The sequence below is a fragment of the Syzygium oleosum genome, unplaced genomic scaffold (assembly GCF_021117445.2).
Source record: "Syzygium oleosum isolate NSW1041296 unplaced genomic scaffold, Sole_v2.1 Sole_v2.10, whole genome shotgun sequence".
Lineage (NCBI taxonomy): Eukaryota > Viridiplantae > Streptophyta > Magnoliopsida > Myrtales > Myrtaceae > Syzygium > Syzygium oleosum.
This window is the reverse complement of record NW_026607494.1, coordinates 3,636,451-3,737,957: the sequence shown is the minus strand read 5'-3', so window position 1 is coordinate 3,737,957 and position 101,507 is coordinate 3,636,451. Positions and strand designations below refer to the sequence as shown.

General features: G+C 40.0%; 9 protein-coding genes across 13 annotated transcripts in view; 5 read left to right on the top strand and 4 right to left on the bottom strand.

Annotated features, from left to right (window-relative positions):
- Positions 1–2,723: 2,723 nt before the first annotated feature.
- LOC115678695 (disease resistance protein RGA2-like) lies at positions 2,724–19,846 on the top strand. Of its 2 annotated transcripts, none has more exons than XM_056315424.1 (2): positions 2,724–5,340; positions 19,472–19,846. In XM_056315424.1, exon 1 carries the CDS (start codon positions 2,740–2,742, stop codon positions 5,338–5,340), a length of 2,601 nt encoding a protein of 866 aa, XP_056171399.1. In that variant the 5' UTR covers positions 2,724–2,739; the 3' UTR covers positions 19,472–19,846. The 2 variants fall into 2 exon arrangements, with proteins under 2 accessions (XP_056171399.1, XP_030457968.2); XM_030602108.2 differs by lacking the exon at positions 19,472–19,846 and adding an exon at positions 5,843–6,205.
- LOC115678694 (putative disease resistance protein RGA4) lies at positions 14,102–17,560 on the top strand. Its single transcript, XM_030602106.2, has 2 exons — positions 14,102–16,816; positions 17,279–17,560. The coding sequence occupies exon 1, from the start codon at positions 14,215–14,217 to the stop codon at positions 16,777–16,779; it is 2,565 nt and encodes an 854-aa protein (XP_030457966.2). The 5' UTR covers positions 14,102–14,214; the 3' UTR covers positions 16,780–16,816; positions 17,279–17,560.
- Positions 19,847–24,734: 4,888 nt separating the features above from the next.
- On the bottom strand, positions 24,735–33,803 carry LOC115678647 (putative calcium-transporting ATPase 11, plasma membrane-type). Its single transcript, XM_030602046.2, has 7 exons — positions 33,598–33,803; positions 28,910–28,964; positions 26,863–28,817; positions 26,609–26,767; positions 26,077–26,248; positions 25,669–25,967; positions 24,735–25,369 (listed from the first exon to the last, which is right to left on the bottom strand). The coding sequence occupies exons 1-7, from the start codon at positions 33,766–33,768 to the stop codon at positions 25,049–25,051; spliced, it is 3,132 nt and encodes a 1,043-aa protein (XP_030457906.1). The 5' UTR covers positions 33,769–33,803; the 3' UTR covers positions 24,735–25,048.
- An 8,218-nt stretch (positions 33,804–42,021) lies between these two features.
- LOC115678672 (uncharacterized) lies at positions 42,022–45,329 on the bottom strand. Its single transcript, XM_030602076.2, has 3 exons — positions 44,996–45,329; positions 44,078–44,409; positions 42,022–42,297 (listed from the first exon to the last, which is right to left on the bottom strand). The coding sequence occupies exons 1-3, from the start codon at positions 45,224–45,226 to the stop codon at positions 42,132–42,134; spliced, it is 729 nt and encodes a 242-aa protein (XP_030457936.2). The 5' UTR covers positions 45,227–45,329; the 3' UTR covers positions 42,022–42,131.
- A 1,250-nt stretch (positions 45,330–46,579) lies between these two features.
- On the top strand, positions 46,580–56,347 carry LOC115678669 (nuclear pore complex protein NUP93A-like). Its single transcript, XM_030602067.2, has 15 exons — positions 46,580–46,739; positions 48,228–48,319; positions 48,431–48,497; positions 49,089–49,148; positions 50,850–50,939; positions 51,038–51,307; positions 51,668–51,763; positions 51,868–52,002; positions 52,292–52,345; positions 52,444–52,527; positions 52,925–53,011; positions 53,079–53,981; positions 54,813–54,994; positions 55,405–55,696; positions 55,885–56,347. Exons 1-15 carry the CDS (start codon positions 46,638–46,640, stop codon positions 55,960–55,962), a joined length of 2,592 nt encoding a protein of 863 aa, XP_030457927.2. The 5' UTR covers positions 46,580–46,637; the 3' UTR covers positions 55,963–56,347.
- A 1,994-nt stretch (positions 56,348–58,341) lies between these two features.
- LOC115678671 (short integuments 2, mitochondrial) lies at positions 58,342–63,777 on the top strand. Its single transcript, XM_030602073.2, has 8 exons — positions 58,342–58,539; positions 58,637–58,741; positions 58,862–58,939; positions 59,501–59,642; positions 59,893–59,963; positions 60,331–60,427; positions 61,279–61,493; positions 63,244–63,777. The coding sequence occupies exons 1-8, from the start codon at positions 58,345–58,347 to the stop codon at positions 63,493–63,495; spliced, it is 1,155 nt and encodes a 384-aa protein (XP_030457933.2). The 5' UTR covers positions 58,342–58,344; the 3' UTR covers positions 63,496–63,777.
- Positions 63,778–65,813: 2,036 nt separating this feature from the next.
- LOC115678670 (ABC transporter G family member 15-like) lies at positions 65,814–72,336 on the top strand. Its single transcript, XM_030602071.2, has 9 exons — positions 65,814–66,332; positions 68,275–68,357; positions 68,946–69,407; positions 69,494–69,616; positions 69,707–69,838; positions 70,035–70,319; positions 70,726–70,998; positions 71,084–71,191; positions 71,981–72,336. The coding sequence occupies exons 1-9, from the start codon at positions 66,095–66,097 to the stop codon at positions 72,212–72,214; spliced, it is 1,938 nt and encodes a 645-aa protein (XP_030457931.2). The 5' UTR covers positions 65,814–66,094; the 3' UTR covers positions 72,215–72,336.
- Positions 72,337–72,776: 440 nt separating this feature from the next.
- LOC115678549 (uncharacterized) lies at positions 72,777–88,729 on the bottom strand. 2 transcript variants are annotated; one of them, XM_030601945.2, is made up of 17 exons: positions 88,052–88,729; positions 87,269–87,812; positions 85,631–85,879; positions 84,933–85,024; positions 83,720–83,930; positions 82,600–82,781; positions 82,265–82,489; positions 79,926–80,110; positions 79,388–79,481; positions 79,229–79,285; positions 79,018–79,152; positions 77,772–77,864; positions 77,580–77,693; positions 74,147–74,308; positions 73,942–74,070; positions 73,720–73,821; positions 72,777–73,579 (listed from the first exon to the last, which is right to left on the bottom strand). In XM_030601945.2, the coding sequence occupies exons 1-17, from the start codon at positions 88,616–88,618 to the stop codon at positions 73,190–73,192; spliced, it is 3,531 nt and encodes a 1,176-aa protein (XP_030457805.2). In that variant the 5' UTR covers positions 88,619–88,729; the 3' UTR covers positions 72,777–73,189. The 2 variants fall into 2 exon arrangements, with proteins under 2 accessions (XP_030457805.2, XP_056171361.1); XM_056315386.1 differs by lacking the exon at positions 73,942–74,070.
- A 2,066-nt stretch (positions 88,730–90,795) lies between these two features.
- Positions 90,796–101,507, bottom strand: part of LOC115678569 (villin-3-like) — a 17,604-nt gene continuing 6,892 nt past the window's right edge. For 2 of the 3 annotated variants that reach the window (XM_056315238.1, XM_030601968.2), the window contains exons 10-24: positions 101,496–101,507; positions 101,249–101,407; positions 100,102–100,170; positions 99,956–100,024; positions 99,712–99,849; positions 96,964–97,092; positions 96,128–96,275; positions 95,946–95,956; positions 95,722–95,862; positions 95,519–95,644; positions 94,811–94,873; positions 93,771–93,878; positions 92,009–92,258; positions 91,426–91,664; positions 90,796–91,340 (exon numbers count right to left, since the gene is read on the bottom strand). The exon at positions 101,496–101,507 is cut by the window's right edge and continues 89 nt beyond it. In XM_056315238.1, coding sequence (XP_056171213.1) covers positions 91,227–91,340; positions 91,426–91,664; positions 92,009–92,258; positions 93,771–93,878; positions 94,811–94,873; positions 95,519–95,644; positions 95,722–95,862; positions 95,946–95,956; positions 96,128–96,275; positions 96,964–97,092; positions 99,712–99,849; positions 99,956–100,024; positions 100,102–100,170; positions 101,249–101,407; positions 101,496–101,507 — 1,776 coding nt within the window. In that variant the 3' untranslated portion in view covers positions 90,796–91,226. The remainder of the gene's footprint in view (positions 91,341–91,425; positions 91,665–92,008; positions 92,259–93,770; positions 93,879–94,810; positions 94,874–95,518; positions 95,645–95,721; positions 95,863–95,945; positions 95,957–96,127; positions 96,276–96,963; positions 97,093–99,711; positions 99,850–99,955; positions 100,025–100,101; positions 100,171–101,248; positions 101,408–101,495) is intronic. The other variant, XM_056315240.1, reaches the window with a different exon arrangement.

Here is a 101,507-nt window from a genome sequence, read left to right as displayed (position 1 = left end):
TAGTCCATCCGGCTAATTTAGGCCAGAAATCGCTGACGTGGACGCCAACCGTCCTACGTGGCACGACCGGCACTGACGTGGGCATTTTAAAATAACTTTTCGAGTTTTTTATTATTTTTATTTTATTTTCCCTTTTCTTTATTTCTTCTCTTTATTTTTTTTCTTTTTTTCTTTCCTTCCTCTTCCCTCTGTCAGTCACTAGCCTCCACGATGACCGGCGGAGGCCGTCGGCAGTTGGTAGGGGGGGCTAGGCAAGGGCCGGCCTCCCTTGTGGCCGATGAGAGCGTCTTGGCCCTTGCCCTCGCCGGCCGGCGGCGATCTTTGACGATCATCGTGGAGGCCGGTGACTAGCGGCAAGAAGAGGAAGGAAAGAAAAAAAAGAAATAAAGAAAAGAAAAATAAAAGAAAAAAAATTAATAACAAATTCAAAAATTTATTTTAAAATGTCCACGTCAGCGCCGGTCGTACCACGTAGGATGACTGGCGTCCACGTTAGTAATTTCCGGCCTAAATTGGCCGGATGGACTGAATTAGTACCAATGTGAAAAGGTTTAAGACTAAGTTGGTCCAATTGAAATGTTTAGAATTGAATTGGTACCAATACAATAGGTTTAAGACTTTTTTGGTACTTTCCTCTTATATCGTCCCTAGGTATGAGTTAGTATATTGTTTTAAGAAACTCGGGAAAATTATACAAATGGTCATTGAATTTTGATCTATGTGCAATGTCGTCTCTAAACTTATTTGATTCTTAAACTACTAGTAAATTTTTATTCTAGTCCATACACTACTTGAAATGTTCAATAATGTCATTTCGTTAATTCAAGTTAACGAAATCTGATGATTTAACTTCTAGCCCGTTAATTAGAATGGTGGACAATAAAGGCAAGTTACACGTAATAAGATATTCATCTCAGATCATAATATAATATTCCACATCATCATATCGTCCATGTTAACGCCTATTTTTTTCCTTTTCTAAAGTAGATGAATAAAAAAATGTACATGTTGACTTGTCATTTTTAAGACTCCAACTCAGCAAATAATAATTAACGCCATCAAATAAAGTCTAAGGCGTCATTTGAGTAAACGGAATGACTACACTAGACATTTCCTAATAGTTCAAGACCTTATTGAAAAAATTAAAAACTCAAGGACCAACATATTGGGCCAAAATTTCGATTGAACACTCTGGTCATGGCATTGGATCATTGTGTTAATTCTCTTCTAGATAGCCGGTTAACTACGGTCATGTCTTCGGATTATCAAGGCATATATATGGCACCCACATAGCTTCTCAAGGGCAGAAGGGGGATAATAGTATTAAAAGTACTTAACCATTTGTGGGTACAATATGTGGTGTACCCAACCTAAATAGAGGAAATGGCAGGGGTACGCCCAGAGAAAATACAGTGAGTCTTCCGGTGAATGCTCCTTATCCGAGCTAAGGCAACCACAACTTGGTTAGCTTCACGGTAGGCGTGCTTGATGAAAAGCCATTCGAACTCCACCAGTAAGCCCCAACGTTCCATCACAACAAGTTCAATTAGGGGCTTGAGGGAGGAACAGTTGTCGACGACGGTGCTTACAGCAATGCGAGCATTTAACTCCACTACTGCCTCGGGCATGGATGTTTAGTTTTCTTGCCAGTGAAAGCCCATCACATAATACCCGAAATTTAGCCATCACACTTCTAGTTATTCCAATGTTTCTGGAGAAGCCGGAAGTCCAGAAGGCGTCAGGAGTCCCGGATTGCACCTCCTGCACCTGGTCGTCCTGGATTGCCTGAGACCGACCCATCAGGGGTCTGGTTTAGACGATTCATTAGGTTGGTCTAACCCAACGAACAGAAGAACTAGTTTTTGTCAAATGGGGACCTCCTTTCTCTTCCTGTCAGCTCAACGAATTTAGCAGATAAAGCTAGAACAAAGATCAACTTGTGCACCCAGTAAAAGGCTAGTTCAGAATCGCAGAAAAATGTAAGAGTCTTGAATCACAACAAGATCACTAAATAAAAAAGAAAGACGCCAAATGGGAATCTCTTATCTTCACATATCAAATTGTTTCTTGACGATTTGGATGGGATATGACCACTTTTTATTGCAGACTTGTCTGGATTGTGGCCAAAGACAGCTTCAAGGAAGTATCGGGCGCCGTTAGTGGCTTTTTTTAATTCATGGCCTCCTTATCTTTGAAGTTTAAGCAACAATACAAGTCCAGAAAACATTTAATTTACATATTTTAGTTCCTTGCAGATATCATCTTCTTACATTTTCATAGTACATTTCCTGCGTCTTAACATTTAAGTTAATGGCATACAAATGCCTGCTCATTATTGCCATCTTCAATAGACATTTTCATTTAATTCGCGTACAAAAGACAATCCTCAGATGTCAGTGTTTTAATCATTTAGTATTTAGCTCTTGGGTGGGTTCGCATGTGTGATGGCCATAGTAATTGCATAAAGAAGCTTATTACTTGTCTGCTTTTGATCTGGTGCGTCTCACATGTGCTCTTCAATCCAGAAATGTAGGATTCCTTTCAGTTTTTGTCAAAAGGTGAAACTTTAAATGTTGGAGCTCTTGTATGACGAGAGCATTGTGCACGAATATTCCACATGCCACGGCGTCAAGAAAGAAAACGAACAGCATTAAGAGCTAGGAATAAATATATGAAGGTGACCCAGTGGCTCTTGTCCAGCACAAACTCTCCAAACACAAACCGGAAAGAAGAAAAGACATGGCGAATTCAGTGCTCTACGGCATCACTGAGAGAGTCCTGCAGAAGCTGGGCTCTCTTGCCCTTCAAAAAGATGCCTTGGTTGATAATGGCATTGAAGCCAAGCTGAGGAAGCTTCAATACGCATTGGCTTCCATTAAAGGGGTCCTCTTGGATGCTGAAGAGAAACAGGGGGACAACTACAAGCTCAGAGCGTGGTTAGACCAGCTTAAAGATGTCTTGTATGATGTCGAGGACTTGCTTGACGATGTCCAGTGTGAAGCCTTGAGGAAGAAATTGAATGTTCAACAACAAAAACTTGGCAAGGTACGCCACTTCTTTTCTTGTTCTAATCTCTTCACATTCCATCTGAAGATGGACAAAAAGATTAGTGAGATAGGAGGAAGATTGAAGCAGATGGTTGGTGAGATTGAGGGGTTTGGTCTCAGCAAGCGAGCCCGTGATGGCAGTGTAGTAGGAGTGAGAGTGAGAGAGATGAAACCAAACTTGGTGAGAGGATTTGATCCCATCATTGGGAGGGATGCTGATAAAGATAAGATAATTGAGCTCTTGATGCAGCAAGATCTGCCTGGAGATGGCGCAAACCTTTCCGTGATTCCCATTGTCGGTATCGGAGGTTTGGGCAAGACTGCACTTGCTAATTTGGTGTTCAATGACAAGAGAGTGCGAGAACACTTTACTTTGACAATTTGGGTGAGCATGCCCGGTAGTTTTAATGTGAGGCTAATCGTGGAAAGGATCATCCAGAGTAAACTTGGCCAAAGTTCGAACAACTTGGACTATCCCCAGTTGCATACTCTTCTAAGGGGCGTCGTAAGTCGCTGCAAGCTCTTACTGGTCCTAGACGATGTGCGCAAAATGAATTGGGCTGGATGGGATCATTTGAGGTCTCAATTGGCCGAAGCAGCCAATGGAACCAAGGTTATTGTGACCACGCGAGATGCTAAGGTACCTATCATCACGAGTTCTCCACTGGCGTACAACTTGCAGGGCCTTACACATGAAGACTCTATGTCCTTGTTCAAGGCATGGGCATTTGACCAGAACAAATGGGAAAGAAGCCCGCGTCTCCTCCAGATCGGGGATGAAATTGTAGGAAGATGCAGGGGAGTCCCTTTGGCTCTGAAGATGTTGGGCGGCCTACTGTACTCGAAGGACGACGAAGGATTTTGGGAACTGGTGAGAGACGACGATATGTGTAGATCCATACAGACAGAGGAGGACGTTCTATGCATCCTGAAACTGTGCTACTTCTATTTGCCATCCCACTTAAAACAATGTTTTGCCTTGTGTTCGGTTTTTCGTAGAGGCCGCATCATCATCGATTTAGAGATGGCTCATTTTTGGACTGCGTGTGGGCTCATTCCACCATCAATTGAAAATGGGACTCCTGAAGACGTCTCTAACAAGTACTTGAAAGAGTTGTGGTCCAGATCCTTCTTCCAAGAAGCCTGGCAGAGCGGTCCATCTCTCTCTTTTAAAATGCATGATTTACTTTACGATCTAGCATTTTCAGTGTCGACGGAACAAATCGATTGCTCCATGCTTATTCGTAGTTCCCAGAGAATTCCAGAGAGAACTCGACATGTTTCATTCTTGCAAACTGATTCGTCGGGGCAATTGAAAGAGAACGAAGCCCTGCCATTCTTGAGCAGGTTAAAGTCGAACAGAGTACGAATGATTAACTGCGAGTCCCAGGACACGTTCATTTCAAGAGACGTCGACAGCATGTCTAAGTGCGAGTACTTGAGGTCAATGCGCTTGTACTTTACCAGCTTTGAAGAGTTACCAAGTTCCATAGGCAAGTTAAAGCATCTCATAGAGCTTAACCTAGGGGTTAATTGCCGCATGAAGAAACTGCCGGATGCTATCTGTAAGCTACACAGTTTGCTGTTTTTATCTGTCTCCGGGTGCTCAGGACTAGAGGAATTACCTCAAGACATGGATAGGATGATCAACCTTCGATATCTGACGTTGACCACGAAGCAGAAAAGTCTACTCGAGAGTGGAATTCATCGAATGAAGTCTTTGGGGTACTTGCTGATCCGTAATTGTAGAAATCTGAAAGTGTTGTTTGGAGGCACAGTACACTTGAACAACCTTCTATATTTGACAATAGAGAATTGTCCACGACTGGGGTCTCTGCCGCTGGGTGAACTGACTGCATTGGAGTCATTGAGGCTTGTAGGTTGTGACAAGCTCATGTTGACTCGGCTGGAAGACAATGAATCGGACCTCATTCCGAAGCTTCGTTTCTTCACGGTCTCGGCTTCACCGCGATTGGTGCACTTGCCATGGTGGCTTCTGGCCTCTGCTGACACCTTAGAGGAGTTGTGCATTATTGACTGCATAAACTTGACGGCTCTACCTGTGTGGCTGCAAGATCTGAAACATCTAAAAAAGCTTCATATCTTTGGGTGTCCTCGACTGTCGTCGATGCAAGGAGTGGATTTGCTCAGCGCACTCCAAGAGTTGCACATTGCAGGTTGCCCTGAACTGAGTAAAAAATGTCAGGTGGAAGATGGTGAGCTTTGGCCTGTGGTTTCTCATGTGCCCTTCATTAAGGATGACTGGAAAGTGATTCAATCAAATGATCATTAGGTATGTGCCGTGCATATCCTCTATTCTTCTTCTCACTTCGGTCTTTTTCAATACCCATTGCTTGGTTTTTGTTTGGTCGTGATACCCATTGCTTGTTTACAGGATGTTCCATCTACAAGTCTAATTCTAGTGGACTTGAATTGCTGACGATTCGGGATGAATGCAATCAATGTATACGATATCACGATTTAGTGCTGCATTGAATGTCTACTTAGTACAGTGTTGTCTCTTTATAGTGACAATAATATAACAAAGTCGACTGTTCATTTGCCTTTTGAATTTTGACAATAACCGGATGTATATTTGTGTACTAGTCTATTGGTCCTTTTGTTGTGCTGTTGTTAGAGGAAGAAGATGTCGGACGAGTGGACATAACTAGATCATATGCAGGTTATGTGGATTGCTCTCACAATTTGGTAGCTCTGTTGGTTCGCATTCACAAGGACTGCTAGGTTTGTAGCCTCAGCTAATTGAATTTTTTTGTCTTTGGGTTTGGTTGCAGGTTATGTGGATTGTGTGCTTAAAAGCATCAGGAGCGAGACTGCTCTATACAACTCTCTATTCCCAGGAGTTCTTACATCTGCTGAACCTCTCCCAAGTCTCCAGGCCAAGAGTGTCAGCATTTTCTGGATTGGTGTACCTTGTGTTCAAGTTGAAGACCAACGTTATTTCTTCTTTAAGTAGACCGAGACTCATCCTGCTGTAGTTTGAATGTGTTTCAACTCTTGTAATCTCTTTAGAGATGAAGACAAAGCTACAAATTGTTAGTCTGCCCTCTTAAGGGATAATTTCATGCATCCTGGCTTTGGAAACTATTCATTTCTCTTTGACATTATAAAACTTTTCATCTTATCGTGAAATTAACTCCGCCCGAATGATTTTTGAAATATGGATTCAAAGGAATGTGTAATATCTGAGCACCTAGTGACACATCAACACCTATTTGAGCTATTACATGCAACTAACGTTGCGCGATCAAGTGATTAAATGATCTGACGATTAACTTTGCCAATTTATATGAAATTGTACTAGGGCCCAAGATGTTGATAATTGCCACAACTAGACCCTTAAAGAGAGACTTGGTGTATATCGAATTGGCCCCACCTAAATTTAATGGCCCTCATTAGTATAAGTCAATGATATGTTTATATATTATTAAACATTAATCAAATAAAACTAAGTTAATGGCCCTCTTAACCTTTCTTCTTCCTCAATTTTGCTGTCAATTTGGTTGGTAGAGAGAAACACCCTGGTTTTTGTTGGAGAGAGAGAGAGAGCCATGGATTTTAGAGAGAGATGTGTGAATCTTGCATTAGCCAAATTTCACATATTTTTTTGCCCTGATTTCTGGAAGTATGTGGGGAGGGCCAATACATTTTAATTTTTATATTTAAAAGGAGACCCTTGATTCTCTAATCCAGGTCTTGTCTAAAGAGCAGTGATTCTTTTGGTGTCCTTGTCCTCAAAGAATCGAGAACAAACCTCCAAGTCCATTTTATACACTTAAAAACTTGGGTGGGTTTGCATGTGATGGCCATAATAATTGTATAAACAAAGCGATCGTATCTACATTGTTTTTGATATAGTGTTGGTGCACGCAATCAAGAAAAGCAGAGTTGAAACTGGGTCTCACATGGTCTTGCATTAAGAAATTTAACATTCAATTTAGCTTTTAATAAGGTAAGATTCTAAATGGTGGCGCTCTTGTGTGATGCAAGCGTTGTGAAGCACGTAATGCTCCGAGCGCCACGCTGTGAAGAAGAAAACTAACAGTGTTGTAGAGTTGGAGGAGACCTGATACAAATACTTTCGTCCTTAAAAGAGAACTTGACTGGACCTGAATCATGTTTTGTTTTTGAAGTTACCGACAGCCTCTAGTTTAGCATAACCCCCTCCAACTCTAACACAAACTAGGGAATGGCAAGTTCAATGCTGTTTGGCTTCACCGAGAGTGTTGAAAATAAGTCTCGAGTTTGAGCGGAGAAACTTTTATAATTCAAGTAGGTTTCCTAGTTAATGGTTTCTTAGTTAAAAAAGGTTACCTGTCTTGGGTTCAACTCTTATCTATATATAAGAGGTGCTTTTTTTATAAAGAGCATCCAAGAGACGATTCTTGTGAATTGCACCCCGAATTGCATGCTGATTTGGGACCTATCAACCAGAAAAGTGGTTGGAGAAAGATTTCTTTCGATTAGATGGGAGCTGTTTTGAGTCCCAAGCTGATCTAGAGCTAGTTCAATTCAAAATTGCCTCAATTTTAAGGCAAATCGATCAGTTTCAAAAAAGACTCACACGATGCCCTCCTTATTTGTAGGTAGGAATAATAAATATGTTCTACTGTTAATTGGATTAGGTATTGATTATCTGAAAAGCTTGGGCATTGCATTGCTATGCCCTTTTTTGAGTCTTTAATTTAAGAATTTTTCAGTCAGGTGAGTGAATTTATTTAGGATAAGCAGAAAATGGAATTTAAGGTTTTGGCTATTGGTCAATGATTTCAAGCTTTAGTTCGGTCCATTGAGATCTTAAGGTCAAAATAACCTTTAACAGATCTCGAGTTCGCCGTCAGTGAAATTTAGGCATCTAAAATGGGACGTGAGACTTAATCACCCCGTTTACAAAATCTCAAGTCGTCAATTGACTAAAATACCACTAATAATGAGCTGGAGACTTTGATTGTGGTGTTTTCAAAACTCAAGTCCTCAACTGAAAAAAGATAAAATTTTTGCATTTTCAAATTGGTCAATGACCAAAACACTTTCGATCAGGTTTTTGCACTTGTCACACATTTGGTTTTAATCAGGTGATGCACCAAACTTTCAACTTCTTGTTATTCATGCACTTTGACTGAAAATTTAATCCAACTTTCGGCTAAATGTTGACGCGGTGCTCACGAGGCAACAACATGACGTTCGGAGAGGAAGGTTACACGTATGCCGCATTAGTAATTTATCGGAAAATCGGCTTCAAACTCCCATCAATGTGCATCAACTGCAAATGTATCAAATCTGAATTCAGTGATTAAACTTTAATTACGACGAACGGAATTTGCATTGTTGACATCCCGACATTCCCCGCATGTTCATTCCTAAATCCTCAACCAATTGACCCGTGAACTCGCCAAAAATTCACTTGTCTTTTGTTCGTAAAATCAAATGACCGAGCGATGAGTGGATCAATGCGTGGTGGCGTGAAAAGTTTCCGACTGCTTTGCTAATGATGATAGAGACCAGCCATTGTAATTGAGGGGATGAAAAGTAAGAAATAAATCATATAAGGATTCAAGCGAGAATATATATGTTAGGGTAACTTTCTCGAGTCAAATAAGATCAACTTTTGTCACCGGGGCTTTGCTACATGCATGGATCGACCTGACCACATTCCGACTCCTTCACACGAGCACCTTAACAATTTGCGTGACCTTCAAGGGTAGTTTTCCGAAGGAGAGAGATTTGGACCACCTTCGGCCCGTGGGCTCGTTAGAGTTCAACATCAAAGCCCATTTATAGGGGGGCCTTGGGCCCCCATCATCCCCGCACTATATCGGTCCCTAATCGTGAGTTCGAATCTTGTTTTAAGAAACTCGGGGAAAATAACATTAATGGTCATTGGATTTTGATCCAATATGTAATGGTGTCTCTAGACTTATAATTTCCATAGGCAAGCATCTCAAAGTTCTTAGCCTAGGGGGTAATTGCCGCATGAAGAAACTGCCGGATGCTATCTGTAAGCTACATAGTTTGCTGTTTTTATCTGTCTCCGGGTGCTCAGGACTAGAGGAATTGCCTCGAGACATGGATAGGATGATCAACCTTGACGACGAAGCAGAAAAGTCTACTCAATAGTGGAATTCATCGCATCAAGTCTTTGAGGTACTTGTTGATCCGTAATTGTGGAAATCTGGAAGTGTTGTTTGGAGGCAGAGTATACTTGAACAACGTTCTATCTTTGATAATAAAGAATTGTCCACGACTGGAGTCTCTGCTGCTGGGTGAACTGACTGCATTGGAGTCATTGAGGCTTGCAGGTTGTGACAAGCTCATGTTGACTCGGCTGGAGGATAACGAATCGGACCTCTTCCCGAAGCTTCGTTTCATCATGGTCTCGGCTTCACCACAATTGGTGCACTTGCCGTGGTGGCTTCTGGCCTCTGCTGACACCTTAGAGGAGTTGTGCATTATTGACTGCATAAACTTGACGGCTCTACGTACCTGAGTGGCTGCAAGATCTTAAACATCTGAAAAAGCTTCATATCTTTGGGTGTCCTCAATTGTCGTCGATGCAAGGAGTGTATGACACGAGATTGACAAATGGAATGGACTATTGGCGTGTGATTTTGATGAGATTGATCAATAGGCTTGACCATTGATATTTGATTTAGTATTATTGTGAAATTGATATTTCTGCTATAAATATAGCTATTTTTAGGTGTATATAACTCATTCTTTTCTTATAAATTTGTTATATACTAAAATTTGATGTAATGAATTATGTTTTTGTGTCTTAAACATGTATAGTGGATGCTTGATCTGCTTAGAAAAGATACGCACTACTCACTGGATTGATGTTGCTCACCCCTCTCTTTTCCAAATCTTTTTAGGTCCCTCAGTTAGCGGCCATAAGAGCGAGAGCGATATTGACGGGAATTTTGGGAAGTTGGTTCTTTGGTGGTGTTTGAGGCTGCGTCATTTGGGTGGAAGGATGGCCTTGTCACTCCCTCATTCTGGTAGGATTCGAGGTGTGACAGTCCTTATCCTCGGGGAATCAAAAACAAACCTCCGAGTCCATATTATACACTCAAAAACTTAGGTGAGTTCTCATGCGATGGCCATAATAATTGTATAAACAAAGCGTTTGTGTCTGCTCTGCTTTTTATATAGTGTTGGTGCAGGCAATCAAGAAAAGCACAGTTAAAATTGGGTTTCACATGGTCTTGCATAGAAATGTAACATTCCATTTAGCTTTTAATAAGGTAAGATTCTAAATGGTGGCGCTCTTGTGTGACACAAGCCTTGTGAAATAGGTAATGCTCCGAGCGCCATGCCGTGAAGAAGAAAACTAACAGCGTTGTAGAGCTAGAGGAGTCTTGATTCAAGTGCTTTTTAAAGAGTACTCTATTAGAGCTGAATTGTGTTTTCTTTTTGAAGTTACCGAGTGCCTCTAGTTTAGCATAACCCCTCCAACTTCAGCACAAACTAGGGAATGGCGAGTTCAGTGCTCTATGGCTTCACCGAGATTTTTTAAAATATGTCTCAAATTTGAGCATGAGGGATTAACTTTCCTAATTCAAGTAGGTTTTCTAGTTAGAAAATGTTTCCTGTTTTTTATCTAACTTTTATCTATATATAAGAAATGTTTTCTTTATAAAGAGCGTCCAAGAGGTGATTTCTTGTGAATTGCGTCCTAAATTACGTGATGGTTCGGACCTATCAACTAGAAAAGTGGTTGGAGGAAAGTTTTCTTTCAATCAGAGAGGGAGCTGTTTTAAGTCCCAAGCTAATCTAGAGCTAGATCAATTCAAAACTGCTTGAATTTTAAGGCAAAGCAATCAGTTTGAGAAGAAATTCACATGATACCCTCCTTGTTTGTAGGTGGGAATAAAAAACATGTTGCACTGTTAATTGGGTTAGGTACTGATTATCTGAAAAGCTTGTGAACAACATTGCTTTTCCCTTTTATGAATCTTTAATTTAAGAATTTTTAAGTTAGGTGAGTGAATTTATTTAGGATAAGTGCAGAAATAAGATTCAAAGTTTTGGCTATTGATCAAATGATTTAAAGTATTAGCTTGGTCAAAATAACCTTAATCAGTTCTCAAGTTTGCCGTCATTGGAATTTAGGCATCTGAAATGGGAGATGTTTCCGACGTGGAATATTGGGTCATTTGCTATGTGTGTCATTTCAAACGCTTGAATATCATTAATGATGAGCTGGAGACTTAATCAGGACGTTTTCAAAATCTCAAGTTGTCGATTGACTAAAATACTACTAATAAAGAGCTGGAAACTTTGATTGGTGGCGTTTTCAAATCTCTAAGTCCTCAACTGAACAAAATAAATATTTTGCATTTTCAATTGGTCAATGACCAAAACTTTAAATAAGGTTTCTGCACTCATCACAAATTGGTTTTAATCAGGTGATGCACCAAATTTTCAACTTCTTGTTATTGATGAAGTTTGACTAAAAATGTAATCCAATTTTCAGCTAAATGTTGATGCGGTGCTCGCGAGACAACAACATGACGTTTGGAGAAGAAGGTCACGAGTATGCCACATTACCAATTTGTCGAAAAATCGGCTTTGGACTCCCATCAATGTTCACCAATTGCATATGTATCGAGTGATTGAAATCCATAGCTAGTGATTAACCTTTAATTACCACGAACGGAATTTGCATTGCTATTCCCGGCATGCTCATTTCTAAGTCCTCAACCAATTGACCCGTGAACTCACAAAAACTCTTCGACTAAAAAAAAAGAGGAACTCATAAAAATACACTTGTCTTTGTTCAACATTTGATCATGCAAAGCCCATTTAGCTTTCAGGAACCCAACTAGGGAAGAAAGCTTTGGGCTTGGGCCCCCTCTATATTAGTCGTCGTTATGAGTTCGAATCTTGTTTTGAGTAACTCGGGAAAATATACTAATGGTCTTTGAATTTTGATTTAATGTGCAATATCAATTTATTCAATGTGGTCTCTGAACTAGTAAATATTTAATCTAGTCCATACACTTTATGAAAATGTTCAATAGTGTCTTTTCGATAATTCAAATTAACAGAATCTGATGATATGTCTCCAAGCCATTAAATTAGAATGGTGAACAATAAAAACAAGTTACCCGTGGAACATCCAAATAAGATATTCATCTCAAAGCAGGATATAATAATCCACATCAACCCCTAATTGTTTTTTCCAATTCTAAAGTAAATGAATAAAAAAAAAAGGACATGTTGACTTGTTTTAAAATCCAACTCAACACATAATACGGTGTTTAGTAAACAGGACTACATTGGATATTTACCAATAATTCATGTATCACATTGAATAAATTGAAAGTTTAGGAACGACCTTTTTACACTGAGTCGAGGAACGCTTGTGTCATTTTCCTCAATTTTCTTCCAGACAGTCAAATAACTACGGTCATGCCTTTGGATTAGCAGAGTATATATATGGCACCCACATAGCTTCTCAAGGGCAGAAAGGGAATAATAGTATTAAAAGTACTTAACCAGTAGTAGGTACAGAACGTGGTGTATAACGCTCAGCGAACATACAGTAAGTCTTCCGGTGAATGCTCCCTGACCGAGCTGAGGCAACCGCAACTTGGTTAGCTTCACCGTGAGCATGCTTGATGAAAAGCCGTTCGAACTCCGCCAGTAAGCCCCAGCATTCCACCACAACAAGTTCAACCAGGGTCTTGAGGGACGAACAGTCGTTGACAACGGCGCTTACGGATATGCTAGCATCTGACTCAATAACTGGCTCGGGCATGTATGTTTAGTTTTCGTGTTGGTGAAAGACCGTCACATAAGGCCCGAAATTCGGCCGTCACACTGCTAGTTATCCCAATGTTGCTGGAGAAGCCAGGAATCCAGCAGGCCTCGGGAGTCCCGGATCGTACCTCCTGCACCTGCTCGTCCCGGATTGCCCCGAGACCGACCTTTCGGGGGTCTGGTTTAGACCACTCATTAGGGGGGTCTAACCCAACGAACAGAAGCGCTAGTCGTCGTCAAATGGGGACCTCCTTTTCTCTTCCTGCCGGTGCACCGAATTTAGCAGATAAAGCTAGAACAAGGATCAACTTGTCCACCTAAGTTAAAGGTTAGTTCAGAATCGTACAAAAGTGCCGGAAAGTCTTCAATCCCGACAAGAAGATCACTAGATCAGAGTCCTCGACTTCGTCAATAAATAAAAAAGAAAGACGCAGGATGGGAATCTCTTGTCTTTACATATCAAATTGTTTCTTGACGACTTGAATGGAATATGACCATTTTTTTCTTGCGGACTTGTGTGGATTATGGCCAAGGACAGCTTCAAGGAAGTTTCGGGCGCCGCTAGTGGCTTTTTTTAATTCATGGCTTCCTTATCTTTGAAGTTTAAACAACAATACAAATCCAGAAAACATTAATTTACATATTTTAGTTCCATGCAGATATCATCTTCTGCAATTTTCAGAGTACATTTCCTGCGACTTAAAATTTAAGTTAATGGTATACAAATGCATCCTCATTATTGCTATTTTCAAAATACATTTTCATTTAGGGTGCGTTCATTTTACGGAAAATGAGTAATTTGAAAAATATTTTCGGAAAAACGATTGCTTATATTATTTAGAAAAATTAGTTAACGGAAAATATTTTCATCATTAATAATAATTCATACCTAACTATTTTCATGAGCAATGAAAATTTTTTCCATTCATTTACTTTTTAAAAATATATAAGCGATCATCTTTTGAAAAATATTTTTCAAATTACTCATTATCAGTGAAATGAACTCATAATTCATGTCAAAAGACAAACTTTAGATTACAGTGTTTTAATGATTTAGTATCGAGCACTTGGGAGTTGGGTGGGCTCGCATGCATGATGGCCAAGTTATTGCATAAAGAAGCTTATCACTTGTCTACTATTGATACAGTGCGTCTCACGCGGGCTCTTCAATCGAGAAATGTAGGATTCCCATTCAGTTTTTGTCAAAAGGTTAAAACCTTAAATGGTGGAGCTCTCGTATGACCGGAGCATTGTGATGTGATATTCCCGACGCCACGGCATCAAGAAAGAAAACTAACAGTGTTAAAGAGCTAGGATAAATTTCGCAGTAGCTCCTGTCCAAGACAACCTCTCCCAACACAAACCGCAAAGAAGAAAAGACATGGCGAGTTCAGTGCTCCATGGCATCACCGAGAGAGTCCTGCAGAAGCTGGGCTCGCTTGCCCTTCAAGAAGATGCCTTGGTTGATGATGGCATTGAAGCCAAGCTGAGGAAGATTCAATATGCTTTGGCTTCCATTAAAGGGGTGCTCTTGGATGCTGAAGAGAAACAGGGGCACAACTACAAGCTCAGATCGTGGTTAGAGCAGCTTAAAGATGTCTTGTATGATGTCGAGGACTTGCTTGATGATGTCCAGTGCGAAGCCTTGACGAAGAAACTGAATGGTCAACAACGAAAACATGGCAAGGTACGGCACTTCTTTTCTTGTTCTAATCCCTTCACATTCCATCTGAAAATGGGCAAAAAGATTGGTGAGATAGTAGGACGATTGAAGCAGATGGTTGGTGAGATTGAGGGGTTCGGTCTCAGCAAGCGAGCCTGCGATGGCGGTGTAGTAGGAGTGAGAGTGAGAGAGATGAAACCCAACTTGGTGAGAGGATTTGGTCCCATCATTGGGAGGGATGCTGATAAAGATAGGATAATTGAGCTCTTGATGCAGCGAGATCCGCCTAGAGATGGCGCGAAACTTTCGGTGATTCCCATCGTCGGAATCGGAGGTTTTGGCAAGACTACACTTGCTAGTTTGGTGTTCAATGATGATAGAGTGCGAGAACACTTTGCTCTGACAATTTGGGTGAGCATGCCTGGTAGTTTTAATGCAAGGCTAATCGTGGAAAGGATCATCCAGAGTAAACTTGGCCAAAGTTTGAACAACTTGGACTATCCCCAGTTGCAGACTCTTCTAAGGGGCATAATAAGTCGCTGTAAGCTCTTACTGGTTCTAGATGATGTGCAGAAAATGAATTGGGCTGGGTGGGATCATTTGAGGTCTCAGTTGGCCGAAGCTGCCGATGGAACCAAGGTTATTGTGACCACTCGAGATGCGAAAGTACCTAACATCACAAGTTCCCTGCTGGCATACAACTTGCAGGGCCTTTCACATGAAGACTCTATGTCCTTGTTCAAGACATGGGCATTTGACCAAAACGAACGGGAAATACGCCCGCGTCTACTCCAGATCGGGGATGAAATTGTAGGAAGATGCAGTGGCGTCCCTTTGGCTCTGAAGATGTTGGGCGGCCTACTGTACTCGAAGGACAACGAACGATTTTGGGAACTAGTGAGAGATGACGATATGTGTAGATCCATACAAACAGAGGAGGACATTCTATGCATCCTGAAACTGTGTTACATGTATTTGCCATCCCACTTAAAACAGTGTTTTGCCTTGTGTTCAGTTTTTCATAGAGGCCACATCACCATCGATTTAACTACGGCTTATTTTTGGACAGCGTGTGGGCTCATTCCACCATCAAATGAAGACGGAACTCCTGAAGACACCTGTAACAAGTACTTGAAAGAGTTGTGGTCCAGATCCTTCTTCCAAGAAGCCTGGCAGAGGGGTCCATCTCTCTCTTTTAAAATGCATGATTTACTTTACGATCTAGCATTATCAGTGTCAACGGAACAAATCGATTGCTCCCTGCTTAGTCGTAGTTCCCAGAGAATTCCAGAGAGAACTCGACATGTTTCATTATTGCACACTCTTTCGTCGGGGCAAATGAAGGAGAACGAAGCCCCACCATTCTTGAGCAGGTTAAAGTCGAACAGAGTGCGAATGTTTAACTGTGACTCCCAGGACACGTTCAATACAAGAAAATCTGTTGACAGCATGTCTAAGTGCGAATACTTGAGGTTTATGCACTTGTCCTTTTCCAGCTTTGAAGAGTTACCGGGTTCCATAGGCAAGTTAAAGCATCTCACAGTGCTTAGCCTAGGGGGTAATTGCCGCATGAAGAAACTTCCGGATGCTATCTGTAAGCTACATAGCTTGCTGTTTTTATCTGTCTCCAGGTGCTCAGGACTAGAGGAATTGCCTCGAGACATGGGTAGGATGATCAACCTTCGATGTCTGTGGTTGACCACGAAGCAGAAAAGTCTCCTCGACAGTAGAATTCATCGCATGAAATCTTTGAGGTACTTGTTGATCCGTAATTGTGGAAATCTAGAAGTGTTGTTTGGAGGCAGAGTATGCTTGAACAACCTTCTATCTTTGGAAATAGAGAATTGTCCACGACTGGTGTCTCTGCCGCTGGGTGAACTGACTGCATTGGGGGCATTGAGGATCACAGGTTGTGACAAGCTCATGTTGACTCAGCTCGAGGATAACAAATCGGGCCTCTTCCCGAAGCTTCGTTTCTTCATGGTCTCAGCTTCACAGCGATTGGTGCACTTGCCACAGTGGCTTCAGGCCTCTGCTGACACCTTAGAGGAGTTGCACATTATTGACTGCATAAACTTGATGGCTCTACCTGAGTGGCTGCAAGATCTTAAACATCTCAAAAAGCTTCATATCTTTGGGTGTCCTCGACTGTCATCGATGCAAGGAGTGAGTTTGCTCAGCGCACTCCAAGAGCTGCACATTGCAGGTTGCCCTGAACTGAGTAGAAAATGTCCGGTGGAAGATGGTGAGCTTTGGCCTGAGGTTTCTCAAGTGTCCTTCTAAGGTCGACTGGAAAGTGATCCAATCAAATGATCATTAGGTATGTGCCGTGCATATCCTCTTTTCTTCTTCTCACTAAGTTGAGTCTCGGTCTTTTTCATTACCCATTTCTTGTTTACTGGTTGTTCCATCTACAAGTCTAATTCTAGTGGAGTTGAATCACTGACGATTTGGGATGAATGCAATAAATGTATAAGATATCACGATTTAGTTCTGCATTGGATGTCTACTTAGTACAGTTGTCTCTTTATCGTGACAATAATATAACAAAGTCGACAGTCCATTTGCCTTTTGAATTTTGACAACAACCGGATGTATATTTGTGTACTAAGTCTATTGGTCCTTTTGTTGCGCTGTTGTTAGAGGAAGAAGATGTCAGACGAGTGGACATAACTAGATCATATGCAGTAGCGCTCTCACATTTTGGTTCTCATTCACAAGGACTGCTAGGTTTGTAGCCTCAGCTAATTGAATTTTTTTTTCTTTTTGGGTTTGATTGCAGGTTATGTGGATTGTGTGCTTAAAAGCATCTGGAGCGAGACTGCTCTATATACATCTGCCGAACCTCTCCGAAGTCCCCAGGCCAAGAGTGTCGGCATTTTCTGGATTGGTGTACCTTGTGTTCAGGTTGAAGACCAACGTTACTTCTTTGAGTAAACTGAGGCTCATTTTGCTGTAGTTTGAATGTGTTAGTCTGCCCTCTTGAGGAACAATTTCATGCTTCTGGCTTTGGAAACTATTCATTTCTCTTTGACATTAGAAAACTTGTCATCTCATCGTGAAATTAACTTTGCCTAAATGATCTTTGAAATATGGATTCAAAGGAATGTGTAATATCTAAAACTTTAGCACCTAGTGACACATCGACATCTATTTGAGCTGTTACGCGCAATGATAGTTGCGCGATCCAGTGATTAAATGATCTTACGATTGACTTTACCAATTTGTATGAAATTGTGTGGGGGCCCAAGATGTTAACAATTGATAGAACTAGACCCTTAAAGAAAGACTTGGGATATATCTAATTGACCCCACCTAAAGTTAATGGCCCTCATTAGTATAAGTCAATCATATGTTTATATATCATTAAACATTAATCAATGTATAAGATATCACAATTTAGTTCTTCATTGAATGTCTACTTTGTACAGTGTCATCTCTTTTTCGTGACAATAATATAACAAAGTCGATAGTCCATTTGCCTTTTTAATTTTTGACAATAACTGGATGTATATTCGTGTACTAAGTCTATTTCCTCAAATCGTGCTCTTGTCTAAGGTATGTTTAGTGACGTTCTTTTGGTTTATTTTTTTGTCCTTTTTATTTTAAGAATCGAAAACAAAAATAGAAATCCATATTAATAATGTAAAAACTTTTTTGTGGGTTCGCAAAAAAGTGGCCGTAAATAGATTTGGAATAAAAAAAAAGTTCGTGACTACTCTATTTTTGAACAAAAGGAGAAACAATATACATAAACCCCAAATCTGGTGCACAAGATATTCTCATACTAAATCCTAAACCCCAAATCATAACCCCTCAAACCCTAAACCCGAAAATCATAAACCTTAACTCTTAAACCCTAAACCCAAAAACCTTAAACCTCAATACTCAAACCCTAAAACCCACAACACTTAAATCAAAAACTCTAAACCCTAAAACCCAAAACACTAAATCCAAAAACTCCAAACCCGAAACCCTAAAACCTAAACTCTAAAATCGTAATTCCAAACCCTAAATCCTAAAACGCTAAACCGCAAAACCTCGAATCCTAAACCATAAATCTCAAACCCCAATACCCTAAACCCTAAACCACTATACCCCAAACCCTAAACCCAAACCCCAAACTCGAAACACTAAACCCAAAACCCCAAACCTGAAACTCTACAACCTAAACCCCAGACTCTAAACCCTAAAATCCAAAACCTAAAACCCAAAACCCCAAACCCTAAACCTCAAAACCAAAATCCTTAAATCCTAACCCCTAACCCTAAATTCTAAAATCCTACATCCTAAACTACAATTTCCTCAACCACCACCCGATATTTGCTTCGTCTATAAGAAGTAATTTCTTTATGATTGTATTAAGGTCATCGAATTCTATATTATAATATATTATTATTCTATTTCTAGTTCAATTTTATCCAATCATGAATTGTTAAGTCCCCTAAACTGTAATTTTCTCAATACACCCGGTATTTACTTTGTCTATAAGGAGTAATTTTCTTTATGATTGTATTAAGGTCATCCAATTCTATATCATAATTTATTCTTATTCTATTTCTAGTCCAATTTTATCCAAACATGAATTGTTAAGTCTCCATAGATAATTATATAACTGAATGAAAAAATTGAAAGTAGAAATTTTTTGTGTCCTATTAAACGCTTTTCTGTTCCTTTTCAACTCCGGGAATGGAAATTTTGTGTAGTTACTAAACGGGTATTTTTGCTCAAAAACTCGTCTAGGGAATAGAAATAGAAAACCATCTATCTGTAAGCACATAGTTTGCTGTTTTTAGGAGCAGAATGCTACTAAACCGAGACCTTTAGAGTTAGAAGATGTAGGACGAGTAGACATAACTAGATCATATGCAGTAGTGCTCTCACATTTTGGTAGCTCTGTTGGTTCACATTCACAAAGCCTGCTAGGTTTGTAACATCAACTATTCGAATGTTTTCTTTTTGGGTTTGATTGCAGGTTATGTGGATTGTTTGCTTAAAAGCATCTGGAGAGAGACTGCTCTCTATAACTCTCTATTTCCCGAAGTTCATACATCTGCTGAACCTTCCCAAGTCCCCAGGCCAAGAGTGTCAGCATTTTCTGGATTGATGTGCCTTGTGTTCAGGTTGAAGACCAATGCTACTTCTTCTTTAAGTAGACCGAGACTCACTCTGCTGTAGTTTGAATGCGTTTCAACGCCTGTAATTTCTTTAGAGATGAAGACAAAGCTACATATTGTTAGTCTGCCCTCTTGAGGAATGTTTTCATGCCTTCTGGCTTTGGAAACTATTCATTTCTCTTTGACATTGAGACAACTTTTTAATCTCATTGTGAAATTAACTGTCTTTCAACCAAAAAAAAAATTTACGTCTGAATGATCAAGTGATTAAATGATCTTACGATTAACTTTGCCAATTTATATGAAATTGCACTGGGGCCCGAGATGTTGATAATTGATGCAACAAGACCCTTAAGGAAAGACTTGGGATATATCGAATTGGCCCCACCTAAAGTGGCAAACGAAGGAGTGGTGCAAGAATTGTTATTTGGGTAAAAACATTAGTCTGTGTTTTGTCCCTGATTAGTTTTAGTTAATGATATGTTAAATTATTGTTAATCATTAATCAGTTAAAACTAAGTTAATGGCCCCCTAAACCTTTCTTCTTGCTCAATTTTGCTGTCTATTTGGTTAGGAGAGAGAGAGAGAGAGAGAAACACCCTGGTTATTCTTTTAGAGAGAGATGAGTGAACCTTCCATGAAACTTTAGCCAAATTTCACACGTTTTTTTCCCTAATATCAGGTAGTATGTGGGGAGGGCCAATAGATTTATATTTTTATATTTATATGGAGACCCTTGATTCGCTAATTCACGTCTTCCCTAAAGAGTGGAGATTCTTGTGGTGTCCTTATCCCCGAAGAATGGAAAACGAACCTCCGAGTACTTAAAAACTTAGGGTGGGTTCGCATGTGAGGCCATAATAATTGTATAAACAAAACGTACGTGTCTACTCTGCTTTTGATATAGTGTTGGTGCAGGCAATCAAGAAAAGCAGAGTTGAAACTGGGTTTTACATGGTCTTTCATTAAGAAATGTAACTTCCCTTTAGCTTTTAATAAGGTAAGGTTCTAAATGGTGGCGCTTTTGTGTGACGCAAGACGTACGTAATGCTCCGAGCACCACACCGTGGAGAAGAAAACTAGCAGTGTTGTAGAGCCGGAGGAGTCCTGATTTAAGTACTTTGGTCCTTAAAGAGTACTTGATTGGAGCTGAATTGGGTTTTGTTTTTAAAGTTACTGAGTGGCTCTAGTTTAGCATAAATCCTCCAACTCCAACACAAACCAGGGAATGGAGAGTTCAGTGCTCTATGGCTTCACTGAAGGGGTCCTGCAGAAGCTGACGTCTCTTGCCCTTCAAGAAGATGCCCTGGTTGATGATGACATTGAAGCCAAGCTGAGGAAGCTTCAATATGCATTGACTTTCATTAAAGGAGTGCTCCGGATGCTGAAGAGAAACTGGCATACAGCCAAAAGCTCAGAGTATGGTTAGAGCAGCTTAAGGATGTCTTGTATGATGTTGAGGACTTGTTTGCTAATGTCCAGTGTGAACTTGAAGCCTCAAGAAACAAATTGAACAGTCAACTACCAAAACTCGGCAAGTTATGCAGCTTCTTTTCTTGTTCTAATCCCTTCATACTCCACCTCAAAATGGGCAAAAAGATTAGTGAGATAGGAGGAAGATTGAAGCAGTTGAGAAGTTTGGTCTCAGCAAGCAAGCCTGTGATGGAGGTTTAGTAGGAGCAAAAGTGAGAGAGATGAAACCAAACTTGGTGAGAGGATTTGATCCCATCATTGGGAGGGTGGCTGATAAAGACAAGATCATTGAGCTCCTGATGCGGCAAGATCTGCCTACAGATGGTGCAAACCTTTCAGTGATTCCCATTGTTGGAATCGGAGATTTGGGCAAAACTGCCCTTGCTAAATTGGTGTTCAATGACAATAAAGTGAGGGAGCACTTTGCTTTGCTAATTTGGGTCAGTATGCCGATGATTGTAGCATGCGGCTAATAATGGAAAGAATCGTCCAATGTGCACTTAAGCAGAGTTTGAACAACTTGGACTATCGCCAGCTGCAAACTCTTCTAAAAGACGTTATAAGTCGCGGAAAGTTCTAACTCTTCTTAGGTGGTGTGAGGAAAATGAACCGGGATGAATGGGATGATTTGAGGGACGAATTGGCAGAAGCCGCTGATGGAAGCAAGGTGATTGTGACCCCACCCGACTCAGCAGCTCCTGTGGGAGTGGGTTTTGCATCGGTGTACAACCTACAGGGCCTTTCACATGAAGACTCAAGTGTCCTAATTCAAGAGATGGGCGTTTGTGAAAAGTGAACGGGAAATAGGTCCCTGTCTCCTCCAGATTGGAAATGAAATCGTAGAAAGATGCAGGGGAGTTCCTCTGGCATTGAAGATGTTAGGCAGCCTACTGTACTTGAAGGACAACAAACGTTTTGGGAGCTGGTGGGGACGACGACATGTGTAGATCCGCACAGACGAAGGACGACATATTACGTATCCGGAAACTGTGTTACAATCATTTGCCATCCCACTTAAAACAATGTTTTGCACTGTGTTCATCTTAGTGGCGCTAGCTTTGCCTATTTAAGTACGGCTTATATATGGACTGCGTGTGGGCTTGTTCCATCATCAGATGGAAACCGAGCTCCTGAAGTCGCCTGTAGCAAGTGCTTCAAAGAGTTGTGGTCCAGATCCTTCTTCCAAGAAGACCAGCAAGCCAGCCCAGATCTCGTTTTCAGAATGCACGATTTACTATATGATATTGCATCATCAGTATCCACAGAACATAAATATCACTTCCAACTTAATGTTAATTCCCAGAGAATTCCAGGAAGAACTCAACATATTACTTTACCGTGTACTAATTCGTTGGGAAGATTGAAAGAGGACCAAGCCCCACCCTTCTTGAGCAAGTTAAAGTCAAACCGAGTGCGAATGATTAACTGTGAATCCGAGGACACATTTGATGCGAGAGGATCTGTCAACAGCATATCTAAGTGCAAGCATTTAAGGTTTCTGAACTTGTATTCTTCTAGCTTTGAAAAGTTTCCAAGTTCCATGGGTGAATTAAAGTGCTTGAAGTAGGGGGAATCGCCACTTGGACAGACTTCCAGATTCTATCTGTAAGCTACGTAGTTTACTGTTTTTATCTCTTGCTGGGTGCTCAGGACTGGAGGAATTGCCTGGAGGTATGTATAGGTTAATCAACCTTCAATTTTTATGGTTGACAATAAGTAGCGAAGTCTCCTTGAGAATGAAATTTATCGCATGAAGTCTTTGAGGCACTTGCCGGTTACATAACTGTGGAAATCTAGAATTTTTGTTCGGGGGCAGAATATGCTTGAATAGCTTATATCTTTGATAACAGAAAATTGTCCGCGACTAATGTCCCTGCCGCTGGCCGAACTGATTGCGCTAGAGTCATTGCAGATTGCAGGTTGTGATAAGCTCGTGTTGACTCGGCCTGAGGATGAGGAATTGGACCTCTTCTCGGTCTCAGCTTCACCGTGATCGGTGCATAAACTTGGTGGCTCCACTGGAGCGGCTGCAAGATCTTACACATCTCAAAAAGCTTCATATTCGCGGGTGTCCTCGATTGTCATTGCTGCAAGAAGCGGAATTGCTCACTGCACTAGAGGAGTTGATTCGGGTTGCCCTCGACTGAGTGAGAGGTGTAAGGTGGAAGTTGGTGAGCTGTGGCCTGAAGTTTCGCACGTGCCTGTCGTTAAGGTCAAGGGCAAAGTGGTTCGATACAGATGATCATTAGGTATGTGCCAAGCATGTCCTCTCTTCTTTTCCTAACATTGTCAAAATTTCGGGGTTTTTCCTAGAATGAATTTTGGTTCGGTGTCTGTCGCTTGCTGTGTGCCTGGAAAGAAGTGAAACTTTTGAGGCACTAGGAGTCGTCATTAGGGAAATGAGAATGTCATTGTACTAGATTTTGTAACCAGTCCTGACAAAAGCTGGAAAATTGTCCTGTCAATGGTAGATTCCTACGTTAGATAAACCGGTAGTAAATTACCAACTCCATTGGGAATTTACCTGCACTCTAATGAAGACGCAGTGACTTACCAACTCCTCTGAAATTTTAACAGCCTCGCAAGTGAATTACCAGCACTCTCGGGAATGTACCAATATTGCAATGAAATAGTAAATTAACAACTCATTTGAAATTTTACAGTTATCGTAAATAGATTACCGATACCGTGGGGAATCTACAAGCATTCCAATGAAGTAGTAAATTACCAACTTCTCTAAAATTTACCAGTATCCGAAGTGGATTACCAGCACTTGCTTACGAAGCTGGCAAAATTCAAGAAAAGTTGGTAATTTACTACTTCATCAGACTGTTAGTAAATTCCTAATAATGTTAAGAATTACTCATAATGCTGGTAAAAGTTACACAAGAATTGGTAATTTACTGCTTTTTTGGAAAATTGGTGAACTCTTGATAGTGTTGGCAATTATTACTGGTTTACTGACGAGCAAATTACTGGTAATAATTTTTTTTATCAACAAGATTGGAGAATTACCAGCAGCTTTCAAATTCTACCAGCACGGAAATTTTCCAATTTTTTTAGCCCACGGACCGTAGAACTTTGCCACCCCATGATGCATCACAAGTAGAATGCACCTCATAATGCAATAGGTCCTTTTTGGGGGATTGGCCAACAGAGGTTCGTCGGAAACGGTAAAGTTCTTAGGGTGCGTTTGGTTATCTTTTAGATTCACAACACAAATAGAATGCACCTCATAACGCAAAAGGGCGCGTCGAGATTCGACATTTGGTTGTCTTTTAGATTTTTTTTTTCCTTATTTTCAAGACTGATGTTGCTGCTTCCTTTTAATAACTAGCCTGCAACTCTTCCTTGCTGTAGTTCAAATTGGTTTTTTGCTTGGTAGTCTCTTCCGAAATGTATGCTGCAGCGTCAATCATCTGCAGAATGATTTGTTTGGTAATGAACACTCCGCAGAGCTAATGAGCTCACTTAGATTACCGATACTCGACCCGTGACGTGATGTTGATTCCCGCAACGGTGGGACGGAAATCTTGTGAACAGGTGAAGAAACAGGAGCTCTTTTGGAGAATAGAATAAGCGTGTCCAAATTTATTTTCGCTAGTGACGGTGACAATATCGAACGAACTGGAAAAAATTCGATCGAGCTTAACGTGAAGAAGAAATGCATGCGATGCGAGAGAAATCCGAATATACACCGACACAATGTCAAAACTTTCAAGTTCGAGAAAGAAGACCCGCGGGAAAAACTGACCAGTTGAGTTAGAAAATCCAAAATAGGACTAAAAAGGATGAACACTGCAAAAGCTGCGTCCCTAAAGCCTCCTAATCGTCTCTTATTCCTTCTCAACTTTTTTCCTTTTGTAAAAAAAAAATGCTGACAACTGGCCAAAACAGGCCATCCGTAGTCAATTTCGAGATCTCGGTTAGTCATTGAAAGTGCCTTTGACGCTTTGTCGCGTTCAAGCCAGTTCTGGACCAGAAGGCAGTGAGTCATACCCATCGTGATGCTCATGTCCATCGCGGTGCTTCGGTGCATCTCGTCCAACAGGGATGCACTTGATAAGAGCTCCTAAAGGCAAGCTCACCGAGCCAAGCAAGACGCATAGCGCCCACAGCTGCCAGCTTAGCGGCACGGTGCTCGCGAAAGTGCCGAGGAACTCCACGATGATTGCTTGGAATGCGACCGTGGAGACTATGATGAGGAGGAATATCCAGCTGCTGAACATGCCCCGGAATACGTTTATCTTCTCTATGTCTCTGCTGTTTATTTCGTTAAATACCTGAAAAGAGGTCGGCACTTTCTGCCATCAGTGAGAATTTCTGAGATAATCAGAGAATTTGAGCGAAATCTTCTTGTATGCGCATAAAACTGGCGACAAGATGGTAATGTCAAAAGACCTGATTATTGCATTTATGCAAAAGGAAGGTGCAGAGGAAGCACCTGCGTCGACCATAATTGAGAAGCATAATAAACTAGCAAAGAATCGAGCTAACACGGAAAGGATTTAACAATAACCATGCCGTGTTGTTGGTATTGTTCATGATGGTCTAAATATAGCCGCAACGAGAAGGGATGTACCTGGCAGAAAACAAATGTGTTGAAAATCACAGTATCCAGTACTTCAGTAGCATCTGAACCGTGAAGTCGCAGTAAACTCTTCCCATCGAAATTGAGAACTCCAAGGACAGCTAGTTGATATATGCTCTGACCAATTATATTTCTCCACATGGCCTTTGTTATGAAGCTGGTACCCTTTCCTACTGGTCGCCTTTTCATCAATTCATCCTTTGGCGGCTCTGTGGCCAATGCCAGTGCACCCAGGGTGTCCATTATCATGTTGACCCAGAGTAACTGCACAGCCGTGAGCGGAGCGGATCCTGAAAAGGATAAACATTGGCTTTTCAATCAGATTGCTTCCAGTTGATGTTAATGTTTTAATACTTCAAAGAAGTTCCAGATAAAGAAGCTAATCTGCCCACAACGCACCTGAAATGCATGCTGAGACAAAGTTTATCACTAAAGCAGCCACATTCACTGTCAACTGGAACTGCACAAACTTCTGAATGTTTATATATACTGCACGTCCGTATTTGGCCACATTCACAATGGTTGTGAAATTGTCGTTCATTATTATGACATCAGCACTTTCTTTGGCAACCTGAAGAATCGAATGAAATTCACTATGAAGACAGGAGGAAACAAAATTTGATGCGTCAACGTTGTCTACTAGACCATGTTCTCAGCAAACCAACAATGTGAATATGGCAGCAAAAAAAAAAAACAATACAGAAGGACAAGAAGAAAATTGTGGTACAAGCAATGTTCCTAGTACAGTAAGAAGCATAGGAGCAAGCAATTAGATATATGAATGAAGAGTCAAGCAAGTAATCCAGTAATTTTTTTTGCAGTTTGGAACATCAGTTACCCCGAGGTTTTTTTTTAGCGTGCACACATGCAGGCACGCACACGCACGCATAGGCAGACACAAATATGTCCAGCATATATTAGCAGCACACACCTCTGTGCCCGCTATGCCCATAGCAAATCCAATGTCTGCCTCGTGCAAAGCAGGAGCATCATTAGTCCCATCACCAGTCACAGCAACAACCTCATCGAACTCTTTCCTGAGAATGGCAACCAAGGTGTGCTTGTCCAAAGGCATAGACCGTGCCATTACCTATACCCAGAGTCAGAATTTAGCAAAAGCATGCATCTCCAACATCATTCAGTCGACGATGACGTCAGATGACATTGACAGTTTTATTTACAAACCTGAATCCTTGGAATGATTTCCTTCTTCTGTTCCAGGGACTTGCTACGGAAATCTGGTCCTTCTATAGCAATACCACCCTCTGTGAGGATGCCACATTCTTTAGCTATAGCTTTAGCAGTATGAATATTGTCCCCAGTTACCATACGGACAGTAATGCCAGCTGCTAAACAAGTTTTAACTGCCTCTTTGACTCCAGGACGTACGGGATCTTTAATTCCAACGATTGTTATCAGGGTATACCCACCCTCAGGAATGTTTCCATTTGAATTGTCGTCCACATCTTGAAATGCCAAGCAAAGTGTCCTCAGTGCTTCACTTGCGAAACCATTAATAACATTTGTCATATTTTTAACCTGCTCTTCAGACATAGAAGCAAAATTTCCTTCCTTGTCAACAATCTTGTCACACATTCCAAGAACAATTTCTGATGCACCTTTGCAGAAAGCCCTTACCCCTCCCTCTGGTCGAGCCACTAGCACAGACATTTTCTTCCTTACTGAATTGAAAGGCTCTACCTTTAGTGTCTTATTCTCCCAGTGGTGGGCCGCAAAATCACCACCCAAAAGCAATCCAAACTCCAAAAGTGCTGATTCTGTTGGTGTTCCCAAAATTGATTGCTTACCATCTTTATCCTTGACAACTTCAGAACTTGTATTTAGAAGTATTGCCTGCAAAAGGATGGCTAAAACTTCTTCACGTGTTTCTGATTTTAAGATATCTTTACCCTCAGCTCCCTTCATGTGCGTAGCTTTACCAGTTAACCATATCTTATCAACAACCATGTGGTTTGTGGTTAATGTTCCAGTCTTATCAGTGCATATGCAACTAGCAGAACCCATTGTCTCACAGGCTGAGAGGCGCCTCACGAGTGCCCAGTCATTCATTAGCTTCTTCATAGCAAAGGCAAGGCTTAGTGTCACTGCCAGAGGCAGTCCTTCCGGTACAGCGACGACAAGTATAGTAACTGCAATAGCAAAATAATCAACAAGTGTCAAAGCATCTGTAGAAGACCAGCTAGTGAATTCATCCTTTAATGCTTTCTCCACCAAGAATCGTACTGTCAGCACCAGGAAGGTGAGCACCGCAAAACCCAAACCAATCTTACCAATAACTGTGGCGACCCCATTCAGCTTTACCTGTAGTGGTGTCTCGTTATCTCCGCCCTCACCCAATGTTTCCATCAACTTTCCCCACTCAGTCCTCATACCAACCGTTGTCACCAACATTTTTCCCGACCCATCTTGCACTTTAGTTCCAGAAAGAAGAAAAGGCTTCTCCCCATAAACATTGACTGGCTCACTCTCACCTGATAGGCTTGACTCGTCAATTAGAAGGCTGTATCCCGTTATAAAAAGACCATCTGCTGGAACTAGGTCCCCAGTGAATATATGAACAACATCCCCAACAACCAGATCATAGATGGACACTTTTTCTCTTTTCCCATCCCTAGTAACCTGAACAAATACTTTCTTTTTCTCCTGATCTAAATCCCTGAATTGCAAGGACTGCTTATAGTCACTAATTGCTGTTACCATGATCACTAGGAATATACTAAGTAATATTCCTAGTCCGTCATACATTCCCTTTGGCCATCCTTCTGTACCAATCCCAACACCTATAGAAACCACAGCACAAACCATAAGAATAATAAGTGTTAGATCTTGCAGGGCTTCCCATACAAATGTTAGAAATGATCTTGCTGGTTTCTCCGTGAATCGATTAAAGCCGTAGATCCTTTGCCTGACAGATACTGAAGATTTCGAGGATGGGTCCTCTGTGCAGATGCCCTCGTCAAGAGAAACCGAAACTTTACTTGCGATCCCTTGAACTCCGCCATGAAGTTTCAAGCGCTTTATATCATGCCCTCGTACAATAGACGCGAGTTCTTCTGGGTCAATACCAAAACCAGCTTCTCTGATTTCATCAGAGAGCTTGTATTCGGGCAGGCCGCCAGCTTCAGAAGATCACAATATCGTTAACAAAATGACAAGAGAATTGGTTCGAGAACATCAAGTGAAAAATAGAAATTCAAATGCCAAGTTTTACCGTCAATGAACTGTAAAGCTGCTTTCTGAACATAAAGTGCAACTCGTATCTTTTCCTGGTTCAGGAAGAAAAAGCATTGAAATGTCAAATTGTCAATTCTAACTGTCAATCTTGTAAGAAGATGGTAATGATAATAAATAAACTAACTCTTAATCAAAGTGAAATGAAGTCCGGTATTGATAGCTCTACATTATACTAAAATCTCCTGTATCTGGCAAAGATGCGTGCTAACCGAATAACACAGTCTTACAATTGTTGGAACGCACGTGCACCCAGCGAACCGTTAGGAGACCTGTAGGACAAATAGAGCGAAAATCGAATAGCTAGTCCCTGACATTCCTCCCGTCTTTAAGGGTCCATCGATTCTTTTTGTGGTACAATAGTGGTTTCCTGAATGAACCACAAGAAGACGCTTCTTCTTTTGTCTTGGCATTTTCTTTTAGTGATGATTATGAAAGAGAATCAACAAATGCAGCATGGTTTATCACGGGAGAAGTTTTCAATAATAAACGCAAAAATGTGACTTTCTTTCATTTTCAATGCCTCCACTGCTTCATCCAGCACACTGAAAATCCAAAATCAGTGAGGTAGTTGTTGTTCTACGCATTTTCTTCTAGCAAGAACAAAAGGGGATAAAGACTGATTCTGTTCTAGTCTCCAAAGAGATACAACGACCGCATGCGAAACTGAATGAAGATATCCACTGATTCATTTGGACGAAATTTCTCCATGCATCTGCAACTGCTTGCGTTTTCCCAGCCTTCATTAGATAAGGTATCCAGAGAATTTGGAAAGAGAAAACAAGTGAAAAATTGTTTCGTCAGAAAGGAACATTGGCAAAGATATTTAGAATACCATCGGTCTTTATTACTCCGAAAAGATTTACTAGGACTCGGCATTTTACGAAGTGTTATAGGAACATGACTCATCCAAAAACAACATTCAAGAAGGAATTCAGGTATAATTTAAGGGTTTGTTTGTTTCACTAAAAACTTACTATCGCTAGAAAATATTTTTCAAAAAATTCAACTTCGAAGAAAATGAAATCCACTAAAAGCAACTTGTATTGTTAAAAAAGATGTGTAATAGTTACAACTGGAATCGACATTTTTTTGTTTATTATGCGATCCATTTGAGTAACAAGAGTTTACAAAGAAATTTTGAAAGAAATCATGAAATCGTAAATGTAAAATATTGCACATTATAGTTTTTTTTTATGTAGAAAAAAGTGAGCATTAATGAAGTATATTCCAGAGATGGTGGACAGAATTTGTGAGAAAAATGATGAGACTTATCAGGGAAAAAGAAATTGATGAGAGATATAGAGCTGAGAAGATCGAAAATAGATCAAGAGGGACCTACTCCTTCTCGCTTGGACGGACAATAAGAAAGTAGGAAAAATAAGTTCCTTTTTGCCAAAGGAGAAGCCATTTTCCATGGACTAAAGTAATTTTCCATCATCCAATCTTCCATGCATCCTCCTAGTCCTTCATTTGTACTGTATTTAAACTAATTTCTGATATATTCAAGATTTGAACTGGGACTCATCCCCAAGAAAATTATGGGAATAGTGAATTTGGCTCCATGTTCACACGTTTCGAAGGAAAAGCGCTCCACGGCACTCTTTCCTTACTAAACAGTAATCCTGTAAGTTGAACTGCATCCAATCACGCCTGGGAGTGACTATCGTCACACAATGCATCTAATAATTAGGTGACCAAACTTTCGGCAAAAGAGAAAACAATCAATCAAACACCAGCACTGATTCTCAGTTGAGAGGGTTTTAACGTAGAAGATGTCCTACTGGCTGATAATAGACCCTAAAAGGCAAGAGCTAGTAAAGCAGCCGAAGATGTCCTCAAATTGAATGAGACAGCATGCAACTTGTCAAAGATTCGACTATTTCAAGAAAATAAGCCAACTAGGCGGTTACCCATCAATTTGGACAGGGGACATCTGGGGTTTGGGGGGTGGGTGCTACCTGCAGTAGCTGGCAATTGTGTACATATATCATCAAGGAAATCTAGATGGGTTCTAAAAGTGGCGCTTGCATAGGATGGATCTTAGATAATCACGCACAGTGAGCGATGGACCCGCTATGATATATTCACAGAAATCAGAGATGATTCCGAGCAAAAGATATCTAGCAACAACACGATTTCAGCACTACGAGGCAATTTTGTTGACCAAATTAATAGCATAGAATCCTCCAAAAGTTTTGAAGAGTCTGGAAGAACCAACAAGATGAAGAGTCCGTGAGGTCCTCAACGCTCAAAAAAACGCGGAATGGGCATCTTTGATCTTCACATACGGTTGGTCCATTCCTGAAATTTTCTGCGCATACTTTACGACTTGGATTGACGACAACTATTTTTTATTGCAGTCTTTGTCTGGATCATGGCCAAAGGAAACGTCGAGGAAACTTCGTGGGTCGCTAGTGGGCGTTGTATTTATGGCCTCCTTGTCCTTTTCCATCATCCCGTATACAGGAGTCACTTCCAATTACTCCCAGAGGGAAAAGGATAAAGCGATAATGCCCTCGACATTGCTCATCCACGTAAGACGTTAGAAGATCTAGAATTCGGAGGTCAATTTCGCATCATGACTTTAGTGCCCAAAAAAGAGATAATGATATAAATAATTCTCAAATTTTAGCGTAATATGTAACGTGGTTCCTGAATTTTTAATTTATTCAATATGATCCCTGAACTTTTAATTTGTTCAATATTGTTCCTAGACTTTTTATACATGTTCAATATAATCCCCGATTTTGAATTAATAAAATGACCACATTGAACATATAGTTTAAGAATTAAATTGAATTTGTATCAAAAGTTCATAAACTGCATTAAACGAATTAAAATTTAAGGGACCACGTTGCACATAAGAAGATATATTTCACATAAAATCAAAGTTCAAAAATATCTGTGTCACTTTCGCTCCAAAAAAAAGACCACAGGACTCCATTAGTTTCACAAGCACATGACTCGCCTCCTCTAATTAGTACTATACGGACGCAGGGCATATGAATTAAAAAGGTTCCTGGCGTCTTCATTGGTCCTATAGCCATTCTGCTTCTGCTTAAGGAAAAAAGAGTTTTAAGAAAATCCAAGCAATACAAAAGACATGGGTCCCGCCGCTCAATTCTCAAACATGGGTTTCTGTCGATGGTCCCCCAACTGGGCAGGGATTGTCAATCCCCTCTAAACATGTCCCACATCGGGACAGGGGGATTATCCTAAAGTAGTAGTAAATCTTGGTAATCAGGTTCGATAGAGTCGAAGCAGAAGGTGCAGAAAGACATTTCACCTCTTCATATCGTTTCAGCGAAAGCAAAAGTCATCCTCGCACCTATCCCCCACGAAAAGAACCAGACGATGCTAGTACGATAATGCGCACAGAAGAAGCTCGTGCACCTATCCCCCACGAAAAGAACCAGACGATGCCAGAACGATAACGCGCACAGAAGAAAGCTCGCGCGTCCTACGCGCTAGAGTTTCGTATGAATGAAAACACCCTTTACTTTCCTTTCGTGGGCTTCCACGTCTGAAGCCGGAACGGGGAACTCTGAACTCTGATGAGTAACGAGCCGTACAAGACACTTTCTAAGAAACCTACTGAATAGACAATAGAGAAAGCAAATTACAAATCTTACGAATTCCCCTCATGTAATTTACGTAGATAAATGATTCGAGATATCCCACGAAAATTTAAAGAAAGTTTATTTTTTATTTATTTTTTTATTTTCTGAGGATCCGATTATTTCATCGGAGGAAATGTTAACCGCAAAAATAAAAAGACGAACATGGATTTTTCTTCTTTTTTCTTTTTAACGTATTTTTTTTGGAGTGTTTCTTCATAAGCATTGCCGGGTAATCTTTTCGTCAGTTTTTTTTATATGAACAGGAGGAGGACCCGCTAAAAAAACTAAACAGCACAAGACGAGATCGCAAAGCATGCAGGGGGCTGGGTCGTTGTTTATGGGGAAACCCCGTCGTCGCTTGACCCGGTATCTCAGCGCCGTTCGGGACGACGACGGTTTCCCCCTTCGAGTAGTCTAGCAGAAGCCGCGATTGCCTGCACCGCGTGCACGGAACGCTAGCAAAACGGCAGCACGAGAAGAGAAGGGGGGGAAATCCCTAGGGGAAGTCGGGGATCGATGACGCCTGCCTGTTAGCCTGTCGCCGCCGGCGGACGAACGTCGCGTCAGTTTTGGAGATTAGAGCATTCTCAGAGATAACACGCTCGGATCGAGCGCGTCTTTGAAGATTTTCGACGAGATTGAAGGAAGGAGGAGAGAACGGCGGCGGAATCGAGGTGAAAATGGGCGATTCCGGCACTGTCCTCGCCACGTCTCGAAGCGGAGGGAGGGAGAGAGAGAGGAGGATGACGCGAATTCGGCCTCGTCGCCGTTGAAATTCCCTAAATCGAGCAGCCTAAGCAATGGCTCTCTCCCTCGCTCGCCGAGCCAGCTGAAACTCTCCAGCACGAAGCGAAGATCTCGGAACACGCAAACGGGAGACCATCTCAGCTTTCAATCTCTTCGCCAATCGACTAGAAACGCGCTCGCGTTTCATCGATTCGCGAGAGAGCGCCCGCCGTTCATCGCGGCGCGGAAACTGACCTCGCCGAGAGCCGACGCACGCATCATGAGAAAGGCGAAAAAAAAACGAGGGAGAGAGGGAGACCTGGATGCTGCGCCGCTTCCTCTCGGCCTCGGAGCGCTTGGCGAGGTCGGCGACCATGCGGAAGCGCCGGCGGCGGTTCTTGACGATGGCGACGGCCGACCGCCATCGCTTCTGAGCCTCCTCCGAGGGGTTCTTCGGCTCGACGTCGAAGTCCTTCAGCAGCCTCTCCATTCGCCGCCGCCCCCCCACCCACGCCGCACCGCTGCAGCAACGGACGATTCCTCTTCTTCTTCTTCCTCTCTGCGCTCCGCTCCGGTTCAACACGCGCAGACGATAGGGGCGAAGAGAGAGAGAGAGCGAGAGGGAGACGGCGCAGGAGCAGAGCTATATAGGGAGGCCAGAGAGAGAGAGAGAGATGGAAAAGTCCGAGGATTCTCACGTTGATATCGATTTCCCTGTGTGTGTACATACCCACACAGTATAGCCTCCAGCACTTTTTTTCAATTCTTGTTAGCATGAAATAGTTGATGTTTTTTTTTTTAGGGTTAATACCGCGATAAACTTCGTAATGATATATTTATGATCAATATATCTTAAATTAATTTTTTATCATTAAAAAAATCCTAAATTAGTACGTCTGTATCAGATTTACTATAAATTAATTTTTTGATCACCAAAAGCCCCAGACTGGTACATTTGCGACAAATTTATCCTCGGTGAAATTAGATTAATATCACGAAAAATCATAAAATGGTACGCATGTGATACACGGAGAGTAAAACCCCATATTGGTATACCCGTCAACCGCCACGTGTCATCCAGCTCAGAAATTTGACGGTAAAATTTAACGAAAACTAACAGAGGGCAGAATTGTCACGGGCGCACCAATTTGGGAGTTTTTCGTGATCAAAAAATTAGTTTTGGGTAAATTTGTCGCGAGTATACCAGTTCGGGATTTTTCATTGTATTAACTTCTTTTTTTTTAAAGTTTCGAACCCCAGCGTAGTCGTTAGGGATTCTTAAGTGTGGCGCCGTGGTGGTGGGTCCTGCTTATTAGCGCATCCAGTGAGTTACCTCCATTTGTCAGGCTAGTGCGGGGTTCCCGGATTATCAAAAAAAAAAAAACCCTTTTTTTAAAAATTAATTGATTAATTAAAGAAAATGGAGGGAAAAAAAAAAGGGCGATGCATCAAAAAAGGTGAAATTTCATTAAAAAGTGTTCCCAATTACTTTTAATGGCTTGGTTTGAGTTGCTAAATAAAAAGGACATCCCAATGCGCCGGCGGTCGTCATACGCACGGTCTATACTTTGGAAATCGAGCATCTGTTCGCGAGGCGTACTTAGCGATAGGTGTCTTTGGGAGACGCTTCTCGATGGGACTCTTAGAAATTACGGGTGTCCCGGTGTACGTGATAGCTAAAGCTTCCTCGGATCAATCGCTATCGAGACTTTCGTGCAAATTCTTAAGGGGGAAAAATTGAAGCGGTCCCGCTTGTTCTTTTGGCCGTAACGAAGCGCCGTTTCGTTCGTTCGTTCGTTCACGAGAAATTCCGGCACCATGCATGACGGGTTTTCCGAACAAGTGAGATATTCCAGAACGTTCCCCCCCCCCCCCCCCCCCCCCGCGGGCTGTTGTTAATCCGGTTAGAAGGGTAGGGAATTTACGTCGATGCGCTCCGGCAGCCCCCGGTTGGCGAGAAAGCTTTGCCTCGCGGGAGCGGTCCCATTTTAAATGGCTTGAAAATGAGCGCCGCCGCCATCGTCAAAAGAGAAGAGAGAATTTGTGGTGCATTAGATTGCATTGTAGGAACAATTGTAAGACTCTACGCTTGCAAGATGGCCTTCGCTAGGGGACGGTATATCAGAAGTCCTAGAAACTTATTACTAAGGAAAATGACACAAATAGTCCCGAACTTTGATCCAATGGCATTTGATCCCGAACTTTTAATTTGTTCAATGTAGTCCCGAACTTTAACATAATGTTCAATTTGGTCCTCGAACTTTTAATTTGTTCAATGTAGTCCCCGAACTTTTAATATGTGTTCGATTTGGTCCTTGAACTATATGAAAATGTTCAATGTGATCCATGAACTGTTAATATGTGTTCAATTTAGTCCCTGAACTATATGAAAATGTTCAATATTTATATTGAACATTTTCAATATTGAACATTTTCATATAGTTCAGGGACTAAATTGAACACATATTAAAAGTTCAGGGACCACATTGAACATTTTCATATAGTTCAAGGACCAAATCGAACACATATTAAAAGTTCAGGGACTACATTGAACAAATTAAAAGTTCAGGGACCAAATTGCACATTGGGTCAAAGTTCAGGGACTATTTGTGTCATTATCCCTATTACTAAAGTATAGCAAAGTCCAAAAATTTTTAAAAAGTGGGGCTAATATCACGAAAAACCCCAAACCGGTACACTTATGATAAATTTACCTCAAATTAATTTTTTGACCACCAAAAACCCCAAACCGGTACACTTGTGATAAATTTACCCTCCGTTAGTTTCTGTTAAATTGGATTAATATTACGAAAAATCAAAAACTGGTCAGAGGATAAAACCCAAAACTAGTACACCCACCAACTACCATGTGTCATCCAATTCAATAATCTAACGGTAAAATTTAACAGAAACTAACGAAGAGTAAATCTGTCACGGGTGTACCAGTTTGGGGTATTTGGTGGTCAAAAAATTAGTTTGAAGTAAATTTATCATAAGTGTACTAGTTTGGGGTTTTTCGTGATATTAGCACTAAAAAGTGTTATGAAGTTTCAAAATTTGTCAAATTCGTGCAATCGATTACCTCTATTAGCTCTTTTCAATCTGTTTTCACGAAAAATGGTGATGTGTCTCTTTAAAAAAAAATTGAGGCCATGTTGAGGCCACATGGCACTAACATGGCCCCAAATGGGTACCACATTTGTTGTAAAAATAACACAACAAATGTTATAACTTTCCGCAAGGCGCTCCATTGAATATCATAACTTTTTTTTTATCACTTGAGTATTATATTGGTGAAATATTGTTCACTTAAGTGCCATCAGCTATCTCCCTTACTGAAAAATACAACATGACATTAATTTATCATAAATCGGCCAACGTGGTTCACCAGAGAAATCCAATTAGCAAAAATCATAATAGACGATATCGTTGACCCTTGTTCTTGCTCCAAATTGACAAATTGGGGCTAAGCTAGGGCCAACAAGAAATCCATGACCCTAATCCATTGAAATTACTAGTGAAATTGTAGGTTCCTTGTAATGACCCGGTCGGACGAGGGCGAGGAGTGATCACCGAGGCCAGAAAGTCCGGACAAGGAGTGGCTTCATTTTAGGATGGCAAAAAAGGCAGGAATGAACCGAACTGTATACCGAACATGGAGAGAGCGTTTTTGAGATATATATGTGAAGACTGGAATTAACTCACGAAGCTGCTTTTTTGGGCAATGCTTAGCTTTGGAACTCTAAAGTTAAGCATGCTCGAGTGGGAGGAGTATTACCACGATGGGTGACCTCTTAGGAAGGTGTCACCTCAGCCTGTATGCCAAAAGGCTCGATTTTGAATAGGTCAAAGCAAACAATGTCTCGAATGAGTTAATCCAGGGATGTCGCATTATCTGCAGGGGATGAGCCGAGAGCCTCGGAAGAAGCCGAGCCGAGGTTAGTGGAGTCCATCTTCGAATCCGAGTCGAGGCTAGGCACTCGAAAGAAGGTGCAGCTTGCTAGAAAAATGGCCTCCAGAACAAGAGCGATCAAAGTCAAGGTTGGCTCCAGAACAGGAGAGCATGACAGAAAGTCCGAGTAGCTAGAACACGACTTCGCCGTTCTTCACGCCAACCACAACGCTCCCAATTTGCAACGAACAAAGAATTGCATTTTTTCCAATGAAGGACCTTGCTCTTGTAGACGACACTGCCGTAGAGATCGGAGCATGTGTAACAAGAAGTCATCTCCACTCGAGTGCCTCCTAAGTCATAGAAGGCATCTTCCAAGAAGTGCAAATCCAAAGAAATTACTGAAAAAATAAATAAATAAAACATCAAGTCGGACTTCAATCTTCTTGAAAAAAGAGCCGTGTAAAATTGAAAAGTCCGAAGTGTGTTGCCAAAGGAACTCGAGTAAACGATTTTTAATCAATGTGAAACTCAAGTAATCGAAAAAAAAAAAAAGAGTTATGAACTCGAAGGAGTTCCGTGTAATTAAAGTTATGATACTTATTATGTCCATTTTTTCAAATTTATTTGAAGGAGGATCCAGATACATTGTCCATGGGCATTTTCGTCATTTTAGCTTTTCTTTTTCTTTTTACTTTTTTTTCTTTTCGGCGAGGGCCGCCCTCGCCGGCGTCGGGCGAGGCTCGCCCTCCCGGGCGAGGAGGGCGAGGCTCGCCCTCGCTCGCCCGGGCGGGCGGCCCTCGCCGGATCCGGCGAGGAAAAAAAAGTAAAAAGAAAAAGAAAAAGCTAAAAAGACGAAATGCCCATGGACAATGTATATTGGGGTAAATGTGTCACAAATAACAAAATTTGGGGTTTTGATGTCACAAAAAAATTCGGGAAGTAAATGTGTCACAAATGAAAAAGTTTGGGGTTTTTGGTGGTTTTTTCCCAAAAAAAAAAGAGAGTTATGAACTCAAATGAGTTCCATATAACTAAAGTTATGATACTTATTATACCCATTTTTTCAAATTTATTTGAAGGAGGATCCAGAGGATTGGCACAAATGGCCAGAAGTAGAGACCATCGATCTTGTCAAAGTAAGGATTTTCCAAGAAATCAGAAAAGGAAAATCAAACAGAGAACATAAAAGTTGTTAAAACAAAGATTTGGAATTGAAAACAAAAAGCAAAAATCTAAGTTTTCGAATATTTTTGCACCATCGTAACAATCGCAAGTGTATTGTGAACCCGGGAGACTGCTCAATTGGTATTCGTATTCGTCCTTCTCGCTCAACATATAAGTTTAAATCGCCACATTTTTTCTCTTAGAGCACCCACAGGAGCATAAAATTTTGTGTGTCTCCGGTAGCATACGATGTGTGCGAAACGGGGGGACTATCACAGCCGGTGTGAATTAATCGGGTGCTCAAAAAATTCCGAACACCCATCAATAATACGAAAAAGAAAAGAACTGTTTTGTGACCTCTTCGTTTTGTCAAATTTTTCACGACTATCATGAAGAAGAGCCCCAACATTTGTTCCCACCTGGCACGAACGATGTTTTGGCCTTTTCATACTTTTATATATATATATATATATATATATATTTTTTTTCATTTTTCTTTTTCAAAATTCCAAACTAATACACCCGTGACAAATTTATTTCATATTAATTTTTTGACCACTAAAAACACTAAACCGGTACATTTGTAATAAATTTACCATCCGTCGGTTTCCCTTAAATTGGATTAATACCATAAAAAAATCACAAATCGATACACTTGTGACAAACGGAGGGTAAAACATACAACCGGTACATCAGTCAACTGCCGCGTGTCATTTAACAGAGTGATTCGATAATGAAATTTAACGGAAACAAAATGAGGGTAAATTTATCACAGATGCATCTGCTTGGGAGTTTTTTGTGAATAAAAATATCGCAGGTATACCAATTTGAAGTTTTTTCGTGGTATTAACGGTCGTAATTTTGAAGTAATTTTAAAGACGGCCATAGATACCGTCAAAGACGGCCACCACTCTGGCTTACTTTAAACCTCGAATTTTACTTTTTTACCCCTCAGGTATTGTAAAATCGATTTTAGTAAATTTTACGTAACGCGTGAGCAACTAACAGAAAGGGACCTTTTTCCACCTGACGAGTGCCATTAGATCATACGAAAAAGGCCGTGTCGTGACTCGTAAAATCAAATCAATTAATTAAATAATTAAATTAGATCCGGAGTTGCTGCAATGGGAACCCCACTCCTGATCACCTGAATTTTGCTGGTGCTTTACGTTGGACTTGACCGGTTTTTTTCCCTAATTAATTAATAATGAAAAACGTACCGTAATACACGTAATGACGAGTGACAGCAATGCATGAATTAAAAGCGACGATACGGACAAATCTCTTCACGTTTTGCCAATTGAGTTCATATGGCTAATTTTAGCCGGAAGTGGATGCCGGCTATCTTACGTGAGCACCGACATGGACAACTTTTTCTTTAAAATATTTTTTCAGTCTTTTTTCTTTTCTTTTTACTGTGGCCCACGGCCCTTGCCCAGACCATCGTGGTCACGGGCGAGGCCGAGCGGGGGCCCGGCGAACCTCGCCTGCCACATTTAAAAAAGAGAAAGAAAAGAAAAGAAGGAAAAGAGAAGAAAATAAAAAAAAAAAGAGGAAAAATTAATAAAATTGTCCACGTCGGTACGATGCGTGCCGCGCAGGACGACTAGCGTCCATGTCAGTGATTTCCGGCCAAAATTGGCCAAATGGATTCAATTGGAAAAACGTGAAAATGTTTAGGACAAAATCGTCATTATTAAAAGGTTTAAGACTGAATTGACAAAAGTGCAATTAGTTCAAGACTTTTTCGGTACTTGCTCTTAAATAATGTTCCTAGTCCTTGATTTTTCTCATGGTGTTTAATGTTGTCCCTGAACTTCTTTGTTATTCAATGCTGCTCCCTGAATTTTTTCAAATTTTGCTCAATGTTATCCTTTCGTAAGATGGATTGCTGTCATACACGGGTTGCCGAGTTAATAGTGATTGAGCGAAGGTAGCTCGGCAGCATAGAATGCTAGCTTAATTATCCAAAATGAATCTAAGGGTTTGCGTCGCCTATGCTCATTTTCTTTCTCTTCTTCCTTTCTCCGCCGTTCTGCTTTAATTCGACAATGTCGATCCCGCTATGCCTTGTTTCCATTAGCACCGTCACGGTTTCTCTCTCTTTCTCCGTCTAGTCGACCTCCGATGAGGTCGTGGCCACGAAGACGGTCGTGCAACCTTAGATGGTGCGAAGCGGAGGGGAGCCGGTCTAGAGTGGCGGCGGCGGAGGGTTACGACAACCGCAGAGGCGGCTGAGGAGACCGGCCGGACGGAAGTCATTCCATGGGCCCAAGAGGCCAAGAACTTGTGGTTGTGGGGGAGATGATTAAGAGAGATTAGTGTGACGTGGAAGCATCCAAGCCGTTGAAATGCCCTCATGCTTATGAAAACAATAAGTGCGAGGCCCATCTTGGTGAGTTCAAGAAAAAACACTCAAGACGACATATTAGACGGAAGAAAAAAGTTCATGGACGGCACCGACCGATGGATGAAAGCTCGACGTCGACCGATTTCATTTTCCATTTTCGAAATAATAAAACGGTGTTCCGAACCGGACCGAACTATCGCGCGGTTCGGTTCGCTCTTGCTCGTCCGGATCGACTCGAATATCTCTGTTCTATAAATTGTCTCCAAATGTAGAGAGTACCCATGAATGGATGGATACACAGGAACCCAAAAGGGCTATTTCTCGGCATTTTGCTCCTGTAACGTGCATCTCTCGTGGGTGGACCGTACCCACGAATGGATCTTGGGAAGAGAACTCAAAAGGGAGCAGATTTTGCGTTTTCATCAATGATCTTTGACACTTATAATTGTGTTGCGATAGGATTTAGTTTGGGCAAGGATGCGAAACTGAATCTATTACGCGAGCTTTACATGTCGACGATGCGTTACGATGGTTACCGCTCCCGATTTGCGCTTGGATACTGTGTATCTTTACACTTGCCTCAGCTACCCAACTGGAAAAAGCGACGCGGAAACGATTCGGCTTGATCTCGATCTGGCCCGGACCATCAAAGGTTTGGTGTCTGGTTCCAAATTTCAATTCAGTCGTGCAGTGCTTAAGCACTACTTCTAGAGGGTTGAACTGAATCCCTTCTAAAGCTGTGAGGAATTTGGAAAACTACGCATGAGCAGTCTGGTGTTTTCGGCAAAGTCATGAGAAAAGCTAGAATCGAAGGCCATAACGATTGAACAGACACGTTAGTTCATTTCAACCAGCTGCATAACAGGGATCACTGCATAAAGCAAAGGCCATCTACCAGCTAATCACACTGCTTTTCACCAATTCGATTTGAAAATCAGAAGGTTTCCTCAATGGTGGCTCATGCCTCTTCAACTTTAGAACTGAATTATCGGGATTAGACGAAGAAGAATCGCCTCATCTTTTTCATCCTAGAATGTCTCGTTTCTCCGCATGTTCACTTTTTAGCCTGTATAGTTGCCACTGCCATAAGAGCCAGTCGCTATGACCGGTGTCATGATCAAACGTCTTCCACTACAGCGAACACCATCTCGACAATGTTCCTCATCGACCAGATCTCAGTTTCAATGCAAACCAATACTGCTAGGTAAGAAATGCTATCGATAACTACTTCACGTTTAGCTTCTAATGCCGAAAGATAAATTGGCACACTCCCCTTCAGTTAACCGACAAAACAGTCGGATAAGAGTCGAAAGAGAACAGACGGAGCCAGCATATGCCATTTGATTTAGAAAGTTTATTTCTTGTAGAAACTTATGGGCGAGCTGAGAAAAAAAAAATAGTGAAAGAGGTGTAAGACAATAAATGTTCTAGCAATTGCCTAAAGTCATACGTTGGTAGCCAACATGCTCTCGAGTTTTTGCAACCAGCTTACATACTGATTTTGCTCCTTCCTATGCAAGTACAAGAGAAGGAAGTCAGTAAGGCCTCTTCCAATTCCTTTCGCGACAAGGTACTCCTTGAGTTTGTCCTGCAAATGAGGGTCCAATGTGCTGCAAACCGCAAACATGATATTAGTAGAATAGTCACATTAAGAGCAACAGGAGGGAACAACAGTTATCAAACAGAATTAAGTGAATCCAGATAAGTTAAAATGTATGGTGACGGTTTCTAACTCGATTTATCTGGGAAGATAATAACCTAAACTAAAAAAATTAGGCAATAGAATTTCCACACGGTCGCAACTTCGTTTTCCATGGTGTTATGAGTTATCAAAAGACCAGACTAGCGAATTTTCAACAATCCAGTTTGGCATAGACATTCCACTGATAAATTTCCATTTTGCAAAAGACAGCTGAGGTTCCTGCAAGCTCCTATTACGGAAAGATCCTAGAACAACTGGGGCATTCTCCATTCTTGGCAAGGAAAAAGATAAAGAGTTCCAACCTTGAAACTCAAGGCGGTCAAAAAACAGGTCTCCTGCTGAAGCCACAAGCCAACTGTCTCGCATAGCGCCTTAGAGAGACGACAAAGCGCAATAACACTAACACAAGCACACTTGTAACAGAAAATCTATTGCTTCCAAATAGTGTCTATAATTATTTCAGCTTTGTGTCCCGATCCAAATAAGCCAATTGCCCCAAAAGAGCATTCAATTATTCGTAAGCAAGTCTTTACTAAGCATTACATGTAAAACTCTTATGCACCCCATCTTGGAATTGATAATCACAACCACCTTTCACTGCTCGTCATCAGCATCAGTCAATGTGCTACATGTATAGCCCAAGTGCACTGAAGTCACGGCCCCACAAGACCATGGTGCAAGGGATACACGCTACAAGAGACCTTGATACGACATAAGTTCATGCCTCCAAAACCATGTGTAACATAATGGACTAAATCCTTCCCAAAAATTGAAAAGGACAGAACTCAGAAGTATTTGATAATTGAAGACGAGTTTTCTTTTCACTAATTTCTTCTACATTTCAGTCTCATTCCAACGATATGGGACTTGGGGTTTCACTTTCACATTTTTCTTTCAAAAGCTAATTCTTTTTTCACCTTATAAGTAAGATTAACCAATTTTCTCTACACAACTATACCTTGAAATATAACAGTTATCAAGTCAAACAAAGCTTCGCGGTTACACATACCAGAAGAATGCAAAATCCGTCAAGGGAAAACTCAAGTTAAAGTATTTGTGTAGGCAACATCATGGTTGAGCAGGCTTCCTATAAAGATTCCAGCTGTATTAAAGACAAATGTGAACTTGCCAAGAAATTAACTATGTTCCAGTTGTCTCAGAAAACCAATGTAGCAGAAGCTAGTCCCAACAGAAGTAGACAAACAACAACATCCCTAAGCCAAGAGGAAACTGCGTAATCGTTATAAACAAGAAATGGCCATAAAGGCATTTCGACAAGCAAGACTGCAAGAGTCTCTTACAGTATAGAGATCTTGAAAAAACGTGCACAAGAAACCACTTCTAAAACAAAGACCAACCAGAACTCCAGTATCCAATTTGCACTATGGTTCAGAGAACATATGTTTTCTTGCTTTCTATACTGCATGCATCACACTCCAACAAGTCTCTCATATATGCCTTAGATTCGAGGAGGACAACTAACTATTCTCTCTAGAATAGCAGTCACTACCTTCTTAGGAATACATAATCATCCCAGCAAAAACCTATGGAATTCATATTGATTTTTTTCACTCCTTTCTACTCCCATTTAAATCCGGTCTCCTACAGCCAAGCTTTTATGTCAGACCAACCCATTTTGTTGCAAGAATGCAAAGAACAGCCGAAAGCTGAAGACTGAAGTATTTTACCTGAACAAAGGGCCTTTGTAGACCGAACAATGCAATGACGCAGGTGACGCAAGATAGTAGGCACCGCGTAAGTGAAATTCAGACCCACTATCAGTTCCACTGCGTACACCGCAATCAAACTGTAAGATGGAGTTAAAGCCCGGCTTTTTGACACAGACCTTCATCAGAACTTCCCTGGGAAACATGACCTCTCCACCATAGATTTCTGGACCCAACAATGCCGAAACAGCAACTTCCTCACCGTATTCACATTTTCTCCTCAAGAGCACATCTTCAGATTCCGGTGCATCCCAGTCAACCGCAAAATCCCCAGGATCACCAATTTGGTCATTCTGAGACGTCGATCACGTTAATACAAGATAAGAAAAAGCTTTTGCAATGTTTAGGCCCCCAAGGAGAGCAACCAGGACAGAATCATAAAGTTTTCTATGCCAACTGAAATGAAGAATAACAGAGCTTTCGAGTGCAATTCTAGTCGATTTTAGCTTCCGTCCTACACGTGCTTACGACATTTCGCAAGCAGCACTAGTATTAGCTTTTCTCAGGCACTTGTAATGCCAAGGCATTCTCATCTCCTAGCTCCACATCAAGAACCTGTACAGACCCTGTGATGGGCTCAAAAGTGGGTCTTTCGCCGCGACAATCTTCGACCAGTATACTACTACCATATCAACCTTAGCAACGCCACAAGCAAAACTGATCCTGAATGACAGAACAAAACCCAAAAAAACTGCGCCTTGCTCAACCTATGACTCGGGACAGCTAGTCTCCTATGTACAATGGGCAGTCGAATCGAAGGAACCCACTAAAAGTTAATCGAAGAACAACTATCGGGTATCACCCGTAAATTCCAATTCAGTAAACGAGCTCGAGAAAGACTCGATTGAAGAGAGAGAGAGAGATAGAGAGAGAGAGAACCTGAAAGCGATTAGACGAGAGCTCGTGGGCGATCTCAGACCGCAAGACCGCGAGCAACCCAAGATCCACGATGGCTTTTTGACCCTGGCGGAGGACCGAGTTCAGTCTCTGCATCTTCTTCTTCTTCTTCTTCTTCTTCTGCTTCCGCTTCTGTCGTCCGCAAGCACGACCCGGCAGGAACAGCGTGTCGCACTGCTTCCTTTTGGCTCGATGGTGATTAGCAAACAGCATGCGACGCCGTTGGACTTCCGGGCACTTGCATATGCATGTTCATGTTTCTCCTATGTATGTGTTTGCCTCGTTGTGGTCCAGCTGCGTTTGGTACGATGCCAATGCATTGCTTGATGTTTACGGTCGGCAGTGGTCGTGCGTCCGGGGCCTAGGTCCGGTCGGGGTAAGGGGTCTGCTGTCACGACTCGGACTTCATATGATCATGATAATACCTTTCCAAAATCCTTTGAACCTCGAAATACTCTTGACCAGATGTTAAATCTTTTGGTAACTATTTGTGAGAGCCCATTTGAAAGCCCTCCAAAGGACCCCCCTCCCTTTTTTTTTTTTTTCAATCTCAAGCCCATTACCTACCAGTATCGGACTGGTTATCTCGAGGCCACTTCCCCCACCAACATCGGATAGGTCAGCCCAGATCCGGAGGATCGAGGGTTGTCGAGGCTTGCTCACACAGCTCCGGCCGAGGGCCACACGAATCGAAACGTAAGGGCGGCCGAATGATATGCCGTTAGATGATTGTATGAGGAGGGCAATTGGTTTTCGCTCTCCTACATATCTCACAGAAACCAATATGCTCATGTGCAGTTTTCACCATTCCAAAAACTTTCTAGGATCTCGAACCATATACCTATTGGAGGAGGTCCTGCTTTCATATTATGACATTTCTAAATTAACTTACTGAGATTTTATCCGCTTTGGCCCATTCTATGTTGAGTCTCACGATTTTATCTTTTGGAGTACATACGAGCCCCTTCCTAGGAGGACACCATCCTAAAAGTGCTCCCACCCAAGGGCGCGTACCTTTGGAGTTCCAAAGCTAAGCATTGCTGTTACGTCAAAATGTCGAATTAATTCCAGCTTTTACAAATATATCTCAGAATCACTCTGCCCTATTTGCTGCACAATTTAGTTTATTTTTGTCCCCCTTCGTCATTCGAAAGCCTGCTAGGACCGCTCCTTGTCCAGGCCTGCCCCACTGACCACCCTCGCCCTCATTGGATCGGGCCGTTATATTTACAGAAAAAAGAAGAAGAATGAAGAACGAAAAAGAAGGAGAAATTAAAATAAAAAAAAGAGAAAGCAACGGGATTGGATCTGAAATCCAATTCTGGATTCTGGATTCGGTATGGATAAAAAGATCTTCCTACGTTACAATAACTACTTATTTATTTTCAGCATTATCACTCACTAATTTTTTCCTCGAATAAATCAATTTTTGATAGAAAATACTAAATTTTATCAAAATATCGAGATAGAAATAATTTTTCTTTTTACTGGAAAAAAATTCAGATAATTACGTTTGAGAATTAGGGCTTTGAAAGGCTAAAACCCTTTCCCTCTCTTTCTCAGGTTCAGCTTCAGCTCCGAGAGAAAGAGAGAAGAGGAGAGGGAGAGAAAGCAAAGCAAAGCAATGGCGAACGAGGGAGACATGGGCAGCTGGACCGATCTGCTCCATTCCTCCACCAAGCTCCTCGAGCAAGCCGCTCCTTCCGCTCAGTTCCCTCCTCTCCAGGTTCTCTCTGTCCCTCTCCCTCTCTTCGTGCTTGTGTTTTACTGGGAAGTGTTGCCGAGAAAGCCTCGTGGTCGAGAGAACGCGGTGGGTTTCGAGTACTGAATTCTCGGTTTCGACAATGAAGAAGTCCCGGGTGATCGAATGAGCAGACACCCTTTTGTTTTTGCTCGCGGTTAAGCACGGGTTTCCAACTTACTGGGTGTAGCCTGGATACAGAGTAAAGGGCGTTGGGTAGGTGCATTCCATGAGCCGGGGTTCCCTGAGGTGGTGGAGACGTCTAGTAGAGTTAAAGCACCCCTTTTCGTCCCGTTGCCTCGTACTTGTTTCTCTGGACAGTGTTGGGGTTGAAGGGGTTTCAGTTTTAAATTCGGGCCTGGTGGCTGTTCAAATTTGAATCATAATCATATGCATTATCGTTTGGAGCTTATTTCTTTATCCCAGCTATCTTCAGCTTGATGCTATGGGTTTTGCTTTCTGCCGCTGCGAATAGCTTGCTGCAGATATTTTTGGGGATAAACTTATAAATATTTAAGGGTTTGAATCGGCTAGCCTGATAAGTTGTGCTGAGACAATTCTTTTCTGGCAAAAGAAAAGGAAAGATAAAACCCAGTTCTCCAATTAGGTGTACCAAGAGAAATCTTGTCGATAGATTCGTTTCCCCACCAATATCTCCATTGTCTGTTGCTACTTAAGTTGCCAGTTTGGTCCTACAACCATAGTTCACTGCCATCGTCTCTAACCAGCTTGCTGCCAAGACACTACTCAGACTGCTCTTCCATTTTGTTATTAGTTGTTGGATGGCGTCATGCTGTTAAGGCCATGCATGCAACCTCTGTGAATGCAATCTCTTATTGTAGTCACCAATTTTAGTAGCTCATGGTAATTACCAAACCTCGCATAATCAACTATGATTGCAGTTTCCACCACACTTATGTTAGTCGTGTCATTGTCTCTCCATTAATTTGAACTTTCTACACATCTCTATCTCATGTGGTCATATAGAACTCTGGAAGCTGATTAGCTAAAAAAGTTGAGAGTGGTAAACACTGAAAACTTGTGGCCTAATATATCAGTACGGGGAAAGTCTCAGCAGCACCTTCATCTAGCTGAAATATATTTAGGAAGGAAAGAACAATCTGTAGGTTCTCTTTGGAATAGATTTTAGAAAAGAATATTCCATATTGAATTTCTTTTTCAGAATATAAGTTCATTAAGAATCAGTTACTTGAAATCAAAAAAGACATGTTTGAACAATTCCAACCCAAGGGTTTAGTACAGAGCAAATGCAAGGTTTGTTTTGAGACTGTCTACTTTGTTCACATTGTATTTTCCATTTTGCTTTTGGACAACACTCCACTAAATAGAAGTATGCATGCTGGATTAATCCTGAAGAGCATACTCTTCATCAGAAAATTGAGAATTTGTGCATATATCAGTCCACCAAGTTTCTGATAGTGATTTTGTGTTTCCTATTTATGTATGTCTCAGAGGAACCTTGATCAGTTGGAAGCATTATCCAAGAAGCTCAAGTCAAAAACTCTAAGAGCTGAAGCTCCATCTCAATCTATTGCTGCCACAAGGTCTTGTATCTGTCCGTAATTCATTGCTATCGCTTATCCTCATTGTGCCAAGCCTGACTACATGGCAAATATGTTGGGTGAATGCATCTTTTATAATCGTGTCGTTTCCAGGCTTCTTGCACGTGAAGGGATAAATGCAGAACAGCTTGCACGAGATCTGAAGTCCTTTGAGTTGAAGGTACCCTACTGTTTTGATTCATTCGACATACTAATTACACATTACCACTAGTATATTTTTACATTTGACCTTGGCATGATTAATCTACTTTCAGGTAATCTTGTAGTTATTGTATTAATCTTCTTGGTTGGTGGAGGCTTGTCTGGTTAGGGTAGGTTGTTTATGGGTGTCTTAAAAGTACATTAGAATTTCAAACGTGACTTTAGTGCAGATAGTTATCATTGGACATTTGTTTTTTCCTTAAAGATTAAGTATCGGGAAATTCAACCACAATTTACATCTGGGATATTTCTGACACTCCTTCCTGTGCGTAAATCAGTCCTTACATGTGAAACACAAGATGCTAATGCAACCATACAGGCTGTGACATTTGGAGACTAAATGTAATATATACAACTTGACAGAGTAATATCAAGGAGTGCGGGAGTTTTAACTATTGATCTGTACTTGAGACATCTAGCTCTGATACCATCTTAAAGTAGTGTGTAACGGGCTCACAATGTATTAATTATAACATGTTCTACAATTTTAATGTTTCAATGCCATAACCTGCAGTATAGGACATTCTTCTAATGATTATACTATTTGTAGACGACATTTGAGGATGTCTTCCCTGCTGAAGCAATGACTGTTGAGGAGTATTTGCAGCAGGTACTTTCTATTCTTCAATTTTTTATGGTTCTTTCGGTGCTGTTTGTCTGTGTTTTTGGTATGTCATCTGCACTTGATTATAAAGGCATATGGGACTGTTTTCTGTTGTTGTTACATTCCATTTCATCTTGAGGACTGAAGGATGCATATCATGAATTTCGTTTCTGCAACCAAATAAATTTGATGACAACAGCATAATTTTCAACGGTTCAGGCAAGGTATTGACATTTTTCCCCATTAGGATATTGATTTAGCTTGCTCTTGTACAATTATACTTGAACAGGACATTTGGCATTTTCAAATGTGTCACTTTCTCACTTTATATGCCCTTCGTTTTAGTGCTTGGTCAGTTCTTAGTATAACCACATGTTACATTGGTTGGTGATTTGGAATCCAATTGTGCATGCTGTGGAACTTTATCCTTTCATTCAAAATATAGTGAGAGGGTGAGAAGCTAATGCTTTTCTCTAAACTGGGTCTAGATAGTATTTAGGAAAGGGTGGAGTTGATGAAGATGCACTGTATTGTGAAATTCCTTTCTGTTCTTCTTTCTCCCTCTTCTTTTGTTGAATTTGGCTGCCTCCTAGGACATGCGAATGTTATATTTTCTGAATTGACTTTTGCTTGTCCTTTGAGGTGTTGTTCACTGTTAGCTTTCTTGTTTCAACGCTGAAGCTTTTGTTGTTTTTCATGCATGATGAATAAGAAAGGTAGTTTTTTTAGGATCAGAATAATCAGTATTTGTTCTGCTGGCCTCAAGAAAGTCGATATAATTTCTCAAATCTTACTTTCAATTAGTCAAATGCATAGATTACCCGAGAGTGCTGCTACAGGTGTTCTGTACTAGGTTTGCAAATATTTTTCTTCCACTATTGGAATCTTTTTAAATCACTTCTAGTTTTTCCTCAGCTTCTGATGTCATGTCATATCTGGTGTAAAACTATGATTTCCGTTTTTTCTTTTGGAAAGTGGGTGTGTTAACATACATATGTTCATAAATGTGATGCAGATGGGCCTCTTTAAGTTTGTGCTACAATTTTTTATATAGTGTTTATTGTTTCTGTTTTTTCATTTATTCCTTTGCTTTTCTTTGTTGTTGATGTTTTTGTCTTCATTTCCTGAATCTGGCCAACTTGTTAGGTCTCTCAAATTGTGTTTTTAATTGCTGTTAGTCTGATCCCTTTACTAAATTCATGCTATCGAATTCAAATCAGTAAATCTGTTTCATATTTGTTTCACATGCATTTCTAAGTGTTCTTCTATTCTGTTATGCTCGTTTTCTTTGTGTGGGTGTTGCATTTGTCAGTCCCTCTCTGAGCTGAAAGTGTAAACGAAACACATCATTGTTTGTTGTTGAATGCTCCTCTCCATCTTGCTTCCCTGCAGCCTTGGAGTCGGTATCACAAACAGTTTCATGCCTTCTGGCTTCTGATCTGCCTTTTCATCTGCTAGCTTTTTTCTGTTCAATAGTTGTTTCCCTCTCAACATGCATGAATGTAAATGTTCTTCTTAGTTAGCTCCTGTAAGTGTTTACATTGAACTATGCATTTACATCTATATTTCTGATAGTTATAGTCATATGTCCTAAATACATCGTGTGTGATTGGTGCTATAAGGTTCCATGATTTATTTCTCTTGCTTTATGGAATTTGTGGTTACATACCAATGATGAGATTTTTCTTTTGCTGCTTCTTAATGTAGGTTCATGAAATGGCAATGGTCTCATCTATTCAGGAAGCACAGAAGGATAATGTTAGAAGTTTTAATGATTATATGCTGAAAGTATTGGAGGTTGTAACTCGTAACTCAATTATAGAGCATTTCAAATTGCTATCTCTACTCTTTCCTGCCCTGGTTTCTAATGTGTGCTTCGCTGTTGTGGCTGACAGGATGATTGGCAAAAGGAAAAGCGTGATTTTCTTCAGAGCTTAAGCCGGATATCATTATTACCCAAGACTAACATCGTTGATTCAGGCCGTGGAGGTGCTCGTCTCCCCCAAATAGCCTCAACAGCTTCTAGCCCTCAAGTTTCATCTGGTCCTTCAGGCATGGAGATTGTAGCTGTAGCAAACAAGTCGATTCTTGAGAAAAAAGCTTCTGTCTATGGTGGTGTTGCGAAGGACCTTAACAGTGCTAGAGAGCGTGGCTTGCCGTTTAAAGTAATGAAAATTTTGGTTTTTATTTATTTTTATTAGTTATTGTGCTCATTACAGCTTTTTGTTTACTAGGCATTGAATTTATGCTAGGGCGGTTCTAAGATTCTAACATTGAAGAATATCTTAATCAAAGTTTATTGTTATTTGCCTGCCAGCTGGCACCGTCAGCCTATGTATTTGAGAAACTTGCTGTTAGTCATGATACATACTTCTTGTTCTCTGCCTTCTAATGGTTGTGTCATGAGTGCGTTTGTTAGAATTATGATGCTGTGTATGTATTTGTATCGATGCTGTTTCACTAAATCTATTCTTTTTTTGCATGAAATGGGCATAATCTGTTTTCTGTTATCATTTGAATGTCAGCCTGCTACTGCTTTCAAGGGTGCTTATGAAAGTTTGGGTATTAATACATCTGGGGGGAAATCTGTCAGTATGCAGAAAATATGGCATCTCATTCAGGTGTGTCTCTATAAATCTTCTTAACTACTTCTCCATGCCAATCCATAGCTCCCTTTTTCTTATGCCATAGAGAAGTAAACATGGTTTGTGCAATGATTTGCTAGGCGCTTATGGATGAGGATTCACTTATTCGGTGGAATGTTTCAAAGAAGATGTCATTGGTAATTGGTGCGAGGCGGCACCTTGAGTGGGGACATGAGAAGTACATTATGGACATGATACAAAGTCATCCTGCACAAGTATGAAGTCGTTATTTTTACCTTTCTTGACATTTTGGTTTCATGAAACTTCTATGGCAAAAGCTTCTTGTTTATGTTTAGACTCAAAGTAAAATTGCTGCTTCAGCCGTATTTGGAGATAGCTCTTGCTCGCATTATATAATAATCAAACTTGACCTTTCTGAAGCATTATTCAAGGAGCTGGAGCTCTCTTTGTCCAGCTCGTCTCTAACAGATTTCAAGGCATTAACATACTAAAATGTATTTACTGAGATTAGTGCTCATTATTTTGTCCTTCTGCTCTTTGTAGGCTGCTCTTGGTGGTGGTGTTGGGAATTTGCAAAGGATTCGTGCCTTCCTTCGGGTCTGTTCTCTTTTTATTATTCAATTATCTGGAGTAGCGCCATTTTTAATGCTTTATTTTGCATTATATCTTTGATTATCTTTAATTTCATGTTGCAGATTCGTTTGCGCGATTATGGTGTTCTCGACTTTGATGCTGGTGATGCTCGAAGGCAGCCACCTGTTGACACCACGTGGCAGCAGGTTATGAATGCTTCTTTTTTGTATTCCATTTTTCTATTTTGGTGGTTAAGTCAATACCATAAGAATGTGGAAATTTGGTCTATTCATGATGCTATCCTCATTGTCGCTGGGGCCCTGCAGTAAATGAAAACTGCTGAAGTTTTAATCTTTAGATTTTGAGTCTTTTGCTTGAGATGACAGTGACTTACGTTTCATCTATTCCTTCTTTCGGAATATGAACTATTACGGGAAGAAAAATATTTACATTAAGAAGTATTTTGTTTTATTTTTTATGTTAATAGGGTGTTCTTGGGCTCTTTATTATTTTCTTGGGGATATTGCTGATTACAGTTGCTTTATAAGCATGGAACACCTATGCCTGTAACTGACTTATTTTACAAATTTCTTGTTTCAACAGATATACTTTTGCTTGAGAACCGGGTATTACAATGAAGCAAGAGATGTTGCCTTGTCATCCCGTAGTGCACATCAGTTTGCACCTCTGGTACTATTTGTTTATTGCCCAAATGTACTGGTTTTGTTCTTCCCTAATGGTTATTTATTATTGGCAGCTTACAGAATGGATAAATACTGGAGGTATGGTTTCTGCTGAGACAGCTGCAACTGCTTCAGAAGAATGTGAAAAGTTGTTAAGAATGGGTGATCGGGTGGGTCGAGCTGCATATGATAAGAAAAGGTTGTTACTATATGCCATGATATCTGGTTCTCGAAGGCTTGTCGAAAGGCTGCTGAGAGATCTATCGACACTTTTCACCACCATAGAGGATTTCTTGTGGTTTAAACTGTCAGCCATCAGGGAGTTCCCTCTCGGAGGCTCATCTGCTATCCTTAGTGAGAGTTCGGTCCCCTATAGTTTAGAGGATTTGCAGGCTTATCTAAATAAGTTTGAAGCATCATACTATACCAAAAATGGGAAGGACCCTCTTGTATACCCATATATTCTGCTCCTAAGCATCCAGTTCCTACCAGCTATCCTCTATTTGTCTAAAGAAGCAGGAGATGAAGGGTACAACATTGATGCCACTCACATAGCTATCGTGCTTGCCGACCATGGTGTCCTTACGGAAGGTACAGGGGCAGGATCAAAGTTTGGTGTAATGGATGCTTATGCAGAAGCATCTAGCATGATTCGACAGTATGGATCTTCATATTTACGTCTTGGAGATCTTTCAATGGCATTGGAATATTATGCACAAGCTGCTGCTGCAGTGGGTGGTGGACGACTATCTTGGACTGGGAGGGGAAATGCGGATCAGCAGAGACAGAGAAGTTTGATGCTGAAACAACTCCTCACGGAGCTGTTATTGCGAGATGGTGGGATTTACTTTTTACTTGGTCCAAGAGGTTCTGGGGAAGAAGGTGAATTGACAAGGTTTATACCAGACATAAAAACAAGACAACAATTTCTGCTTGAAGCTGCTCGGCAGTGCTTGGAAGCTGGGATATATGATAAAGTATGGTCTTTCTCCCCGTTATTCTCCTCGTGTAAAATTTGCTTAATAGTGGACTATGGTGTTTTCTAATCATGTCACTGAACTTTGACTTCAATCACCCAATGTGTTATACTTTCATTTGTTAACAATTTATGCGCTATGACTGGAATTTGGTCAATTTTCCGGCTAATTGCTTACATGGTGGCCACGTGGCCATGTGTATACCGCATTGGTATTTTGCTTGAAAATTGACTGGATTTTGGTCAAAGTGCATAAAGAGTAAAGAAATAAAAGTTTTCTACGTGAGATGATTAAAACTAAAGTTCAGCGAACTGATAGCTTAATCCACTCAAGTTCTGTGACCGCTGATGGAAGTCGCTCTTTTCTCCTATTGCTTTTATGGAGTCACAAGTGAAATCAGTTTTCAATGAATTTTTGAGAGCTAAAGTACTTTGATTGACTGCGTTTCTTCAGAAATTCTCTTTTCAAGGTGATTCATGTTCTGCTGATCATTGTGTGTTTCATTGGTGACCCAATAACAAAAGAAAACATGCTGTGATATAGTTTATTGAGTTGGAACAATTTTTATACAAAATTAGCGGTAGTTCGTATTCTTATTAACTATAGCTTGCTTGGTTTCCCCGACTACTTTATTTCACACATTATGCATAGCTTTTCATTGACCTCTGAATTTTCATCTTCGATATTTTTCCGTTTATATCATCCTGCATTGCTGAATCTAGAATTTTAATGGATATTTCATCTGGGATAGTATCGAATCTAGTATGGGCTTAATACCTTTTTCCTTTGCTTATTCTTCCCTTTACTTATAATTTCCTTTAATTAAATCAGTCAATAGAGATTCTGAAGAGAATTGGGGCGTTCTCAATGGCCCTGGACACCATCAATAAATGCCTTTCAGACTCACTATGTGCTCTTTCACGAGGACGGTTGGATGGTGAAAGCCAGACAGCTGGCTTGATTCATTCTGGAAACGAGATTTTGGAGACTTACAAATATAGTCCCGAAATCAGGTAATCTCTTGGTAGCTGCTGTCTTAGTCTTCTAAGTAGCTGTTCCTTTTTTGGGTTGACTATTTTGATCAACTTTATAGGCTTCTGTCATGCTAGATCATTTATTATTGCTGCAGCATGATGAAACTTGAAAATTGGAAATGACAGGTCCATCATTTAGATTTCTTCTGTTTAGAATATTTCCTTACCCGCTGCCAAATTATTGCATAATTTAAATTGCTTGCTTCAATTAGGGCACTAATGTTGTGCTTTGTGACTAGAAATAACTTATTCTTTGACTCTTGTTGTAGACACAAAAGTATTCGAGAGGCCTTGGGGTTTGTCAACTATGTTAATCATTTATGACGTTAATGTTCCCCTTATTTGTTCTGCTCTCAGACATTTATTTCTCATTTGCATAATTCCCTCAGTCCTCAGGAGAGAGAGAATGTTATGGAGCAACAAACAGTGTTAAGACAGCTTGAAGCAATATTGTCGATATACAAGTTGGCAAGAGCAGGTCATTATCTGGATGCTTTGAGGGAGGTTGCCAAACTTCCTTTTCTTCCATTGGATCCACGAACACCAGATGTTACAACAGATGTATTGCAGAACTTATCTCCATATGTCCAAGCTTGTGTTCCTGACCTCCTAAAGGTTGCTCTTAGTTGTATGGATAACGTGCCTGATTCCGATGGATCACTCCGTGCTCTAAGAGCCAAGGCAAGTGGGCATTTGGGTTCTTAAACAGTTGTCAGTTTTTATATGCTCCAAAGCAGACGATTGTAAATTCCTAGCCACTTTGGGATATCCTCAATAGGCTGTTTGTTTGATGAAAAAAATCAACTGAAAGTCAACATATATACTCCTTGTTTTGAATAATCACCTGATGCTCTTCTTTGAATCTGCAGATTGCGAATTTTCTTGCGAACAATTTGAAGAGGAATTGGCCACGTGATCTTTATGAGAAGGTTGCCCGAAGCTTGTGAATCCAAGGCGGCTGTCTCTCAGTTCCTTCTTATCCTCTGATGTGCAGGTTGCTTTTGCGTGGGCTAGTTTTGACTGTACATGATATAGCTTTAATGTAAGCGCCACCATTGTTAGAAAAAGACGGTTAACATGCGGGTGTATTTATACTCTCGAGTGGGCAGCGAAGCTGATGGTTGTTTCAAATGCTGGAAAGTGCTGTGATGATGCCCCTCTTCCTTAGTCTGCAATATGCCTAGCAAGAGTGAAAAGTTGAAACGGTGTAATACCAAACCTGAAGAGGTTACTCTTTTGACTTTGCATATCTTCATTCCGTGACGAACAAAACATATGTCCTGAGGAACTTCTGGTACACATAACTGTGAAAACATGGATCATTTCTTGGTACGGAGGTTCAATAATTTCTGAGGCACCTGTTGCTTATGAAACGATTACTTTATTGTTATCACAGCTGTGGCTTTTAATCTTAAATCTCAGATACCAAGCTGATGTATGTTGCCTGTAATTTCGAAAAAATGGTCAGCTGGAGTCTCTGTGCGCGTGTTACATTCATTGGGAAACTCCCTGAGATGAAAGCCAGCTACTGTGATTTTCCATACCATCTTCTGAAAGTGTTATCTTTCTTTATCCGAACTGGGAGGGAGTCTTCTCGACAGGTCTTTGAGCCGGTATGGCATGACCATAAGTGACAATGGGCTATGGACTTTAAAACTGCCGTCAAGCAGTTTCATCATTTATTTTTTGTGTTCTGTCAGGGTAATGATCGGAAAGCTCTATTAACGATATGTTCATTTTCTCTTCTTTTTTTTCGTTTTGGCCGTAACTGTCCATTTACGCATCAATTTGAATATGTTGAAGTTTCCAGAATTGTGAATGGTTGAATTCTTGTCTATGGACTCGGAGTTGGTTTAGGGTAGTACATGTGAAAAGATGGAACATCAGAAAAAGATTGGAAGATGAATGTAATTGAGGCTAAGACTTGAAGAAGAATGATATCTCGTCCTAATCACAAAGGACAGGAAGTCCTTGCATCATGACGACGTTGCAAACAAAAAGCCCTAGTTTCTGGAAAAATTGAAGACACAACGAATGGAAAGAGTATCGGTTGGCAATTTTTGTTGTCGTCAAGAAGCATATCAGAGAAGACATGAAATTAAAAAATACAGGAATCAACGTTTGAATCCATCTTTACCAAGTCAACGTGTATATGTAGTCCAGAAACTTGTTTACCACAGATAACCTGGAAGCTAGTTCCAGCAATGCTTGATCGGTCGTCGAACTCTTTTGACGGTAGAGGAGATACAGCTCTCGGGCGCGACCCCTAAAGCAGATGAGATCTGCTCGAATCTCAAGTGGATTGTCCCTCTAAAAGCCCCGGGACCCGACGACATGGTCGGGGATGAGGTATTTGATACAGTCCGCGATTTCTTTGAATCTGGTGGATATGAACGTGAGGCTCAGTGAGACCGACGTTGCTCTAATCCCTAAACAACAGCATGCTCATAAATTTGCTCATTTCCATCCTATCAGCCTCTGTAACACACAGTGGCCACTAGGCGGAGAGATCATTTAACATGAATTGTTCCTGAGAATTGCGGCCTTTCCTAGCAGGAGTTTCAGAGTAAATGATGAAAAGATACGGCGACATCGGATCTCCTGTATTGGTTTAAACGAGCCAGAAACTAACCGAGAAGGCGCACCCCATAATTCCGCTTCAGAGTTAATCGCTGAACCCGAAACCTCGCAGGATGGCTATTAAAACGTTCAACACTCCGCCACGATCATAGGCTTTGCATGTATCAGCCTTGATGCCCCGCAAAAGCTTTCCCCCTTCCGCCGAGACTTCACTGTATTATGGATCACCCTCCTGGGGTGTAAGACGGGATAATCTACCATGCTCCTTGATTCTCCAAAAGGCAGAGGAAGTAAATTTACTAAGGGGAAGGGGGTGTCCCGCGATATCTAATTTTAGAGAAAACAATAAAAAAAAGTCACGTTGTTATTTTTCGTTCGTCAAATTGAACTAAGTTAACAGAATGATTTGATTGTACCAATTTGAAAAGTTTTATGATTTGATTGCACTTTAAAATTTTAGGACTCAATTACACTTTCGGGACAAGTTCTTATTCTAATAATGGAACTATTCCAAGAGAGTCTGTGATAAGGATTAAGGATCAACGGTCTAAAACCGGCCCAATTCACTAACTCTGGGTCCGACCGGAACGTGTCGATTCATCATACCTAGTAACCAGGTGGCCTTAGTTGTTAGCTTTAACTTCAACCATTGCACCGGCGACCATGGCCGCCGTCGGCTTCCGCTGAGGAAGGTGTTGGTCCGGCGAAGAGAGAGAGAGAGATGAGGATGGGGAGGGAGAGAGAGAGAGATGAGGATGGGGAGGGGCAGCGGCGGCGGCGCCGGCAATGCGAAGGCGGCGGTGAAGAAGGCGCTGGGGGAAATGGACTTCAACAGCAGCGGCGGGGCCGTCAACTGGTTCCCCGGCCACATGGCCGCGGCCACCCGCGCCATCCGCGACCGCCTCAAGGTCTCCGACCTCGTCATCGAAGTCCGCGACTCCCGCGTCCGTACCCTCTCTCTCTCTCTCTCTTGTTTTTTTTGGGAATTCTGATAGCATGCGCATGAATTTGGCGATTCGCCTTGCTTTTGTCTTTGATCAGATTCCGCTGTCATCGGCGAATGCGGACTTGCAGCCTCACCTCTCCAAGAAGAAGCGAGTGATTGCTCTGAACAAGAAGGACTTGGCCAACCCCAATGTCATGCACGTAAAAATCCTTACTTTCAGTTTCCTGCCTTTCGCTTCTGTAATGATTCCCTTTGATCAAGCCTTTCGTGGGCACTAATCATTCTGGGTCCTCGCTCTTTTTGTGTTTTTGGCCGTGTAGAAATGGACCCACTACTTCGATTCTCGCGGTCAAGACTGTCTCCCCATAAATGCTCATAGCAAGAGCTCTGTCAAGAAGGTCAGTCGAAATGCGTTGCCTTTATGATACCAGCGCCTTTAAATGAGTGCATCTGCTTGTCAAGAACGTTGTGGGATGTCCTCATACAAGTTTTTGGAGGTCCTCTTAGTTTCTTATAGCATGAGATAGATGTTGGGTAAGAAAACACGAATCGACTTTGGCAGTTGATTTGCTCTGTTGCGTTAAGCCGTCGTCCGGGTTTTAAGGATTTCATCTGCTTGCCCTTCTGTTCACTAGCTTGGCCGTAGGCTGAGACCGACTAGTGGAGTTTTCGCATTTTTGTCCAATGTGGCAGTGTCGAAATTGGTTTAGCCTTTGAGGTTTGAAAATGGCAACTGGATTTTACCTATGAAGATTTGGTTCTTTTGTTGCTAGGTGTCTATTTTTTTTAGCTGCTTTTGACCTGCATTTTGCTAACCCCTCTTAATAATTGCAAGACACTTTGTAGTATATGTCTTGCTGTTAGGGAATGCTGCTTCCACGAATGCAGTAACCGCACGATTGTACTTTTTCTCTTCTTGGAGATGTGACACCTTGGTTATTTGTAATTCTTTACCGTAGCTTCTGGATCTCGCGGAGCTTAAATTGAAGGAAAAGATTTCAAGAGAGCCTACTCTCCTAGTCATGGTGGTTGGTGTTCCTAATGTGGGCAAATCAGCTCTAATTAATTCAATTCATCAAATTGCATCCTCTCGTTTTCCTGGTAAGATTTTCCACTTCCTCACGATGTGTATTGGTAAGAGATACAAGCCTCCTCTTCGGCAATTGACCTCATCTGTGTGGGAAGATACTCCAAACCTGAGAATTTGATGGTGCAATAGCAGTTTCTTAACAAATAAATGTAGTGAGGTTGGTTGAGGCTTAATCAAGTAATCTGGAAATATATTGATGTTACCTGGTAACTTTGCTTTGCTTTCTATTGCTTTATGACGATGGCTCTGAGTTTTTCTTAGTGCAGGAGAAGATCAAGAGAGCAACAGTGGGCCCCTTGCCTGGTGTTACACAAGATATTGCTGGTTTCAAGGTCAAATATTCTTCAGCTGCTATAAAATTATGGTGGCATTCTCTCAAGCAATCTGACTTTGCAATTTTGTGCATGAACTCAGAACTTTCTAGATTGATAGATGCATGATCTTGGATTTATTGATTGATCGCTTTTGTATTAACATTGGCAAACTTTTTTAATTAATCCTCAGACACTCTTGCTTTCAGATGTTCTTGATTAACAACTGTAGACGAACTTTCTTGCCATCTGTTAACATCCCTTCCTATCCTTCTTTTCTCATCACAGAGAGACCTAATTATAAAATTTTCCAAATGATCCAATATTCTCTCACCTAATATAATTGTATATATTTTAATCTTTTCTGACTTTGGACTGTGATGTGCAGATCGCTCATCATCCAAGTATCTATGTTCTTGACACTCCTGGTGTATTAGTTCCGAGTATCCCAGACATAGAGACAGGATTGAAGCTAGCTCTTGCAGGTTGGCTATTGTTTTGGTTGTGTCTTTGCACTCTCTACCTTCTATGATTTGATCATCTGCTCGACTCATTTTGCTGCAGGCAGTCTTTTTCTAAACTACTAAACTAGTAAGTTGTGATTTGGCCATCTCTCTACTGATTCTGTTCAACTTAGTGTGCCATAATGGAGAGCACACAAGGGGAAAAGGATTGGATGTTAGCCATCAACTTCTAGATGTTGTGACTAGGCAGAGCTTTGTGAAAAATCATTCACCATTATCGAGAAGAGATTCTAAAAATTTCCAGCTTATAAAAGTAGGGAAATTAGTATATGTTAGAAAGTTTCGCGCGCATTCCTCTTCAAGTATTGAAGATGGCCGAATCATAGGAGACTAGAACCCAGTTTCAGCATTAGGCAACCCAGTCATGGCTGTCATTTAGGTCAAAGAAATGGTAGATAGATGAATCTCATCCGTGAATATGCTATGGTGACTTTATTAAGCAGAGCTTGAGGTATTGGAAGTTGTCTTTTGTTCTTTTGCTTTACCGAGTGCAGCCTCAATATGATTTAACTAGACAATCACATTGCTTGACGAGGGAGAAGTATAATCCATCTGGTACTAGCATATCTTTTTTCATGTTTTTCTTTTGATTGGTAAACAGAAGTATATCTTATATATATTGCTTCCCTCGTCTATTTGTTAAATTTACCCTTGTTGGTGGAATTTGCATTTACTTGATTAGTTAGTTGTTCACTATTTCCTGCTTCAGTTTTGCCCTCTTTTCACACCCCCCATGCCAGGAGACATAGGTTACTATCAGTCCATCTGGTATCTTCTTTATAATAGAATATATGTATTAAATGTACCTGCAGGGTCCGTCAAAGACTCAGTGGTTGGTGAAGAGCGCATTGCTCAGTATTTGTTGGCAGTATTAAATAGTAGAGGCACTCCCCTTCACTGGAAGCATTCAAATAACAGAAGAATGGAGGGTATTCGATATGAACCAGAAGAAAAGCATGAATACAATCTTAAAGATCTTCGGCCAAAGAAGAAGCCACCTAATGTCTCTGATATCCTGTATATAGAGGTACTTTTTATTTACAATATGTGCCTATATATGAGGTTTATAACGTGTCTAGATAAACTTATAGTCTTTGTTGGTAAGTGATTGTATGCACCTGGAAGTTGTGGTGTTGGGTACTTAGATACTAAATCCATTTATAGTCTTCCTTACATTCTCATGATAATGAACCGAAATTCATTAGCAGTCCATGTCATTAAAAGCCCTATAGTTTTGACTAGCTTAATACTTCCTGTAAATGATAACTACAAGTTGCCTTGAGAATCGTGATCCACTTGACTCAATATTCACTTCAAACTTGGAGTTTTGACTGGGTTTCAGGTGTACTGGATTCCGCCTTTAGATTAAAACAAAAGCAAATCTCTGCAACTTTCAAAAGAGATGATTTTTTGCAATATGACCCTTATCTTAAACTATGCTTTATGGTTTGGAAATTTATTGACTCTTCCTATTAAGTATGACTGTGGTTTGTTCATTTATTGACATTGATCTTGAATGGTTTCTGTGCAGCCTCTTCAATTGATATGAAGGATCAATAGAAAAATATCATGCCCACTATATTGCTAGAAATTTTGGTCAGCAGACCATGTTGCTAAAAAAATTACAAGTTAAGGGACTCTGTTCATAGTCCATACTCACTCGTTTTAATGCATATCGTGTGGGAAATAGTATCGGAAGGGGCAGAGTAGTCTAGAAATGAAAGATGCCTGTAAAGATATGAACTCGGTGCTTCAATGGTTTGAGATAGTGGAGAAAACATGTATCGATTGTAATTTCATGCGTTAGAAAGATTAAGTATAGATTTAATCCTTTAAGTTTTAGCGTTTCTATTAATTGGTCCTCTAATTATTATTTTGTTCAGTCAAGTCCTCTAACTTTCTGGATTTGTGCTATTTGGTCTTCTAATTTCTATTTTGTGCAATGAAGTCCTCTAACTTTCTAGATTTGTGCAATCAAATCCCTTGGTCAACTAGTCTAACTAAACTTTCAATTTAATTAATGACGTGGCATTGCTTACGTGACAGTAAATCATATGCGATGCTAATTTGCAGCCAAATGAGCAGAAAAAAAAAAAAACGGGAGAAACAAGGAAAAAAATCCTGATTTGACGGTTTTAGTTACAGTGGGTAAACAAAACACTTGATTGCACATAGTAAGAAAGTCAGAGGATTTGATTGCAGTAAATAAAACTTAGAGGACCATATTGCACAAATCCATAAAGTTAGAAGACTTGATTGCACAAATAAAATTTAGAGGATCAAATTGCACAAACGTCGAAACTAAGAGGACTAAATCTGTACTTAACCCAAACAAAAGTTATTGCAAATAACCCAGTGGTTATGATATAGTCAAAAGGGTGAAACTGCAAAGTTAGAAGGTTGTATACTAGGAGCTTGTGTTTCTAGAAGCGATTCACAATAGATGATTTCTGAAACTGCTTTTAATGTTCATTTGAACAGTGTTAGCTCCTTGTGTTTCTTCATAGTTAAACCCCGCACTTCACGCCTTGTAAAATTGCTGTTACTGGTCTGTTTGATGGAGTCAGCTCCTTTCTTGTGAATGACTAACTGCTATCTTTTTGGAGCTTCAACTCGCTTTGTGTATGGGTTTGCACCTCGTTGATGCCTCTACAATGAAGCTTATAGTCTTTTACTGATCCAAAAATGGATTACAATTATCAAAAGTTGAATCTGTTTTGGTTGCAATTACAAGGGTGATAGCTGCTTAACTACAATTTGTCATGCATCGCTTGCAGGATATGGTGACAGAAGTTCAACGTGCATTGTACTTTTCTCTGTCTGAATTTGATGGTAATGTGGAAAATGAGAATGACTTGGAGTGCCTCATCGAACAGCAGTTTGAGGCACTGCAAAAGGCTTTGAAGATACCCCACAAGGCATCGGAAGCTCGTATTATGGTATCCAAGAAGTTTCTTACTTTGTTTAGAACAGGAAAACTCGGTCCCTTCATCCTTGATGATGTCCCTGAAGTCAATACTGCATCGTGAAAAGTTCTTAGGATCTGCAGGAGTTCATGTGTATCCGGATTTATTTTCCATGTAATGTGACCTAATGTGAAGGAGGTCTTTGGAAGAGTAATATCCGGTCTCTAAAATTACTTCATGGTTGTCCCTTTGTCCTGTCAAAATGGAAATAGTGATGTTCAGTTTCTTCCTGTTGTAGGTCTAGTATACAGATCCATTAACTGTAAAATTGAATCTGAACACCCGATTGAGCATTGATTCCTTTGGTCTTCTTAGTTAAAATTTGAGGTTATGTTTTCTGTCGCCTTTTATTATCTTCCGGTGAATATTATGTCGGATTCATTTGAATTTAGGGTTAATATCACGAAAAACCCTACATTGGTACAGCTGTGATAATTTTACCAAAAATTATTTTTTTTACTATAAAAAATCCAAAACTGATACATCTGTGACAAATTTGTCTCGAATTATTTTTTTGACCACAAAAAATCCCAAACTGGTACACTTGTGACAATTTTACCCTGAATTAATTTTTTAATATTATTTTTTATTTTTCCGAATTTTTTTTATTTTTTCTTTTCTCTTTTTTCTTTCATCTTCTTCGTCTTCAACCTCTAGCCGGCGAGGTCGGCCCTGCTAGTCGAAGGTTGAAGACGAAGAAGATGAAGGGGAAAAAAAAGAAAAGAAAAGAAAAAATAAAAAAAATTCACGAAAGACCTCTTGCCTGTGAAAAAGAAGTAAATGCATGCCCGCAAGATTGTCTCGTCATGGAAAGAGAAGTACTTTGGATAGGTGCTCGACCACTCATTTGTCTAGATATGGAAGGACAAGTGCGGCAAATGCAAGAAGATTCGGGCCAAGGTACAGCGATATTTTTAGTTACGTTGAGATGCGACATGTCGAGACATGCGGCACGAGATGCGCGTGGCATATAAAGGGAAATACGATGGCAGACGATGTAATGTCCATAAATTTCTCCCTGGTTTGCATTAGATCGGAGGATTGTGAGACTCGCCTTGTTGGCAATTGATGGCGCGTTAATCCGTATGGCAACCTCAGCTTTACAATGTGGCAGGTGGCTGGTCATATATATATCTCCTATATAATTTGCCGCCCTTAGAAGTGCATGAAGTTCATCGTTTAATTTGCTTTTTCATTATTGATTCCCCCGTCTACCAAGGAGTTACGTTTTTTTGTGGCGATTGCTTCTTGTCGATGACTTTGTTGATCAACTTCTCAAGTCTTCTTTCATCGATAACTTTCACCTTGTGTTGTCAATGACTTCTTTGGCAAGGTTATCGATTCCCTTCGAATCGCCGACTGTTTTGCTTTATTGATGTTTTTTATTTTTAACAAACTCTGTTCTAATAACAAAAGATTCGGTCATTTTTTTGGTGTCGCCACAAATGAAAATGTGTCGATACATCTTAATCGGAACTAAATTACTTTGAATCCGAGCAGTTTCGCTCGGCGTTTCTGGTTGAACGCATTTATTTTGAGGGCGAAATCGTAATTTGAAAGCGAGAGATCAAACGTACGGTGGTGGGTCTTCTTCTTCAAGGAAAGAACGAAGAAGAAGAAGAGAGAGAAGAAATAAGGGATAATGACACAAATAGTCTCTGAACTTTGGCTCAATGTGCAATTTGGTCCTTAAACTTTTAATTTGTTCAATGTAGTCCCCGAACTTTAACCTAATGTTCAATGCGGTCCCTGAACTTTCAATTTATTCAACTTGGTCCCTGAAATTTTTAGTAAATGTTCAATTTAGTCCCTGAACTATATGAAAATGTATAATATAGTCCCTGAACTTGAATTAATGGAAGGACTACATTGAACATTGTTATAAAGTTCAGGGACTATATTAAATATGTACAAAAAGTTCAGGGACAATATTGAACAAATTGAAAGTTCATGGACCATATTGAATATCGGGTAAAAGATCATGGACTATATTGAACAAATTAAAAGTTCAGGGATCAAATTTCACATTGAATCAAAGTTCAGGGATTATTTATGTCATTTTTCCAAGAAATAAATGCGTGCAAAGGAGAGAAAGAGAGGGGGGGGGGGGTCTAGTCTAGCGTGCATACATGTAGATGTAGGGCTAACTAGTGAGGTTGAATATTAATTTTTTGTACAAAGTTTCCGTATGGGCGAACCCCCCCCCCCAAGCGCCACGTGGCGCTTCATGAGTGGTCCCGCTGATGAGGAGGTCTCGTCTCGGACCACCTTATATTGTCTCCGTGAAGAGAGGCAGAGAGCTAGAGAGAGAGAGAGAGAGAGAGGGTAACAAAGATCCAACACTAAAAGTCAGCAGTGCCCGTAAACAGCATGCAGGGGTTACGAGCAATCGCCGCACACACGTCAGAGGCTGCAGAGGACGGAGCCAAGCGACCCGAACCGCTCTCTTTTGTTCTTTCTTAGTCAAGAGCCACAAGTGTACGCGTTCGCGTGATCGAGGACCGAGTGTGCGCAGGTCAAGTTAACGTTAAAGCTTGCGCATGAACCCAAGGTGGTGGTCGCCAACTGCACCGTGCGCTCCCTGCGTGTGCCCGTGACTTGAGAGCTAGAAAACGAGACCACCTAGAGAGAGAGCGAGAGAGCGAGAGAGACAGAGACGAAAATGATGGAGGCGAGGAAGGATGCGACGGACAGTGACTTTGCAGAGCAAGAGAGCGGCGGCGTTGACGGCCAATCGTCCGCGTCGTTCCTGGTGTGGGACGACTTGACGGTGTCGGCGTCGGCCGGTTCCAAGAGGAAACTGCTGAACCGGCTCGGCGGGTACGCTCAGACGGGTCGGATCTTGGCCGTCATGGGTCCTTCCGGCTCCGGAAAATCCACTTTCCTCGACTCACTTGCAGGTTTCTCTCCTCCTCTCTGCCAACCTTCCCATTTTGGAACATTTTCTTGCAATAATACATCCATTAACTTAGCCTTGTTTTACTGCGTTTTTATTCGCGTAATACGGTCGACCGCCGGTGAAATCCGAATTCCACCTTTTTGGAGCATTACGTACGAAAAACTCCTGGCGATACTGGTATAGTTACCGAAAGATCAAACGACAACAAGCATTGCCCATACATGGAAAGTATAGCAGCTTGATGTAGTTACCAAAATCATTAACGGCATTGAAAACATTGCAGAAGGCTACGATGATTACTCCTTTCCATAGCCAAATTTAGAAGTGTAGAAACGAAGTTACACACGGAGTTTGAACATGCGTTTGGGACTAACCAAAGTGCAGCAATAACATTGATGTTATTCTCTTTTGAAACCTATTATCTATGGTTAAACTCAATTTATTTAAAGATGAGAAATAACATTACAAATGAAGAAAAACGTCAAAAAAAATAAAGACTTATGGAAGTAAAATAGTGATGGTATAATTATTTTGAAAAAATAAATGCTCTTGATATCACGCAATGAGTGTATCTTTGTTACACCCGTATAAATTTGGGGGTTTTGGTTATCGAAAAAAGTTTCCGAGCACTGACTTTACGGTGATCGTAATTTAGGATTTTGGTAAGTTGCACGGCCTTTCCGAGAGACATGCTTTGTTTATTTGTAAGATGTTCATGATTTATGTTAATGTTCAAATTGTTGAAAAACCTGCGACCAAGTCAAAGACACCAATTCATCAAATCGAGAGAGGCTTCAAGACCGAGACAAGCAAGGTGACTGTAGTGATATATTAGAAAGTTGGGATTTCTTTTCATGATCTTATCCTCTTAAAAACCACCTCTCTCTAAAAAAAAAATATCCAACTATAGATTCAATCCTAATTTTGTCTCCATCTTTTTTTTTTTCTGAAAAACATATTCCTAAAATTTTCACTCTAGTCCCTAATCTGTCCCGCGTCCCTAAATCGCCACTAGTTTTTCTCAGAATTATTAATATTGAGAGGCTTATGTTGTTCCATATGCAAGTGAGGGTGACGGACGAGACACAAGTTCTGATTATGAGCCTCTAACAAGTCCCGATATTAATGATTTCTAAGAAACTAGTGGCTATTTCTAGAAGCAGGGGCAAATTTGGAACTATAGTAAAAGTCTGTGATTCTTTTTATAGTTTAAAAAAAAAATTCGGGACAAAATAAGTCGAGGGTATTTTAGAGAATCAAGCCTCGATTTTTGGTTAGGATCTCAAGTAGGCCCAAAATTTTCTTTATCTCATAAGAAATCACAAATTTTCGATCGGTACCCAAATCTAGCTCCTGTCGAGGCTCCATCCATGATGCCGTTAAAGATTCTTCACGTGGGTTTGGATTTGGAGCGATTCATATGTTATGGTGCAAAACTATAACGCTAGATATACATGTTCTAGTGAAATCACAAGTTAAAAAGGACCAGGCGAAAGACCGTGAGAACTGGCGGCCAATGCGACTTCCGGGCAAGAGTCCCCGGAGGCTCCGCACGCGTCTCTGCCTCATCGCTAATCGGGCGATGGAACTCTCACACTCGAAGTCTCCCTCGTTTCCGAGACCGCATCTCTGCGGGATCATGGCCCGGGGACTTTCCGGGGTCCAATCGGAAGTTGAGCTTCGACCCGTCCGCTTCATCGAGTGGCTTGACATTACGTTAGACACACGAACTTCGACTGGAAGGGACTATTTGGTCGCTTCACAGCCGACATGGGATGAGAATAGTGTAGATGGAGAGAGATATTTATAACTTACGCATTCCATAATCTAGGTTACATAGTTACATGTACTGCGTAAGTACGTATACGCCGAGAAATACGTATCTCAACCACTTAGCACCCCCACTTCAATTCGACTACTTATTGTGTTTTATTTTTCCGCAGGTCGGACATCTTCTGGCGTCAGAAAAGGGGGGAATATTTCCCTAAGTGGGAAAAAGAAGGGGGCCATAAACCACAGAGATCTGGTAAAGCACGTCAAGTCAGTAGGTCTCAAGTTAGCTTTTGTTGGAAATTATATGCTGTGGGCAGACTTCATATAAGAGAGGAAAACAGATTATGAGACAAGTAATTTAACTCTCGCGGAAGATAATTCTCTTTGATTTTAGGATTAATACCGTTAAAAATCACAAAAGATCCCAATTTTTCTAGTAATTAAAAGAAAACTCTAGTCTAGTAATTTGTTAGATCATCATTGGAATAACAAGATTTGCTTCCATCGGCTTAATCGGCGCTTTCTGGCAATAGTTTCGGTTTCGCATACTGATGCTGTGACTAGTGACCTCTGAAATGAAGCGCATCACTAGGCCACTCTTCTGTCAATTTTGTCTCGTGAAGCATTCTTTTGGCCCTCAAAAGAATAAATCATATTTTGTACTTCTTCTGATTCAATGTGGCGGTTTATGTGTATGACTGGACGACATTCTTAAAATCAAAGTCTGGCTGGTTTGGCCATGTTTCTCCTTTCTGAAGTTTGAGCTTGCAAATCTATCCGGTGATTGATGTTTCACCCTTTGTCTCATGCTTGAATCTTCTCATTTTGTGCATTTTTTCAGTCCTACGTGACTCAAGAAAATATTTTCTTGGGTACTCTCACTGTCAAAGAGACAATAGCTTACACAGCTCATCTGAGGCTTTCTTCCGAAATGACGAAAGCTGAGATCGACGAGGTGGTAGAGACGATCATAAAGGAGATGGGACTTGGAGACTGTGCGGAGAACAAGATTGGTAACTGGCACTTGAGGGGCATAAGCAGTGGAGAAAAGAAGAGACTCAGCATCAGCCTTGAAATGATGACAGACCCACTGATCTTGCTCCTTGATGAGCCTACCACAGCCTTAGACAGTGCCTCGGCTTTTTTTGTGGCAAGAGCTCTAAGAAATATTGCAGATGAAGGAAGAATAGTTATTTGCTCAATCCACCAGCCGAGCAGTGAAGTTTTCGATCTTTTTGATGATTTACTCCTTCTGTCGAGCGGAGAAACTGTGTTTCTAGGAGAAGCCAAAATGGCCATTGAGGTAATGAAAAGTCAACACTTCATTCTAACTCAGAGACATTTTGGCTGTGCAGAAGCAAGATCATGTAATTTTAATTCCTGGTGCAGTTCTTTGCAGATGCTGGATTTCCTTGTCCAAGGAGGAGAAATCCCGCCGATCACTTTCTGCGGTGTATTAGCTTGGACTTCGATTCTGTGACTGCCACTCTATTGCTTTCTCATAGAAGCTGTGTGAGTTTTAGCTTGATCACTTCTAAACTCTGCATTAGTTCTTGTGATTGACTTCTGAATATTGCTCGGACTTGCTATTTTATCTTGCAGCAAACTCTGGCATCGTCTGTTTTTTCAATGAACAGGAAAACAGCAGAGATTAAAGCCACACTCATCCAAAGTTACAAATCCTCAGAGTATTCATGCAAAGTTAGGAAGAAAATGCAAGAAATTGCAGCCACTGTAAGCACTCCAACTCAGAAGATGTCAAAATCCAGATCATTCTTATTCAGTCATTTTTCTTGTCTTTCCCACTTTCCGTAGTTAATGAACAATGTCTCCAACTGTGATTTTTTAAAATGGACTTCTATTTATATTGAAGTAGCATTTTCCAGGACCGATGTTTTCAAACCTGAATTTCTTCTGTTGAAAACTGAAGGACTATCAGGTCTGCCAGTTGAGCTTGAATCCTAATTCCAGCAAGTGGAAGCAGCTCAGAATATTGTCTCATCGGTCGTTCATCAACATGTATAGGGACATTGGATACTCCTGGTTGAGGATCATGTTCTACGTTTTAGCATCAATAAGTATTGGAACTCTATATTTTGACATCGGCTACGACAATGGGGCGATTATCAACAGAGGAAAGTGTGTTTCATTCATCTACGGCTTCATGATATGCTTGTCTTGTGGTGGTGTCCCTTTCTTCGATGAAGAACTGAAGGTATAGCAAAGTGTCAAGGCTGATTAATTTTCCTCTATTATATGTCTGCAGAGGTGATATTAAAATGATTTGTCGCTAGGACTAGAACTAACTTTCCTATGCAGGACAGACCAGCTCCACCATGATAGGTGTGAAGTTGCATGTCGTAGTCTATCACGCTGTTAATAACATAAATCTAACTAATGAACTTATAGTGGATGGCCTACTCCGATTCATAGTTACAGCGAAATGTGAGTATTTCACAATCATTTAGAAAGATTATAGCTAAATCAACTAAGAATTTTTGTTAGGACTGCTTAAGATTATTCACATGGGATTGATCTTGTCGTCAAAGCAAGCATATACATTTATTATGTAACAAAGGAGATATCGTCAGTGTATGACATCCTTTTCTTGTCTAAATCAGGTATTTTACACCGAGAGACTCAATGGGCATTATGGCGAGACAGTGTTTGTGCTTGCCAATTTCCTTTCTTCGCTCCCTTTCTTGGTGGCGATTTCTCTGCTTTCAGGAACGACAATATTCTACATGGTGAAGCTTCATCCAGGGTTCTCTCACTACGGTTATTTCTGCATTAATCTCTTCTGCTGCATCACTGTTATTGAGAGTTGCATGATGGTCGTGACCTCATTTGTCCCCAATGCCTTGATGGCCATAGGAACTGGAGCTGGTGTCATCGTAAGCAAATATTCTCTCCTCAACTTTCCTTCCAGTAATTCTTATGAAGTATGATGCCATTCATAGCTAATTTTTGTGGATCCAGGTTCTAATGATGATGGCATCACAGATTTTTAGACTTCTCCCTGATCTTCCCAAGTTCTTTTGGCAGTACCCCATGTCCTACATCAGTTTTGCCAAATGGGCAGTTGAGGTAATTAGTATATAGCAATTCACTATTTTTCTGCAATCAAGATTGAAAATTTATCAGCATATAATTTGCGTAGAGCCGTGACATGGAAAATATTCGTCTTCAGTTTCTAAATTCTGTCCGAGTAGCTTAACTCCACCAGGAGAAAGCTCGCTTGGCGGTGCATATTCAAATTCATTGAAGTTAAAATTCTCATCTTCCACAATGGTACATTCATGAGAAAGATGTCTCAAATCAACAGAAGTAAGATGCCTTTCATTTTGCTGTGAAGAAATGGGTTGAATGGTTGACAGGTTCGCCATTCCCTTCTTCCTTTTTGGGTTGTTGGCCTTCCATTCCATATGCTAGCGATTGTGTTAACCAATGTAATAATGTAATTCTACTTAGATTCTGTTATCAGTCTCTTTACATAGACTGATCAGAACCACCAGGATTTACCGCATGCTTCACTCCTCTTTACTCAAACAAAAGCTTCAGATAAACAGGGCTTCTCAGAAGCTTCTATATCCCTGTGGTTAACATTTGCCTATGGCCCAAGCTGTTAAGAGGCTTCATTGCCATCGAAGCTTGAGGAACATCATTATTCATAAGAAGAGACCCTTGATCCACCCCCAAATTCCCTGGTCATCAGCTGGCTTCGCGCTTTAACAGTTCATGCATCATTCACATAATTGTTCTGCAACTGGCCATGGCAGTCAACCCAAACATATGTTTTGGATCAGTGATCAGAAGTGCTCAAGAATAAATAATGAATTACAATTCACTCAATCAAATCATTTACATGCCTTGCAGGGTCAATACAAGAATGTCATGACTGGTCTTGAGTTCGATTCGACAGAGCCAGGAGAACCAAAACTGAAAGGCGAGATGATCCTCAAAACCACTTTCGGCATATCAATAGATCATTCCAAGTGGTGGGATGTAGCTGTGCTTCTCTTTCAACTGTTTGTCTACAAACTACTACTCTTCTTGATTCTTAGGTACAAAAAGAGAATAGCGCCTCGGTTAAACGGGCGATATGTCTAAACTTTATGTTCTGTAAGAGGTTTATAATCTACATTAATAACAAAGAGGAAAGGGTGGACCTCAGGCCGAGAATCAGGTCTAAATTTTGCCACATTCTCTCTAATATATGTAAATTTCCAAAATCGAATTTGTCGTTAACATTAAACCGAAAAGGTGAGTTGTATCAGGAACTTGAGACAAATAGGATCATAGGCATCATTTACATAAACTTGGTGCATTAGGTGCTGATAAAGTAGGTTTGTTCTGGAAACATCATGGATACTAGCTGCTATTTGGTACAAGAATCATCTGTCAAGACACCTTCCCGAATAACACTTACGACGACGACCGTATTAGTGCTCATGCATGCGTATGGTAATCGATATTAAGGACCAACAAGAACCTCATTTCCTGTTATTCCCTATTTGACCAGCACCTGTTCATGCGGATTCTTTTCCTATATAAGTAGGGCATGTTTACATGTTGCTCGAAAAACTCCCAGCAATTGCAGGCAATTGCACGATTTGATGTAGTGGATAATAAAGTACATTGATTACAAGCAAAACATATGTGACGCAATGAGTTACAACTTTCAAATAAATTGAGATTAAAGATTAAGCAATTCAAGGGTTGTACAAGAGTCAGATATAGCTTGCTCTCATTTACAAGAAAAGATGGAAGTGTACACTGTCAGTAATCCATGACAAATCACCCTTTGAAACAGCCTCTCTGTCCCCTTGTAATGATGCACCGTAAATTAGGACAACAAGCTTATCAAACCCATGACCTCCAAATACAATCCTTGGCTGTGAAGCAGACCTAGGTGGAATATTCAGATCTTTGTTTTCCCCCAAAACCGAATAGGGGAAATATGCGAAAGCCAAGAAAGTGTACTCTTTTCCCCGAATGGACAACATTTGGCGTGCCCAGGAGAAACAAAATCATCATAAATTTAAGACGCTCTGAAGAAAAAACCAGTATTCTCGTCCTTCCAACTTATTTCTTCTGTTTTTTCCGCCCAGCATTATTGCCATTGCATGCTCTGGATGCTTTATGATTTCTTACCGTGGTTTCCACGTTCATGCTACTTTTTGTATCCATCTTTCTCTTTTCCCCGCTTCTAATTTGGGGAAAGGTCCTCTTCCTTTTCTTTCCAGATTCATTGGATTGAATCTTAGAAAATTTCTGTGCAGCCAAACCTCTATCCTTTTTAGAACCTTCTAATCTGCCATCAACACTAAGAGAAGTTTCAAATTCTCCTGAGGAGGGGGAGCCGTCTTTGTTCTTCAATCTCCTTTTATATCCTCGTCCCCTGACATCTTTCTGACTTGCAGAAGCTTCCTTGTTTGCTATACTGCCTTCATTTGAGGTTTTGTTTCGTCGATTCTGAAAGGTAAAACATGATCATTTCACAAAACAATATTCCAACCTCCACAAAAATAATGTGCTGCTAGATAATCTTTCTGTAGAAAACACATCCAAGCATTGGATTCTAATGTCCTACAGAGAAAAGGGAAAATCATTACCTCCAGAACTGTCTTAAGAAAACCCTTGTACTTTTCTGGGGTAACAAGCTGAACAGCAGAAAAACCACACTTCCTAATCATTATCTCAAGAATGACTGTGACCTGCATATACAGTGATAATGGATATTCATTACGAGATTGCAAAAAAGAGGCCCTTGGAAGGATGCATGCATAATATTATCACAAAACATCTCAGTAAACTCCCCGTAAAATTTCACATGCCTTTGATCTGAAGTGATTTCTGGAGACAGATGACCATGAAATAACACCATCAACAACGTCCGAAAGTAAACTCTGAAGGTCTTCATTTCGTAAGCAAGACACTAATACTTTCACAAAACCTAGAACAGCCTGCAAAATACGTACGAAGTAACTCTTAAGCCATGCCAATTGGGGCAAGAATCTATTTCGGTAATGGTATACTCACTTTTATCACTTCCACAGCTTTGCTTTGCAGCAGAGAAAGAACTGGAGGAATAAGATCAGGAATTGATAGACAGATATCTGTATCCTTGTAAACTAGTACGGACAATGCAGAAACAGCTCCACTTGTAATTTGAGGTGATGAACCAGAAAGATAGCCAACTATCTGAAAGCACGTTATTTAGAGTTATAACACCATTGCTTGAAAAACAATACAATCCTGAGAATTGCGATTGTCTGGTAATAAACCACTGTTAAGAACTATAAGCAGGAAAATCACAGGTTAAATTAGACAATTTTCGTTTAATACATATGTATGTTATCCGAATCATCTAAGCGGAAGTCCTGTAAGCAAATAAAATTCCCAGATGTTCACAACACATGCAAGGTAAGTGTTCATCGGTGCAGTGCATATAAAACTTCTTTAGGCAACCATTTACACAAGGAATCCAAGCTTCAAGAATAATACATGAGAAGAGGACTACACTACCCCTTGATATACCAATTTGGCTTCTTAAAATTTCTGCATTTTTTATCGGATGAAACAAATGCAGAACTTCGATTGAATAGGCTACTTGAGGTAGTCAAGATATACCTAAGCAGAAGAGATCCTAGCATGGGTGTAGTCTACTAAATAACCAGTTGCTTCTCACAAATTATATGGCACATATACCAATCCTACAAAAACTATATGGACCCACATTATAAAATAGCGGCCAACAGTCTCCTCTATGTCAGATAGACTAGAATTTTCCTATAACAAACTCATCACGAATGCCACGGCACTATTGCATGGGGTGAGTGAAGCATAAAGGTGAAGGTAGGCTTTACTTTGAAATAATTAAGTAGATCAATTAGGCTTTACTACACTACCCCTTGATAGACCAATTTGACTTATTAAATTTGGCTTCTTAAAATTTCTGCGTTTTTTTTCGGGTGAAACAAATGCAGAACTTCGATTGAATAGGCTACTTGAGGTAGTCAAGATATACCTAAGCAGAAGAGATCCTAGCATGGGTGTAGTCTACTAAATAACCAGTTGCTTCTCACAAATTATATGGTACATATACCAATCCTACAAAAACTATATGGACCCACATTATAAATTAGCGGCCAACTGTCTCCTCTATGTCAGATAGACTAGAATTTTCCTATGACAAACTCGTCACGAATGCCACGGCACTTTTGCATGGGGTGAGTGAAGCATAAAGGTGAATGTAGGCTTTACTTTGAAATAATTAAGTAGATCAATAGGCTTTACTACACTACCCCTTGATAGACCAATTTGACTTATTAAATTTGGCTTCTTAAAATTTCTGCGTTTTTTTTCGGATGAAACAAATGCAGAACTTCGATTGAATAGGCTGCATGAGGTAGTCAAGATATACCTAAGCAGAAGAGATCCTAGCATGGGTGTAGTCTACTAAATAACCAGTTGCTTCTCACAAATTATATGGTACATATACCAATCCTACAAAAAATATATGGACACACATTATAAAATAGCGGCAAACTGTCTCCTCTATGTCAGATAGACTAGAATTTTCCTATGACAAACTCGTCATGAATACCACGGCACTTTTCCATGGGGTGAGTGAAGCATAAAGGTGAACGTAGGCCTTACTTTGAAATAATTAAGTAGACCAATTAGGCTTCACTACACTACCCCTTGACAGACCAATTTGACTTCTTAAATTCTGCACTTTCATCAGATGAAACAAATGCAGAATTTCGATTGAATAGACTACTTGAGGTAGTCAAATGTACCTAAGCAGAAGAGATCCTAGCATGGATGCAGTCTACTAGATTAGCCAATTACATCTCACAAACTCTATGGTACATATACCAATCCTACAAAAATTATATGGACCCACTTGATAAATTAGCTGCCAACAGTTGTCAGATAGACGAGAATTTTCCCATGACAAACTGGTCAGGAATGCACAGCACTAGAGAATTAAATAAAATGGGGTGCGAAGCATCTGATGCAAGGTGAATGTAGGCTTTACTTTGTAATAATTAAGTAGAACTGATCGTGATAGAACATGTTGCATGAAAACCCTAGCAATATCTGATCGAGAAATTAACTGGACATTTCTTTCCAAGTGGTAGCAGGATAAAACCTAGTCCAAACTAGGTTAAAAAATATGATACTCAGACTCAGGTGCAACAATTGGGTATGGCCACATACCAAGTGGTCTGCCTTGTCCAACTCTCGAAGCTTAGGATATAAAGACATGACTAGAAAAAAGGTGCACAAAAGACAAGTCTAAATCGCAAAAGGTGGCATGCTTTCTGTAAATGACCAAACTTTTGTTTGCTCTTAACCATAATAATATCTCCTCTTCAATAATGTCAACACTAGAACTTTATTTTAACTTACTCAATCGTGCTGCGGTTAATGGGTACATTTTTTCAGTCAAATCATCTTTTCTCTGCCTTCGATATTTTTAAAAATGTTGTTGTTCTGCGTTAACTAGTGAATGAATGCATGAGAATTTCATAAACATATGGTGATTTAAGTCGAGTTTGATAAATCTAAAAATGGGGATTTTTTTTTTAAACTTTTGGTTTTTAAGTATTCTACTGTGATTGTGCTTAGGAGCCAACAAGGCATCCACAAGATACAGACCACATGATTTTGAATTTGGCCACTTGTATTTCAGTTCTCTGTCTTTCTACTGGTTAGAGGGCATTATTCATCTCCTCCTCTGGCTGCAACTGCAAAGCCTAACCCCTGGCAGAAGCAGCTAGACATGAATAAATGAAGGAATATGTTGTGACACTACCATACTGCAGCCACAAAATTAGCTTCTTCTTTTAGCAGAGAAGTATGTTTTGAGGCCACAGAATCAATTTGTAGTTATACCAGGCTTACGATTTTCAAATACAATGCACATACTTATTCATGACCTGGTAAAGATTTTTAACCAATATCAGGCGGATAAGCAGTATGCACAAGACAATGAGGACTTCAGTCCACTGTTTCACAATATTGAAGTCAGGAACAACAACATGGCCAAAGAAGAGGAGGAATTGATTCACCACATTCTTCTTCAACTTTTCCCCCATCTGCGGATGCTATTTGAGGTAGGGCAGAAACCAATTATTTACAACACGAAAGTCCTTCCAGAAGACAACTTGTCTAGGATCTACCATTGTAAAGTACGTATGTCGGACAACATAATTAGAAGGATCTGCTTCAACCTCTTCCATTGTTGTTACTTTCAACCGCCTATGGCCTCATGTATCCACTCTTCTAAAGTTCTATTTTGGCTTTCCTTGTATGTTACTGATGTTCTTTAACACTTTGCTCTTTAATGGATTCATTTTACTTATAAATATAGAATGTACATAGTCTCAAACATGTCTTAAAATATAAGCAGTGATTTCCGCCAAAACTACACAAATATGTCCCATAATGAGGAATTCCATACCATGTTAATTAGTTTCTGATAAGGTGCAACTGAACCAACAGGCGAAATGCTTTTCAAGCTGGAACTTATGTGGATGAGAACATCATAAGCTTCCTTCCTAGATTCCTCCTTACCCTGCAAATTTCATATGTCACGACAGTGATTAGTGCCCCAAGTGGATCATCACCCTCACATTGTAAAGGTGGTTCTTACATCTTTTAAGACAAGTATAATCTCATTGAGGATGAAAAAGGCTTTTGAATCTTCGTTCTCCTTCTCCTCCTCCTGCTGCTCCTCAGAGTTCATCTGCATTAAAGAATTAACTTGACATGTCAAATAGAACAGCATATGACATCAAGAATAGAGGTGCTTATATTACTTAATTTTGAACTACAACTGCAAATACACCACAACCAAAAGCTTAAGAACGTGTTTGCAGGAAGTACATAAATGATTCCTTCCGTGTTAAGACACGAGCCAAAAGAAAAAAAAGTCTTTAGCGTTAAAAGTGGAAAAGCCATTCATGACATTCAATAATCGATGGAAGATGAGTGAATGGCGATAATTGGATCAGAATATTAGAAATTTATAAAATTCTGAGATTGGCAAAAACTGATCTGTTAGGTTTACAGGGGTAAGAGAGAAACTTTAAGCAAAACACCATTTCCATAATCAGTTTTGATTTTTTTACTTTTACAAAGTTCAGTAGAAAATAAAAAGGTGATTAAATACTCCATGCTTAGCTTTATACAAGAAGCTGTTAGCCATTTACGAATTCGGGAGTCAGAAAATTGAAAAAGGTCCAAGAGTCTTCATATTCACAAAGACAAGCATGTTCTACAGACATTACACCTGCTGTGTGGGTAAAATTCGAGTCTCCTCTAGGAAGGGAAAGGCCTGCTTTTAGATCTAATCTTTGCAATGGAGGGAATTGCCCAAGGCAGGAGGCCATGCAGAAATATTGTGGGAACAGAACAAGAAATGGAAGTATTTAATTTAGGGATTGTGATATAGCTGCTCACGTGCAGCATACGATTATGGCAACAGAGAGAGAACAAAAGCCAAACTCAAAGAACTACTAAAATAACTGTTCCAGCACATCAAGAATATAAAAGCAAGAAACACAAGGAAAAATTTATTATGGAAAGAGAAATGCAATTTCTTCTTCAATAAATGTTGTATACTTTTCTTTTCAAGTGGACTAATCTTGAGGTCTTTTACTAACACAGGATTAAGACATTTCTTTAAGGCTCGTTGCACTCTGATTCCAAGAAAACCAGCCCAGGACATAGTTTTCATTTAGTTTATGGAAAGAACAAGAAATGGCTTCTATTTATGTCAAAACCTGAGATACACTAAAACTGAAGGACATAAAATTCTACACTTCTTACAAGAACAGTAGACACCAAACATACACATGTCAAAGCAAGTACTGCATTGCCACAAGAAACATTCTGACCTTTAATGCATGAACCATCAGAACATGAAAACAGGTAAAGCGGCTTCTCAGAGTAGCAGTATCAGACGGAGTCTTTAGGCCAATTAGTAAATCTATCAACTGCGAATATTGAGATGAACAAAACCAGGGATGATCCTGCATAATAGAAATGACAGAAAAACATTCACTTCCAGTAAGAATATATCTTTAAATGAAGATACCACAAACATACCTCCAAAATTTTGCGCAAAGCATTGTATGCTTCAGCATGGCCATTGTCATTGCTTTCCTTGTAGAAGAAAATTCATGAATGATTTTAGGCTACAGAAATCACTAAACTCATCCATTAAATCAAGAAAATAAACCTTCTGTTATTAAAGTCGATGCACACCTGAAAAGTGTCTTTGACAAAGCTAAACACCAAATCAATGAGATCCTTCTGTGCTCCTTCAATAAGAAAAGATGCTAGCTCCAACAACAAGCACCTGAGTGAAACTGCATTCTCTTAATATCATAACAGGAGTGGATTTATCACTCTGTATGCATTCTCATGACTGTACTGTACTTGCATAGAACATGACACAATGTCATCAAGAAGAGGAAACAGCAGTGCCCAATTTTCATAAGATGGTAGCTCAAAATTCTGCAAGCAGAATATAGAATCTATGCATATAGACGCAACCTAGTAATCTCTGCAATTGCTAATAGTAGAAAAAAGTTCTGGATGCTCACACAACAGAGTTGGTCTGTCGATAATCAGACATCTGTTACAATGAATTGTCGATTATGCACCTGAAGGACTCCCCCTTTATCAGGTGATTGTCAGCAGTCAAGTGTATATGGGCATGTGAACATACATGAATCTTTCATTCTAATCATCTATATAATTTGCTAACAATTCTATCCACAAGGCATTCTCTCTCTGTTACCTTTTAGCATTTTCATCGATAGTGTGCTCATTTCCTGGTTCTCTGTCTGTTGATGCATCCATTTCATCTCTTCCCCTCTCAAATTCATCTCTATTATTTAGAATGCCAAATCTTCTGAGAAACGACACAAAAATTTCTCTGGTTGCAGAACAATCCGTGACAGAAGCTAAGCAACCAATAGCATCCTGAGAAATTAAAACTGAGCATGATAATCTAACTCATATTATGTATGTCAATTACTAAGCATACTTCAGGGGAAAAGTAAAAGGTAATCCATGAGCATTAACTGAACATATATCTTGGAAGTTAAAGTTCTTTAAGACAATCACTCAATACAGCTTCCTTTCGCTAATTCGATGCAATCCACAGGGCTCAATCCTCTCTTTCAAGAAGTTCATTTGCAAAATAATTGAATGCTTTATAGCGCTCAGAAATTTGATCCAATTAAAAAAGCAGCCACGAAGTTCTATAATTCACATGCATGATGATTCCTTCCATGATAGCTAACCTAATCTATCTAACCAAATCTAGCACTTCAAAGTATTTTGGTGTTCCATGGTGAGTTCATGGAGAGTGGACACTTGGTACAGTATATTGATGCCACTTCACCTCCCATAGCTTTAATTCTTTTTAACTTTCCTTTAGGTTTTCTAATAACAAGTACATGATCCATTGTTTTCAATGCTGCCCCGACCTCACAAATGACTTTTTTTTAGTATTTTTTCTTTTTTACATTTCTAAAGAATAATATGTCGTCAGGAAGAATATAATAAAAAGTCCTAAAAATTTCTAGCTTTATGTATGGCTACCATGCTTCTAACAAATGTTTCTACTACACAAAAAACAATGCCATTATTTTCCTTTTCCATTTTACATTAAAATAAAAAATTAAAACCATCAAATATAGAAAAATAATTAATCAAGTAAAATAATAATATCTAATCCAAAGTTTAATGATATAAAATTATTTCTGTGCACGTTGAACATTAATTTTAACTCACTTATAAAATTTTAAATATTAAAAAAAGGACATGAAAAATTTCGAGTTGAATCTTGAATTGATAGTTAAAAATATACTTTTTCAAGTCAGTTCAAGTTGTTCCCATAGCTTCATGAAGTGACGGGACCACATGTCCTATAGAATTGCCCATATTTATCACGCCAACAAAAGTTGCATTCACTTCTTTATACCAACCATAACTTACTTTCAACAGTCATGGAATGTTTCGAACATATGCATAGAAAATCTGGTCATTGTTTTCAACCTATTTGGCCTATTCTCCACCTAATGCTTTTCTCCATATACATACTCTTTCATATGAAGATTCGATATTGTCAATGGCATGAGAAAAGGAAAGACGATCATGCTGAGTAGAAGACTCCAAGTAAGGTATAATTTTAGAATCAATGCATCTTGAACTCACATTTTACTCTAGAGAGTCAAAAGTATGTAACTATTCTGACAGTGAAGATTTTTCTCTTGATTTTCTGATTTTTTTTTTTTTAAACTTGTGTTGTCTTGTGGGGCACACTTGGGAACTATTCTCTCATGCAGAGTAGGGATGGAACAATACTTTCCCCTTAGGGCAGGGTCTGGGAACACAATTCCTGGCCCGCTCCTCCCCATGGCAACCACTAGCGTGTGCAATTGGAAAAGTGCCTTGAATGATGCAATCAGAAGTATTAATTTACGTACTTAAGGGAAATTTACATGTCCAAAGGGCTGGAGGGAGGTCTAAGAACACATGACAGAAACTGTTAGCTAGAATCCCAAAATGTATGAAGCTTCCGTAGGATAGGGTATCAAATAGCGCACAATGACCTAATATATATTTTATGTAGCCAACCCCATCTAATTGAACTGTTTCCACAATACTTTCTGCAGCACTTATGAGAATGATGCAGCCTCACTAGGAAGGAGATTAGACAGGTCTAAATCTAACTAACCCAACAATCAAATTTAGCATGTCAACTGCCTCATCGCGAAAACAGAAACCTTTGAATTCCTCTCTACTTCCTCCAGCAATTAACATTGACAGAAAGAGCCCCTACCAGTTATGCTATTTTCAATCTTGATAGGACTGAGGACGGAGATGGAGTTTGAACAAACATAATTATAATAGAGTATTAGTACCCTATTCTATCTTATAGTGCACGTGAATCCTATTAGCATCTTTGAGATGAGGCATATGCCTAAAAAATTGGAGAAGAAGTTCAGACAACCAAAGTAAGTGGAAAATTATGAATATGAAAGGGGAAAAGAAAAAACAACTGCAGAATAACTAGTCAGAAATTAGTATAGAGCCAAAAAAGACTTAATTTAGTGATTGATGGAGAACCTTCAGGTATGACCTTGTCGCGGGAATGGAATCGACAAATAAGTCAGATAAAAGTTGGAGCAATTCAGTAGAGCAAGAACTTAAAGCCTTGATATTTCTGCTTGCAGTTTTCATGGAGTAAGTCGGTGGAGTTTGAAATTCCAATCCGGATGCTTGCACAGTACACATGTCCAAATCTTTAACTACTCTAGAGCCGAGTACACTTGTATTCTGATTCACAAGGATCTGCAGAATTACAACAGTACTATGAGGAGATCTGAAAACGGTATAATAACCTCTTCCCAGCTAAAGAACAAGAGTGAGCCAAATGTGACCATCGTGACAAGAAAGATCACCTTCAAAGCAAGAGCCACACTTTCATGCATAAAGGAATCTTTTTTCAGAAAATCAGTCAATAATACTGCCAAACGTCTAAACTGTTCGTCTGTATCACTTGAACCCCGGCAAAAGGCCGGTAGCAGTTTCCAAAGGTCATGAGCATGACCCAGCAGCTCTTTACCAAGTACTGATTTCTTAACTGGAGAAAAGATAAACAGAAGCAGAATCAAATCCTCAATGTCACCAAAACATTAACGATGAACTGAACAAAACTCAAATCAAATAAAAATGCTGATTAAGGACTCCATTACATTCATGAAGAATTGGCATTTAAGCAAAGCTCACACTAAAAAATATACATCAATGAAGGAAAAGTTAATGTCACAGAGGCAGATGAAGAATAAAATTGAATAAAAAACAATATATTGCTTCCCAGACCTTTGTCTCTGCTATCATATATCTATAGATTGCAAAAAACATACCTTGAGGTGAACAATTGTGATAAGAATTAATATCTATTTGTATCATTCAAAGGGTATCATAAGCCAAGTAAGGAGAGTTGAACGCTTTGGGATGGTGACTATCAAATGGGATCAACAAATAAAAAAATCAAGAAGATGACAATTCTGTTAGAATGTTTCAAACAAGCTTTCAGCACAGCTTATGAGCAGGTTGAACCACCCAGCTTGATAAGTCTACGGAGAGTCTTATTGGAGACTGTAGGTCCTTCTAGCATAGCTTACGAACATGCAAAAATAATCTCATGTGATGATGATCTTTCATGAGGAGTTTCTGATGGACAATTTTTTTTTTTTGTATTGAGTTATTGATTAAAGGCACAGAATTTGGTGCACTTATTCCTTGAAAGACATTATACAATGTGTCTCCTGTCAAAGAACATTTAGTAGTGCCTTTGCAAAGAGCAGGACTTTTACCCTACTTTAACTGATTTGAATCTGAATATGGAATTAAAGATGGAGATTCTAGGTTGCTTTTAATTGATAAGTCATAAGTTATGCACAACCAGTGGTGAATCTGTGCCAAACAGCCAAGGATCTCCACACTTACTATGACATCATATATGATATCTGAAAAATGAAAATTGTAGAAACAAAAGCATGTAGAATGATGACATACCTCCAGAACTAGCACGTTTGAAAGATTTTGCAAGGGGCACAATATAATCCATGTAATACTCAAGTGATGAACCAACCACATAATCTCTTAGAATGGGCACCAACCAAACATTACTGCAACTAAAGTCGTCGGGATGCAGTGAAATAGGCACAACAGAAAGCATCTTTTCTGGGCCCATAGCAATTACAGCAGAACCAATACATCTCTGAAGCTGTGAATCACAGTAAATTAAACATTGATGAGTTACCACTCGAACAATCTTCAAACTACACAAGTATTACTTTAATAAAACTAGACAGTCAATTATTTGTTTCATCAGATAATGGCAATGTACTATGCTCAAAGCTCTGTTAACTTGTCATCTACCCAATTGAGTAAAAGAAGCTTTTGTTAATCCTTATACGTGAGTAACAAAAATAACCTTTTGTTAACGCTCCAATCAACAATTCAAAGTAACTCTAACAAAATTCATAGAGTTTTCCATGACCCCCATCTTCTTCTTTGCACACTTTAACGGGATAAACATATGAAACAAAGATGACTTGAAAAATCAAATTTTGGAGAGCAAGACAAAGTAATAGCCTTTACATCATTCTCTTTTTCCTTTATACATGAAAATTAAATCAAGTATAGGGCAGCAAGGGGGTGCAAACCCAAGTACCAAAAGAGATCAAGAAACCGAAAAAGAGCTCAATTCATTGATGATGACAATAAAAGTATTTACATCCACATGCATGTTTTCAAGTTGCATTTCCACTTCCATAGTAACATTAAAAAAAAAAAGGAAAAAGCATCTTGCCTTCTTCCTTGAGTAACCAGCCTTGCTATGAATGAAAACATCATCACTTAATCAAGTACTTTTGTTGCTTCAAAAAGCAACACTGTGATTCAAGGATTTTATCCATTCATAACGTACTCGTAACTTTAGTAGCAATTAAAATGAAAGAAGGAACCCCACTGCACTGACATGCCATGTGGAGAGCAACCATACCCAAGAACCAGAGGCAATTTGGGCCATTACACTCTTAACTACAGATGATAACCAACATTTTCGGACGCTCTTTACCATAATATGACAAGACCACTATATGGCAAACTTGCACACTTGCAAGAATTTAAAAAGAAGCTAAAGATGATTCTACAGAAATAACAGCTATTTCACACCAATGACATTTCTCATGCCAATAAATTTTTAAAGCATACAAATACGTACATGGCCTCTGATAGATGGGTCCCTTCCAGCTGGGGTCATTAAGTGAACAAGTTTGAGTAGGGTACTCCTCATATAGATGTAAGAAGTTTTTCCTACACAACATTTACAGAGATGAGAGGACTGTATAAATCAGTTCGTGGTCATATTAACAAAGATAATCAAATGAGAAAAAAATTGTCTCTATACACTTTAAGAAGAGTGCATGCGAAATAAATCCGGAACAATCTCACAACTCATTCCATACTATTAGAGAAAAAAACTGTCAGCCACAACCAATGTGGCACTATTTAAAAAAAAAAAACTATCATTCCATAATTCCAATGAACTTCCAAGAGAAAACAATCTCCTTTTTCGTGGAACGGGATCATGAAGGAGGTATGTACACCTAGCTTGTTCAAAAGAACAGATAGATGAATGAAAAGGGTAAAATCCACGGTAAAACCAATATTCATAATTCAGCATTCATAATCCGGAACAATCTCATAACTCATTTTATACTAATTGACATATAGCAGTAGTTGATCAATATCTGGTAGAACTTAATCATGCCAATCATACAAATCACAAGAAACAGAGAACATTAAACATATTGCGCTCGAGTTATTTCATAACAAACTTAAGGGTTAATACATTTATTTGCAATTGACGAATGGCAAGAAACAAAGATATAGCATACAAGAATCAAGATGTATGCATACCAAGTTTGAGGTACAAAAGAGAGATCACGGAAAGTGCATGCTGATTTGGAGTTTCACCATGGGCATTGAGGGCACTTTCCAAAGCAATACATATTCTCCTTATTGCAATTGTTTCCAGACTCTCCTCACTTACATCATCACTTGGTTGGCTCTCCCTAACGAAAGTCTTTTCATTTACTTGTTCAGTAATCAAGTCCTTCAAAATACTTGAGGCCTGCGATGCAGCATCAGCCTCACCAGCAAGAAGTCCTAAATTAGTATAATCGAGTGCATCAGAAAACAAACATTGGCATTAACAATACTATAAGATCAAGCGAAGCATCCACAATCTCATCTCCAGTAACTGAAAATTAACAAAGGAATAAAAGTAGAGTCCATGAAAGTAAGCTTCCAAGTTCATTGACCTAGGCTCCTGGGTGGTAGAGGTTCATTTGTTTATCAGGCAAGGGGTAGTCCCACACTTCCAATATCTAAAAAATGATGGCTTAGACTCTTTGATGTACCGCCCTTGCATGTTATTTCTTGTAAGAGGGATGATACCCTTTTGAGCCACTGCTTGTTCTATCATAACTCCTTCATACCACCATACATAAGATTTTTTTTCTAGCAAAAGATTCGAGAGTCCAGGCTAAAAATACATGCACAGATAGTGGTCTAATGACAAGGGCCGACGACGGTAGCTCGGATCATAACTCCTTCATTCCACCAAGACAGATAAGATTGCTGTAATGATTTAAGAAATAACAGGGGCGAAATAATGATTAACATCGACAGCAGAGAAAAGAAACAGTAAAATGAAAAAATGATATGCAACAAAGGTTGACCATATTTAGGAAAGTTAATCAATGAACAAGGTGCAATAAATTAATTTAAAGGCAGTACATCTTTTGATTAACGTAGAGATCACATTTTTTTGGTAATACACAGATGGTTTAACTTTTCCGTATTGTCTGTTCTACCATCGAACTTCAATTTGTGTCATGGCTATCAACCATTGCCCTTTACAAATCTTCCAAGTGTGTTGTCAAAACATCAATGACATTTAAATAACTTTGTAGAGTACAGTGACAAGCAAGATACACAATTTAAATTTGATGCACCTCCTTCCATGCACCACTTTACACAACGGAAGGTAAATCTTCAATCAACAAAGTCTATCGGTGATAAAGATTGATATCAGCAGCGTTGGAGATTTAGAAGGCAGCACAAAATGTGACAAGGAAATCCTCACCAACTAAGGAATCCACCTTAGGATACAGGACAGTATTTTATTAACAAAAAAATTTATTAATTGAGAAATCGGCTCAAATACATCACGTAGATGAGAGACCAAGAAAAGAAAATAACAAAACGAACAGTAATTCAACAACTGATGAGAGCATGTACCCCACCAAATGCTTAAAATTAGCAAAAAATGAATCAAAAGAAGATTAAGATATTTGATTTGTCCCTTATTCCATTCTTTTCCAAACGCACCATGTGAGGCAAAGAATAGGAGCATTATGGGCTGATTTAAAATGTAGAGAAGTATGGGAAAACATGGCATGATTGTAGAACCTAGATCGCAAAATTAGCTAAGAAACTACCAAAACTAAGCAGTCAGGGCACCTCTTGCACCAAGAAAGTCAAGAAGCATACCTGCTAGAGACTCCCAAACTACAGGAAGGTTCTTAATCCACAAGCTTGATCCTCCAGTGTGAAATTTATTCAGAGCAACTCTTAACAAGTTCGCAGCAGTCATGACAGTGTCCACTGGGTTCTCTTTTGAAGAAACATATGAAGCAAGAGAAGTGATGACATTTTCTATCTCTTGAACAGTATCTCCCACTGCTAGAGTTTCCAATAATGCCTCGATGATCTTAAGAATCTGTGCTGTAAGCGCTGAGAACCTGGGACTCATAAGCTTGTCTAATTCTGAAAGAATCTGAATGTTTACTTTGGCAGATAGATACGGACAAACGGATATCAGCACATTAAGCATATGTAAGAATCCTATATTTTGGGATTTCAACAGTTTATCATCTTTAGATCCATCCTCAGGACTTGTAGTCCTTGACCAATCTGCCGAAGAACTGCAACTTTCGAAAGAAGACAGTACCAGCTTGCTTGCTTTCCTAACAACACTTGAGGACTTAAAGCACTTGAAAACCTTTTCAAGACATTCTTGTGCACATCGCCGAACCTGAGGAAAGAACATAACATATCTTCAAGTCTACAATCAAGATCAACACCTAAGCAATTGTTAGTCACTTCTTACAACAGGCGAAAGAATAGGAACACACTTCCACCTTTCAAAGCCCAATTTACTGACCAGAAAGGTGACAAGTTTATGTTGCAAAGTCTAACAAAAAAGAAAAAATCGAAAGAGCTTAAAAGAGCAGAGCAGAACAGGATACAGCAATGTGTGATTTGCGACAGTACCTTGGGACGCTTGTCCAGGGAGAATTTCAAAAGCGTCTTCAACCCCAATTTCACCGAATTCCAATCCTCCAAGTCGCAAAACCCAAGCAAAATCCCCAAACACTTCACCGCGGACCTCACGCTGGACACGGACAGCTTCTCCTCCTCCCTCGCCAACACCTCCGCCAGCACCTCCGCCGCCTCCCTCGCCCTCGCGGGTGCAACCCCCCGCGGCGGTACCGCGGGCAGGACGATCACGAGGAAGGACATGAGCGCCGCGATCTCCGTGGAGTCCAGGGCCTGCAGCGAGGACGTGGTCTCGACGGCGGACATGGCGGCGCCGAAGTACGAGGCGGGCGCGAGGGGGAGGGACTCGGCGTCGAGGATGGCGCGCATGGCGGCGGCGGTGGCGAGGAGGTGGCGGTGCTGAGGGGCGGAGGACTTGGCGTAGCGGTCCATGAGCTGTTGGCAGATGTCGGCGCCGTCTCGCAACGGTTCTTCGGCGGGGTCGTGCTCCGTTTGCCGATCCTGTTGAAGCGACGAGGGTCGCTCTTCCCGCCTCCGGTCCTTGGGCTTCTGTGGCTTCATGGCGGCGGCGGCGGCGGGTGCTTCCGATCGCCGCCGTTTGCGGTGGCTTCTTCCGACTGTGGAACGGTTCGGGGTTTATGGAAAGGGGCGAAGAGAAGAGAAGGGTTTAAGAAAAAAAAAATAATTGATTTTAAATTTTTTTTTTTCCTCTCTCTTAAAATAAGAAGTTGAGGGGAGGCTATTTGCACAACCCTTTTGGCTAAAGCCACACCTTGTGAATTGACTAAAGTGCCCCTACCTTCTCGGTTCCATGTCACCATCTCTTCCCTTTTGTCGAGCCCTTGTGCATGGTTTCATATTCCCGATCACAAACAATGAATGACAAAATTTCTTTGTTTGAGGATTTAAGTGAAAGCAAGGTTAAAAGCGAAAAGACTACGTTTCTATATGCTATATTCTTATGGTTGAAATTAGGGGTGAGCATTAAAACCGGACTGCACCAGGCGGTTTTCGCCGTACCAGAGGTTTCGATTCCTAGTTCCTGAAATTTGGAACGTTGATTATTGGTCTAATTCTCGATTCCAAATGTGAACCGAACCATCCAAATCGAACTGATCTTTTTCTTTATTAACAAGTTAATGATGCTTGATGATAATTTACCGCACCTTTAACGTCTTTTCACCGAGATTTTCATTAATTTAAAATCCAAAACACTAATAAATGAGAGTTTAGATTATGCAATAACACTTGCAGTCTTTCAAAGAATAGGAAAAAATAGAATAAAGATATTACCGCCGATTCCTAGACTCAACAGATAATCGCAACGAGACTTGTCGGTGGCAGTTTCCAGTTCCACAAAGGGGGAACGGACTCTTCTTATCCGATTCTCAGTTTTAGGGTGGGAATCGACCCAATCTAGAACCGGATCGCCCCTAGCTAAAATAATATATACAGTTTTATGTTTAAGAAATTCATCTTTAATGCCTCATCGATGTTCTTCATATTTTTACCAAAACCAAAACTCGGGGTTCGTTATTTTCTTCACGGTTAATCTTATATTGCTTCACAGGGAACGTTTTTGAATATGTTGGTTAGGTCTGACTCGTCCATGATTCCTCTCATGTAACTTAACTTTCAAGAAAAACCAAATAAGAGGTATTTTTCATTTTTTGATATGTACTTTCAATCATTATTAATTTCTTCTTTTATAATTAAAAAAGAGTGAAGATTGGGGAAGTTTTCCTTCTTCAATTTCATCCTAAATATGCTAGAGTGTTCTCAAAAGGAATTCTAATGACATAAACAACAAACAAGCAAAACCAACTTATGAAGATGAAGATTATTATCGTGATAAGAAATGACATCATGAGATCCTTTTTGAATAAAACAAAGGATGGCTTTTTAATAGGGGTGTGCACAGTAACCGATTGAATCGACCGATTTTAGGCGATTTCTGATTCCAAATTTTTAAGTGGGAAAAATCAGACCAATTCCCTGTTCTAGGTACAGAACCTAACCACGTAAACCAATAATTTTTTTTAATAATTTTTCCTCTTCTTATAAAGAGTAAAGAAAAGGAGATTATCAAAACCCTAAATCGGACCGGTTCCCGAACCGGTCCAACCCGAGAACTGGTCCAGTTTCCGGTTCTAGGGTGGAACCTATAGAAAAGAAAAGAAGCTTTATGTTCCATAAATGACAATTATAGTGCGAATGCCATTTGAAGCTTTTTTTATCCGTTTTTTTTGGTAATTGGAGGGGAAACCTTGAATGGAGTTGTAGTTCGATTGAGTCACAATGGACATTCCTTTTTCGTTTGAGTGGTTTAGCCTCATTTACATCCGAATTCGCACACTGAGAGTCTTTCTTTTTTTGGTCGCGCTTACTTTGCTCCAAATCGAGCCGGAATTGCTGCTCGGCTGGGCTAGTCGCCGCAACAATTTGGCTCGGCAGAGCAAGCCGAGGCATAATGCTGCCCATGAAAAGAGAGAGAGGAGCTGGAAAAATACTTGAATATCATCAATAAACGAATGGCAGGACCACAAAAGTGAGAGCTCTCTGAAAATGACTCAGAGATATCCAATTCAAACTATTTCGCATCTGAGTAAGCAGATATGCATAACTCTGTTCATAAAGGACCGACACCAGTGACATAGATCGAGCATTATCTGCCACCCAAGCAGAAGAAAAGGAACAGGCAAAGCCGAAACATCGATAGATAACAGCAAGCGCAGCGGTACAAACAATACTCATCTTCATGTCTTACAATGAGACTATATAACATTCATGCATTACATATACACCCCCATTTACACAAATCGAATGGAAAGAGGCAAAAAAAATGAACAAATCACGATCGGGGATTCGCACAACCAAATCAAAGAATTGTAGCTTGCCTACCATATTTCAAACTACTATCCCCGACCGACAGGAGGCAGCAGCTTCTAGAAAGGAGCATTTGAAAAAATAACACTCTTCCAATGGCGGCACAACCCATACTGGTCTACCGACGGCTACAAACTCATCAAAGGGCAAAATGCCAGACACAGCAGTCCCAGATCGAAGTGCACCAATGAACTCACAACTTTCTGGCGGAGAACACATTCAATATGCGAAACAAGGAACTCTAAGAAATGCAACACAGCAGCGGCAGAAGATCACATTTTTGCTAAAACAAATCGACTTTCTTCTTGAGCATGTCCTGCTTCCATTTTGGCAACTTGTAAAATGCATCCTTTGTCATCCCTAGGACAGCCTGAAATCCCTCGTCCGACAGATAAGCCTAGCATGTAAAAAAAAGCAACATGAAAAATAATCTGAAACATGAATCAGCTAAAAAATGACCAAGGCTCACAATGTTTACTGACCTCTCTCCTTTTAAAGTCTATTCCAGTCACTGGATTGTCCGATTTAACCTTCAGTTGATCATAACTGAACACAGTTACAATATTTTCACTGGCGTTAACATCCTGGAGTGGCTCTTGCTTGGCTTCTGATTGCTCCTCATTGTTTTCTGAGAAAGGTGCAGATCCCTCTGTATCATTATCCTCCGAGACTTCCACCAGATCTTCCGCTCCGGAAACGGGTTTTTCACCTTTTGTGTCCACTGCAGACAGTCAATTATATAACATACTTTGTGTCCACATTTATTCATGAAGAAAATGGATGCAAAAAAGTGCTAAATACTTGTAACAAAGTGAGTTAAATTTCTTTCAACAATCAAAGATAGGTTTCAACCATATAAAGGTTTGGCAAAGCACTGCAAGGCCCGAGAGTGGTAAAATTAACTAACAAGCAGGAAGGAGGAAAAGACAAAGGCTCCAGTTTGTCTCTGTCATGATCACGCATTGCAGTAAAATCTTACATGCGTAATTAAACTTAGCATAGCAAGCACATGCAAATAAAGAGATATAATGTGGAGAAAATTCCTACCAAGTTTAAGAAGTTTACCTGGCGGGCTACTTTCTGGAGCAGGTCCACTGGACCGAGTGGGGGAGTTATCTGGCGACTTCTCAGCAGTTAGAACAGAAGAAAGAGCTGCTACAGCTGCTGCTCTTTGTGATCCTTGACCACTTCCTGATGACCTTTGGGCAGAGGGTTTTGACAGTGAAGAGGAATTAAAAGCAGAAGATAAGGCAGCTAATGCTTCAGCTCGTTGCCTGGGTCCACTATTGTCTGAGCCATTGGATTTGTCACCACCCTAAGACAAGAATAAATATTAAAAGCAGCATCATGAATTGAATTTCGATTTCACAATTTGGTAAATTTAAACCCAAAACGAGGAAACATAAAATCATATTAAAACATCAATTCGCTTGAATAATCTGAAACCATGCATATAAAATAGATGAAGAAACAATATTTACTATGGGACGAAACAAACTTATAAATGCCGAATCTAAGAAGCAGAGTGAGAATTTCATCACCTCCAGTGATGATAAATGACGTGAAGGGGCACCTTTGAATGGTTTCCTGGATCTTATGCAATCAAATGTATAAAAGGAAACTGAAAATTTTCATCTCCTCCAGTAGTGATAGATGATGTGCAGGGGCACCTTTTAATGATCTTCAGGATCTTTCTATAGAATGTCAAATGGCAACAAATTGGGAAGGTGGTCACTTCCTTTTTTTATGACAAATGAATCTTCAACCGATTGAAATATCTATCTTTTGTTTTAATAGGGTGGGAGGGGACTAAAGAACTGGGGCTGGGAGGTAGAGTACCTTTAACATAATTTTGGTTTTCTATAAACAGTTGAATCTTTGTGGCACATTGAAAACAAGATAAAATAGAACCAGATGATGGGCAAAGAGCCACAGGTCAAAACTTTCTTTTGAACTCTTTCGTCCAAAACTGCAGCTAGGAAGGTACCAACTTCAATTGGAGGTTAATATGGGAGTTTACATTTCCAGCAAAGGCACATTCTCTTACTTGACAAGCAATACAAGCAAGTAATCCAACTTTAGAGAAGTTACCAATGACATTGAGTCAGGTTTATGGATGCTTCTACAAAAGAAGTGCAACTAATAATGTTAATAATGTGCTCTATTAGAGACATTTGTGGATAGACCATTGGCAGTTTTTTGTTGCAATGTCTCCACGGAGGTTTCCATTCTCAGTATGAAGACTATTTTCCCTCTTTCAGAGTAGTGAAAATCATTTCTCCAATACATAGTCAACTGATAAAAAGACCAACACAACTGTATAACTTAAGGTTAGTAGATCGATGTAGCCTGTTGCATCAAGCTCTTTGCTGTGGCACGTGGAATTCCCTACATTCACTAAGACCAAGAATATCAACAATTACTACTGCTGTCCTTGATTCTTAGAGTGCAAGCAAATTCTGCAAAATTATTGTGGAAGACAAGCCGTGGTAGGTCTGTCTCCCAATTTGAAAGTGTATATCTTAAGCAGGGTATTCACGGCTCTCAAAGAGAGGAGGCTGAGTTAAATGCAAGTCAACAGCTAAAGACTTCATCAAATACTAAAAGTTAACCAACGCAAAGCTCATCCGAGTTACCAGGGGTATACTACTTATGCAGACAGAAAACCTTGCGCAATTTTGGAGTATAAAAGTGCCTATAGCAGTGCTTCTTTGCACTGCACTAACACCAGTTGACACTTTACTAATAAGAAGTTATCACAATGACATTAGAAACCTGAAAAATAAGATGAAAAAGATAAAACCAGTGTGGGTGAAAAAACTCTTACTGAATTGGATGACTTTCCAGAGGATGGATTAAATGCAGAAGATAATGCAGCCAAAGCTGAAGCCCTCTGTGTTGGTCCTCCTTGATTGCCATTGGACCTATCCTGGCTCTGCAACAGAATAGATTGCCATGCAGCAACACCACAGGGCAAAGATAAATCATAAGCTTGGAAAGGTCTTAATTCAATCAAGTAATAATTACCGTCAATTAACAAAGATAATTGACATGGCAATAACAAATTTTGGCGAAAATTATGTCAAAAAACATTTGTCACAAACATAGTTTTCCTTTCTATTTAGTCAATACATCATTCGATAAAGATACTCTTCGGTCAAGTTATGAGTTCCACAAGAACAGGATGCCTAAGCACGTCATCATCATTATTATCGCCAACACCACCCACCACCACCACCACCATGATGATGATGATGGCAAGCCCAAATACCTCACTAACCTCATTGGTCTAGCTAAAATTCTTAAAGCAAATTAGTGCCAATAAACCGCGAATATGTAATACACATATAGAAACACAAGATGCCTCTCAAAAAAATTCTCCGAAATTAGGCCAGCAAAAGTACATATGCTCTTGAGAAAGAAAACGAAAAGAAAGAGGTATATCAGCTGCAAAAAGACCAATTTCCAAAGAAGGAAAAACAATTTATACTCCAGTTATTTCCCAACAGGTCTCCACAAGGCAACCCAATCAAGCCATCCATGTGAAGAACATCTAATCCCAATAGAACTTCTACCATGGGACTAGTGCATAAAGACATAGAACGATTAGAATGTCCAACTGAAAAGCTTAAACCTTAAATTAGTAAGTGGAAGGAGACAACATTAATATAAGACTTATGGCAGATGTGAGATGTACTTTAACACAAAGTATGGCAGATTAAACATCATCAACGCAAAATTTGAATCAAAAACAACACGAGCAATATTTAGAGTTTCCCATTGAAGAAGACAATGGCAACTTGTCTGTCACATATACCTACAACAACAGGTTAAGCTGCAGCATTATCAACCAGACGAAACACTTACCTCCACAGCATGACCTATGCCAAACAATAATGCCACCTTCTTTTGGAACGAATTTCCCTGGACCTGGTTGAATGAAGAACTATGATAAGCAATGATACAGGATACTGACTCATTCCTTTTTAGCATAACTTCATTAAGCTTTTCTGAAGATTAAATAAAATGAATAAACTAAATGTTGAGAATGGTATCATATGCATGTCAGATGCCCTAAACAGAGGACCAACTAAAAGCTTCCAAAGATATTGATTGAAAAGGTCGGAGCACGATTTCGTCACACAGAAGCAGAGTAACAATATCCATGGATAATCCATAAAAATGCAGCAGGAAGTTGAAGTGGCCTAAGCATTAATAAAGAAGATAGAGAGGAAGGTGGCAGATAACAAAATACACACTCTATGTTCATAAGTTTATGAGAGATCCACGTTTTCACTCCATAATCTTACTTTTGTGCATTTGACTAATCTTAATCACTATGGACATCCTCCATCACAATTATCTTATGGCTCAAGACAGGATGCTACATTACTTCTTTACACAAACCTGTTCAACTGATAGTGTCTTAAATAGATTTCCGCATGTCTTCTAAGCGTTAGATAGAGGTATATTTCACTTAGGATAACTGGCCATGCAAAAGAATTATTCGATTATAGCAGAAATTGGGATTTACTCCAAGGCAGAAAAGGCAGTGCCTGTCACCACAGGACGTACATTGGCTTTTGCAGAATCCCATGAGAAATAAGTGGTGAAGAAGCATGGTTCATTTCCTTCAGTGACTCTGTAAAGTGGAACAGTAGGGGCCAGATTTTCAAGAGATGCCGCCATTTCTATGTATTTCTGCCAATAATTTTTACAGTGAATAATATAATCATTCGACAAAGGAACCAACATGAAAAAACAAATTTTAGCCATACCTGACCAATTTCAAAAGCATTTTGCTTTTCTTTGGAATCTACAGAATGACCAACCCAAACAAATACCTCTGCTTGTGTATCAAGTACTAAGATATCCTCAGTCAAAAGATCATCTTGTGAGAAGTTATATACCTCCTCGACCTACAACGAGTACTTATTGTTAGATATAGCATGCTAATGTTACAACATGTCAAGAAATGCCAATATTCATGGATGCAACTTACCTCAAACTTTCCTGCATCATCCAAATGGTAAAAAGAAAAGGAAATAATGTCAGAACTCATGGCCACAAGAATAACATAGAAATTTGCAAAGCATCTCCACTCCAGAAGCCATCATATCTCGATAAGAGAACAAGATATGAGAAAAAATTCTAGCTTCTGCTGAACTAAATATGAAGTTTAACCTTTATTGAATGAAAATGTGAACAAGTGAGGATCTCTGGCGGTCTCGGAAGAAACTTTTTTGCTGGTGTAACTTTGTTTTCCTCCCAGTGCGAACCAGAAACTTGAACTTTCAGTTCCTTCTTTAGCATGTTTTAAAGCTACTCCAGGCTGCAATGACAAGGCACAACACAATTAGTCCCAGTAGTAACCAACTTAAAGTATAGCCTAAGCAACTCACAATGTTAAGTAGCAAAGACAACAGGATGCACTATAAGTAAATTAGGTTTCAAACTGCCATACTTACTGGAAGGATAATGCATATGCACTTGTAAGTAAACTACACTCAGAATATATGACGATGTTATGCCAAGAGAACATATACGATAAGCAGTATTGTGCGAGCGGCAGTGACAATGCTGCAACAACTGAACAAACAGCTGTCATTGAGAGCAGCTTGCACTTAAGTAATCACAAGTACCATCCTTGGTGAACTTCTGCATGTACCTAAAACGTGCACAGAAGACAACTAGAGCACTGAGACTAACTTGCCTCTATTAGCTTATCATATACCATGGACCAAGTAAAATCCGAACTGTGCAGTTCAATCAGTGACAATGACCGAAATTTTGCATATTTAACCAAACAGAATGTGAGTTTATTGTATCCAGCATTTTCCTTTCAAAACTCATTATCGTGGTCTTAGTGCTGTAATGACAATGATATGCACACATTTTGATCCTCCTACTACATGAGGATGCTCTTCACAGGAAAACATACCAAAATCGTCAATATACATATTTGGATTCAAATTGGATAAATTTGATCTTGGTGTAATTTCAAACAGGTCACATCACACCTTCAAAAACTCAGCAACTTTTGCAGCCAGCTGTTGCTGCTCAAAGGTGCTCTGGTTTCCATGCCAGGTGAAAACAGAAGCTCCAGATTGCAGAAGGAAACACTCAGCAGAATTCAGTGATGTTGCCACCTGAACATTAAAGAGTTAACACGTATTGCCATGATTTTACCAATGACTGGCACAGGCAATAATTAGTAACAAATATCATCAGATTACTATTAGTTAAAATTTATTGGCACATATACAGAAGATCTGAGGATGAATAAGACGTAACAGGGTCAGAAAAGAGGCAAAAACTACAGCAATTGCGGATTTATTTTCACCTTTAAGCTAACTACTAATTATGTAGGCAGGAATGAAAGAGATTAAGTAACAGTTAGACAACACAAGAACTGCTCCTGCAATATCATGTAACTTAACTCTTCGGTTATCAGCCTCCTATTTTGTTATGCTGAGAAAGTAGCAGTGGCCTCCTGTTGACTGGTATTCTTCTGTTATTGCTAAATTGACTTGAAAGGCTGTAGGCACCTAAACAAAAGGCCTATGCCTGGACCCTTAGTGAAGTATGCAAAAGCCATTTTCTAAGCTAACAATTCCTTTGCTCCCCAGAATAGAGTAAATCGGGCTACTCATCATCTGTTCATAGTTTGCTATTGGTGTATCCCATACCCTAGAGATTTTTGCAACCTACTTTCAACTGAGACAGCACTTTGCAGTCCAGGAGATTAGGACTTACCAAGCAATTTACTCAATAAGAATAGAGGGACTTCCTTTCTAGAGGAGGAAGTCTCCAAATGATATCTTTTTTAGATGGGACTCTTCTCCCATCTGGCCATGTACGCCAAGGGAGGATTATTTAGTATAGGTGCCACTTTTGCATCATCTTTAACATGGCTACTGATTATTAAGGATATACTCGAGAAAAGCTGTCATCAGAGGTAATAACAATGCCACCGTGTTTCTTATAAACAGAACTCTGTCGTTGACCACATGCACAATTCTATTTTTTTTTATTTTCTTTACATGAAATTAATTGCTACATCTCTGCATTTTCAACTGCAAGACCCAAGATAATCGCATTCCGCACATGCTTCAGCCATTTCACAGGTTTAATAGACTGAAAAAACTTCCGCATATTTTCATATCAGAAAAATGGTTTTAAGCAATTAATATTTGGTAAGTCAATAGGCTTAATTAAACATAATGAATTTAATGGCGTGTCAAATTTCTTTCATTCTGACTTGATTTTTATTGATCACTTGGAGCACCTGATTTGGCATTCTAGATTGCCAGCTATCCACAATATGGAACATCCATTCCAGATACAGGTCACCCATGACTTAGCGATTTCTGAAATATTCTCAAGAGTATACTATTCTCATATTTTTACCAATATTCTTCCCAGAGAATTTCCGCGACAAACTGTATGTGCTGCCCGATGTCAATAACAGTCTCTTCTTAAGTATGCATAATCAACTAATAGTCAATTTACAATCAGCTATGTTCAAAATCTACTTCTTTTGTGACAAATACGTCCACAGTCATCTCAACAGAACTTAGCGGTCAATAAGTCGATAGAAGCACCTACACAATGAATCGATAAACGAAAATTGAAGGAAGTAGAATGACAATAAGATTTTGTACAAAAACAAGAACAAGATGACGCAGGGCAAATGTTGACAGCCCAAACTTGGAGGCGCAATTGGGACATTAAATAAACCATATATACAATCAGTTCTTATGTTGTTCTCACTTGAGAAGCAATTACCGTGATTGAACTTTGTCACATACCCAATTGAACAAAGACAAAGTCCAAATGATAAGATAGCTGACACAAGCTCCCTAGCATTTTGTGGGACAATAATCCCTTTCAATTGTTTTGGTTCATTAAATCTTTGACATGGGCATTGCTTTGCATGTATGTACCCCCCCCCGTTTCCACATTCAATAATCTCTAAATAAACTTTTCATCCCTCTCTGAATTTTCTCTCGACAAGCTATGTCAGGACCTGAAACTCGATCTTGTTCTAGTTTAAGGATCAGAAATGTGTAAATGGATTACTCTTAAGAGTATTATGCTCTATGTTTACAGTTTTCATTATGAATGTCAAAGTTTTCAACCCTCTCCTATCATCAAAAGATACAAATGACAGCACACCTCATTGTTCAAATGGCTAACTATGCAAAACAACAACAATGACGGGGACAACCGTCTAACTAACAATCAGCTCATTGGCTAACAACCAATAATGAATTGAACTATTTTACGGTGAAGATTCAACAATGCATGCTTGGGCAACATTCTTCATGCAAAAATATGGAGATGATCTCTGTTATTTACAATTAAGAAGCATACGGGTATGGGATCCTCTCATTTGCTAATACACTGTTGACTTCTGAAAATCTTGACTTAAAGAGAAAACAAACATATGTTTAAGTTCCGTACTGATCAAACTATCACTAATCACAGCTCAAACAAGTTGTGGAACCTATCAAAACTATGAGAGAAGTATTCAGAAAATCTAAATGGCATACTAACAACAGAAAAGGAACAACAAATACTCGTCTAACCATGAACAATTGCTCCATATTTTTCCAATTGATTCAGGCATGTTAGTTCCACAAAAGTTAAAGGCACATGTTCAAAAATAGACTAAGCGTCAGATATCCATCCGGCGGCAAAAGTTAATAGCAAGCCACTTATATATTAGTAGTCAGCAAAACAAGATGAAACTCAATAGCACATACCGCATCTACTTGGACTGCCTTATTGTTGTGAATGGAAGTCCCGGATATACGTATAAGTGCCACAGATTCTTGCGTGTACGTATCATCCGTTAAACCTTTTTCGGCTATTAACTTCTTGTAACCTGAGCTTAAACCTCCCTAAGGAAGATTTCAGATAGCAAATGAGCCTCATAATCCAAACCACATATTCCAATCGTGCTGCATTTTGAACCATTGCATCATCTTGAAGAAGCACAGAAGATACCTTGAGGATCACCATAGGCTGAAAAAGTGCAATGAATTGCGCTGGCTCTTTCCCTTGAAAAATACGACCCTATAAGGAAAATCGATTAAAAAGCATGTGATATGTCAACTCCATTACCCAACTGGAGGAGACCCAAAAAACCATACCTGAACAGGTCTCCCCTTCAGTGAGTTGAAAATTGTGTTAGCCAACCGAGCAGCCATCTTTTGTTCTTCCTGAAATGAAGAATATATTGAAGTTGTAAGTCTCTTCTATTTTAATCTGGTAATCACAGTGCTTTAATGGCCGAACCAGTTAATAAACCAGCTAACTGACAGGTTCGTGGTTCCACCAGTTCAATCGATGGAACCCCTGTTCAGATTATGTTAAGTATGGTTACTGATATTACCTCGTATAATGAAAATTTTGGCTTGGTGTTTTATCATTTTGTCATAATTGAGAATTCCACGTTCAGATCGCAATCTCACCAGGCTTGTATCTTATTTTTCAATGAACATTGCATCTACACTAACGGCAGTAGTGACTAAACTCTATTTACATGCATGTGAAGTCTAGGGTGGATTACTTGGCCTGGTGTCTCATTGCTTTGTTTAGAGCCAAAGCTTCTAGCACTTTTAATATATATAGTTTGGACAATAATGACAAATGAAGCATTGTGGTGGAATGGTGTTGCATGCATGCTGGTGCCTGAAAGAGCCAGATTCAAAACAAACTGCACATGTCTCACGCATTTTCTAAGTGTGATGGAGCAGTCCAATGTTTTATGTGGTTCAACTGTGATCAAGACCAGACCAATCCAATCCAGTTTTAGACCAGCCCAGTTTCAGAGGGCTGACCAAACCAGACAACAGACTGATTCCGGGTCCAACCTGTTGAATCAGCCAGTCCAGCCCACTTTCTCTAACATTGGCTAATCATAAACAGATGTTTATCTACTCTAGGTCTGGAAGAGAAACTACAGGATTTTGAACTCTGTCGGCCATCCATTTCCTCATTTTCTCCTTTCTCTTCCTCTAACATCATTTCTATGACAAACTAAGGGCAAGATCCGTAGATACATTTTTTTGGCCATGAGGGCATGCTTTATAAACAAGAACGCATCTGTGGCAATAGTCTGCGTCTCCTAAGAATTGGTAAAATTATTTCATAGACATGAGCCCTTTTAAATAAGCAATTCAACTGCCCTCCTATGCTATACAATATCTAGCTTTAACCTGAATTCAAATTAGCTAATATACAACAAAGTCATTCTGCAATCATTTAAACACATCCTGCAATTAAGAGATAATTTACCCCAATGCTATCCTTTCCAATCCAGCAGCTCAGCAGATAATCTTCTTTCCTTTCACCAGAGTGGTAGGTGTAAAGAATGACGTAGCAATCTCCACTATAAAACTTACCAATATCCTCTTTGGACAACGGAGTCTTGGCACTGCCATTAATGCGCCACACCTAAAATCCAATTTAAATCGGTACTCTGAGAAATAGAGTTGCAGTTTTCCTTAAAAGAGGACATACGAGATGGATATAAAAACTAGACCTCCAATTTTCC

Bases quoted from the DNA above. Each gene is read 5' to 3' on its own strand.
- LOC115678695 (XM_056315424.1), top strand. From the start codon at position 2,740: ATGGCGAATTCAGTGCTCTACGGCATCACTGAGAGAGTCCTGCAGAAG.
- LOC115678694 (XM_030602106.2), top strand. From the start codon at position 14,215: ATGGCGAGTTCAGTGCTCCATGGCATCACCGAGAGAGTCCTGCAGAAG.
- LOC115678647 (XM_030602046.2), bottom strand. From the start codon at position 33,768: ATGGAGAGGCTGCTGAAGGACTTCGACGTCGAGCCGAAGAACCCCTCG. The intron at 28,965-33,597 runs GTCTCCCTCTCT...TTCCTGAACCAG, and splicing joins GGAAGCGGCGCAGCATCCAG to GAAAAGATACGAGTTGCACT. The intron at 26,768-26,862 runs GTTTGTAAATAA...CTCTGGGTATAG, and splicing joins AAATCATTCCAAGGATTCAG to GTAATGGCACGGTCTATGCC.
- LOC115678672 (XM_030602076.2), bottom strand. From the start codon at position 45,226: ATGCTGTTTGCTAATCACCATCGAGCCAAAAGGAAGCAGTGCGACACG. The intron at 44,410-44,995 runs GTTCTCTCTCTC...TCGACGTCTCAG, and splicing joins TCTCGTCTAATCGCTTTCAG to AATGACCAAATTGGTGATCC. The intron at 42,298-44,077 runs GTAAAATACTTC...TGCGGTTTGCAG, and splicing joins TACAAAGGCCCTTTGTTCAG to CACATTGGACCCTCATTTGC.
- LOC115678669 (XM_030602067.2), top strand. From the start codon at position 46,638: ATGGCGAACGAGGGAGACATGGGCAGCTGGACCGATCTGCTCCATTCC. The intron at 52,003-52,291 runs GTATGAAGTCGT...TGCTCTTTGTAG, and splicing joins TACAAAGTCATCCTGCACAA to GCTGCTCTTGGTGGTGGTGT. The intron at 53,012-53,078 runs GTACTATTTGTT...TATTATTGGCAG, and splicing joins CACATCAGTTTGCACCTCTG to CTTACAGAATGGATAAATAC.
- LOC115678671 (XM_030602073.2), top strand. From the start codon at position 58,345: ATGAGGATGGGGAGGGGCAGCGGCGGCGGCGCCGGCAATGCGAAGGCG. The intron at 60,428-61,278 runs GTTGGCTATTGT...ATGTACCTGCAG, and splicing joins ATTGAAGCTAGCTCTTGCAG to GGTCCGTCAAAGACTCAGTG. The intron at 61,494-63,243 runs GTACTTTTTATT...CATCGCTTGCAG, and splicing joins CTGATATCCTGTATATAGAG to GATATGGTGACAGAAGTTCA.
- LOC115678670 (XM_030602071.2), top strand. From the start codon at position 66,095: ATGATGGAGGCGAGGAAGGATGCGACGGACAGTGACTTTGCAGAGCAA. The intron at 66,333-68,274 runs GTTTCTCTCCTC...ATTTTTCCGCAG, and splicing joins TTTCCTCGACTCACTTGCAG to GTCGGACATCTTCTGGCGTC. The intron at 69,617-69,706 runs GTGAGTTTTAGC...TTTATCTTGCAG, and splicing joins TGCTTTCTCATAGAAGCTGT to CAAACTCTGGCATCGTCTGT.
- LOC115678549 (XM_030601945.2), bottom strand. From the start codon at position 88,618: ATGAAGCCACAGAAGCCCAAGGACCGGAGGCGGGAAGAGCGACCCTCG. The intron at 79,153-79,228 runs GTATGTTTGTGG...TCTATTATGCAG, and splicing joins CTTTGCGCAAAATTTTGGAG to GATCATCCCTGGTTTTGTTC. The intron at 73,580-73,719 runs GTAATGATTTTC...TTTACCTTTCAG, and splicing joins TTCTTAAGACAGTTCTGGAG to AATCGACGAAACAAAACCTC.